General features: G+C 34.9%; 1 protein-coding gene across 9 annotated transcripts; it reads left to right on the plus strand.

The window, feature by feature from the left end:
* Positions 1-12,684: 12,684 nt before the first annotated feature.
* LOC149409828 (uncharacterized) lies at positions 12,685-93,460 on the plus strand. 9 transcript variants are annotated; one of them, XM_089649132.1, is made up of 45 exons: positions 12,685-12,821; positions 14,009-14,212; positions 14,945-15,184; positions 15,787-15,933; positions 16,115-16,258; positions 17,613-17,734; positions 18,153-18,246; positions 18,742-18,916; positions 19,307-19,459; positions 20,348-20,474; positions 20,726-20,746; positions 21,018-21,137; positions 21,609-21,713; positions 22,245-22,405; positions 22,798-22,923; positions 25,726-25,814; positions 34,595-34,799; positions 36,786-36,812; positions 43,264-43,423; positions 45,292-45,457; positions 45,945-46,157; positions 46,784-46,950; positions 47,766-47,950; positions 48,807-48,959; positions 49,061-49,321; positions 50,689-50,882; positions 51,015-52,400; positions 52,480-52,695; positions 52,784-53,050; positions 53,174-53,566; positions 53,735-54,695; positions 55,651-55,854; positions 57,709-57,826; positions 60,130-60,326; positions 60,657-60,793; positions 61,623-63,828; positions 63,914-64,027; positions 65,065-65,166; positions 70,957-77,851; positions 78,638-78,676; positions 84,930-85,054; positions 85,548-85,732; positions 88,870-89,002; positions 90,157-90,217; positions 90,891-93,460. In XM_089649132.1, exons 1-45 carry the CDS (start codon positions 12,723-12,725, stop codon positions 90,952-90,954), a joined length of 17,661 nt encoding a protein of 5,886 aa, XP_089505258.1. In that variant the 5' UTR covers positions 12,685-12,722; the 3' UTR covers positions 90,955-93,460. The 9 variants fall into 9 exon arrangements, with proteins under 9 accessions (XP_089505258.1, XP_089505252.1, XP_089505260.1 ...); XM_089649126.1 differs by having other exon boundaries at positions 12,707-12,821; positions 85,551-85,732; XM_089649134.1 differs by having other exon boundaries at positions 12,707-12,821; positions 77,788-77,851.
* Positions 93,461-108,500: the final 15,040 nt, after the last annotated feature.

Here is a 108,500-nt window from a genome sequence, read left to right on the forward strand (position 1 = left end):
TCCTGCTTCCGCTACCTTTCTTGTTAGGTTGGGTAAGGGTTTCTTTACTGTACTGATTAGTCACTGTTTTGTTTTGTCGTGGAATGAATACACTTGGTGTATTATATCAATAATCTCCTTCTTTCGCAGGTAAAGCAAACATGGTTGCTCTGCTAGCCGAGCATGGTGCCCAGTGTGAAGCGAAGACCAGGGATGGATTGACGCCTCTCCACTGTGCTGCGCGCTCAGGACACGAACACGTTGTTGACATGCTCCTCGAGAGGGGAGCACCCATCAGTGGGAAGAGCAAGGTATGCATCAACCTGCTAGTGGCTGGATTGATAAACGCGACCGGTTCCCACCCGGTTATCGTTGATTCAGTTCCTCCACTAGCGAAGTCCTTCGTCACTTTATTACAATAGACTGAAGCGACATAAAATGGATCTTTTTTGGATTTTCGTATTGTAATTGTCGAAAAATATGCCACTATCATGTACGTTCTCGTAAAATATACATATATAACGTGTCGATTTATCAACGTGTCGATTTTTGAATGCAAAAATCATAAATTTCGCCTTTTTTCACGAAATCAGTCAAAAATCACTGAAAAAAAAGTTCTAATGTTCTACCTTTTCTGAACACGTAAGTCATTTCAAAATATTTTTTTAACGATATTCTAGCAAAATATTGGAAAAACTATTTTAAAAAATGACTTAAATTTTTGTGGCACCTACTGAAATACATATTTATTTATTTATTTATTCCTTTAGATTTACACACACTACAATATCAACAGAAATCTTCTAGTGAGGCGGGTTACTTTCATATTTGTAATATTGATCATGTTATTGCAATAAACGCCCGGGTTGCCGGCAATTAAAAAAAAAATATATATATATATATTTTTTTTTTAATTTTAATTTAAGATATAATTAAAATATTTTTAGTGATTATAGATTATTGTACCTTATCAGGTCGAAATTATTGGTTCCAGGAACCAAAAATATGTGAAAGTAAGTGTGTGATTTGTCTATGTCTATAATATATCTCATTAATGTTTTAATTTGTGATGTTTAATCGTTACAATCTTATGATAGAGTCGAACTTGAGCTGTTGTGTATTTTTCAATTGTGTATGAGCAATCTTTAGAATAATGGAAGATATATATATAGTGTGTGATTAGTCTATGTCTATATATTCTTTGGGTTTTTACAATATGCTCAAGATTTTTTTAAACATTAACGCAAATAGAGATCTAACTTAATTCAAGTTTGCGGAAAAATGTTTCTATGAAGTTAATAAAAGCTATAACGAAACCGAAAAAGTCGTGATATTTCAATAATTAGTTTTTTTTGTAACCTGTTTCTTTTTGACAAATAACTTTCTGTTTCAAATTAAGGTGCCTAGATTTAACAGATTGGTGAATAAATTCTGACAGTGATTCCTTTGCATTTATTTACTAATTAAATGCACATTTCAACTGCTGATGGTAGCAAGGAATCTGGGAAATTCAATGTACCGAATATAGTATGAAATCGACAAAAATTAGGTTACAATGGCCGAGTGATTAGAGGCGTTGTCCCGATAAGACAAAGATCCAGGGTTCGATTCCCAGTTGCGACCTTTACCTTTTTTTTATTTTCTGTGACTTGTTCTGTTTCATGTTTCGTTTAGATTTATTAGTATTAACTCTGTCTTCAATTGCTATAAATATTACATTGATGATTATAAGCTTCAAAAGTTATTAAAAAAATCAATATCAATACATGTCAATTTAGCTAAAAAAATCGGTAATAAATTTGACAAAATTTGTCGCAAAAAGAATCCAAAAATTCTTCCACCTGTAATTACAATTGTTCAAGGTGATTTATGAGGAAAAACTAACTTGTCAGACATTAAGATTAAAGACAGATAAAAACTGTCCGCATATCAAGAAATCTTATAAGTACAACAATCTTATAAGTACAACAAACTGTCCGCATATCAAGAAATCGTGACCTAACGGACGAGTGCTTCCTAAAAAATGCCTTAGCAGGAGCCCAGGACAAAGCAGGCCTAGATTTCGCAGTAAAAAGTTGCAAGCTAAGTCACCTTGCTGGCGCTCGAACTGGATCAACTTGCCACCGGGTCTTCGAGGTTCCTGCCCACATTCGTCACGTGCTGGTGGAGCAGGGGAAAGTCTTTGTGGACTGGAATGTGTGCCGTGTTCGTGACTTCATTGGACTTACAGTGTGCTCCAAGTGCCAAATGATCGGACATTCCTTCAAGTTTTGCAAGGACCAGCAAAGATGTGGACACTGCGCAGGCGAAGGTCACGCCCGGATAAACTGCCCAAAAGCCGCCGCCGAGCCTGTCTGCGCCACCTGTACAAGATTTGGGAAGCCCGCTGCACATCCGACTGGAGACAAGGACTCCTGCCCGGCCTACAAGGCTGCCCTTGCCAAGGACTTTGCAACTATTGATTATGGCGTCTAATTACATTGAAGAAGATGACGAGGTAGATTACGAAAATACTCATAATTTCTGTGATTGGCTAAAGTTTCATAGCAACTACAATATGGAAAATATTAATATTGTTCAGTTGAATGTTAGATCGATTTATAAATACTGGGATACTTTGAATGTCTACTTAAATACTTGTTGGAAGCATATTCATGTGTTAATGTTATGTGAAACGGCTATAACACCGAATCTTGTCTGTCTGTATAATATTCCTGGATTTAATTGTTACAACTATTGCCGAACTAAAAAATCTGGAGGAGGTATATTGCTATATGTTCGAAATGAATTCACATTTCAACAGAAAACAATAGAAACAAATCATTTTGAATGTGTGCTTGGCTCTATGACACTTCCAAACAAGAGTATTTTAAACATCATAGCAATATACCGCCCCCCCAACTCTAGCCAACCACAATTTCTTAATGAAATATCTGCCATTCTGCATACTATAAGCCCCAAAGAAAATGTATTACTTATAGGAGATATTAATCTAGACTTGTTAAATTGTCAAAACCCTATTATTATGGCATATGAAAATATAATGTCGGATAATTATTTAATCAAATGTATTTGTGACGTAACTAGAGAAGCAGTTTTAGCAGGAAAAGTTACTCGTACTTGTTTAGACCACATATTTGTCCGATTTAACAGTGGATGTAAACAAAGCGATTCTCTTTCCTCATGTGTATGTAATAATATTACTATAGCGGATCACTTTTTAACTGCAGTTAATATTAAATATAGTGCAAGGAAAGAAGCCCCAGAACACGGGGAAAGAATTTCGTTTTTATCGCAAAACAAAATCGACAAAAACATTCATAATTTTAAGTGGTACTCCTTGCTTGAGGAACAAGATTGCAATATACTATATAGTAAAATTAAAAACAACTTTAAGAATTTGTATGAACAGAGTAAAATCGTTATGAATTATAAACCCAAAAAAAGACCTCTGTCAATAAAACCTTGGATAACTTCTAATATCTTAGAAAACATTAAAAAAAAAGATTCATTGTACAGAAGGTGGAAGAATTTTCCTAGCAATCAATTCTTTGAATTGGAATATAAAACTTTCAGAAATAAGGTGACAAAAGAAATTATTAAATGTAAGTCTACCTTTTTTAACAATAAATTCAAAAATTATTTTGGAAATACAAAAAAAACTTGGGATGAAATAAATAAATTATTAGGACGCAAGTCCAAAAGCAGTTGTGACGAAATAATCTCGAAATATATGTTAAATACGAATAATGAAGAAACCGTAGCAGATAAGTTTGTTGAATATTTTACAAATAGTGTTAACTCTATGATACATAAATGTGATTATTTAGCATCGACCGTCAGGCCGAATGAAGTGCAACATAGTATGTACCTACCCAGAGCTACCTGCCAAGAAATCAATATTATTGTTAGCAAATTAAACAATTCAAAGTCACCAGGGATTGACAACATTCGAATGTTTGACATTAAGACACATATTAATATTTTAGGGCCTGTTATAACACACTTTATCAATTTAATTTTATCGCAAGCAGTAATACCAGATGAACTAAAAAGTAGCATCATTAGGCCAATTTACAAAGGGGGCAAACATACAGATATTCAAAATTATAGGCCAATAAGCATATTGCCAGCCCTAGAAAAAATACTTGAAAAATACATTTCCATAAAACTTAATAAATATCTAGAATCTTTCTCTTTGTTGGATCCCAACCAATATGGATTTCAAAAGAAAAAAAGTACGGAAATGCTGCTTCAGGAATTTTCAAATCACATAAATTATGAATTAAATCTAAAAAAACAAGTTTTGGTTTTATTCATAGATAACTCTAAGGCATTTGATACCATTGATACAAATAAACTATTAGAAACACTGGAGGCAATAGGAATTAGAGGAAAGCTGCTAGTTTTATTAAAAAATTTACTAACTGATCGACAAATAAGAGTAAAAATTCTTAAAAAATTTAGCAAAAGAAAATATATCTCAACAGGTGTTGCACAGGGGTCAATTCTAGGGCCAACCCTTTATATTATTTATGTCTCAATTATGAGAAAATTGTTTTCATTTGTTAAACATTTTGTATATGCAGACGATACGGCGCTCGTAATATCGCACGAAGATCTGGTTACTGCAATGAACCTTATGCAACATGATTTTATTGCCCTACTGAAATGGTCGCATGATGCAGGCCTCTTTATAAACGCCAAAAAAACTAAAATTATGCACATCAGATCTCCACACGCCAGATGTAATGTAATTCCTTCATTATATACACACACATTTGACTGCATACATAAAAATGTTGCACAGCCCTGTTCATGTGAAACCATTGATTTTGTCAAAAGTTATGTATATTTGGGTGTTACTATTGACTGCTACATGAAATGGGATGTACAAATTGCTAATGTTTGTAAACGTCTACGAGCTATTGTGGGTAGGATTTATAAAATAAAATATTTCGTGCCTATAAGTACTTTAAAGTTAATCTACTTATCTCTGGCTGAATCCACTATACGTTATGGAATTACTTCTTGGGGACATTCTTGTAAAACTAATATAAGCTATATACAAACATTACAAAACTCCATTATAAAATTGTTAATCCATAAATATGACAATCAACACAGAAGTAACATTAAATTAATATACAAGTCTCTGAATATTTTACCTGTCAGAGGATTATTGTTTTATAATATTGTAAGTCAACATGTTATATTGTCTGATTCATTGTATAGGGAAAGAGTTTGCCATAAACATAACACAAGATTCACTCAAAATGAAGGACTGGTAGTTCCGAAATGTACTAATAAATATGGTGAAAGAACTTTAAACTATATAGTACCCAAAATGTTTAACTTATTACCAATGACAATTAAAAATAATAACATGTATACTGCTAATGTTAAATATAATCTAAGGAAATGGTTATTGGATAATAATGATCTATACTGATGCCCCTGAAATGGAATTCATATTCTTAGAAAATGGAAAAACAATTATTTTGTAATACCTGACTACCTACCTCTATTTATGAAACTATTGATGTACTTGTTGATAATACTAATTTGTTCATACATTTATTTTTACTTGCTTATTTTATAAGGCTTTTATGTTTTATGTTGATAATACTAATTTGTTCATACATTTATTTTTACTTGCTTATTATATAAGGCTTTTATGCTGCTATTTAAACTTTTCTGCAATGTAACCAATTTATGTAATTATGTACCGTTCAAATTGTATCTTATGAGTGTATAAATGTTGTCTCTATGTCCCTGCTGACAAACTACAAAAGTAGTTTAGCGGGTTTAAATGTGAATAAATAAAAAAAAAAAATAAAAAAAATTATCTATATAAGTAAAAATGTAAATGTTCGTTTGTTCAAAATCTTAAATCTTCCAAAGTTATTCACCGATTGATTTGAAAATTTGACACAACGTTGCATTCGAATACGCGTGTGTTTTATATACCAATATTGTGACTAGTAAAAACATGTTTTTTACATCTAGTAAGATATAAAATATCTTCTCCCGTATATGAAACCGAATCTGAATAAGAATTACAAAGATCACTACAAAAACTCTTAATAAAAACAACAAATGTCGGCAAACGGATTACCACAGGCTTCAAACTTTGGTCCACTTTTATTTTACTATCCAGAAAATTACACATTCCTTGTATAGTTTATTAATTTTTTAAAACGTCCAATCATATTTCTCTTAATTACTCATATCACCAATTTTTGTGGCCATCTACTACTTATAACAAGGGTGTACCAAAGAGCAGATGGATACCTAAATAATAATTGAAATAATTAAGGAAATGAATATTTACCTGTTATCACGCATTTTACGATGCCGAATCTTTTATGAGGTTGATCACTGCACACGTATCTTGTATCAAATAGGATCTAACTATAGTCATTGAAGTTTGGTTAGTTTTCTTGGTTCTTTAATGCTCTCATGCAACCTGTTTAGAGATAGAATAATTGCTGCACATTAACACGTTTAGTTACTGTTTAATTTTAGACCAATAAATATGCAAACAACTGGCCTAATCAATCAGTTGTCCGACGACATTTGTAGAGTTGTTTTTCGATTGCAAATCCTTCCTCGAGGTTGGTACTTTGAGGGTACAAAGGGTACAAAGAGTACAAAGGGTAAACAGAAACTCATGTTTTGTCTTGTTTCGTAGAACGGTCTAGCGCCTCTCCACATGGCTGCGCAAGGAGACCACTCTGACGCGGCTCGCATCCTCCTCTACCACCGAGCCCCCGTGGATGACTTGACAGTAGACTACCTGACTGCTCTGCACGTGGCAGCTCACTGCGGTCACGTCAAAGTGGCTAAATTACTGCTCGACAGGTAAATTAAAAAATATATATTATTCTACTTCTTTAGCCTTCTGGAGTCTAGATTCGAACATCCTCCTAAAATGTACTCAATTATAAATTTCTTTCATATTTTCGAAATATTCGAGGCCTAGCTTTTTAAGATACCGATATTAATTAATAATTTATTAATAAATCAGTCAAAATTGTGGTAAATAATTGAGGATTATATTGGTAATTCTTAAATTGAAATACGAGATCGATAATGATGACAGAAAATAACTAGGTCTCGATTGCTCAATTGATAGACTATTGTCACAGAGAGACATAGATTCTAAATTCAATTCCCAGTGGCGAGCGTTATGTTTTTTTCTTTCTTTTTTCTTTTTATCGTCTATCCATTTAATATTTAATTGAGATTTGTTAATATTTTCTTCATCAATGAATAAACAGATTAAGGACAAAAAATATGGTTTGAAAGGGAGATATGTAAATACGAATGTTAGAGGGAGATCGCTAATAAAAAACCTATTGTAATTAATAGGCGCAATCGATAATATTTATTAAAATATCATTTATTTAAAATACAGAAAAAATTTTCGACCGGTCGGTGGGTGATTTGACATCGCGTTTGGGTCCCACCCAAGCGTAGTGTGTTCAATTCCTCGGCTGGCTAAGTCCTCCATCACAACACAAGCTATATTTTCCACTTACTGTGGCGGTTGTAGGAGATTTTCAAATATTATCAGGTTATTCGTGACCCGGGAATGATTGTCTTCCTTTTTAAAAAAAACATTAAATATTAAATAGGAATCATAGGTTGGGGAGGATCTTATAAAAACAACCTAAACTTAGTAAAAGTCTCGCAAAAAATTATTATAAAGGTAATACTTAAAAAAAACTCTACTTTCCCAACAAAATTGCTTTTTAAATTTTTTCCAGTACCAAATATTGATGATATATTTAAGCAAACTTCAATTATAAAAATGTGTAAAGAAAAAAATAACACAGAATATCAAGAATTTTACAAACTGATGAGAAATGGAAATCAATTTATTACACCAATCTTTAAAACAACTCAAATGCAAAACCATTATATCTACCAAGCCATAAAAAACTACAATAATCTCCCTTCTGAATTGCGCTGTATTACGAACCAACAAGAACAAATAAATAAAATCAAACTTTTTTTCCAAAAAACCTTATATTAAAAAAAATATATGTATAAATATATATTATATTTATATTTTACACATAACATCATATTATAACATTGAATCTAAGTAAGAATCGTGGCTCCCTTATCAGGCACAAGAGCTCCTCTTTTCTGATAAGGTATACATGACCAATTATATACCTAAATATTATATTTTGCAAAATATGTATGTATTAATGTAACTATGATCTACTTATATTAAAATAATTAAAAAAATAAAAATAAAAAAAAATCTTTCGACAAATGTCGTAGAAACATTTTAATAACACATGTAATTGTTTTTTTTAATAATTTTCGGAGCATACTTTCGCTTCTTTATAAAATTCAAATAAATGAGATATATCTGGACGTATCCAAAAAACTAAAAACTGTTTATAAAACCAGATGAAATAAGCTTTCAAATTTTATTATTAGATATATAATTTTAAAGTTTTGAAATCAAACACAAAAAGTTTTAAAAAATGACTTACATTACGTTCTATCGTCGAAACACTGACCTTAAATTACCGATTATTACTAATCTATATAAATAATAATTTAAATGTTCGTTTGTTCAAAATCTTGAATCTCTGATAGTTCTTCATCGATTGCTCTGAAATTTTGACACAACTTTGCATTCAAATACGCGTATGTTTTATATACCTATATTATATAGATGTCATCTGTGATAGGTAAAACATCGCCATCTGTTTGACGTAGAAGCTATACGCGCTTTTGCTACTCTATCTGCACATACAGACTGAGACAGAGCAACGTATGGCGGAGTGCAGCTGGTTAATTATAATTAGGAAGGCGAATTTTATTAGACAAAAATTTTTTGAGCATTACTGTAACCTCACTTTTTGGTCGTTTCATATGAAAATAATTAATAAAATAATTCTAAAATTGCAAGGTACATTTTCATTATTCTGTGATAAAGCGCTATTTTTAAGTTAAATTGAATTATGAACTTATATATTCTGTGGTTAACTTCCATATTTGAAAATAAATCTTGGTGTTTTCTCTTTCTAATACCGTTTACTTCATATTTCTAACCATTGCGGTGAGGGAGACAACGATTTCTATGAGATCATATTATGATTTGTTCTTAAAACTGAACAAATTAGGAGTTAAATTCACTGAAGCCTATAATTAATACAATTGTTTTTCAGGTCGTAAAAAATGTAAATGATTGCAATTTAAATATTAACCGACCGTAGTGTGTTCACAGCCCCTTTACAACTTTGCGAAATAAATCTAATTAATGTCGGAATTCAACATAGCAGAAAAAGGTCACAGAGAGCAGATAATCCGATTTATTATTCAAAACAATGCGTTTGAACTCGGGGACTTGTGTTTGCTAGATTTGTTTCTGCTGACTCAATAGGGTGAACTTTTACGTAACTTTTGTTTGGTGAACTGGTATTATTATTGGATTTGCGTTGTCACTGCACAGATTGGCAATGCTTTGAGATGAAGAGAAATCTGTCACATCCACAAATACATCGTATGATTTCGAATCAGCCATTTTTGCCAAAGTTTACACGTTTTTTTATCATTTTTATGCATTACATTTCAATGAGTTTTATTTAGTTTCAATCAATACCAGATTACCAGAAGTCGGGATATTTGAGTGCATAATTTCTGTGCCTAACGACCATAATAATGTAACTCAGTGATTTTTTAGGGAAAAAGCACACACAAATGTGGGGAAATTTCTAAATATTCTTTTAAATGTTCAAAAGATTACAATTTTTTTTTAATTTTGGTTTGTTTTTAAAATGCTATTTATCTTTTAACAGGAATGCAGACGCCAATGCAAGAGCACTAAACGGATTCACACCACTTCACATAGCTTGCAAGAAGAACAGAATCAAAGTCGTGGAGTTGCTTCTCAAATATGGTGCCAGTAAGTAACATAATTATGTCCCAGTAACAGCCGATTTCCAAAATAACTTCTATCATTTCTTTCTAATTTATATTATCATCCTGTCTAATTTATATTATCGGGGTAAGGTAACAAAGACACATTTCGAAGGCTTCTATTTTTAGTTTCAATTCTTGCTTTAGAGTCTACGGTTCCATTGTATGCAAAAAGACAGTGAATATGTTTGCAGCAACGAATCGTTCTGACTCTGAAGTTAACTTACAGGGCCTTTGAGGTGATTTTTCAGGAAAACGGCGCTATATAAATTATCCAAATATTATTATTATTATAAAAGAGTTCATTCTTAATAAAATAACAATTCTACAGCGCAGTTATTTTTATAAATAAATTTAGATACATTTTGGGATTTACATCGAATTGAAACGGTATCAACGCATCAAAGTTGACAACATCAGTCATCTGTAAAATCTATCAAGGATCAAGGGAACGCCCTTGAGGGTATTTTGCACAAAACCGGCGCTATACAAATCATCCATTACCTAATTATTTTTATTATGGTCTTTGATTTCAAACTTACGTTTTCAGACCGAGTAAGCTGCAGTTGTCAGCACTGTGCTGTACATTATTAAGATTTTGCTATATGACGTACAACATAAAACGAACCCAAAGCCATGACTTCAACTGTACTATAAGGTTCAAACTAGAGTACAATTTTGCTGCGTGTATGAGAACCACATCAGAAAAAATATATAGAAATACTGGAAAGATACAACAAAAATAATCCTCTTTATATATCTGAGAATGCATGGCGAGAACCCGCAATTTCATCATGAAGATTAAATTTGATCTCTGAGTTGCACTACCAAAGTCTCCAGTTGAGAAGAAGTGCAATTATGCATAACTAACCGACGTGTACCGACTTTTGCTCGACTTTTCTCCACTTTCAATAAATATAATATCCATGTATTATATTGTTAACCTTCGGGGAAGAAATTCTCTAAATGAAAGTGAAAACCCTATCAAACTCCGTTGCATAGTTTAAAAGAACTAAGCGCACAAACGGACAGATGCGGATAGTGACTTTGTTTTATACCATTTAGAGATTTGGTAGATAGTCCATACCTCCTGGAATGCTGTAAGTTGGATGTACCAAACAACTGCTGCCAGGGGCGGCACCACGATCTGTTATGCATAACGTATGGTAGAAAAGAGGTATTGGTTCAGCACAACGTGACTGTACGTGATATAGTAAATGGACGCATTCTATCATAGATTAAGAAAAAAACACAAGTATAACACTGCTGATGTAATCAAGGCTCCCAATTCGTGGGGAATTCCCTAAATTGAGGGGAAGTTCTAATATTTTTCATTAATAATTGGGTATTTTGACGGGAGAACCCTTTTATGGGGAAAATCCGGGTATTCCGGGAATTTCTCGATTATTCAACCAAATTGAAAAATAATATTTACAATGATTGTGAGAATGTACTAAAATTTTGGTTTCTTCGGCAGCAAACTTAATGGGAAAAATCTATTTTAAAGCCTCAATGAAAAGGTGAAAAGAAAAATGTGTAGAAAGTAAAAAAAATAAGTGCTAATTTACGTAGAAATTTGTTTCATTAGGCTGTCCACTCCTCGCCGTCCTGCACAGTATGAGACATGCGACGTTTCAGAAGTCTTTATAATACATTATTATTATGCGATTATCAAAATGATACCTTTGTCTCCCAGGTATATCCGCCACGACAGAGTCAGGTCTGACTCCGCTGCACGTGGCGGCCTTCATGGGCTGTATGAACATCGTCATATACCTGCTGCAGCACGAGGCTAGTCCTGACGTACCCACCGTGCGAGGGGAGACTCCGCTGCATCTTGCTGCAAGGGCTAATCAGGTACGTTCAACCTCCCTCCACACCATGTTAAATACCTATATCTCCCAGGTATATCCGCCACGACAGAGTCAGGTCTGACTCCGCTGCACGTGGCGGCCTTCATGGGCTGTATGAACATCGTCATATACCTGCTGCAGCACGAGGCTAGTCCTGACGTACCCACCGTGCGAGGGGAGACTCCGCTGCATCTTGCTGCAAGGGCTAATCAGGTACGTTCAACCTCCACACCATGTTAAATACCTATGTCTCCCAGGTATATCCGCCACGACAGAGTCAGGTCTGACTCCGCTGCACGTGGCGGCCTTCGTGGGCTGTATGAATATCGTCATATACCTGCTGCAGCACAAGGCTAGTCCTGACGTACCCACCGTGCGAGGGGAGACTCCGCTGCATCTTGCTGCAAGGGCTAATCAGGTACGTTCAACCTCCCTCCACACCATGTTAAATACCTATGTCTCCCAGGTATATCCGCCACGACAGAGTCAGGTCTGACTCCGCTGCACGTGGCGGCCTTCATGGGCTGTATGAATATCGTCATATACCTGCTGCAGCACGATGCTAGTCCTGACGTACCCACCGTGCGAGGGGAGACTCCGCTGCATCTTGCTGCAAGGGCTAATCAGGTACGTTCAACCTCCCTCCACACCATGTTAAATACCTATGTCTCCCAGGTATATCCGCCACGACAGAGTCAGGTCTGACTCCGCTGCACGTGGCGGCCTTCATGGGCTGTATGAATATCGTCATATACCTGCTGCAGCACGAGGCTAGTCCTGACGTACCCACCGTGCGAGAGGAGACTCCGCTGCATCTTGCTGCAAGGGCTAATCAGGTACGTTCAACCTCCACACCATGTTAAATACCTATGTCTCCCAGGTATATCCGCCACGACAGAGTCAGGTCTGACTCCGCTGCACGTGGCGGCCTTCGTGGGCTGTATGAATATCGTCATATACCTGCTGCAGCACAAGGCTAGTCCTGACGTACCCACCGTGCGAGGGGAGACTCCGCTGCATCTTGCTGCAAGGGCTAATCAGGTACGTTCAACCTCCCTCCACACCATGTTAAATATCTGACGTATTCAGACATTTCAGAACATCCCCAAAAACTTCACTGGCTCAATTTTCCTGAAAGGATCCAGCTCAAGCTCTGCAGGATGGTATTAAAGTCACTTAACGGAATGACTCCGGCTAAAATTGTAATTTAATAAAATAAATAAAATAAAAAAAAACAAATAAAATAAAAAATAAATAAAATAAAAATGTGTGTTATCTGAAGTGACCTGCCAGGTAATTGTGTATTTCTATATCTGTTGGTAAATAATAAAATTAGATCAAGCCCAGGAACTCATAACAGGAAAACCTGTACATTCTAGCATCACGTTCATCAATCAAATGAATTGTACATACAGCTTTCTATTAGTGATCAATGAACCTGTGGATGCAATCTGTTAGACATTAATTGATAATAGTTTGACCAATCTAAAGTTAGTAATAACATAGATCATTGTAGAAATGTATTATATGTACAACGCCATTGAGGTGATTTTGCACATAAACGGCTTCTACTGAGAACTCTGTTGTACTGTTTCTTTCTATTGCATGTATTTTCGTAAAAGAGGCAGATGCTTTAAACAGAAATTTAATTGCCGGTAGATAATGACTGAGCATTTCTGAAAGTGTTGCAATTATCAAGAGGCCACCATTCAGTTTGAACTCTTTGAAACTGCATTTAGTTGCAAGATCAGTTCATGCTCTTTTCTTTCATGCCAAAATTCCTTTTAATCTCACACCATTTCTGGGTTGGAGATGCCAGAGTTCCTTTTTCTCTAAGAAAATAAGCCAAATTTTCTTCAACTTAGGGTCTCTGAATTCCTAACGTACTGCAGAATGCCAATTTACAAAGGTTTAATGATCCCTTGTCATGAGAAAACGAGCAAGAAAGAACAGCAAAAATAGTAAAATATCTAAGATCGACTACCGCATCAAATAGTGGCTATAGTTCCAGAGGGAAGGTAACAGGAAATGTTTGGGAAAGTAACTTGAGAAGCTGTATCAAAAGAAACTGGGCCTGTAATGGCCAAAGACCACTGAAGTAATCCAGGACAGAGACGCCTGAAGGTTTCCTGTTAAAACCTTAAGTCCCTGAACCGAATAGGACAAGGCGAAAAAAATTAGATGAGTGTGTTCAAAAATGTAATTTATTTTATCTTTTTCTCCAACAGACCGATATCATTCGCATTTTGCTCCGCAACGGTGCCGCCGTGGACGCGCGTGCCCGCGAGCAGCAGACCGCGTTACACATCGCCTCGCGCTTGGGCAATGTCGATATTGTGCTGCTGCTTGTACAGCACGGCGCCCAGCTGGACGCACTTACGGCCGATAATTACAACGCGCTGCACATCGCGGCCAAGCAACATAACCATGAGGTAGGAATCTTTGTTATCTTTAAAACCATATCCATAACTCTTACTTTGTTCAGTTTTGAACAAGATCCTCCACAAAGCGATTAAGGTTGGAAATAGTGCCACGGGAACGTCGGTCACTTGATGTAGGTGAATGAATGAAGAGCTGTAGCCCCCACGTGCTTTGCTACGTGTTTCGTAAGAGGATCATCGGTCCAGCTCGTCAGCGCTACTTCGTAGGTCGACCAATGATACGCATAGTACTATTTTCAGCCTCAGTATTTCTTTAAACAAATTGGAGAATGGAGATTTCTCGCCTCCTATAGAAAATACCCCTCCTCGTGCTGGTCTCCCGCTATCTCTCTCCATCGTTTTATACCAAAGGTTACGGTTTTAGACATCGCAACATCAAACAACCTTTTTTTCAGTCTCTTCACAGTCCTTCGCCTGCAGGTGGATTATAAACTAACCTCTTTGGTGGTAGTCTATCTTCCATTATTTTTTTGATACCTCAATATTTTTACTGACGGTTATATTGTCCAACACTCTTGACATCATTTTCATGCATAGCTCCATAGATTTCCAAGGACTATTCTACTACCTTTGTTATTGAACTTTAATTTAAAGCTATTCAACTACCTAAATAAGTTCGGATCTCACAGCAATTCTGGAAGTAGTCTTAAAATAAATGTCTTGTCTAGTTTCTGGTTTAACTGGCCATTCCAGCTTTGTAAATCTGTCCTCTCTATTTCCAAGGTGGCGGCAGTACTTCTAGAGCACGGTGCCCCTCCCAATGCAGTGACAAAGAAGGGCTTTACCCCCCTTCACCTGGCGGCCAAGTACGGCAACTTGAAGGTGGCCAACCTACTCCTGTCGCAGAAGGGGGCAGAGGTAGACCCACGGGGAAAGAACGGGGTGACTCCACTGCACGTGGCAGCGCAGTACAAGCATCACGCTGTGGCTACGGCACTACTGGAGAAAGGAGCTGATCCTAAGGTAAGAGAAACATAATTCTTCATGAACAATCTAGTCATAAGATGATAAAATGAATTTTTTTATGGGAGGTACTCAGGGAGTGGAAACACGACCTGCAAAAGCTATCCCAAGCCAATGTGTGAGCTGCCGGGGGCAAGCTGAATTACACTCGGAAAAAGTGTCACGAATGGTGCCTCTGAGATACAGGCTCACATCTCTGATGGGTGGATCTTCCATTTCCATTTACACTCGTGGGACCTAAAATGAACCAATCAGACAAAAGTCTTGGGGCCTTTGGGGAACCTAAGTGTGTGGAGAGCTGAAGCCACTTCTGTGGACTCAGGGAACCCAAACAAGGGTTACAACTTACCGCTTTAGGATCCTACAGGGATCCATAAGCGGGAAAACAGGGACCAGAAAACAAACTCAAAGGAATGAGGTGAAATGGGAGATAGCACAATGGGTCCATGGCCTAAGTGCTCACGAGAATACCCGTTTACCTTCTTCCTATCTATCATTAGGCCTCTGAGGTCTATTTCTATTGGATACTTGGATATATTTCTATATCAAATGTGTCTTGTTAGATATATGCATTTATTTAACTAATCATTTGGTTTTCACAGGCGGCTGCCAAGAACGGGCACACAGCGCTGCACATCGCGGCCAGAAAGAACCAGATGGAAACAGCTGCCGCGCTCATGGAACGTGGAGCCGAAGTGGATGCCGAGTCCCGAGCTGGCTGCACTCCACTGCATCTGGCTGCCCATCAGGTACAGCTACTATTACTAACATCCACACAGCATCCCCAAAGATGATACTAGCCCTTAAGGAAATAATTTCTCTGTGTGGAGTTATTATTGAAAACTAAAACTTAATTAAGTCTTACGTTGGGCGTCAAATGTACTAATTGTTGGATTTAGTGTCGTGTTGTAACAGATGTATTTGATTTAGGGTCACGCTGAGATGTGTTCTCTGCTGATGGAGCAAGGAGCAGAAGCTGGGAAGCGAGCCAGGAGCGGTCTGGCCGCTTTGCATCTTGCTGCTCAAGAAGATCACGTGCCAGTTGCTAGTATGCTTGTTAACAACGGAGCTAAGGTAATAATACTAATTATTTTATTATTACATACTTCATAATTTCATTTTTTTCACTGTCACTTCACATTTCCCTTTCAGCACTTTTGTCACTTTTTTACACCTTTGTCACTTGTTGTCGCTTTTGTCACTTTAAATAATTTTTGTCGCTTTCATCACTTTTATCACTTTGTTACTGTGGGATTAAGTGGCAACAAATAAAAGTAAGGATGGGTTTATTATCTAGAAATAAAAAAAATATTTAAGAATACTAAAAATGTATTACCACAAAAAAGACATAATAAAAAAGAAATTAATTAGCATCCTACGATATAATCTGTCTGGCAAAGGGCTTGCATAGGTAAAATGAAGGTGTGATACCAGTTCGTTCTTGATGCGAAGTAGTAGCTTCCGGTTTTTCACAGCAACTCCCAGTTTATAATTTATCCAAAAAATAATTTTGTAGTCCAATGCAAAACAGCCTCACGCTGCTGGTCTCCAAAAGGGTCCCTCTTAACCAATGAGGATCAGCAGACGCCATCCGATTCCATCAATCCAATGGTCAATGCTCCATATGCAAAGCTGATGCTCACTCAGGAGTGGCGAATGTATTTGTCGAACCTCAGCCAAGAGGAATGCCCGCTGCTGGCTGGTGATCAAAGAATGGCCACTGCTTGCAATGCAAATCACAGATCCTTGCTCCCTCAGGTTTGGCAACTCTCCAAGTCAGAATTCCAGGGCTGTCAATTTGACCAATAGCAAAATGACAATGTGTAGGTACTTCGGTACCACACACCAAGACCATAGATGCGATGTAAGTAAAGTGATGCACACACACCTTGTTAAAAATCTTATATGTAACAACTTTTGATACCTTCGTCACTTGTTGTCGCTTTTGTCAATTTAAATCATTTTTGTCGCTTTCATCACTTTTGTCGAATCACTTTTGTTACATTTTTCATCACTTTTGTACTTTAGTCATTGTTGTCACTTTTGACATATCATCCTCTTGTTTTGAAATACATTAAACTGCATCCGGTGCAATCCATTCATGCCACTGTATGAACCTACATACATGAGGCACAAACGGGAACTATATGGTATATGCGACATGTGAATGTGGACGAGTTCAAACCATTTTATTGAAGAATATCAACGCTCTTAGTTCACTGGATGCACATCAATGTCGTACAACGCAACAACGTTCAGCATCTTTTCAGCACCGTTTACGAGGTTTATTTCATAAAAAAAACGAATACTATTAAATGACTTTTGAATCTCTATGCTACATACCCACTATTAATTCTCCAACTAACTATATGAAGTAAAATTTAAAAAAAAGTGGGTATTCCTTTACCATTTTGCTTTTCTCTTTTAGGTGGATGTCTGCACCAAGGGTGGATACACTCCCCTTCATGTAGCCAGCCATTTTGGTCAAACTAACATGGTCAAGTTTCTCCTAGAGTCTGGCGCCGACGTACAAGCAACGACTTGCCATGGGTAAGCGACATCCCTATATAATATATTATTCTGAAAATGTTTTTTTAAATCACATACATTATCGGTGCTCGAGAGACCTGGCCACATCTAGAAATGGCCATAACTTCTGTCAGTCTCCTGCTACATTATTTTAGTTCCTCATTCCATAAATATTCTGTGTTTGCCTCCACACCATCTGGTAACGTGTATGCTGTGCAATATCCTGCAGGCTTTTGCAGTAAAAATACGGAATACTATTATATTTGGGTTTTAAAAATGGGTGGAAACCGTTATTGTCCTTGTGTTTACGTCTTTCCACAGGTTTATTTGTCCTTGATAAAGCACAGCCCAGCACATTTTTCCGTATCGTGGAATGCTGATTAGATTCTAATGATGGTTATATGTATGCCTTATTCTATTTTCCTTTTTTTATTAACAGATACACAGCACTCCACCATGCAGCTCAACAAGGACACATCAACATCGTCAACCTACTACTAGAACACAAGGCAGACGCCAACGCTCAAACTAATGTAAGATAAATGTCCTACAGTATTACACTAAAAAAATACACAATAGTAGGAATTTATTTAGGAAAAGGCCGTTTGTGGTATGTATTTTTAAAAAAGAGATACTGGATTTATACGGATAATGCTGTCATCAGGGAATCTCATTTCAATCTAGACCCCAACATCCAAGAAGACAGAAGTATGATTGGCACCATCTGCAAGTAATGTATTTATCTACTACGTTATGACGTTAGTTGTAAATTAATAAGGATCCTAGCTAGCAGAGAATGGAACTTGTGAAGCTTGGGTTTTAACAACATGTTTTGAATTACTCGGCCACGCCTAATCGGTCTATTGTATTCGAATTGATAAGTATGTTATCAGATAAATGAGATGTAAAGAATTGTAGTACTTTTTTTTATTTTTTACTCCTGAAACACTCGGTTTCGAAAAAACCATTCTCTATTTACCTCCTCTCGTTTCAGTATGTATTGTTTAATTCTTTCGTTCTTCATATAGAATGGACAAACCCCGCTTGACATTGCCCAGCGACTGGGCTACGTCACCGTGATGGACACCCTGAAGGGAGTTTCCGAGCCTTCCCCAGTCAGCCAACCCAAGGATGACAAATATAGGCCAGTTGCTCCAGAGACGATGTATGAAACATTCATGTCAGACTCTGAGGAAGAAGGAGGTATGAAAAAATGACTATTTCCTTAAAATGCCCTTAAAATTAAAAGTGATGGTAGTAGTAAGGCAACAGCCATCCTGAATCACTTGTAAATTTGAACAATGTTCCAAAAATATTTTTGAATCAATGTGAATTTTGGTATTACACAGGGATGTTATTTAGGTCCTGTTGTATAATAATTTTTTTGAATAGTTGTAGGTGCCTGCTTCAGTACTTACCAGATACCTGGCAACCGCTAACATATAATTTAAAAGATTCGCGACACGTCAACAAACTTTAGATTGCTCTGGCGAAATTGATAATAAAAAATAATATTTACAAATTGGTTCTGGTTCAGATCTGGTAAAAACTGTTTGTCAGTAATCTTATGATTTTTTCATTATTTTCGATAAGGCGAAGACACAATGTTGACGGACCAGCCCTACAGATACTTGACTGTGGATGATATGAAGTCTCTGGGTGACGACTCTCTGCCAATTGACGTGACTCGGGATGAGAGAGCAGAGTCTGTCATCGGACACAAGAACCTTATGGAAGTATCGCAAAGTGAGTTTTTAAAAGCCTTTCCAGAAAAACAGAACTATTGTCAAATTCTAAGAGAGATGTTTCCTTGCTATATTTTGGCTTTTGTTAACTTGTACACCCGTGTTAATTAAATATTTATAGGCAATGAAGTCGCCTTCAATATTTTAAAATTGTAAAAAAAATATGTTATTTATAAAATGACTCAGTTTTGAGCTTTCAAAGCAAACACTGGTAAAATGTATACAACAATTTCCCGTGAAGTCATGAAGAGCATGTCTCGTGACATCAAACTCTTTTCAGTCGGACGCAAAAATCAACAATTTGACGGCTTTTATCTTCGTTAATATTCTTTATTTTCCAAAAATTCTAATGGTTTTGTCCTTAGCATGCTCCAATTATGATACATGTGTAAAAAATAAAATTAGTTAAAAAGGAGACAACCTTGTTATCTTCCTTTTAAACAGACAAGTATTTACGCAATTTCAATCACTATACTTTCATCGACAGCTTTATTCAAACAAATTTGAATGCATATGTGGATAATGTTAACAAATGGAAAAACGCACCACTTTTTTTATTTTTGTAAACTGAAACAATCGGCATTTAAAATTTTAAAATCGGCATTTAATAATGAGAATTTCAAATGTAAAAAAAAACTATATTGCACTGATTTGCCATTAGATGACAATGTGTCTTTTGAGTATATTATAATTGTGTTACTAATTTAAATCTTACTTGTCTGCTTGGGACCATTAACTTTATCTAAAAACATGGCAAATAATAACAGAAAAATACCCAATATGTCAACCTAATGATTTCAAAATATTTTATTTTTGTTTTACTCGGGTTTCCAAAAGGTCCCAATTTAGGTCCTATTCAATTACTTACTATTTTGTATTTTATTCCCAGGTTCGACGACAAGCGTTCCACCATACGTGATCGACGAGCTGAGTACTGCCAAGGCGGTCAATCATATTTATAACGCAGAAGTAATGAAAGAGGGATATTGCTACAATGTCGATACAACTCAACCCAAGTGAGTTTTCCCTAAAAATGCTTCCATTCATAATGTGCAATTTTATCAAACCACTATTGTGATGCCAATATTTGTATATTGCGCTAAAATTACATATATATAATTCAATGTGTAAATAATTCATTAAATGCAGACTTTTGTATATTTTTGTTGTTGTTTTGTTTACAGGTTTAATTCACGGAGATTTAATAATCTGATAATAATGTGTGGTTTTTCGTTTGAATTTTTGCTATCTTTTGGACGCATCCAAGGAGAAAACTTCAATGGAAAAAGTAAGTATCTTCATAATTTATTCTAAAAAATAAACAAAGAAATCCAAATGTTTCACGCATAGGTACCCCAATTTTTACATAAGTAATGTAATACTGCTACGAGGAAATTTATGGAAAATGTGGAAACGAGCATTTTGTGAAATAATTCATTAGGCTGTGTTTTGGACAACTTTGAGAATGCTGTCAATCTGTAAAAATAAAAATGTGTAAATTTAGTTAACAATATTAATTTAATTTTTATCAATTTTTTTTCTTCATTTTACTTTTTCAGTTTCTTGGTGTCCTTCCTTGTGGACGCTAGGGGTGGAGCTATGCGAGGCTGCAGGGGTGGAGGAGTGCGTGTCATAGTACCCCCACTCTCAGCGCAGCAACCAACCAGAATCACTTGCAGGTTTGAACAAAGTTCCAACAATTCTATCAATTCAAAGTTTTTGACACTCTACAGGGCTCCCTTTTGGGTCCTGTTTTATTTCATGTTAATCACTGAGATATGTTGATTACTGTAATAATACCAATAACATACTCAGTCAAGAACCCAAGTATAATAGATGTACGCCATCGTCAACCCAACTGCATTATGAAATGTGCGATAACTTCAGTCAAATTCAAATTAATTGAATTTTATTTCGCGATTGTGCCTAAACACTGAATGATCTAATTCGGATTTATGGCAAAATTTACCTTTTTACAGTACAAAATGTATAAAAACGTCAATGTCATTAGTTAAAATTGTCAAGCAGGGCATTGTATCTGAGATGCACGCCAATGTCGACCCTACAGCTGTATGAAACGTAGGGAAATCGTTAATCGAATATTCGAATAGAGTACTAATTTTAAAAGGTTTTCATGTTTTAATTTTCAGATATGTCAGAACGCAGCGAGTTAGTCACATGCCTCCTCTAATGGAAGGTGAAGCTCTCGCTAGTAGGGTGTTGGAACTGGGACCTGTTTCTGCCAAGTTTATCGGGTAAAAAATCCTATAATTTTTTTAAACTATATATCAGTAAGTTGCACATATGTATATGAAATTTTTTGGTAGTGATGGGTCTGCAATATAAATTTATGGTTCGGAAAAAAAATAGAGTTGAATTGATAGGACCAACCAGCCAATCCTTTTCGATTTGTTTACCTTCTCACAGTCGCAGCAGATTTGATTTTCACGGCCAAAAGTAATATATTACTATCGTGTTTGATTTTAAGGATATTATGCCATGTTGCGCTTCTTCCTTCTTTAGCCAACGTTTCAGACAGCCGTGCAGCATCCGTCAGATCTGCTCTGATAGTCAACGCTTGTTAAAGAGAAGGAAGCGCAACACGGCATAATACCCTAAAAATCAATCGCAATAAGACGATAATACAGTCGAGATCTCCCTCCCATCTTTGAGTCTCTTTTTCGAGGTATATTCCGTCCGTCTCGCATCTCCGCCGACCTTCTTAAGTATATTGGCATGTTTTTGTTTATAATTCAAGCACAATTTTACATATTTTTCCTTTTCAGTCCAATCATCCTAGAAGTCCCTCACTACGCTTCCCTCAGAGGGAAAGAGCGAGAGATAGTGATCCTCCGCTCTGACAACGGCACCACGTGGAGAGAGCACGCTTTAGAAGCTGCAGACTGCGTAGTCCAAGATATACTGAATGATACGCTGGAGATAGACGGTAAGTAACAAATTTTAGGATACACCTGCCTCCACTTAATTAATTGTTTTCTACGCACTCACTTCAGTCTTTGAATGTACCTCAGTCTTGGGATATACTTCAGTGTTTGCACTTACATCAATATTTACACTAACTTTAGTATTTGCACTTACATCAGTTTTTCCACTTACTTTAGTTTTTGCACTCACTTCAGTTTTCTCATTCCTTCCCTTTCAGATCCTTTCATTTGTAAATGTTTAGATTTTACCAAACGCAAGCTTTAAGGATCTCATTTCCACTACGTTGTAGACTGTTAGCCTTGTTGCCTTGATATGAATTCTATGGTTGTTGGCGTAAGTTTATTGTTTGTGTTGAAAATTTATTGAATTCTGTTTTCTCTTTATCCATTTAAGACGCTCCCTCAGAAGAGCCAGGAGTCACACCTACCCGAGTAACCAGAATTCTGACACACGACTTCCCGCAGTACTTTGCTGTCATCTCTCGCATCAGGCAGGAGGTTCATGCCATAGGGCCTGAGGGTGAGTCAAACGACTGTTCCAAATATTATACTTTTAAGTTTTAACTTATTTCATTCACTGTAGCCTAGTAGCGTGGTCGCTAGAACTATTTCAATGAAGTTCTCCATGCTTTCTCGGGTGTTTTGCAGTGTTTCCAGGCTCCACAGCGTGATATCAAATGTATCGGGTATTCTAGTCATTTCCATCAAGATTGACAGAATTGACGGAACATTGGCATTATTGGCACCACTGAGAGATGTGTGTTTCCTCACCGTCTTCACATTTCCTATTTATTTATATAGATTGCGAACATAAATATATTTTGTAACCATATGTACTTATACTTATATATACGCCTAAAAAGGCTTTTACATAAAAGTGACACATGATGCAGTGTACATAAGAGAATATCTGTATTATACAGGAGATACTGACAGTAAATAGATGTAATCCATTGTAGAGTAGGCACAAAATACACAATTGTAAAATTGTGATTACAAGTATAATGAGAAAATATTAAGAAATAATTTTAAGAAAAAATTAAAAATAACGAAACGCACTCTAATTTGTAGGATTAGACAAAGTGTTGGTATAGATTATGCTTAATTCTATAAATGGAGTCAATAAATAAATCAATAGCACCCCCATACTTGTTGCCCAGATCATGCATCCTATTTTTTTTTTTTTTTTTTTTTTTTTATTAATATCAATAGCAAAATTTGTACATTATGTAGGTTTAAAGTATAATATAAGTATATTTTTTGTATTTTTTTCACAGTCCTCCTCACTAGGGTTTCCTGTTCTGAGGCGACCTGTAGTTTTTCTTAAATTTTTGTATTTAGTTTTGAATTGTCTTTACATTGTCTTCATAATGTTTGTAAGTTGATTATTACTTTGATCTCTAAGCCATGTTTTGACTTTTGTTTTAAATATACTCATTTCGTTTATTTTTTTGGTTTCATTTGGTAGAGCATTGAACAATTTTATAGCATGGAATTTATTATTTCTCTGTCCAAAGGATGTGTTCAAACTGGGAGTAATCAGGATATTTTCGCTTTTTGCCATGGTTGTGTATTTATGTTGGGCAGTGGAGTATTCGGATATGTTTTTTTTCAGTTTAAATAAAATATTTTTTGAATATAGTTTCTGTACATTGTAAACATTGAAGTTTTTGAATATTTCTTCTGTCGGAGTTCTAAGCGGAACTTTCAGTATAGTCTTTAATACTCCTTTTTGTGCTATATTGAGCGGCTCTGTGTGAGTGCTCAAGGCAGACCCCCATCCAGTTATTCCGTACTCTATTTGTGATTGACACAAAGCATAGTATACTTTTTTAATATCGTTTATATTGAGGATATTGCGAATGTTTCTAAAGAAGTATATGTACCTGGTTAGTTTTTTTGTAATTACATCTTTATGTGAGTTCCAACGGAGATTATCATCAATTTCAATTCCAAGATATTTGATGCTTTTGGAGTGTGCTATAGTGGGACAGAGGCATGATAAGCCTTGATTTATTGATAAATTCCTTGGCATGAATGTAATTTGAGATTAAGGTCCTCTGACGGCTGCCCTCAGGTCATTGGTCAGTGAGTATGTCTGATAGTTGGTATTAGAATATTTTACTGAATCTGGAGCACGGCAACATTTCTGAACCCAGGGAAAGTTTTACTTACCTGATTCTGGAGATCCTTGAGCAATGTTATTGATCTGATTCCAGCACATTTGACACTTCTCTAATTCTGGTCTGAATATCTGAATCTGCAACACACTCAGGTCCAGGTGTTCCACAGGCATTCAAATGCAACAAAGTCATCAAATTAATATCTGATTTTGTTATTTTGACATTTAAAAGGTCCCCATTGCATTCCATTTCAACTTTATACTAAATTGTGATCAGTGGACAAGCATAACAACAAATTGGGAGGCGGGGTTGGGTGCGACATTTATTCGACAACCAATACCTCTGCCATAGGTCACCCTAAGTGGTTCGCTATGTTTGGTGTTTTAGCAGGGGTGAAGTGTGCTCAGCCTATGTATCGCCTTGCACCGCAGCGGGAGGGATAGATTCACACGTCCGTCACTCCTGGAAACACTGATCCTAGGGATTCCTACCCACCCCTCATACCTTTTCCCTTCCCAGAACTATAGACCCTCAACACAGCATCCCTAAATTTGACTTAGGCCCCGAGGGAAATTATTTTCCTCAAAACCTTCTGTGATTATATACGTGTTCATAAAAAAAACATGGCAGTTATTGAAACAGATCTAAAATCGGCATTTAACGGGGGACCTTTCAAATGTAAAAAAAAATACTGTGCCGATAAATTAACTAAATTGAAAGTAAATCAAATTTATTGGTGTTATTATTAAGTTATGATTTGTTTTTATTATTGTGACAGCTGTTTTGGCATTCAATCTACGAACACACTTTCAGTCGCAGGTCGCGGGTTCAAATCGCGGCGTGCGCAAATCAATTTTATTTGAATGATTTGTGTTATTTCACAATTTATTCATATAAAATAATATATCGTATATTTGCAGCACGTCTCGGAGTGGAAGATACTCTCAGTATCACCCTGGTGTAAGACCGACATTCAGAATTGAAACGACCAGATCCGAATAGCCAGATATTTCCCCACCTTCCTCATCCCCATCTCCTTCCCATCAACACTACCTAAAGCCTCACAAAATATCCCAATTGGGGATGCCATAGTCTCACTGGCTCAAGACGGTTGGGAACAGTTAAAAAAACACTATCTATAAATACACTGTTACTTAACTCTGGTGTAATGTAACTTATGATGTGTTGTATAATTCCAGGCGGCATGGTGTCCAGTTCTGTGGTCCCGCAAGTGCAGGCTGTATTCCCGCAGGGCGCCCTCACCAAGAAGATCAAAGTGGGCTTGCAGGTAAACCTCTTCAGACCGCGCTCCTGCGCCAAACAGGCTCAAGCCCAGCTCAAGAAGATCACCGTCAATAATGTGGCCAAGAAAAAGAGATTCTCTCTCGTATGGTAGAGAGAGAGTGAGAGAGCTAAAGCAACAAACCATGAATCTCTAGTAATGTCTAATAAATCGCAACTAAAATACCGGAAGCACAAAAGGTTGTAAGCCCCAGAAAAAAATGATCACCTTTTTTACTACAATATTGCACTTTATAAAAATCTGTCTAATTTCATTAAACCCTCAGGCCTCTGGCATATTGACCATTATATTTCTTAAAGATGCTGTCAGGGAGAATTTGTATTTAAATTCAGCTTCACAATAAAATCAACATAAATGAAATATTTATGAATGTATCTGAAAATTAGAAACTTTTTTAGAAATGTGATGAAATACACTTTCAAATTTCATTATTACAAGCAATCACATAATTTTTCAAATTAAAAAATTTGAAATTCAACAAAAAAGTTTTAAAAATGATTCACCTAAAGTTTTATTTATCTACACTCTAAACTAAAATTACTGATAACGAAAAAAAACATGTTTTACTATGACCACCTATGTTATTTCTTATAAAAAAATATTAATTAAAAATTCACAAAATTCCATAAATTTTTCTCAAATTGTGGTCGGAATCTTTGGTTTCAAAGAGATATACATTTGAATTATTTTGTGGTTAACTTCTGGATTTGGATATAAAGCATGGTGTTTTCTCTTTCTAACACCGATTAGTTCATATGTCTCACCATTACAGAAAGAGAATTTTTTTACGAGACCACATGAGCTATTCTCAAAAGCGAACAAATTAACTCTATGGGTAACAGCTATTTGTTCGCAATTCCTAAAAAAATTGCATTTATTTTTTACAAAATAATAAGTTATAATGTATTATTCCCAGTGAGTTTACAAAACTCATTTCAGGAAAGACAACATTAGAAAAGACAAGACAACATAGATACATTAAAATAAATAAACGCAGAAGTTATTTTGAAGTTCCAAAGAAAGAATGTGTCAGTCATTAATAAAACTGCTGAGGAAATAGCTTTTAAGAACTTTCGCTAATGTTTTTTTGTTCGTTGCCGGAAGTTTTAGATTACTAGGTAATGCGTTATATTTGGGGTTAATAAAAAGACTTCCTTTTTTTCTGGCATTTTGAATTTCCGGTATTTTCTTTCTCGTTAAGACCATAGTTGCCTATCTTCCGACTATTCATCTTTTGAAGCAAAACAACAATAGTTATTCATGGTTATTGGTTCAGTCCACACGATGCCTACACAAAGCAATGAGCTGCCCCTAAATAAATAACTAAACCATTTAATCACTGAAGACAATATTAACAACTTGTAAGAAAGGTTTTAGGTAGTACGCCTGCTTTTTGAATGTGTAAGAGCGAGATGACAGATCGACGTATAAAAGATGATGGATGCATCTGCTCGCTCTCTTTTCCCAACCGACAGCTAAGAAGATAGTAGTAGACAATCCGTTCTAAAGTGTTAATAAACATTCTATCCGCACACGCGTGTAATTATTGAGATCCACCAGTACCACCAAGTCTGTATATAACACAACTCAAAACGAAAGATGTGAAACAGAAAAGGATTCAGTCGCATCTACGATCCCAGGATTTGCAGCAGAAGTGATCTGATCACCGAGTTAATTCGACCTTATCAACTTACGTCATTTTTAACTGTATCATTCTTGAGAGCTACGAACATTTTCTTAGTGCATATTTTTTGGCTGCTATCTTTATGTATGATTGCAAGATTCTACTCGAACTAAATGCAATCTAAAGTGGCAATTCAATTATGACCATAATAGGGTATTCGGGCCTTCCCATCAATGTTAAAGTATTTATTAACTTGCCTGTCGAAGAATTGCTATTCTAAGATTTGAGACTTTGAACAACGTGTATTTCGAAGAACTGCCATTTAAAAAGTGTGTGGAGTGTGTTAGAAATATAAATCAATTGATTTCAAAGAATTGATTTTCGAAGAATTTTCCTATAATCCTTTATAATTGACACAAAAACATAAAACATTTATCTAGTGAAGAAAACTTGCTTCTGTTCTTTCCATAAAAAATAACTTAGGATTAATAGCTAAAAGTCGATAGAAGAGATTTATATACCCCCATTAAGCTAATAATTAAAATACTGAGCATTCTTTTAGACTACTTATTGGCCTGCATCTGCTCCAGAAAGTGTTTTGCTTGCTTCGTGCGAGCCAGTTTTCAAGTATTCAAATGCGTCTTTTGCTAAAATCTAAAAAATTCTAAGTTAACAAATTAAGGCATTTTTTTTTAAGTCTTATATCCTATTGCTTCCAATAGTTTCTATAACCTAAATGTACAACTTTACAAGTAACTTCTAATATCAAATTAATCAAATAGAGGACTCTCTGTATTTTTTTTTAATACATTACAACAAATCAACAATTTGTTTGTATTGTAAAATAATTATTTCGTTTAAATTTTATTTCCTCTGAAACCTAGAAAGACATTGACTAGATTATAGATGAACACAGTATTATTACTATTATTTTTAATTTAATTTAATTTAACCTTTAGATATCTACAGTTCTTCCAATAAATAATATCAAAATAACTAAGTCAGGTAGTTTCTACTTTGGATATGAAAATTAATGTTAAAAAACACACATAATTATACATTACATTTAGATGGATACAATTGTTTAAAATAACTGTTAAATAAAACTCGAATAAAACATGAGCTACACATTATTTTCGGAATATTGTATCTTTATGAAGTAATGTAGTGGTTGCTCTTACAAAATCAAAAAAATTGTTGAATTAACAAAAATAATGAAATCAAAGTTTTTATTGATAATTCATAATTCTAATACTCAGCACATACATAAATATTAAAATAATAGGCACTCTACCACTCATAAGCTATGGAAACCAGTTTTCGCATTTAATTAAGGATAGTCACAAACCACATAACATTAGGGTACGTATACATTTACGAACCGAAACGAACCGTACCACGAATTACGGGAAAGGAACGAATCAACTGCAAGCGACTTTTCGCCCCATTTGCGATTGCTTCGTTTCTTTCCCATAAGTTGAGGTTCAGTTCGGCCCGCGGATGTATACGGAGCATTAGATTATTAAAAAAATATTTCTTTAATCATAGTAACCGTATTTTCATAGTAAATTTATATCTATGTAATAAATATATAAATATTTTATTTCAACTTTTGTCGCCAAACTGTCAAATCTGAATAATTGCAAGAAATCTAAAAATGGGGCTTTGTTTAGTTGAGTTTTATAATGTTCCGCATGTCTTCTAAAAATGTCTAATTGTTTAGCTGGTGAGAGACTATTTTGGTTTTTACGGTGGCTACCTTTTTTCTTCTTATTTGTAAAAAAATGTGTTCTCAATGGTTCCATGATAACTCCTCAAAATGACAATTCAACACACCTTCAAAAGGTGATATAATGAAACAAAAACAAGATTAAATAGTTACACATGTAACCTATTTAACCTAGTTTTTGTTTCATCACTTTTCATAACCTTATAACACTTTTATAGGTGTGTTGAACTGTCATTTTGATGAGTTTTCCGGTCACCGTTTTCAATAGGTATTTTATAAAAACCTTTTTTTTTACTGAAGGTGATGTTTAAAGAAGTGCAAAATATTTATAATCTGAAATTTATTCAGTTTTTGCAGTAAAGCGACGATTTGTGCTTAAACTTGTCATTTTTATTAAAAATGCCTTAAATGTTGGAAAATTTCTTTTAAACCTTCATAATCTAAAAAAAAAGAAACGTGTTCATAGGTTTAAAGCCGATATTTTTATGGTAGTTTTTAAGGCTTACTTGGGTTTTTAATATATTTGAACAATACAAACACATAATATTAATTAACGTGAGGTCGAAAATCGAAATGTTTACGAAACGATTGAATCACAAAAATCCCGGTACGACAAAGTGTAGAAAAGGTTAGAAAATGAGAAACGATGGAGAGATTTAGAAATATTTTGAAAGATTCTTAAGGATTTTAAGATAAATGCGATTTGGGTTGTTGGTAACATGTAATCAATTCGTGAATCATTTTTTTAACACAGATTTTCGGAGATTGAGTAGAGAACTGATTGTTCAATCGAGTATTCTTGTCTTTCATAATAACATATTCTTGAAACTAATTTTTCCCATATTTTTGAATGATTATATAGTTCTAAAGCATTGGTTTGAAATCTAAATAGTGTTCTGGATAAACACATCCTATATTATTTATATGGTATACCTTTTGACTTTTTCTTAAAGTCTAAATTAATATTAACTTTTTTATTGGAAAAACTTTTCTTTTCCCAGTAATGTTATAATTTCCCTCAGGCCTCTGGCATATTCTGTCAGAAGGTTCGAGTATTTCCGTTTTGCAATCAAATCCAAATAAATGGAATATTTCTGAAAGTAAGATGATGAAATATGATTTTAAATTTATCATATAATTTAAATTTATCATTTAATTTAAATATATCATGTAATTTAATTGAAATTTATCATATAATTTAATGCAAATTTATCTTATAAATTAAATTTATCATATAATTTAAATTTATCATATAATTTAAATTTATCTTTTATTTAAATTTATCGAATAATTTAAATTTGTCAAATAATTTAATATAAATTTATCATATACTTTAAATTTATCATATAATTGAAATTAATCATACAATTTAAATTTATCATATATTTTAATTTATCATATAATTAAAATTTATCATATAATTTTAATTTATCATATTATTTTAATTTATCATATAATTTAAATTTATCATATAATTTAAATTTATCATATAATTTAAATTTATCATATAATTTAAATTTTTCATATAATTTTAATTTATCATATAATTTTAATTTATCATATAATTTTAATTTATCATATAATTTAAATTTACTATAAAATTTGAATTTATCATTTTATTTAAATTTATCGAACAATTTAAATTTGTCATATAATTCAAATTTATCATATAATTTAAATTTATCATAAAATTTAAATTAAAAAAAAACTCACAAAGTTTCATCCATTTCTCCATTTAGATTATATTTCTAACCATGTAAGTAATGGAGACACGATTTCCATTAGACCATATGAGCTGTTCTCAAAAGTGAACAAATTAGCATGAGGGGGAATAGAACATAGTAATCATTGAAAAAGAAAGCTGCCAAAATATGGGAAAAATTAGTTGCAAGATAATATTGTTAATTATATAATATATTATTCATTGTAAAATGCTTTTTATGCATATCTGTTTGCCTTCCAATCTTGTCAATATCATTACGAAATATGAAATATCCCCGTTTCTGCCAAATCGAAATTTAAAGTACAAAATAATTAATTATAATTTATATCATGCTTGTGTATTTAAGAGAAAAAAAAGCTAAAAATTTTAGAAACTTTTTTAAAAAATTCACTTTTGAATTTCTGTAATAATTTGAAAAAAAAATTATTCTTACGAATCGTATTTTTGTATGGTGTTTTATAATACAAAATGAAAGCTCATTTATTTTCTAAAAATAAGGTTGTTTATATTATAAATATTATGAGAAAAAATATTGTACTCACTAAAAATTTGTAGATTGGCCCAATAAATTTAGTTGTAACTCAAAAAATGCTTTCAAAAAGTTATCCTGTACAAAATACTTGCTTGGCAAAATTGCTTTGCAAAAATCTTTTGAATTTTAAAAGGTATTATTGTTATTTTGAAAAAATGGTATTAAAAACCATCCCAAAATGTATGGAAGTTTGGATTTTGTGTCTTAAAAAATTCTCTTATTATTGTGAATAAATAATTCAATAAAATATGTATTGGTAGAGAATAAACTAAAAATGTTTTTCATTTCAAATGAAATGGAGAGATTGAAATGAAGGAACCAAATTTTAAAATATTTTTAAATGGCGCGATGTTTTTGTTTGTTTGAATTTTGAAATTGTGTGGCAATAATTCTATTAATTTTTAAATTGTTATTAAATTTATATTATCCAGCATATATCTATATAGATTCACAAAAAATGTTATAGCAAATTTTCTAAAAGTTTTTTTACATCATTTTAACCATATACCAATAGATTTGAGAATATTGAACCTTTTAGTAATGATAATGTGTCAAAAGCAAAAAATATGAATATGTATTTATTTCGTTACTAAATTTATTGGGTTATCTACATTTTTAAATGCAATTCGAAAACCTCGTTATTATATTTTTAAAAATATATTGTTGCCAGGAAAAAAAATAAAATTATCCATTTTCCCTTTCCGTTTATTTGTGATTGTCTATTGCCATCTTCCCTCATTTTATATTGATTTTTGTTGCCATAATGTCATCGCATTGTTTACGATTGATGTTTATACTTCCACGCATACTTTCTGAACATATGTTTTTTGCTTTTGCATACCTTTTTTATTTATTTTACACATTGCATGGAATGTTCTTGCATACAAGTTGCCACCACATTAAAAAAAACCAACCAGCTTTGGTCGTTAAAAGTCACAGACATAATTTAAAACCAAGAATATATATTTTCAAAATCATTCGTGAAGGAAATAATGTTAGTGGATTTAAATTTATGAAATCATGTTTGAAATATTGATTCCATTGCTTGAATGTTATGAGCATAGAGATTGGACCAAATTTCAAACTAAAAGCTGTGGAAAAAGTAGATGTTTTGTGCCGCCATAAATACCGCTTAGTTTTGGATTTTTTCAATTGGTTTCTTAGTTTCATTTCTCTGCTTCATATTTCTTCTTCCTCTCCCAAATTCCTTTCCCTACATTAAACAATAAAAACAATAAACAACCATACAAATAAGGAAACACCAGTAAAATGTGAGACTGTGTTAAGATAAACACAACCTAATTCATTTTATGTTCAGGTTCTAGCTGTCTGGTAAAATAGATCAGTACGTGTAGTACGTACTTTAAGATAGTTTTAACTTTATACTTTTTTATCACGATTTAGACAAATGTAATGTGTTTATACTTTCTTATAATAACGTCTTTAGCTATCCGAATAGGTTAAAATGTGGTGTTATGTTTCATCAAACTATTTGCAAGTAACTTTATTAAGCGCTTTTAGATTTTTTAAAGAATTTCCCTTTATATAATATTCAGGTCATAACCGCACCATTGGTAATGCTTTTAACCTTTAATTTGATGGACTTGCAAATTTGTTAAAAAATATTTGAAAATGGAAAGAAACCTGTTAATGATGATGCATTTAAGGGGTCCCTCAAGGCTGCTACTTGGGTCCTGCTTTAGTTTTAGTTGTTGAAAATGCTAGAGTAAGTATATATATTTATAAATTTAAGTGCTTATATATTAAGTAATCTATATATTAAGAAAAACTGTCAAAATTTTCGTATTCTACAAGGCGGCCTCTTCAGCATTGTGTTACTTTTTTATATTTTCCACAAGCAAGCACACTTCCAAATTTAAAAAAATTTTAATTTGGAAGTCAAGTATATGGAGTTAATATTCAACATGTAAATATTTCATTTTTCCACAGGGCTGTCACTTAAGTCCTGTTTATTTAAAAATTATTCCATTGCTAGAGATTAAGGCTGCGTAATGTCACCGTGGTTATTCAATCTATACATGGATAATTGTATGCAAGAATTGAAAGATGTGGGATTGGGCGCGAATTTGAGTAATCTGAAAGTATGTTGCCTGTTGTATGCTGATGATGCGGTGCTGATTGCTAATAGTATGGATGATCTGCAGTCTCTCGTGTCTAGGATGAACGAAGTATGCGTGAAGAATGAGTTAATGATGAATGTAAGTAAGTCTAAAGTAATGGTGTTTGAAAGAGAAAGTACGAAAACAGTGTAGCTGTGAATGAGGAATACTTGGAGCAGGTGGATGAATTTGTGTATTTAGGAAGCATGTTTACGAGTGATGGGAAGGCTGACAGAGATATTGAAAGAAGAGTAAATGCAGGTAACTCCATTAATGGAGGACTGAACGCAGTTGGCGCTAACAAAAAATTGTCCAAAGAAGCGAAGTTAGCAGTCCACAATGGAGTGCTGGTACCTACCCTGATGTATGGAAGTGAGGCATGGAACTGGCAAAGAAAGGATGAAAGTAGATTGAATGCTGTTGAAATGAGATCCCTGAGGCGTATGTGTGGTAAAACCATGTATGATCGTGTGAGGAATGTGGATATCCGCAAAGAGTGCAAGGCTGATGTAAGCGTAATGAGTAAGATCAAGAAAGGGACGCTTAGATGGTTTGGGCATGTAGAGCGAATGAGCGAAGAAAGGAGTGTAAGGAGAATATACGATGCAAATGTGAATGGTAGCAGAAGTCGGGGGCGCCCGAGGAAGACATGGCACGACCAAGTGAATCAGATACTTGAGTCGGGCCATGTCAAGAGTCAGAACAATAGAAGAGTATGTATGAGACGATGTATGAATGTGAATGAGGCAAGGAGTGTGTGCCAAGACAGAGTTGTTTGGCGGTCCGTCCTCTCTGCCTACCCCTGCGGGGAAACGGCGTGATGGTTAGTTAGTTAGTTAGTTAGTATGTAATTTTTAAAAAGACGAGAAATTCTTTTCTCTTTTTGTTCAAAGAAAGACAAACATTTCCCGGTAACGAATAACCTAACAATAGCTTTAGCAATTATGAAGGACTAGCTAACGAATTAAACCCAAGAGGCCAGGTTGAGACGCATCTGCCACTAAACGGTATATTAAGTTAAGATATTTGCTGTCCAGGCCCAGACTATCGAAGCAGAGCTGACTGCCAAACTCCTGGGCAGAGGGGTGGCCGTGTCCCCAGTGGTCACAGTGGAGCCCCGAAGGCGCAAGTTCCACAAGGCTATCACCCTGAGTATGCCAGCTCCCCGCCCGCACTCGCAAGGCATGATCAACCAGTACACTTCCTCCGCACCGACCCTCAGACTTCTGTGCTCCATATCAGGTAGGACTTTGTCCACAATTATTGCTCACTTTATAACACTGAAAAGTTGGTTACTATAAATGACTACTTTGTTTCCAACATCAAAATTACAGAATTGTGTGCTCTTGTGTCCGGTATTGCCTGATATTTGACTAACTAAACAAACATTTTGACGTGCTGTCTTTTGACAAAGAAAATGGAGTTGCTAGCTTAAAAACAACAGTTTTTGCCAACCTTGTAAATTCTTGTTTGTCACACTACTTTTACTGGAAGTACACCACTGTCTTGATTGTATACATAAATAACGTGTTGCGCTTGATAAACCAACTGCCAGAAATGCAGCAGAATGAAAAATCGTTCAATATTTTGATTATGAATATTGAAATGTAACTTCAACAATTATCGTGAAAAACTTTAAATAAAATGGACATATTTTTAAAATCAACGCTGAACAAATTGTAATAGCCAACTTTTGTGGCTACACATTTCACAACATTGCACATAATCCTCACAAACTATGAATTAAACCTATTATTTTCACCACAATGTGTAGCTACTTTGCTAGGCTAGATTTCCATGAGCAGGTAATTTACTTCCATTCATAATATATTTGTAATTCCCAGTTACAGTGTAAATTTTTCGAAAAGTTTTAACTATTATCATTCTGTACCTAGGCTTTCTGAAGTATAAACTTACCTAGATGAATAATTAACTTGTTTCTAGTATAAAAAATATTATAAAGAGTGTAATATTTTAGGCATGGTAAAAGTTTTTACAGTAATATAGACCCTTAAATTTCCTTTTTATCTCTTACTTATTATAGAGACTTCACTTTAAACTTGTATCATATATTATATTGCTAAAACCTTTAGAAAATACTATTTAATTTAGTGTACTACATCATTCCTACCAAAATTAGAATATTGAAGTAAAAAAAATTACGTTTACACAAAAAAAAAATATTTTAATGAAATAAAAAATTATAGTTTTTAAAGTTAAAATTACTTTTTTGTGCATACTGTTTTATATTTCATTTGCAATTTTATTTTAATCAAATTGTCATTTTTAATTGTTTTCACTGACTTCATCATCGGTTTTATTTTAACCTTTTTTGTGTGTTGGCTTTTTATATAAAACGAAAATTATTTCACCAATATTCCACAAACATTTTTATTCATGTTTTTTTTTACATTTTACAAATTTATTTTGTTTTCTTTATTGTCTGGGGTTAATTCAAAAGATGTCATCACAGAATTTATAAAATAAGTATATAATTGTTTTAAAATGTTAAACTTACAAGAATTTCATCATTAAATTCATTATTTATTTTCAAAAAAGTTGACAAAAAATTTTTGAAAATGGATTTGAATTTTTCACAAAAATAAATTTAAAAAATCATGGGTCAAGTGCTCGCCGTACCTATTCAACACCGAATCTTGAGCGTTTGATCAAATTTTTTATCGGCTGTCAGCTAGCGGTCATTTTTAAAGGCTGATCACAATATGACCATTCAAATTTCGCTTTGTGGGATTTTTTGTTACTATTTCATTCTATATTACTATGTATGTACCTAAATTGTATATGTATCAAAAATTTTGTTAATAAAAAAATAAAAAAAATTCGTAAATTCAAAATATCGTCGATCAAATCTAATGGGAATTCTAAAGTTAACCTTTTTGCTGTCATAAAAGTAACTAAATTTTTCAATGAATTTTTTGTTTTACAAAAAATGCTTTTGTCAGCTTATTACCAAAAATTCTCACCCAATTTTATCCAGATATACCAAACCATGAACTGTCACTAAAAAAAGCAAAAGTTGGTTTTCTTTTTGCGGTGTTTCGTCTTGAGTTACCCCCGGACAAGTCCATGTTGAGTTTCATTGTATTTGTGTTTCCGTGTGTGATTTTGGTCGTCTTGTGTGTTGTGTTTGCACTCCGTCCCTTGGCCGATCGTCATTGCCGCCATTTTGTTGTTGCGGTGGCGGCCATCTTGTTGTCACGTGAGCAGGCGTTTTTCGCAAAAGATCTCTCGAAGGTAATTCAATAACATTTTCACCTCACAACCATTCTTTTATATATATACTGTCCATCACCCGAAACCGTATCCACCTTAGTTGGTTGCTTTCTTGCTATCACGACTGTTCAATAACTAATTGAACTAGAGGTTATGTATTCTGCTGACAGAGATCAAATCAAGGGTCACTGGACGATAGAAATATCAATAGCAGGAACTTAATGAAAATATGATAACAATTATATTGATCACCTCTTCAAATATATTACAAAAGAATTTCCGTGGATACTTTTGAACTTAAATCTCTCAAGACCAAAATATCCTTGGTCAATCAGAGACAAAGGAAAGCCAGATATCAAATATTAATTGCGGAGCTGAATTGAATGAAAGAAAATGTGTTGTAGCTGAGATGTTGGTCCACATCTTAAGTGAGTTGAATTTTGTTTGGTAATAAACATCTGGAAATTTTACATTGTTTTTAGAGAGCTAGATTTATTTTGGTTTTCTTTAAAATTTCCGCAAGCTGGGGGTCAACAACTATAGTGGGGTATATTCCATTTGACAGTCAGTGGAAATATATAGGTCATTATCTGTAGTAGCAGGATAAATTCAATATGGTAGTTACTGGAAAGATTTAGGTCATCATCTGTAATAGTAGTAGTAGGATAAATTCAATTTGGCAGTTATTGGAAAAATATAAGTTAACATATGTAGTGGGATAGATTCCATTTGACAGTCACTGGAAATATACAGGTCAACAACTGTAGTAGGATTGAATCTACTCGGTATTCACTGGAAATATATAGGTCAACATCTATGGTAGTAGGATTAATTCTATTTGGTAGTTACTGGAAATGTATAGGTCATAATATGAATTAGTAGAATAGATTATATTCGGCAATTACAGGCCATCATTTATAGTGGTTGGTCACAACTAAAAATGGTATATTTTTAGAGCGGGAAAGGATTATTCAGGCCATTACTGGTATTAAAAGTTAAGATACAGATTACAAATCCGTACAGTGAGAAATGTTATTTTGCATTCAATGAAAATATAAATAATGTAGTGTAATCTTTAATGAGATAGATATTGTTTTGTAATAAATTGAAATTTATGGTTTTTACAGTGGTTTTATCCCGATTTTAAAATCAATTACCACAAGATAGGGAGAGAACTCTAGTGAAAAATAATATAATTTGGAAAGATATTTTATGTACAACAGTCGTAGAATTGATTTGGCCTGGTCAGTTATAGATCAACTTTAGTAGTAGTGGAAAGATATAAGTCAAAAATACAATTATAGATGGAAAGATTTTCGCTGGCAAACACTGGAAAAATTCTTTGTCACTGCAACATATGGTAGATATTAGATTTGCGGTTTAGTTAAAAGCTGGTTAGTGCTAAAAAGATTGTTTTGAAATCATATAAAACAAAAACGAAGAAAGCGAATCAACATCTTTTAAAAATAGTCATCATTTGTTTGTGAGGAAAAATACACATTTTTTTTAAAAAGGAAACATAAATTTGTGAACATTGCTCATTCATAAAATAGTAAGTACTTAGGTAAAATGAAAATAATTTAGTGACACTTTAAATAAATAAATAATGAATATCCATCGTTTCCACTTAATGTATGAGTATTTGCAAATCACACCAGTATTACAGTAACACTTATTCACTATAGAATACTGCACTCCAATTGTTACTAGCCAAAAAGATCTGCCTTCAATCCAATATCGTTCAGGATTTCCAAAAATGAAATCCCTACTTGGTAGAATTAGTCGGTTGAAAATTTTTATAAACACCAAAAGAAATGAGTGCACAGAGATATTTAAAAAAGATCAAAAATACATTTTTGAAAATCTTTCAAATAGATTTTATTTTAGTAATTGTTGCTGAATCTTGCTTGCAAACGTATTGCACAGAGGTCCTTATTACACAATATTTAATATTGCATTATTCATAATAATTATTGATATTCAATTCATTTATAAAATAACAATCAAAAAATGGTTTTTCATTTTACATGATTATATTTATTTAAAAGTTATTATTAATTAATACCAAAAACATAAACTTATTTTTAATTATTTTTTTTTCAATGTTCTCAAACATCAAACATTTTGAAAATCCATTTTTTCTTGTTTCAACTTAATTTTGTTTTGAATATCATCATCATTATTATAAATATTTAGCTTGTGTTGAATTGGGTTCAGGATTATAATGCGCAAGTCAGCTTTATTGCAAATAACTTTGTATCACCTTTTTTTCGAAATCACATATTTAATTTGTTTGTTTCAATCACCATAAAATGCAATCACCACAAAAATTATGTTCACATATCCATTGATAATTTGTTTTGCATCTTAATTTATTATTATTATTATAATTGCTTCTTTGTAGTTTTACCATTTCAGCTCTCATTTTTCAAAAAAAAAACATTTTTGAAAAATGAATCAATCAAATATGTTCGAAACCATAATTTTGAAAATGTTTTAGGAAAAAAAATAATTCGAAGAGGAAAGATAAATTAACAAAAACACATATGTGCATGGCATGATGCTTGCGTGTCCAAAAACGGAAATAAAGAATTTTGGTTTGTTCGCTAGCTCATACATGAATTAAATAATATTAATAATATATATTATAATGGTTTTGGTGTCATACAAATCATCCAATTTTAATTTAGATAATACCAGGAGAATTTTATTTTTTTAAGAACTAAGTCTGCTCTTTAATAAAGAATAAATATAGATTTTGCAAATAACTACAACAATTTTTTGTGAAGTACAGTAAAACGCCGATTTTCTACAGTATTTGAGACCTGGATGACTGAAAACACTGTCAACCCAAATTATCTGTAAAATATGATAAAACGGGAGACAAATAAAAATGGCAGCATCTAACTAATCACATTTCTCACGAAGAAATCACGGATTACAAATGTTTTTTTTACGCCTGCGAAATGTGAACATTTTTTATTATACATAGTATATTCCCTTGTTCTGTCTGACTTTCTCAGTTCCATCAAAAAACTTAAATCCAGTCCTCTTCTTCATCGTGATGATCAAGTTGTGTGCCGTATTCGTGTGCTGATAGCCTCCATTCAAAGCTCTGGTAAAACCGTAACCCTCTGGATTCCTGGACATGTTGGGATTGTGGCAAAACAAGCAGCGTCCAACCCTAATGTTACCCTCGAAAACCATATTCCCCTATCTGACATTTTTTCCATCCTCAAAGATAGATCCCGCAATCTTTGGTCAGAGTATTGGCACATTGCTAGTCAATCCAATGGAGCCTGCTATGCCTCAATACAATGCACTTTCCCATAAGAACTGTGAAAAAGTTTCCTCACTTATTCGAATGGAATTAGACATTGTTCCGTTACTTCTCACCTTTTTAAAATAAACGTCCTTGACTACCCAGATTGTACATTCTTTGGTCTAGAAGTGGGAAGATATTTTGTAGTAATAAAAAGACAGATCACCACAGGAGATGTAAGGTAGAAAAAATCCTCAGCTAAATCAAAAATATACATGTTATCATAGTTTTTAAGACATGATTTTTTTTAAATACAATCCAGAATTTCGGCGTTTTACTGTTGACAGCAAAATATAAATCAGAAAAGTGAAATGAATTATTTCTCAATATTGTTTCTTTAAGAAATCGCTGTTTTTATGGTTTTTTTTTAACTTAGCAACATTTTTTTCATCTGTTTTTCACCTCTTCCACTATTTATTATTTTTGTTGCAATATTGCTCCAGATATGAATTTTTGGGAAATATGATTTTTTAATTTTTTTTTTGAAAATAGGTATATTATATTTTTCCAACATCATTTTTGACACATTTTAACAGCTACCTTCGAGAGATCTGTGAAAACGCACTGCACACTAAGAGGAAAACAACCTTTTCTCAAATTATTGAGTCGCTGGTTATTAGGTTTTGCAACAATGGGTTCAACATGCCTTTTTAAATGTTTGCAACAAACAATTTAAAAATTTATCGAAAAAACTAATTATTACAACATTTAAAATTAACAAAGAAAGTTAACACTTTGTGGCTTGACATTATACAAACAAAAAAAAATGTTTGTTTAAAACCACTTTATTTGAATTATACACGTCGACCGGTTTCAGTTGATCTAAACCTTAATCAAAACAATAAAATAAACCGACGGTCTCTAACTGTTGGTTCATTTTCTACAGCATGGCCTGTATTAATAAAGATGGCGGTGGTAAAATTCAAATAAAGTGTTTTTAAACAAAGAACTTTTTTTAAATATGTAAAACATTTTGAGATAAAAAATAAATGAACAAGTGATTTTGTTTCGATACACTTTTTTTAACATTTAAATTTTTTAAATTTGGAACTTTTTTCGACTTTTTCTAATTCGTTTAAAAAAGCATGTTGTACCGATTTTATTTAGATGTGTATATAAAAAAATTGACTATCTGTACATACAAAACAATGTGAATGTTGCCATTCTCACAAATTGGTGATGTTTGATTATCTTACAAATTTAGTTTAATAAACTATTTAAAAAACATTTAAGTAGAATTTTTTTTACTAAAAAAAATGATTTTTGCATAAAGCTTTGTTTTTTTAGTTAAAGGCTATTTTTAATTTGGTTTATTTACAATTATTTTATTGTTAAAGTAAAAATAGAAATTTAGCACAACACATTTAAAAATAATCATAGTTAAAAAATACAAAGACAGCGGGAATGGATTTGACGAATTGTATAAATCTATATAAATGAAAATGTTCGTTTGTTCAAAATCTCAAATCTACTAAACTTCTTCAACGATTGCTTTGAAATATTGACACAGCGTTGCATTCGATTACGCATGTGTTTTAATAAACCTATATTATAAGGATGTCACCTGTGACAGCTAACAGCACCATCTGTTGGGCGGAAAAACAACAGGAGCAATTGTTTCTCTATCTACACCGCAACGCGTAACGGGGTACAGCTAGTTAATATATTAAATTATGGTACTTAACCTTAACACTATGATTTTTGATAACGAGTAGCATTCAAGTATAATATATTTTTTGTAAATTTTCAATTTGATAACGTTTTGACTAGCATGCATTCAGTGGTAATGATGGATAGTCGAAAAACATAGATAGAAACATTAATATTGTAGAAACTAGGCTATTTTTATAAAAACTTTTGTAATTTTTAGGTTAACAACATAATTTTTTAGAATAAGGAATTCCAGACATTTTTTCACATTTCACAGGTATCTAACATGTTTGATCAATAATCAATATATCAGTGCGATATTAACTAAATCCGTCAAGTCGATGAGCGATATTTGCTAGCACGGTCAGCATATTATGATTCCGACGGACAAAAGGGGCAACTTTTAGCGCGGCCCTCAAAGTGTCAATGTACACAATTTTTCTGATAATATCGCTTGTTATGCAAAATTACCAGATTATTAATTGAGCAGAGGTGAATGAAGCTCTTAGAGTTGAAAGAAGTGGTATATGCGATCAATTGAATCTAATCAATTCGGAGAAACAAAAGTTTTTCAAATAACACAAATTATTGCTAAAGACCTCATTAACTTTTATAGTGATTTATTTTTGGGATATTATGCCGTGTTGCGCTACCTCCTTCTTTGGTGAATGTTTCGGACAGCATTACAGTATCCATCATCAGGGCAGATACATGCCTATGATGATGGACACCATAATTCTGTCCAAAATGTGGGCTAAAGAGGGAGGTTGCGCAACACGGCATAATACCCCAAAAATAAATCACAACAATACTTTTGGCCGTGGCTTTTTTAGTGTCAAAAGTACATGCGGACTGCCAATGTATATATATAAGTTAAATATCAATTCCACATTGTCAATTTACATGTGCGAATGTCAATCCACAGACAGATCCGCTGGTGTTGCCTTCATAAAACGGTTTATTATTTATTTTTTGTCAATATCGGTTTGGCTATCGACAGCGCAACCGTGCACGGGATATCGATATAAAATCGTCAGAAGTTTGTTGATATTGACCTCCTGATTTTTGTTTTGCCTTTCAAAATGACCCATTTTTAGCGGGGGGTGTTAGCATGACTTGTACGGAACCTGTTAACAATCTCACGGTCAGCAGTTAACAAGCTCAGGTCAGATGTGGCTGATTACACATCTGCCATGATGATGGACACTGCAATGCTTTCCGAAACATTGGCTAAAGAAGGAGGTAGCGCAACACGGCATAATACCCCAAAAACAAATCTCTATTATACTTTTGGCCGTGAAAATCTCAAATCATACCTAATATTGCGTCAAATTATTTTGTTATGGAATTCCTTATTAATAATTTTTACCAAAAAAAAAAACATTGTGGAATTTTGTCTTGAAAATTTTTTAATTCACATTTTCAAATCAATGAGTATTTTTTTTATTTTTTAACAATAATACAAATTTTGAAATTGTGTTCTTATAAAAACATCGCTAGGTGGCACCAACAGGGCGCATTGGGAGGACGTTACAGACAGTACGCCACTGACTTTTGTGAATGACTGCGTCTCGTTCACTACCACCGTGTCCGCACGCTACTGGCTCATGGATTGCAGAAATGTCAGCGAGGCTACCAAGATGGCTACCGAATTATACAGGTCAGGAAAAAGACAAATATATTGATTTTTATAATTTAAGGGATTGAAAAGATTTTTAAATTTATAAAACACCAAATAGTTTCAAAAATATAAACCTTGAAAATGTTGATAGTCATACTTCAGCATTGCTATTCTAATTTTACCCAAAGTGAGAAATGTGAAGATTCGCAAAGAATGCTAGGCTAAGCGTAACGAGTAAGATTAATAAAGGGACGCTTAGATGGTTTGGGCATGTAGAGCGAATGAACGAAGAAAGTAGTTTAAGAAGAATATATGACATGAATGTGAATAGTACAAGAAGTCGTTGATGCCCAAGGAAGACATGGCACGATCCAGTGATCCAGATACTTGAGTCGGGCCATGTCTAGAGTCGGAATAACAGAAGAGTATGATGTATGAGACGATGTATAACTGTGGATGAGACAAGATTCAGTTCCGGGCTGCAGTCTGTACGACGAAGAGAGTTCTGACATGTTTTTTTTTTATCATTTTAGACCAAAATTTGTTACATTACAAAGTAAAATAAATTTGGAAAAACTTTTTATGATTAAGGCGATGCCATACGTAGTAATGCAAAATCATGTGTTTTTGGTTTGAAAATTTTGTCGCCTAGAAATTTTTCAGGTGCTTTAATTAAATACTGCGAGTAGAATACATCTTGGCCTTTAAAACAATCGAGTATTTTTAGATAAGTCTTTTTATAAGCCCAGAAAAAAATAATGTATAAGGCCTATGAAAACTGCTTTAAAGTTCAAAATCTCCTACTTACGAACCTATTTTCGGTTATAATTTTATTGTATAATGTGGCAAATTAAGTTATTTATAAAATGATCGAAGAAAAATTAAATATTTATGCCTGAACATCCAAAAAATTAAATAAAAGGCACTTTTTGGCCATGTTTTTTTCTTGCATAAATCAAAACAGGCGGATGGTGTTAAGCGGGAATTTAAACCTTATCGCCATCTACGTAAGGGTTATTATTGATAGCGGCTCAATTGAAAATATTACACGACGTAGTGCATCGCCTTAAGGAATTCAATAGAATCTTACTGTAGCTATGATTTGTTGTTTCCGATAATAATGATTTCCAATATCTCCAAGTGGGAGGGAATAATACATATTTTTCAATATACATAGATGAGTTTACTTCAAAAACGAACTATAGAACTGACTGTAGAACTATCAAGAAAAGTACCTACTCTGAGCAGAGGTGGTTCGTGAATTTTGGGTATGCTAGAAAATTAAAAAAATTGCGTTATTGATGTCGTTATAGCCTAAAAGGTCTTTTTTTTCGGCCATACTGAAATTTCTTAAAAATATTCATGCAAAACATCAATTTTCGAAAAAAAAAATATCGATAAGGACTCAATAATCAACAATATAAAATTTTTGAAACTTAGCACTCAAAAGTCACGAGCCGCCACTGGGCATTGCGTTTCGTAATGGTGGTTCTCACAATGTAGATACTGAGTATAATTTCTAATCCGGAACGAGTTGTAAATTAATATTCTTATCCAGAATAAATGTTTCGCCCACATCGAGTCTCAAACAGAGATGTAAACGAGAAGTTGGGAATATTATGCGTTATTCACATAAAATAAACAACAACAAAATAATCCGAAAAAATAATAAATTATGCATTTGCCCGACGACACACACTCTTACGAAAGTCAAACTATTCAGAATTTCCATGTTTGCGAAGCAGAAGCAGAGGTCAATTCCAACACTATTTCAAACCCTATAACTATAAGGACCTTACATTCCCCATTTCAACATTGCAGCATTCATAGATTCGGTGATTTCATCGTCCAACACTGACTCCATGCTGTCAAAACCATTGTATAACTGAATCCCGCTTTATTTTCAGGGAGGCGATCCATGTACCGTTCATGGCTCGCTTTGTCGTCTATGCCAAGCGAACGGAGCACCTTCAAGCCCAACTCAGGGTGTTCTGCATAACGGACGACAGGGAGGAAAAGACCCTTGAACGGATGGAGCGATTCTCACAAGTGGCCAAGAGTAAGGACGTGGAGGTTAGTAGATTAAATTTTTTAAATAAAATCACTCAATGAATTTCAAATGATCCCTATTATTGTTCGCATATGAACGTAAAAATGTTGACCATAGCAGAAAAACTCTACCCCAAATCTGATTGCAGCTAACATAATAATGTTCTCATTTTCGAACGAAACTTTCCTGCGATGAGTTACAATCGAGAGTCCAAAAATAGCTCGTTTTCATCTGATAACAACTCGGAATGAAAATTCCGCCCTTGTATTTAAAAACCCCCATGCTTAAGACTTTCAGCTTTTTTAAAACCAGTCCTGGTATAAAATTCACAATCCAAACCATTGTCTTCTATCAAAATTGTGTACAAAACTTTCCTCTAGTGAAGTAAATTTTATGAACGGAATATGTTTTTAGGGACATTGAAATGAATTCACTCTAACTGGAGGTCGAGGGTTCAAATCTTAATCAAAACTTATACACTGTCTCTATGTTACTGTTGTTTATGTCCAGGTTCACGAAGGGAAGCCGGTGTACCTCGAGTTCGGCGGCAACTTCACCCCGGTGGCCAAGTCTGGTGAACAGCCACGTCTAGAGTTCCGCGCCTTCCGGGAGAGTCGCCTGCAGCTGAGTGCTATGGTCCGGGCGGAGCACGCTGACGCTGTAGCGCGCTGCCAGTTCATGCGAGAACCCAAGCGCCCCAAGGGAGAACCCGCACAACCCCCCGTTAGTATATTTTTTACGGACACAAATATCCAACCATGTACTACAGTGTACTCATAAAAGTACAATACCCTAGACAACCAAGCAACTACTCAATATGGACAGAAACTCTCCGAGGGAACTGGTAGGACTACTAACAGCACACTACCATCTCAGGAGATACATGCAATTGTTAGGAGTGAAAAACGATAATAGATGCAGGAAATGTGAAGAGTACGGAGGGATTCCAATTCACCTATGGTGCCAATGTCCTGTCCTGATGGGAACAAGGTTCGGATACCTGGGAAGACACATTTTGGAACCAGGAAACACAGAAAGAAGTCGAGGAGAAGACGTAAGACAATCAAGTATCTACCCATATACTTGAGTCAGGATACATCAAGAGTGTGATAAACAGAGAAGCACCTACATCAGAGCAATAATTTTGCTCCTGGCGAAGAATGTACAAATGACTCCTTAAGTTAATTGTAAAAATATCTTCCAAAAATGGAACAACATAGACCGTTTATTTTATACTCCAACCCCTTGAACATTTAAAATAAATCACATTCAACCTTTTTTAAATAACAGAATTCATGTTTTCATTTCAGTATTATTTATTTATCGTTTTGTATTAATGTAATTTTCAGATTTGCGTCCTCAACATTGTCCTGCCTGAAGAAGTTATTCCTATGGAGCTGTTCCTGTCAGCCTTCGTAAACTCCCATGCTGATCTGGACGAAGAGCTGAAGGAGAGCATCCACTCCCTGCCTGATGATGCGGAAATCAAATGGCCTGATAGACTCACTGATTCCAGGTATAGTGACACAATCATATTTACATATTCTGTCAATGTTCCTTTTCAATGAAATTTGTTCAATTTTTTAGGTATTTGCTCTTTAAAAAGCTGTATAGAACTGTAACAAAGCTTCCTTTAGTTACTTTTCCAAAGTGCTCATAAACGGTTCAAACCACTAACAAACCAGGCAACTAGGTACTCAGAATGTATATAAACTCACAGAGGAAGCTAGTAGGGCTACTAACATTCCACTGTAACCTCTGAAAAAACATTGCTGGTATTGGACAACAGTGTAGGAAATGTACATAAAGTGAAGGATCCTTAATTTACCCACAACCTGTAGTGTCAATGTCCCTCCCTGATGGGAAGATAGTTCAGGTACCTTATAACAAGTTATGGAACCAGGAAACAGTCCTTTATAAAAATAAAAATAAATTGTATGGTTAGTAGGACTACTAATAAAACATCGTGACTTCAGAAAAGCCATTGTTTAGATTGAATATTACCAAGAACTGTAGGAAATGTGAAGAGGGTGAATAAACTTACACTAATACCTACAGCGCCAGAATCCTGCCTTAACAACACGGCATATCACCCCATAAACAAATAACAAAAATACTTTTGGCCGTGAAAATCTTAAATCATATTTGCATAATTTCTTCACAATATTCAATCGTAAGTAATAGTAATCGGACTGTGAGTGCTGGCTCCATAGCATGCTGAGGAATAAATTGTGAAACTGAGAGAACTGTTAATAGCCTGTTGGCTATGGTGTCAGCATTTCTGACGTCTACAGAAATAACAACAGGTTGATTTTTTCCCTTTGATTTCAGCTACTCATCTCCCAGGAACACAGCTATGTGCAACCTGCTGGGTATGGACTGGGTCCCCCTGGCATACGAGTTGGGCGTGTCCTCAGCCACCGTGGCCAGTGTCCGGGAGAGGGGGGCCAACGGGGCGCAGCAGGCAGCTCTGATGCTGAGGATCTGGAGAGAGCAGGGGGGTCACAAGGCGCATGGTAACCATGCAACACAAATTCTTATTTTTCTTCATGCACAATTCGGCGTGTATATTTGGACGCAGGCCTCCATCAATATTTTTTTCAGTTTTGCCAATTCTTGGCGGCTCTTACTCATTCATTGGATGCAGTTCTCTTCAAATCGTCTTAACCGAAAAGTCTTGGCCACTCGAAACGCCTCTACTGTGGCCGGTCCTCCGTCGTTCTCGTTAACTATTTTCTTATCACTGGTGTTTTTTTTAAATTTATTATCGCCCTTGTTCATATGAATAGTAAAAATTTTTTACATATTTTTACAAATATATTTTTACATATAATTTTACATAAACTTTTACATGAGTAGTAAAAATTATTTAGAATTTATTGTACTTACTGCCTCAGGAACAATCTTTTGTATTTGTTTAGTGATAAATTGAAAGTTATTTCCCTCCATAAGTATTTTGGGCAATAAGAAATACATATTATGGTAGTTAGTCCCAGAATTTCTGGTCTGGAATAAATGTCAACTTCCAGTATTACGTTGTGAAATCTGAAAGCTTATCAATGCGAGCAATTCTGGAATATCAAATGCTACCAATGCTGTAATTATTGTTGGTGCTATAGTCCCTTGAGAGTTCAGGCTTCCTCTTAAAAACGTCTATTTTCCTGTTGATTTCCTGATATCAGCCTTCAGATTCCTGTGAACTTTGTTGTTTTCCGTTGTAATATTATATCTGTGAATCATATAGGGGTGTCGAAACATTAAATAAAATAAAAAAATTATCTCACCCAGCTCAACAATTTCGAATTTGGATTTGTCACCTCATTTGGCAGTTTTGGAAACTTTTCTGACCAATTGTTTAATTTGATATTTCAGATAATTCCTTGGAACTTGCCCTTTGCCGCATTGGACGTGAAGATGTCCTGCTTCCGCAGAGCACGATTGACGTGGAGAGGAGAATCCAGAGAAACATTTACCAGGAAAGACAATCTTCCGAAGAAATTGTTGGATATAAGAGTCCCGACTCTGGTATTTATTTTTTTCTAGTTGGATTGAAACATGTTTGAATTTTTTTGGATATATTATTTTATTTTTGGTCGGTTATGTTAAAGTTAAAACTATATTTACAGAAATGATCGAAAAGGAGAGATTAGAAAGGACTCTGGAACAAGAAGACCTAAACAAGGCATTAGATGAAGACACCCTGGAAAGACTGCAAAGAGAATTGGTGGACAAGAAAGAACCTGGGATGGAGGACTCGTATGGAGGAGATGAGGCCAAATACTCACCAGAGGAAAAGTCATATAAAGAAGACAAGGAAGAAGAGTTTGAAGAAGCTAGTGAAAAGGAGCTTTCTCTTTCACCCTCAGAAGAAAGTGAGGAGGAAGAAGGTATGGGTGCAATTTTATTAAAAATTTAGTAAATCAGTTCCCTCTATAAAATAGCGATGCACTTCCAAGTAATGCGAAATCATATGATTTTGGTTTGATTATTTGATCACACATTTTATAGGCGCTTTAATTAAATACTGTAAGCAGGACACATCTTGGCCTTTGAAACAATCGAGTATTTTTTTGTTAAGTCTTCTAATAAGCACAGAAAAAAATAAAGCATGAAGCCTATAAAAATTGTTCAATATCTCCTGCTAACGAACCCTTTTTCGGATATGGTACTATTGTATAATGTGGCCAATTAAGTTCCTTAGACTATGATTGAAAACATTTTAATATCTGTGCACAACCTCACAAAATAATGTAAAACACGCTTTCTAGCAAATTTTTTTGCATAAATCAAAACAGGCAGCTGATGTTCAGCGGAAATTTCAACATTATCGCCACCTAAAAATTCTGTCGAAGACTTACAATACAATATCTTATTAAATACTCTAAAAATACATACATTAGAAGATAGACGTAAAATAAACGATTTAACATTCTTATTCAAAATACTAAACTCTAAATTCGACTTTTGTGAACTCCTGCAACTTATAAACATACATACACCCACAGTAACAACACGACAAAATACAATATTCTACAGCAGCACACATAATCGTAACTACATTGCCCACTCTCCGATACAACGACTTCACACCATGTGAAATCATTACTTGGGTGATGTTGACATATTCAATACCAACTTGGCAAGTTTAGTGGATCATTTAAAACATTTATTTCAACAATACTCCTAAACACATCATTTAAACCTACAAATAGCTATAATTTACTGTTTTTGTTTCTTGTGTTTGTATGACTTGTTGCATAGCTTTTATCAAATGTAATTTTATTCTTAATTTTTATGTTTCAAAGTATCTGTCAAATTAAAATTATACTACCAACCATGTAAAAGCCCTCTGGGCGTTAAAAAAATAAAATAAATAAAATCTACATAAAGACTTTGTGATTTTATCCGGTTCCACGTGGCAGTGCATCTCCTTAAATCTAAGCCCCTGGACACATGAGATAGGGAAACCAATTTCGTATGTCAATATCTTCGTCGCATACAAAATTTGCAAACAGTCGAAAGAACATCCAGGGGATGATTTAATAAAGATGAAATAGAAAAGATGCCAAAGTTGTAATTCTACTGTGTTGCCAGAGCTGCAGCCTGTATGGTTTAAATTCTCATGACGATTGCCAACATCAGATTGGACTAGCCAACAGAAGAAGAAAAAAAATAATGCTCTCAATTAAAAATAGGTATTTAATATTGCATTTGCTTCACTGTAATTCCGAAGACAATATTTTTTCTTTTGCAGGTATCAAGAAAAGCGTGGCCGAGCGCAAACTACAAATCACTAGAAAGCTCAGTTCTGCCAAAGTTCCTGCCTCCAAGCAAAAGAAGGAGCTGAAAGAGGAAATTATTGAAATTAAGAAACAAATCAACCCCGAAGTCAAAAAGTTTCACATTCAACAGACATCTATAACTCAACAGTCTTCCCTAACTCAACAGGTATGAATAAAATACACTTTCAAAAAAGTTGCATTAGTAATTCTTTAGAATTTGCTTGGATGATTTGATTTCAAATCATCTTCCTTTCAAAGTCCGATTTTACGATTGCCATTATATATTTTTTATTTATAGACTTCACAAGAATCAACAACAACCTCAGGCAAAATGTCCAAAAGGTCTTCTGAAGAGGATGAATTATCTAGACCAATTCTTTCTCCTGCTGTAGAGCATGTTGAACCCCCAAAAGAAAAAGTATTACCCAAGGCTGGCCCGAGACACATGCAAAAGCATGTGAGGAATGAGTCAATGGTCAGATTTTCTTCCGGCGATTTCTCAGACATCAAAGTCACGCAGAAAAAGCCAGATGATAAAATAACCGAGACCAAAATTGTAGAAGAAATTACCGTAACTCCTACGTCAAAATCTGAAATTAAAACAGAGACAACCACCACTACTGATGGTAAAACAAGAACCATTACCATTGAAGAAGAAGTTGTAACTGTGAGAGATATTGCAGAACTACCACTTAAAGAGAAAATCAGCTCGTTTGAAAGTAAAATGCTCACTGAAAGAACCAAAGCAGAAACTGATAAGTTTGATGCTAAGACGAAATTAGCAGATGAACGAAAAATTAAGTCACCCGAAGAACTTAAGTCGAAGACAATAGAGGAACCAAAACTCAAGACAGCAGAAGAGCTGAAGAAATCTACGGAAGAATCAAATTTCAAGTTAACTGAAGAAGCGCTTAAAAAGCATACTGAACGACAAACAGTGAGCACCGAATATACAGAAGAATTCATTAAATCTCAAATTAGAAGCCAAGAAGAAAAGGTTTCAACCAAGTATGAAACTAACCAAATTGATGAAAATGAAAAAGTTTTCAGAGATCCTGGAAGTCCAGACTTAGTTTCAGATTTTGCGGCAGAACTTATGAAAGCTGAAGAGACTTTCAGAGCTTCTGCAGATCACACAAGTGAGAAATACAATGATAACTATTTCAAAGCTAGCCAACTACCTAAAACCTTCCCAAGGGCAATGCGAACCGATTCAACGATTGTCCAGTTCTCTTCTGAAGAGGACAACGAATACATGAAAAAGTCAACTGATTCAGAAACTGAGACTGAAAGTCAAATTGTCACAGTCAAGCAGCAAATTGGACTGTTGGAAGAACAAATGTCAGGTGTACGGGGACCAGTTAAATTAGAACCAGTTGCTTCACCACGAGGAAACATCCCAAGAGAAAGTATAAGATCTCCAAAACTGACGATTAATATAGAACAAGAGCTCACTGAAGAAACTACCGAAGATATCATCAGCAGAGAAGTGAAAGTGCTGGAACAAGAAACAGTTAAAACATTAAAAGAATCTGAAGAAATAGGCAAATTGAGAGTCGACTCTCTTGAAGACTCTTTGCAAATTTCTTCTGATGAAGAAGCCCAAATTCAGCCAACAGATGATGAAAGTGATTCTAATATCAAAGGACAGCTTTCGGAAGAAGTAGCAGAAACACCCAAAGCAGTAAGTAAAATAAGCACTATCCAAACCAGTATTGTGATTGCTAACAACATTCTATTTGTTATTTTATTCTCTTTTTTAGATTGATATTGAAACAAGAGAGGTATCGGTCGAAGCTAAGATTGAGCAATTCCAGACCATGCAAGCAAGATCCGATTCTCTTGGATCGGATTTATCCAGACCTTCCATTCCCAAGGGATCTCCTACACATTCCGGAGCAGGGGGAACTGACTCCTCTCAACTGCATGAGCCAAGCACTGATAGAGACATAAGCACTGTTTCCCAGACTGATTCCAAGGTAGGGTAATATTTGCTGAAAAACTTAAGATTAAATATTTCCTGGTAACTTGGAAATTACTTCATGTTTTCAACTCCTTCCTTTCCAGACCCACTCCAAAGATTCAAAGCCAACCAGGAGTGACTCTCTCGACGAGGCTTCCCAATTCTCAGACATGGAGGAGACGCAGATTGGAGTAGCCCAATATGTATCTGCCACTGCAGCGGCTTTGGGTGCAGCCGCCTCTGCACTTCCTATTGGATCTCCCAAAAGAGACATCATTGCAAATGCTAAAGCAGAAACAATGAAATTCCTTGATCAAGAGTATATGTTCAGCTCAAGCGAGAAAGGTGATCCATACGTGAAAAAGGATAAGGTATGTGTAATCAGATTTATATCCACATCAAAATCAGATAATTCTTTATTTTGTAAAGCAAACACAGCCATGAAAAGATCTTCATGACTGTGTTTGTGTTTTATTTTTTATATTATTCATTAGGAGGTAGACTCCATTGCTTCAAAGGTTGTTAGTGCAGTGGCAGCCGCTATTGCAACGACAGTACCTGGTGTACCAAAAGTATCTGATGACTTCAAAGTAACCGAAGCCGTCAAAGTAACCGAGGCCGCCAAAGTAGCTGATGCTGTCGAAGTAACTGATGTGATGAAGGAAATTGATTTAAAATCACCTGCTGAAGCAACGGAAGCATTTGATACAACACAGTTAGCTGGAGCAGCAATTACAACTGGTGCAGCATCACTTGTAGGGGCGGTGACAGATTCACCAAAGAGGGATGTGATAGCAAACTCAAAGGCAGAAACTCTTGCGTTCTTAGAGCAAGAGTACTCATTTAGTTCTAGTGAATTAGCCAACAAGACGATTAAGAAAGAAAGGGTAAGCAAATATTGTAATGATAATTATATATTTAGCGTCTTCATCCACTGAAATGTCCTTCAAAAGGCGTCAACGATCAACTGCCATTTTGTGCTGAATGTGAAAATGTCTGGAATATTTTACACACATTAAAAAGATTACTATTTTGTGTTTACTTTTCTGTTTTAGACCCCAGACGAGCCAGGAATAAGTGCAAAGGCCAGGCAATTTATTGAAACCGTCACAGAAGCTGAAAAAAGTGTTCAGGACTGCTTCTTCTCCAAGAGAATATATTCCGACTCATTAGAAGAATCCGAACAATACATCACGGATAACGACTCAAGGCGGGCATCAGAAGCCGATTCCATTACTTCGGATAAGTCAGATCACATTGGAATCAAAGATCGAATGTCCAAAATATCCTCAGAGCCCGAAGAAGGTGAAAGCAGCCTCATTGATGACGAAAAGCTGGACTACGACAAAGATGATATCAAATTTGAGTTTGTCAAAGTCAAGAAAGACAGCAAAGAAGATTTCAGTGAAGCCGCAAAGAAGGCTGTGGCAGAAGTAGAAAAGAGTGACGTAGCACAAGACAATGTCTTCAAAAAGATGACGCCTAAAAGACACGCAAGAAACGAGTCAGTTTCCATAACAAAGTTTTCTTCTTTGGAATTAAACGAAACGATGACAATAATTCCTCCAGAAATTCCAAAACGAGCCACAGAATTCCAGATGTTTGTCACTGAAGCAACTGACGACTATAACGATGAACGCGGTTCTTCATTCGATAAAGAGGAACTCTCTGACAAGATATCTTCAGAAAGCAGCAGGGAGATTGAAATGTCGATAGAGAAAAAATGGTCAGATGGTGCAGTGTCTGACAAAATCTCTTCAGAAGACGCAGTAACAGATAAAATCTCAAGTGATAGTCCAGCCAGAGTTGAGTTCTCTGATCCTAAGGTGATAATAGACACATTGCGAGGTATTGACCATGATGACGATGATGACAGAAGTATCGAAGAGCAAGTCATGGACACGATGAAGGGAGATATATCCGCTTTGGAGAAGTTAGAATCTAGGTTGGCAGAGATGAGAGAGGATGTGGTACATGACGTGAATGCGGCGGCAACCAAATTGGACGACGCTTTGAGTAAGTTGTTGAATAAACTTTTATTTTATCAAAATCCAATAAATTTATTCAAAATCCGCTATGCCGCTTCATACAATTACCCCACGAAGGAGACTGGCGGACGTTGTATCTAAACACACTTAGCGACCGTTTAGCTGCAATATGAGGAGTGGAAGACACTCTCAGTATCGCGCTGGTGTAAGACCACCATTCAGAATTGAAAAGTTGCTTGAAATGGTTTGGCCGTGTTTGTAACGAGATCTGAATAGCCAAGTACTTCCCAACTTTCCTCTTCCCCACCTCCTACCCCTCCCCACTACCTTCATTCTCACAACATACCCCAATCGGAGATGGCATAGTCTCACTGGCTCCAGACGGTTGTGAGCAGTTGGGACTATTGTGTTTCACAATAAGTATAGCAGACAGCAGATAGCCACAAAAAACTCAAACTTAGATAAAAGCAAAGATGGCATAATCAAATCTAAGCAACATGTAGAGTGTTATTTACTTCAAAAAATTATAAATAATTTATACAGATTACAATTCTTTATTCCAATCTTTCAACTCTAATGTGGATTTTAGTGTAGATTTTTAGAGATACGAATTGATGTTTTTTAGGTCTTGGTGTTTATTGTAAAATACATATTCACCTCATCAGGTGAAATACGGTTCCATGCTAATTCGCAGAGGCAATTCAACACACATTTAAAAGTTACATAAAGTCATCAAAAATTAAAAAAAAAGCCTGTAAACTTAATCTAATAAAACTAGTTTTTCATGTTTCCATGACTTTGTATCATTTTTTAAGAGTATGTTGAAGCGTGTTGAATGTCCAGTGTCCTGAGTTGGCCGGTTACTGTGAAATATGCATTCTGCAGAAAACAGTGTTTCCAAATTCATTTTCGTATGGCTGTTTATCAATTGAAAAACAAACAAATTTGCCTGAGAATTTATATTCAAATTATTTATTTTTCAGAGGAAGGTCTAAAGCGGTCATCCCTTGGAAGCAGCAGTGCCGGAGACGCATCAGTGGAACTCCAGGCTGGAATTTTAGGAGGAAAGCGAGCATCAGACGCTCCAAGTCTAACTGATTCCAGAGACTATACATTCGAGGAGTCCGAAGACAGTATTCCGCACCACGTACAACATGATGCAGAGACTAAAGCGAAAGCCATCATAGGTGAGACTGAATAATACATCAATTACTACGTCCATACCATACACTGAGCCCAAACCACGCCCAAACAACAAATAAATTATTCAATTTATTTATTTATTAACACCCTTTTTAGGGGCTTTTACATAGACATAATGCAAAATTATTCATAACTGAACTGCCTCAGTAAAAACCTTTTGTATTTGTTTATCAATAAATTTGAAGATTTCCACTGACTCGATATAATTACTGCCCTCTATTAGTATTCTGGGCAATTAGGAATACATAGTATTTATATGGTAGTTAGTCCCAGAATTTCTGCACTGAAATAAATCCCGACTTCTAGTATTACTGGCATCCGAAAGCTTATCAATGCAAGCTATTCTGGATTATCAAACGCATCATTTTGAATTTTATATAAAAAATACCAAGTCGGTGAAAATCCATCTGTCGCATATTCATATCATTTAAAAGAGTGTCGTAGTTCAACAAAATTACTGGAATACCCATCTTAAAACATAAAAACGTAAGAATTCATTTTGTATTCTTTAATGGCTTGTACACGAATGTATAATGTAGGAAACGGTATAAGAGTCCTAACCCCAAGTGAGACTACAGCATCTCCAATTGGGGTATGTTGTTAGGCTGAAGGTAGTAGGGACGGGAAGGAGATGGGGAAGAGGAAGGTGGGGAAGTACCTCGTTATTTAGATCTGGTCTGAATGGTGGTCTTACACCAGGGGTATCTTCCACTTTTAGTCAAGTTTTCATGACTAATCACCCACTCAAAGTTTGGCGGTATGAGTGTGGAACATCGTATACATGTCTTGCTTACCCTACGGACATTATTTATTTTTTTATTTATTTAATATTTGAAAAAAATATTTTTTTACATAGATAAGTATACAGGATATAAACAAGATAAAACAATAGAAATTAAAGTAGCCTTTCCTCACCATAAAGAGACAATGCTCTTGTGTTTGGTGGGGGAATTCTAGTTCAATTATATATAATTATGTTAGTATTAAGGTAAATAAATTATTAAGAAACAATATGAGATTTAAACAATATTACTTCTAGATGTAAGTAGTAAACGTATTTTGGACTTATAATAGTTTAAGGTAATTTTTTAATTTAAGGTGAAATTCCTGAATATTTTCGATATTTTTTAAATTTAATGGAAGGTTATTAAAATAAATTATGCCTAGATAAAGATAGGTATTTTGAATGAGCTTAGTGTTAAATTTCGGGATTTCAATAGTTTTCTGGTATCTTGCTGATGTATTGATTAGCAAGTTAGGAGTATTTGACTGTATTTCTTTGTAAATTTGAAGTATTGAATATTTTTGATACATTTTGTCTACTGTAGGTACTTTGAAAATTGAAAAAAATAATTTCGGTAGAAAATTTTGACGGTTTTTTCAAAATTACTTTGATTACCAATCTTTGAACTACTTTAAGTGGGTTCAAAATTTTATTATATGTTCCTCCCCAACCAATAATACCATATTGTAATATGGATTGAACAATCGCACAGTACCTTCTTTTTAGGTTTTCTAGTCTAAGAATATTTCTAAGTCTTATAAATATATAAATACATTTCCTAATCCTTATCGACGAGTTCACAAATATGTGTTTTCCATTTAAAATATTGATCTATATATACACCAAGATATTTGATTTTGGATGTTGGACTAAGGATAGGACAAGTTTGATTGCAGCTAGTTCTGCCACATTTTCGTTGGTGTATTATAATGTTCAACTCTGGTTCTGATTTAAATTTATTGATTGAAAATGGGATAAATTTTGTTTTTTCTGTGTTTAAGGAGAGAAGATTTTTATCGAACCAATTTCACGTTTTTAACTTTTTATCTTTTAGAACCACATTATGACAAGGCTATCCGAACTATGAGGGGAGACTCTTTAGATGACGTGGAACCATTTTGCATGGATCAAGAAATTGGTTCTCCGAGATTACCTGGAATACTCGAAAAACAGTAAGTAATATTGCCAGACATTAAATACCAATGAAGTAATTTTTAGCAAATGTATTATGCCAAGTTTGCAAAAACGTTTTGAGCCATCGCTTGCCATAATGTGCCAAATTTATAGAACCTAGAAATATGGGATAAGCGGCAAAATCTGGGTGGACTCATTGGCTTTAAACAGCAGTAAACATGTTATATTTTTCCATATTAATATTTTGAGAAATGGTGTTTATTAAATTATATAGTTAATGTATATATATATATATGTATATGACACCAATCGCTCGAGTGGCTAAACGTTTTTATATGTCTTAAATTAAAAATAATAATCACTTAGGCCTTGTTTAAGGCCCCAATTTGTTCAAAAGTCAGAACGGATTTAACGGGAACCTTACAACTGTCAAAAAAAACAAATGACGCTGAATGGCCATTTGATGACAATCGCACATTTGAATTTCTGCGAAACAACCCGTCCTTAGTTTTAACCACTTTTATAACAAAGAATGGTTCCATGATAACTCAACACAGTGACAATTCAACACACTTTTAAAAAGTGATATAAAGTCATTAGAAACGATGAAAAAAAAATTTAAACCTAACCTAACCTAACCTAATCTACTTAACCCAGTTAATAAAGTTTTTGTTTCATCACTTTCCATGACTTTATATAACTTTTTAAAGATGTGATGAATTATCATTTTAATGATTTATCCGGTCACCCAAAGAATATATCAAATACAATTCAGCCAAATTTTACGCAAATAATAATAACTAAATAACTAAAATAAAAAAATGTATTAGTAATCAGGATAGGGACTTAAAAATGAAAAAATCTGGAGTCTATAATCGGAAACTGTAAACTAATGTAAAATACAAGGTTTTTATGCATAGCACAAAGGAAAACAAATTATTATAAGCAATAATTATCAGCCCGAAATACCCAAACAAATTGAAAAAAACTCATGAGAAAAAATAAATAAATGAAGATATAATATGTCTCAACGCCACGGTGGGAGATTCATCAATAATTGTTGAATGAAACTTAACTTATTGCCTAAAATAATTTGAAACTTGATTGTGATTTTTTTTATTTAAACAAAACTGAGAGGAACTTTGTTAGGATAAAAGAGCATTTTAGGATTAGGATACGAGATACGACTAACTACAATAGCAGTTGAGTGAAATCGTGACTACCTTCAGGTGCACTGCAATGTGCAGCGAATAAAGCTAGGTTATAGAAGTCTTGAACGCATTTCAATATTGTCCTTGAAAATTCCTAAGTAAAATGTTGACATTGCAGATGCCTGTTAGTTGCTTCAAATATAATTTTAAATATTATATTAGGCTTTGAGGTATTTACAAAATATTAGCCGTCTTCTAAGGGTTAAAAAGTCAGTTTGCTAATGATTTATTGAAGACAAACCACACTTTTGGTTTTGATTGTGGTATGTATAGAGATTTTACCCTGTAATATTATTGGTAGCTGTTGCGATAAACTGGTAATTTAAAAAAAAATTAAAAAGGTGTAAAGAAAAATTTAAATAATAATAATAATCTGAAAACGTTTTTGAACGAAAGTCTACTAAAACATGGAACCCCTCTCCCCCCAACCCTCTAAACACAAATTCCTTCTTCCAACTACACCTTTAAAGCAATTGTATCACATCGTATACATTTGGAATCGGGCCGCTGACGATAACACTCCATATGTAGATTTATTTATTTATTAACGGACATTGACCAAATTACATAATAACAACACGAATAAAGTAAAATGAAAAATACAGGAGTAGACCAAGGTACATGGAAGCAAAGACATATGGTAGATATAATATAAGAAAATAAAGTGACAAGTCGAATCAAGTCAAGACTACGCCGTGGGTCAGGACCACAGGACACTTATAATATTTCATCACTTGTTTAGCGACTGACAAAAATCATTCAGATTTATCCCAAAAAAGTTAAGGTTTTGACTTGAGTTAACCAGTCTACACATTCTGGAAAATGGTGAATAATATCCATAATTTGTCATATATAGATGTCGATAAGGTTTAAATTCCCGCACAAGTCCTCATAGGTTACAAAACATGTTGTTTCTGTAAATAATAAAAGTGGTTAAAACTAAGTGATTATCATTTATAATCAAATATGCTGCTACAAAATAGGTTCGCTGTGTTTGAAGAAGACGTTTTAGTTCTATTAGCCTAGTGCTCGCAGTTTCAAACGGCTATTTCAAATCACATTTCATATTATGATATACAGATTGTAAAATTACTGTGAAAGATTTTTGAAATGAAATACACTTTTTGCAGACAAAAGGGAATCTCGTCCACAGTGACCCAAGTTGCCACAACTACCGTGGAAGTCGTTTCAACTGTTCCCTCTACGGAAGACCATAAGGCTGCCAAACCAATTGCGATTCCTGTTACAAAAGTACAATCCCAGGAATACTCCGTTCACTCTTCACCTGATGAAGTAGAGGAAAAGTTGTGTACTGAATCAGAATCAGGTAAAAAAATCTTTCTTGCACCAGTGACAAGAATTTTTTCCCGTCGACAAACCGTTCGTTCATGCGCTGCTAGCATTGGAATTTCGCCCTAGCTGGAATTTTTTGATACGCCGTTTAAACCTGTATGTCATGAAAAAGTGCACAATTTTTTTTAACAGAATCGTTTGCACTTGAAACACTTTAGAGTTCAATTTTGATTCCATTATTGATTTCCCTCAAAAAGGGTCTGGTGTACCACATGTTAACGAATAGTTTTTCTGATTTCTCTGTATCAGTTTTTTCATTTGAGAGTCGTTAATGTCTTCAATGTTTACTTGTGTTTATTTTCAGAGCTAGATCAGGCCAAGGTTCTGGAAATCATTGAACCATCATCCGATGTTGAAGGTGTATTTGCTCCGAGCTTTGACACATCCAAATTAAAGCAAGATTCTCTCGATGACGCTGATGACTTTTTCCAGGAGAGAGATGTAAGTATAAGTATATAAGATCCAGTACTTCTCCTTATAACAGCTACCGGTATCAGGAGATCTAGCCAAGTCAATACAATATTGACTTAATTCATCTATGGTCAGTTACTGATATTGAATGTTCCGACAGCCAATAGACAAATATTTGCGTGGTCTCCTGAGTATCAGATAAGGTTAGGTTAGGTAACTGTCAACATACACACATATTTTTTTTTTTGTATTAGGCAATTCACCCTAAAGAGAGTTTTAATAATGTCGTTCATTATGCAAAATTACTGGCTTATTAACGAACGGAGTTGAACTAACGAAGCTTGTAGAGTTGAAATTTGTAAGTTGTATACGCGGTGAGTTGATTCCTTTCTCGCCAATGACGCTACATTGGTTTGAGCTTGGAGATACGAAAGTTGTTCACATGAAATGTTGTAAATAAAGATCGCATTAACTAATTAATTCGTTTTAAGGTTATATTGTTTAGGCTATTTGACGTTTGAATTTTCGGAATGTCAATTGACAGACAAAAACCTCCAGTTTTGCCAGAGTATATTGATTTCTTATTTTATTTTATTTTCTGAACATAATTGTATTTCATAATATTTTCCCACAATGATTTATTTTATTTTTATTATTTATTTATTGCGTTATCATTGTCAGGCTATCGACAACGCGACCAAACTTGGAAATTCAGTATAAAATTCAACCCCCAAGAGGTGCAAACAAGCATCTATCGGTTATCTGCTTTCTCTGGAATATTTCTCCAATCCAATTATTATTTCACCTTCAAAAGTATGTTTTGTGTTTTGCTTTCAATCAATTTTTTTATCCATTTCAGTTAACCTTTGATGATGTCAGTGCTGATCAAGCAGGCCAAACGAAAACTGGCTTCACTAGTTCATCATTCACATCGTCAGTTCAGAAAACTTCAACTGGAACCACCCATCAAACCATCCATACGTTCCACGAGTCAAGTGAAACTAAAACCACACATTCTTCAGAAGTGTTGGCACAAAAGATAAATTTGATGGAAACTAAATTGGAAAGTGCCCAAGAAATGTTTGATGCTGTCAAAAGAAGGCTTTCTCAGGATAAGTCTGAATACAGCACGTCTGAGGGTATTTGCGATATTGGATCAGCAGTTGTTGCACCAATTGGAATGGAAATAAAATCAGCGGTCAAAACAGAAGAACTTTACGAAAAACCCAGAATTGTCTCAGCCGTCACAAAAGAAACAAAGCACGACTTCCATACTTCAGAGCTCATTTCTGATTTTTCATCCTCTTTAGCCGCGTCGGCTGGAATTAACTTCAAGCCTGAAGAAAAACTTAAAGATCAAGACCATCCTGATTTGATCAAGACTGACTCGAAGGACATCTCTCTGACACACGAGCATCCAGTTTCAGAACTTTTAAGTGATTCTACCGCTACTATAGCCGCATCAGCTGGAATAGCGTTCAAACCTGAAGGAAAACACGTTGAAAAACATGAACGGGACGTTATTCTGAAACATGAACACTCAATTTCAGAATTGTTAGCTGACTCCACCGCTACATTAGCCGCATCAGCTGGAATCGACTTTAAACCGGGAGAACATGATGAAGTAAAAGATCATCCAGACTTGGTCAAAACTGATTCCAAAGGTTTAATTCTGAAACATGAGCATCCAATTTCAGAATTGTTGGCTGATTCCACTGCGACTTTGGCGGCATCAGCTGGAATAGCTTTCAAACCTGAAGATATACACGGTGTGGTTCAAGACCAGTCTGATTTGATTAGGACTGGTTCTGACGAATCACTTCTCATACACGAACACCCGATTTCAGAGTTGTTAGCCGATTCAACCGCAACTTTGGCTGCCTCAGCTGGAATTGATTTTAAACCAGAAACAAAGATAGAAGAAGAAGACGATGAAGAATTCTCTCTAGAAGTAACGAAACATAAGCATGTTGTCACAGAACTCTTTTCAGATGCAGCCATGACCCTAGCTGCATCAATTGGAATTGCCTACAAACCGGACGATGATATGCTTAGTCGAGCTGAAGAAGCAATAGCTAAAATGCATTCATCTTTGGAATCTGTTGATAAAATAGAGCTTTCAGAGTCACACGAACATCATGTTCATGAACTGGCTACAGATGTCACTTCTGCGTTAGAAAAATCGGTTGATATAGATTTAAGATCAGAGGCAAAGACAATAGCGTCACCTTCTGAACATCACGTTTCTGAAATAGTTTCAGAGGCGAGCTCAACTTTAGCTGCATCAATCGGTGTTGCGTTGAAGCCGGAAGACAAAGACCATGTCTCTTTGAAATCTTCCGATTCAAAGGAATCTTTAAATCGCCGGGGTTCAGTAGTTTCTGAACTGGCAGCAGATGCTACTTCAACCATGCTGGAATCTATCGGGGTCGAAATGAAATTCGATGATGATGGCGAAGACGAAGAATTAGACCTACATGGATCACTCGCTGAGTCCATAACTGAAACCGGAGCCTTTGTCGCTGCGTCGATCGGTATAATGCTCCCTCTTGAAAAACTATCAAAGTCAGTTTCCAAAGAGTCACTTTCTAAGGTCGAAGAGTCAGAAACAATCTTGAAAAAAGACGAAAAAACTGTTGAAGAAATACTAATTGATGAAGAGTACTTAGCAAGAGATGACAATAAGACTTTAGAAGAAGTGAGTGCTACTGAATTGGTAGAAAGGGTAGTTAAAGCAGCTGAAGAAAAAGTCTCTGAAATAATGGAGATAATCAGAGAACAAGAACAAAATGCACAAGAAGAGAAGATTTTTGCTGAAACAGAGTCAAAATCTGCTGAAAAGAGCCCGGACAAGGTAGAAAAATCAGGATCTAAAGAGGACGATGGAGGATATGATGATGAAAGAAGTCCAGACTTTTCTCCGGAAATCAGCGAAGACCGAGATAAGATTTTATCAGAAATGAAAGACCTCAACCGGGCAGACAGGAGGTGCTCAGACTTCTTGGAAGGAATCTCTCAACCAGGAGGATCACAGATCCGAATCGATACCAGCCACGTCACACACGGTAAGTCTTCAAACTGACTTATCGTCTAATTCTGTAATATTGCGTCTAAAACCGATCGTCTCATGAAAATCTGGTTGCTTTCTAGAACTTTCTCTGAAGTTCTCAAAGACACCGCCTCCTTCACCAGTGGATCTGATACAGAGGGAGAGAGCAGCCGCCTCCTCTGCACACATAGAAGTTCCAGGACAACAAGCTAAAGGTACGATTATCAATAAACCTCCATTATTCCCATGATTATTATTATTATTCAAAAAAATTATCGGTAATATCAGTAACGATACTGTTAGAATTCAACATATATTTATCACACACCTTCAAATACTTTTAAACAACAAAAGGCGATTTCACTATCACCCGTTAACAGTGGTTAAAATTATTATAAAGTTATTTAAATCATATAAAACCATTAGATCAAAACTCACGTACGTAATTTTATGCATTGCACAAATGCACAATACCTTTTTACTCAGTTTCGAACTTAAAAGATTAATTATATTAGTGCTTTTATCAGGTCGTAACTCAACACAATTCATTTATCAAATGAAAGTTTTCAAAAACCCTTTTAGAAAAGAATCAATTATGTATTTCTTAACAATTCTTTTTAGATAATTGTGTCTATGATACAAATCTTTATGGAAAACAAAAGTATGTTTAAAAATTGGTTCGGACCAACGCACAACATTTTAAGTATGATACTATTCGCAATAAAAGGTTAGGTCTCCCTTTTTTAGGATTTTAACCTGTGATTTAGAGGATTATTGCCTCCCGTATTATACATAACTGTTCATTGTCCAATATTGTGAAAAATGACGATGCGTGTCAAGTCCTAGTGGTAAAAATTGGCTGACTTAAAATTCATCAGGTCTGTAAAATCTGTCAGGTATTTCTTTTAAAACTTAAATATTTGCAAGTACAGACTTCCCAATTTTCATTAGTTCTCCAGGTTTAAAAGAGAATTTATTTAGTAATCGTTCGTTAAAAACTAAGTACGTGTTCTATCCAGTGCAGCCATCACAAATTTGTTGGGTTTACCCATTTATTTGGTTCAATATTCTGTTAAGTCCCCTATCATCATATAAGCAAATATTGTCAGCTCATTCGTTACCCGTGAAAGTTTGTTTCTCATTTAAAAAAGCGAGGATTATTCCTTCCATAGAGTTTGGTACTTTCCTTCTGTGTCCTGAATTTGGTTGTTGAGTATCGCCTGTGTTTGCTAGAATATTCACGTATTTGTAGGTCCTGAATCCACCACCTTAGAACACGTGGCCAGTGCTAGTAAACTCTCTCCCAAGGATGTGCGCCTTTCAAGAGACCTTGACATGGAACTCTTACAAAATGGTACGCTCTGACACTAATAATTTTGAAATTTTCGAAAAATTTTCTGTTCTCACCTGGTTTATTCAATCTGATATCTTTTTTGGTTATCATAACCGTTTTATGTTATTGTTTTCTTTTATCGGTAATCCTCTTTACATGTATTGTATTTCGTTCTCGTCAAGACCTCAAATTGTTGAGTCGTCCAATTAAAATTTATTTGTTTTCATTAAACCCTTTGCATCTTTCGTTTGAAATAATTAGTTTTGGGTTTCTTTGGTTTTGATTTTTTAAATATCTTCGTGTATTTTGTTTTAAAGTTTGATTATTCTGTTCGTCACAATTTTCGTTGTAAGATTTGGTTGTTCCTCTGCTTTTATATTTGTTTAGTTATTTTAATTTGCTGAAACCATTTTACTGTGCTGTTCAATGATAACCACAACATTGGCTTTCGTAGAATTGAAAGCTTACTAAATTCACTATTTCGTCAAAACTAGCGAAACTATAACAAAATTTTTTTACACTTCCACAATTATTGCTTCCTTAAAGTATGTATTTTTACAAATAATTTGGTTTTTTGGTCGTGTTGAATATATCTATCTTATCAACGTTTTTTCAGCTATTACCAGCCTGAACTTATTTACAATGGGATACAATTCACGCTTTTTATGAAACCAATCATTTAGAAAATATAAATAAAATTATAGCCTTTTATTAATGACAGTGTCTTCTGGTAAAAACACAATGCTTATTTATATTTCCCCCATCCAGTTACAAATTTCCTTTGTTATATATATTTATTCTTTTTTTGAATGGTTAACATAATATATTTTATTAATAAGTAGTAAATATAATATTCTCCTACCTGCGAATAAAAAATAATGCTATGAAGGATATGTATACGATCTTGTACATAACAGTTATTATTGTCATTATATTCAGGATTTTCCAATAAGAGGTGTTATTTTGATATTCAATCGTAAAATACCAATGGTCTCGTTGATTGTGTGGCACGTAGCCGTCTTGTTGAAAGTAAACGTTGTCCAGATCAATACCATCCAATTCCGGCCATTAAAAAATCATTAATCATCTCTCGATAGCGCAATCCATTCACCGTAACTTTTGCTCCAGCCTCATTTTCGAAAAAGTAAGTGATGACTGATGATGCAATGACTCCGCCGGACCATAAACCGCACCAAACAGTCACACGTTGGGGATAGAGAGGCTTTTCAACAATAACTCTTGGGTTTTTCGAGCCCCAAATGCGACAATTTTGCTTGTCGACGAAGCCACTGAGGTGGAAATGGGCCTCATCACTCAAGATGATTTGCATTTGATTCACTCAAGTGAATTTTAATAATTTCAATGCGTTGTTGAAGCGTGTATCGTTCCATTTTTATTAATGGCGTAGTTTTTACTTGTCAAATGTCAAAAAATGACAGCTTTAAAAGTAACATCTACCGAAATAGCGGGCTATTCAAAATAACACCTCTTATTGGAAAACCCTGTATATGTATTATATTATATACTTTATTATACATAGTATATTGATCGATGCATAAGATCATAGCTTTTTTTATCAAATTATGGAAGAAATATTTTTTTGTAATTAATAAATGAATCTATAATTTTCAATCAACTTCGAACGTTCTGGGAAATTCTTGAAACTTTGTGGTGATGAAATTGTCAAAACCAATTTTGAAGAGCAGAATCTTCAGAAATTGTTTAATAAATTGTGTTTGTTGGGTAATTTTTAGCCAGATGGCAGTCGTTACTGTGAATTTATGCATTAATTGATTATTTTATACATATTTCTAAACTAATGCAACAAATTTCAAACTGCAAGTATCTAAAATTGTATTATTATCGACAAGTATTCGTAAGCAACAACAGCTTAGTATCATAAATAAATGTTTATTTTTTGCCAGCAATCATGCAAAATTAACACATCTTTGCAACAATTGTTACTTATTTTTTATTTAGCATCATCTTTTAGGTTCATTAAAAGACTTCGTCCGTTGCATAAATCTTTATACATAAAAATAGTAAATGTTCGTTTGTTCAAAATGTCAAATCTCCGAAAATTCTTCATCGTTATTTTGAAATTTTGACACAAAGTTGCATTTGTTGGACGTAAAAGCAACACGCGCTATTGTTTCTCTATCTGCACAGATTGACTGAGCCACAGCAACGCGTGGCGGGGTATAGCTAGATAATATTAAATATAGTTTTATATTCGATGATTTGGGTGACAGAAACTGTTTCACACAACTAATGCTGGCTGTCTCTGATTTACAAAAAGGCACTTTGTTAAATTTTTGAAAATATTGAAGAGAGGAATAATCTAACAGGAAGCTGAAATATATTCGATATTCTTATATTGCAAGGTTATTACTATTTTTCTTTGTTAGAGAAAGGGAACGCTACTTTTTTTACTAGCTTAGGACAAATGAAATTTAATTTTAAATTCTTGTTTAATTTTGTAGCTATATCAATTTTTTTCTTATTTTAACCATAAGGGTAAACATAACGTATGTTACGATCTACGCTTTCATCGATGGTTTTAATTTAATTAATTTATTAAAATACACGTTTCGCAAGTTAGGCTATAAAATATTTTAATGAATTATTTGTTTGCGCACGTAATACGAATATGAATAAATAGTTTGTCAGTATAAAAACTCAATTCTTTCAAGAAAGGCATACAAATGCAATAATCCATTGACTCACACGTACACATAATAACATAACTTACAAAAAGTGTATTTTGATAAAATAATTCAATTAACACCATCTATAAATGCGTAGATTATGAAAAATGTTACATTTACCCTTAATTTAATCCTTCCTTGTATTGTATTTCCTAACTTATAATAATATCTATTGATATATTGCATATTTCAATAGTATTTGAGTAAAATCTTAAATGAAAGCTGTACCTTTATTTTGACATCACTTAAAATTGACATTTTAGACACCGATCAGTTTTTCTTGTAACCGCTTGGGTACTAGAGAAACTTTGTCAGCTACAAAATTTGAAAGAATAGTGGCGTTAATTAAGGTATTGTATTTTATTTAATTTTGTAAACTGACACCATAAAAGTGTTTTGCTTTCTTCGTAACTATATAAGACCTTTTAATATGTAGATTATATGAATAACTTTCTTTTTTGTTTCGCGAAAACCGCGGAGAAAAAAGATTATATGGTAAGTGGAGCAACCAAACAGGTTGCAAGAGTGAAATCTTAAGTACTTTAATAATAATTTTTAATTTTTTCAACATCATCTCGCTTTTTTTGTAAAACAACCATGTTATGATATGTGCCTGAAACATAGATAATCCAACTGCATCCGCCTTTTGCTAGATTATTTCATTTATATTTTTAAAAATAAGTGTTTTTTTATTATTTTTAAAAATATTTTTTAAAAACTTTTCAGATGAATGTGTTTTTTTTTTAATAATTATCAATCTGAGTTTTCTTTATTATTTCAAAAAAACATAATTTTAAAAGAAAATATTTTTTATATTTTGAAAAAGCCCCTATCCCAAATTACAAACGTTATTGTGTTTATGATCGTTTTCGATTATAGAAATTACAGTATTTAACAAAAAAAAGACAATAAAAAAATTTCTAGTGTTTGTTGGTGCTATTTTGCTAACATGAAATGATAAGATTTTTCACCTCCACGCCTAGCTTCAAAAATACAAACTTCTAGTGAACCCGAGTGATTTGCACCAATGTGATATTTAATGACTAATAATGGCATAATTTAATGACTGCAGCTTACTGATCTTTGTGCTAACTGAAAGATATTTTTAAACAAAAAAAAACGTTTTGCTTATAGGGGCTTTTGTGCTAACTGACAAAATTTTGTATAAATTTTTTGAATGTGGCTTTCAAAACAATGTGAATAATTGCTTTTGCCACTAAATTGAGCTACATAAAATGAAACACCGAATTTCAGACATTGCACAGAATTGACAATACGGCACCAAATTCAAATGTTTTGTTGTGTCATCTGACTTTGAATAGTTTTTTCAGCTGAATGTCACAAGTGAGCTTAAAAATGAATTGTGATTCATGCACTTTTACAGAATGATATTATTTCATGTTATTCGAGGATTTGTTGTGTATTTTCTGTATTGTTTTAAGTTTCATTGTTCCCTTTCTTTATCCCTTAAATCCTCTAGATGTAAATAAGTGTTTTAATTTTACTAGAAGGTATTTTCATTACGCTTCCATTTTGGATTTTGGATAGCTATTTGTACCTACATGTGTACAGTCACCATTTTCTATAAACCATCTGTCATTTAGGTTTCTGGTGGCCATCTTCGAAGATGTTGCAATAATAAAATTACTATTTTTCTTATTGGCTGTCTGCAAAAATTCAACGAATCGATAGGAAAATTTTAAGTGCAATTACAGTAGAGCCTTGATAATCCAAAATTACGAAAAACAACACATGGACTCGCGAAGCGTTCGGATTATAGTATGTTAGATATAAAAATTAAATTAAACAGATGTTATCTTAGAAGAATTATATTTAATGAATTCTTAAATCTCAAAACGCCACATTTACTTAGGCCATAAACTGATCTATTTTGTTCTGGCGGGTTGTGTTTAGTGACCAAGATAAAGCTTTATCCCTCAATTTATGCAGCAAAGTTTTATGTTTTCGTTTTGACTAGTGAACCATGTTTATAAGGTAACGTGGATACGTAACATACCATTAGCAGCCTCGGTATAGTGAGAAAGGGGTTGTTTGGCAGTTTGGATAACATCGACGTTCGGATTAGCCTGGTTACCGATCATCGAAGCTCTACTGTATTTAAAAAAATAAATATTATTGAAGGATTCAATGAAAAAGTACGGAACAAGGATAGAATAGTTTGTAAAAAGAAGAAGTATCTTTCAAATCAATCAAAGTCTAATCAACGAACAAAATTAATAGACAATGAAACAATAACAATTTTGATAAAAGTAGGATAAACACGAGGAGAGAATGTTATGGGGAATCCGAAATGAAGAAATATTGAAAAATAAACAAGTTGAACCTATTAAGACGATAAATAAAAATCAAAACCAAATCAAGTAATATACCCATTTCGGCTATTGTTAATGTTTCTATATCAATTTTTTATTGTTAATATATTCCTTAATGGACATCATTATTAAAGTACTTCAAGATCATTGGATCCGTTATTTTCGAAAAATGGCTTCCTATTTATTGCTCATGATCATATTGTTTTCTTATTTTTTTTATTCATCTCATGGACTTTTGCATTTGGTGTGTTTCTATATATTGATCATTTCTCTACTCTTTATCATTCATCTATATTATTCATAACTCCAAATAAATCGTATAGTAAATAGCTTTAGGAATCAGAGCTTTCAATTTTTCAAGATCTTAAAACAACTAGATTGTCCCTTTTTGGTAAGATATAATATTTTTCTCTTTATAAAATCTAATCATTTCTATAGTGGTTTATTTTTGGGGTATTATACCATGTGGCGCTACCTCCTTATTTAGCCAACATTTCGGACAGATTACATCAGGGCAGATGTGTAAACCTAAATTGTGGTTTACCCACCTACCCTGATGATGGATACTGTAATACTGTCCGAAACGTTGATAAGAAAGAGGTTGGGCAACATGGCATAATAGACCAAAATCAAATCATATCTAATCTTTTCTAAGTATCCCTCTGTCCTGAAAATGAATTATTCTGTATTTAAGCCGATCTTATGAAAGAGTTTCAAAGCCGCAAATCGTTATTGAATTATCCTTAAAAAATCTATTTTTCTCTTTTCAGATTATGTAACGGAAGTAGCTAAGACCCTAAGCACATCGACCAGTCCAAAGTCCCCAACCCGACACCATGTAGACAATATTGCATTTGTCAATGTTGAAGAACTTACCATCCATCCAGAAATCAAAGATATAAAACCAGAACCCCAAGATACCAAAGCAGAATCCAAAAGCACCCAACCAGACGAAATAGAATCAACTGTAACCACACAAGAAAAGACAGAAACCAAAGAGGAATTCAAAAAATCCAAACCAGAAAAAATAGAATCCATTGAATCGAAACATGAAAAGCCAGAAGCTACGCCGGAATCCAAAGAAACTAAACCAGATCAAATGGAATTCGTTAAAACCACACTAGAAAAGACAGAAACCAAAGCAGAATCCAAAGACTCCAAACCAGAAAAAATAGAATCCATTGAATCAAAACATGAAAAGCCAGAATCTACGCCGGAATCCAAAGATACCAAACCAGGTAAAATAGAATCCATTGAAACCAAAACAGACATTGAAACAGTTACCAAAGAGAAATTACCCGAACCTCAGCCAAAACTGAGTGATATTGAGAAAGATCTAGAGGAATCCAGAAAAGTTTTTAAAGAAGAAACAAGGAAGAAATTTGAAGAAATGAAGAAAGATTTCCAAGACAGTGCCATCGCAAAGTTCGAACAAATGAAAAAAGATTTTGTTGTCAAAGGAGCAGAAAAGAAACTTCCTGATAATATTCCTAAAGACACAGAAATAATTACTTCTGTAGTAACCAAAACCGAATCAGTTACTCATCAAATATCAGGAAAAGAAATGTTCTCAGAAAAGAAACTGACCTCCTCATCTGGCGACGATTCGAGCATTGAGACCAAAGTTGAAAGTAAAAGGCAAATATCAGGAGAAGAATATAAACTAACAGAAAAGGAGTCAACAGAAGAAAGCGGTGACATGAAAAAGAGTGAACGTTCTTCATTGGAAAAAGAGCAAAAGGCATTAGCAGAGAGACATGAGACAGAACAATCTAAAGCAAAAAAGACAGATCAAGGCAAAATGGTTTTGTCCACTCATAAGGAATTCTCTGAACAAGGCTTGTACTCTGGAAGACAAAGCAAATCAGAAGAAAAAATGTCAGCTATCCGAGACGAAATGGAAAAGAAAACAGAGATATCTTACTCTGAAAGGGACTTATCCCACGAACAGTGGGGAAAGGAATACTTTGCAGAACTTGAACCAACTGAAGAGGTGGAGGGAGAATACTCTCAAGGAAAAGAAGTATATATGGAGTCGTCTACCAAAGTTAAAGAAATTGATGAAAAATCAACATCTGAAGAAAAAATCCAAGCTGGGAAAGTAGTCAGCGCATCTTCAGGATACAGCAAGGAAGAATCTACAGTTGAAAGTAAAGAACACGACGACATGAGTTCAGATATTTCGCACGATACCAGCTTTAAAAGTGAAGTCATAGGAAAACGTGACTCCTTTGATGATAAATCTGAGATGTCACCCAAGAGCAGGTCCAGATCATTCAGAAAGGAAGAGGTGTTTGATGTGGATTTCGTAAAAGAAATCAAAGTTTCCAGTTCACAAAGAGACAAAAGCTTGAGTCGAGGATGCAGTCAAGATACTCAATCTGAATCTGATTTGACAGGTGAATCAGATCTCTTGCCTCATGCTCAGCAAGAACTTTTGCCATTAGACGTCAGTGTAGACGATGTTGCAAAAGTTATGTCGATTACAGAAGCAGAAATAGAAAAAAAACTTTCACCCATTCACAAACCAGAGGAACACATACAAGACCATGTCTGGGAAGTTTCGGTTCAACAACAAGCATCTCTAGACGAAGTTACAACAGATTTCCAACCTCAAACCAAAGTGACAAGAGAAGAACCTCATTCCTGGGATGTTGAATTTACTCCCCAATCTTCAATGTCTGGAAGTGATTTTGGCATCAAAACTACTAGCTCAGATATAGATGTCAAGATCAAAATCAATGGTCTAAGCTTGACCAGTTCAGAAGAAACACACGATACAGAGGCACATAGTGAAGGCTTTGACTCTTTCAAAGACTCCATGATGAAGTCAGGTGAAAGCATAGAAACCGAGTATATGATCAAATCCATTGATTCTCAAGACACAGACACATTACAAAAATCCATGGACTCGGTTGCGGAAACCTTGCAACAGTCTGAGAAAGAAGACTTCTCAATGGAAGCCGAGTCATTCGTAGCAGACCTTCAGCATAGGAGGGACGATCACATATTTTTCAAAGAAAGAAGTATGGACGACATCTGCAGCAGTGGGTATGATACAGATCTCTCGTCTGCCGAGTTTCTCACCTCGAAACTTGAACTTGAGCGAGCAGACCACGAACCTATTAGGCCAGAACCATTGGCCGAACTTTCTGACTTGGAAAAGACTATTGACGAAGTGAAACAATCTCTGGAAGCTGCACACGGGGAAATTATTAGTGAAAAAAATGACAGCAGCATTAAATACAAACAATCTCCTTCAGAGTTTGAATTCAAACTGATGAGTCCTGATAGACCTGAAGTTATCCACGAAGAACCCAGTCAGCATACCGAATCAGTCACTCAGTCAGAGAAGATCCATTTTGACACTAGGTCTTCAATCATAAGCCCAACTCAAAAAACTTCTGCTTCTTCCGATATTACGGAAGTCAAGCAAGAAGTTAAAAAAGAATATGCAGAAGTCGAAGAACAAAGCATTCGAAGCAAATCATTTGAAATAACCATGACCGATAAAGACATTCAAATAAGTGTAAAAGATGGCGATTCTTCGTCGAAACAAGATGATACTTGTGTTACATCTGACGAAGAAAAAGATACCATACAAGAAAAACAGGGCACTCTTCACGAATTCAGTGAAATGTCTACTGGTCTTGAGAGTGGTCCAATTTCGTTACTTGACACAGAACCTGACCTTATTTCTGATAGGGAAGAATCCCCCAAAAGCAGTCCTGAAGTAAAACTTCGACCCATCCAAAAACATGTCAAATCTGCTCATATGACTGTCGGCGATCGAAGATCTGGATCGGATCTCGAAGGGTGGTCGAGCTCGGGAGAGAGCCACTACCAAAGTTTTGAACATACGGACAGTCCTCATAGTCGACCTCTGTCATCTGATATCGAAAATTTATTGACTGGTCACAGCACAGCTGATTTCCATAGCGCTTTAGGAACCCAAGAGATTTCTTCTCGGTCACAGAGAACTTCAAAGGAGTACTATACAGCAGTTGGCTCTTTGAGTTCCAGAGAAAGTATGAAGAGTCTTGATTCTGATAGCTCTGGCCATCTTGCCAGCATTGACATATCCGACGCCTCGGAAACCTTAGTCCCATCGGCTACTGAATTGAAAGAAGAAATGATGGAGAGCGGAAATTTGGCAGAACATTTCGACATAGACCCATCAAAGCTTAAAGGAACCATAATAAAAGAAGTAGAAGAAGAATTATTCGATGAATTCAAAAGCAAAGAAGATTTAGAAGTTGAACAGCAAATGACTCGCCAGCTTGCTGGATCTAGTGATCAGTCCGACGAAGGTTCTTTAGATGACGAACTCAACAACCAGGATGACGATGGTGAAGTCATATCGAAGATGAAACGTTCTCATGAAATGAGCTTCCAGCCTAAAGAACTACTTCCTGAAAAAGTCCCTTTCGACAGCTTATCTGAAAGCGTCGACTTTGAAACTGGAATGCCTGAATCAGAATCACAAGTGTTTAGTATGAGCAAAATTGAAACTGGACCCAGTATGGTTAGACATACGAAAACATCCGAAATGAAAACTAGCAAGAGTGTTGATTCTCCATCTAAATCGTATGAGATATCATCAAAAACTGTTGAATATCACACTTCTTCGGTTGTCTACAAAACTCCAGAAAAGAAACCAACACCTGCAGAGGTAGAAATATTCTCAGAACGAACAGTAGTTTCAGGAAAACCTTCGGAAGAGACAGTCGTTCAACGAACATTTACCTCAGAGAGACCTTCGGAGGTGGAGACTACAGTTCAAAGAAAAATATTTTCTTCTATTCCTTCAGATGTGGCAACAGTTGTAGAAAGAAAAATTATTTCTTCAATGCCTTCAGAAGTGGAAACTGTGGTAGAAAGAAAAATTATTTCTTCAATGCCCTCAGAAGTGGAAACCGTGGTAGACGGAAAAATTATTTCTTCAATTCCTTCGGAAGTGGAAACCGTGATAGAAAGAAAAAATATTTCCTCAATGCCTTCAGAGGTGGAAACCGTGGTCGAAAAAAAAATAATATCCTCAATGCCTTCAGAAGTGGAAACCGTGGTAGGAAGACAAATTATTTCCTCAATGCCATCAGAAGTGGAAACTGTTGGAGAAAGAAAAATTATGTCCTCAATGCCTTCAGAAGTGGAAACCGTTGTAGAAAGAAAAATTATTTCTTCAATACTTCCAGAGGTAGAAACTGTTATTGAACGAAAGGTTAGCACTTCCACAAGACCTTTGGAGTTCGACACAGTTGTTCATCGGAAGGTATTTTCTTCTATTCCCTCAGAAGTAGAGACTATCGTAGAAAAGAAAATGATTACTGGCAAGACAGAAGTAGTTCCTCATCCCATCCACCTGGCGGAACCTGCAAAAGAAGTAGACTTTGACAACCTTTTAAAAGATATTATCCCAAAAGGAAGCTCAGAGTACGAAGAAATCGTGACATCCCATCAAATATCCAAATCTCAGTCAGGAATTTCAAACGTCTCCAGCAGTTCTTCCTTTGACAGAAAAACTCAAGAGAACTATCAGATAGACAGCAAACAAAGCTCATCTTCAAGTTTGAAAATTCAAGAAGATTTTTTGTCCACAACTCCACATACGCCACAATCTAACCCAAGTCAAAGTTCAGAATCAACGGACAATGGAAGAGAATATGTTTTAGATGACATGTACGAAATATCGGAAGATCCTGAACAGTTCCATAGTGAAAGGATGACAGATTCCAAGTCAGAATTATCTGTAACGGCCGAAGAACGAACACTTTACGAAGCTCACAAAGAGCCTGACTCTCCTATAAGCGATGAATTCGAAATGATCGACAAACCAAATGAGATGGATGATTTCGTTGTTATTGAAGAAGTTGCGAAGGAGGCATCCGAGTTTGATTCTGAAGGAAAGGGCATGTCAATGAGCAAAACGGCATTCGTAAAAAGACACGACGAAGAAATTGAAGAATATTTATCACAAACAGCTAAAAAGACAAGTGAAACGGAATATAGTACCTCCGGTTCCCTTTCAGAAGAAGAAGTTTTGCAATACGAACAAGAGCAAAAGAGGATACGAGCAACAGAAATGGCTGAAATCGAAGCAGGAAAAAAATGGATCCAGATGCAGTTCGAAGGCGATCTTGCAGCAGCGAGGTACGATTATGATAGAGGACCACTCGAAGACATAAAAGAAGAAGAAATGACAGATTTTGATGCAAGCAGAATGGGAAGCCTGACGTCTCAAAAAGAATCAGTTGGAAGCTATGGAAGTTTAAAGAATTCATATGGTAGTCTTTCAGAGTCTGAATTAAACTTCAGGAGGCGCTATATGCAACGGGAAGGAGATGACGTTTCGGTCAGTTCGTTGCAAGAATTTGAGAACCTTGAACAAGCAATGATAGAAAACTACCAATTATCATCATCTTCCCAGGATTCATTGAATGGATCCTTGCCTCGAAGGTATACGTTAAGTAAGAACGGACAAGGTGATGATATTTCAATGTCAAGCCTGAAGGAATTTGAAGGTTTGGAATCTGCATGCCTCGAAGCACTTAAGACTGAAATCGACGCTAAACAAAAGGAAGCGTTACTTCTTTCGCAAGATGGACGTCAAAGCAGTGCCGGTTTCTTAGATATGGAAAAACGATCCTACAGTCACGGTAGTTCTGAAAGTAGTCCACCGCAAAAGGGTGGAAGCCCCGGTCAGAAAAGTTCTTCGAGTCCGTCGCTTAAGAGCGGTAGTCCATCTCTAAAGAGCGGGAGCCCTGGTCAAAAGAGTGGAAGTCCTGGACAGAAGTTCGGAAGCCCTTCACAGAAAACACAAGAACTGATGGCAATCAGAAAACTTATCGAACAGCAAATGGCAGAGGGAGATGTGAAAATCAGCACATCAGTCTCAACAGATGGTGGTGCAACAGTTACTTACGTGACAGCGCAGAAAAAAGTGTTTGACAACAAAGGAGCATTTTATGTCGCGGACCCATCATGCCCCGAGCAAGGAGAGACGATTTGTGTCAAGAAATCAGTCTATGAATGCAAGACCGGAGATGATCAAGGTGTCTGTTTGCCGGAACAGAAAGATCTCTGCGAACTCGGTTCATCATTCACGGAAGCCGATGCAAACATGATCGGCGTTATAACTACAACGAAAATAATATCTCAACGCTTTGTCGACGGAGCTATTATGTCTGATAAGGTGTCTGAAATCATTTCAGTCTCTCCTGGAAAGGGAATGGACATCCCTGGAGCAATGAGACAAGACCAACGAAGTGACGAATATGGTTCTGGAAACTTCCAATCTGTAGAAGTCGGTTCTGGGAAGTCAGTTACAGACTACGGATCAGAATTCTCATCATCAATAACTTCTCAACAGTCTGATACTGAGAGTCTTGTGACCATGATGGAACAGCAATTTGATTCTGAGTATGGCAGCGGGCCTGGTTCCATGGATTCAAAAATGATGGCAGATGCATCAAAGCAATTGGATCTGGATTTGGGACTGAAGTGTGGAGAGATGAGCGAATCAGGAGTCAGGGAGAGTTCTCCAATGTCTAACAAGTCGGGTTCTGGTATTTTTTCAGCGGCAACTTCTAAACACTTTACAGATCCAGCTAGCGGCTCTTGGAGTGGGCTGGACGAAGACATGAGTTCTTCGGGAAGCTTTAGCAGGTAACTACATCAAATATACTTTTCTAATCTTTCATTACTTAAAATGTCACTAAACTGTTCTTGCCTACCTTTCTCTTTCCCATCTCCTTACCCTCCCCAATAAGGAATTCCAAACTCCTTCTAACTTAAAAACCCGTATTTTTTTATAACAAATGCCGATTTCATATAAAAAATAATTTTCAATGTTTGCATTTTTCAAAGCCCGCCAAAATGATTTAAATCTGAGGGATAAGCGTGACGTCATATGTACCTCGATTTTGCCGGTTAACAGTAAGGTCAATCCCCCTTGGGTCGGTATGAAATCAACAAATTCCAATTAAAAAGTTAGCAAGATTTATAAAAAAAAAACATGAATTCTATTGAAATAATTTGTAAGACACAGTGGTAACCCCTATTCAGTGCAACTTGCCACAAAATTGTCCGCATTCTTAATGCACGCGGCCAACCGACCTATGAGGTAATGGTGTAAGTTCTGTCAGAACCCGCGGACCAATCACAAGGCGTTTAAGTCTCGTAGAGTTTTAACAGTCGACGATTTGTTAATTGTACGTATTACGAGTTTTTTAAGCCATGACATTGTTCCTTATTCTTTCAACGTCACAACAATAATTTATAACAATTGTGGATGGCACACTGCATAGACTCACAGACTTTGGGCGGTTGTTACAGTCAGTCGTACTTGTCACATTATTTATAGTTGAAGGAGAATCTTTTGTATTATGTACTGATTTTCAAAGTATTATGATATATATTATCTATTAAAACTGAATGGAAATATTTTAACAGGCAGACGAGCATAACTCCGACCCAATCGAGGTTCGACAGGTAAAATGCACTGGAAAATAAATGTATAGATCGTCTTTGTGTATGATTTCTTTTCTAGCGTAGATAGTTTATTGTTTGACTGTGTTTGGTGGTATCGTCACGTGTGCTAGTCTTAATTTGTAGACGTTATCTTGGTGAGACCACACCAGCTGAAAAAACTACCGAAAACATTACGGTTTACTTTACACGTGAAATCATGAATTAAGTTAATAGCATATTATATAGTGTAATATAAATATGAATCAAAAACCAATTTGAATTTGAGAAGAATAATAGTCAATATTTCATTAAAATCATTACCTAGATCTCGATATCAATTAGTCAAGAATATATTGATGTAATTCTACTCAAATTTTTTCAGACACTTGGAAATTAAGTGCCGATATCACTTTTATGTATTTAAATAATATAAATTCACGTAACTTAACAAATTATGTAACAAAAAAAAAGTTAATTCCACAAAGATAAAAAATGGTTCACAAAAACAATATAAATAAAAAATCAAACCGTTAAAAAAAAGTTATTTTTATTATTATACACTAATGGATTATTTAAATTTATTTCGGTTTTAACTGAGGATTGAACCTTCCTCCCCAGGGACTGGCACTTAACTGTTGCTACTTTGAAACTTACATTTATTTCGTACATTAACTACTGTCATCCAATTCCGGAGAAATTCGTATATGCCCACATGTGTATGCATAATTGCAACCAAAAGATGATAGAATGCATTGTCATCGACAAAAAGTCTATCTGCAGAGTTTAAGCTCGATTGGATGTCAGGAAATGGGTTATTTCCACTTCCAAGATTCCACTTCATTCATACATTTGATAAAACAAGTGAAATTCAAATACAGGGTTTTCCAATAAGAGGTGTTATTTTGATATTCAATCGTAAAAGATCAATGGTTTCGTTGCTTTTGTGGCACGTAGCGCCGTTTTGTTGAAATTAAACGTTGTCCAGCTCAATATCATCCAATTCCGCCCATAAAAAATTCATTAATCACATCTCGATAGCACAATCCATTCACCGTAACTGTTGCTCCAGCCTTATTTTCAAAAAAGTAAGGTTCAACGACTCCGCCGGACTATAAACCGCACCAATTAGTCACCCGTTGAGGATAGAGAGGCTTTTCAATAATAATTCTTGCGTTTTCCAAGCTCCAGATGCGACAATTTTGCTTGTTGACGAAGCCACCGAGGTGGAAATGGGCCTCATCACTCAAGATGATTTGCATTTGATTCACTCAAGTGAATTTTAATAATTGCAATGCGTTGTTGAAGCGTCTATTGTTCCATTTTTATTAATGGCGTAGTTTCTACTTGTCAAATGTCAAAAAATGACAGCTTTAAAAGTAACTTCTACCGAAATAGCGGGCTATTCAAAATAACACCTCTTATTGGAAAACCCTGTACATGTATTATATTATATACTTTATTGTACATAGTATATTGATCGATGCATAAGATCGTAGCTTTTTTTATAAAATTATGGAAGTTATATTTTATAAATTAATAAATAAATCTATATTTTCGATCAACTTCCAACGTTCTGAGAAATTCAGAGTTTTGTGGTGATGTAGTTGTCAAAACCAATTTTGACGAGCAGAAAAAATGACAGCTTCAAAAGTAACATCTACCGAAATAGCGGGCTATTTAAAATAACACCTCTTATTGGAAAACCCTGTAGAAGTGTTTAATAAAATATTACTACATACAAATAGTTAGCACATACGGTTTTCGAAGTTTTCTTAGTTCACATTATTGTCAAATAGATACATTAATGTCGCTTAAATACTTGTCACCAAGACTGTGTAAATGTTAACAAATTATTATGAGCCCTAATTACTCGCCTGAAATATCCATACAAATTGAAAATATCTATGGATATTTCAGGCGAGTAATTAAAGCTTATAATAATTTGTTATTCCTTTGTGCTATGCATAAACACCTTGTCTTATAAACATTAGATTATAATGTGTAAATGTTATATGTGGGAATGCGAACCATGATTGGGATGAGATATTTTATATAAATATGTATGTCTGTCTGTCTAGTTGTTCTCGTATATTGATTAAATCAAGGAGTGCACAACCAAAAGATCATATTTAGAGTTTAAGAGGAAGCTACAAGTCAAAAATGTGTATATTCTTTGTATACCTTATATCGCAGGTAATAGACATTAAAAACGCTTGACAAACAGAGTCTAGAAACGTTCGATTTCAAGCAAAAAACTGGCTATTATTTATTTTATAAGACAGCAAAAAAGATAATCAATTGAAACTGTCACAGATAATCTAAGCTATAATATTGATTTTTTTTAAGTTGTTTTTTTTTTCGTTCATTCATTTCTATTGATAAAATATTTTTTTAGTAGTGTGCATTTATATTTTTTATTGAGTAATTTATTTTTTTATTTGTATTCTACTCAAGCGAAACGATAGGAAAACCTTCAATTTATCTAAAGCATATAATTAGGTTTTCATAATGTACACCAATTTATTATAAAGATTAATAAAAATAGTGATTTGGCATTAAACTTCGCCTTAACAATTTGTCGAGGGGTAAGGCACTCGATTAGCAATCGGAAGGTTGCAGGTTTAAATCCCGGCATGCACAAGTAAATTTTATTTTTAATTATTTATTAATTTAAAATAAAATATAGTATACTTGTGGCACGTTCCAGTGTGGAAAATACTCTCAGTAGCGTCCTGGTGTAAGATCACATTCGGAATTGAAACGTTGCTTGAAATGGTTTTTGCCGTGTTTGGTGACCAGATCTGAATTGAGAGGTACTCCCCCACCTTCCTCTTCCCCGTCTCCTTCCCCTCCCGACTACATTCAGCCGCACAATATACCCCAATTTGGGATGCCGTAGTCTCACTGGCTCCAGACGGTTGGGAGCAGTTGGAACTCTTGTGTGGTATTCACATAAAAAATATTAGGCCCAGTCGTTTATTTTTCATCTGTTTTCTTAATAACTGTTATATCTGTCTTATTTAGCAGATTTAAGGGTTGGGAACTCTTTGTTAAAAAGTAAGGTTAAGAAAGTAATTATAAGGTTCTACTTATAATTGTGTTTATTACGTTACAAATAATAGGTCTGGATTACATAATAATAATAACAGATCTACACTGTTCATTACCCGAGGGTTGGTAATTCTCTGGTTTGAGAAGCTTGTTCCCTGTCACTATAACCTCACAGGTAATTGCTACATTCTAGCGACATCTGACGGACTCTGGAGTAAGCTTTATGACTAGCGCCATCTATTGCTTAAATACTCAACTTATTATCATACATCACAATAACTATTATTATTTATTTATTCCGCATATTGGTAAGGTTAGTTAAATCCCACACGTACCATAGGGAGTTTAAATACATATATAATATTTAAATAAGTACATAGTAACATAAATAGAATATAAAAAGAAAAAATTTAAAATTAGTGATCGAAAATTGAAAGACAGATTAGTATAAGAAATCTTAAATCTCTGAAAGTTCTTCACGGATTGCTTTGAAATTTTGACACAACGTTGCATTCGTATACGCGTGTATTTTTATATACCTATATTATATATATGAAACCTGCGACAGGTGAAAACATGTTGTTTTTTTTTTTTTAAACAGCGCCATCTGTTGGATGTGAAAGCAACACGCGCTATTGTTTCTCATGCATGTAAATAAGGTAACATCATCGATTTAACTTTTCCTTGCCGCTATTGATACGTCGGTTTGAAGATTATTGAGGACAATGTTTTCTTCCAATTTGCTTTAATACTCAAACCAGGATTCCATGGTGAGGACATTTGTAGAGTTATTGATCCTTTCCCTCATTCCTGCATCCCTTGTTCTCATTAAGGCCGCAAAACCGGGAACTAGTCCTTCTGCGAACAAACAGCATCGGTATGCATAGTTATATTGCACCCAAAGATTTTCCATGGTTCTCTTTGTGTAGTTGACCCAGAATTAAAGGTAGAGCAATTAAAACATTCATAGTTAACAATGATGATATGGAACAAATTTTTAGGTTAGGGTGTTTCAAGCCCCGTCTAAATCGATTGACAATCAGCGCCATTTTGACAATTGAATGGTACCAACGTGTTGGGTTAATAATCAATAGTCATATTTATAGTGGGATATAATCTGAGATTTTCACAACCAAAAGATTTATAGTTATTTTTGGGATAATATGCCGTTTTGCGCTACCTCTTTCTTAAGCCGACGTTTCGGACAGCATGTCCACCATAAGGGCGAATGTGTAATCGCATGGAAAAAAATGCATGGACAACAGAAACATAACTTATTGGAATTAGATAGGTGGGGAACGTAAAACTCTGATCTGCACAGCAAAATATATTTACATAGGTAATGTGATACATTGAAAATAAGTAGATTGTATGTGGAACTTTAGCGGGCAGAGCGTTATGTTATATTGAATATTAATAAATAATAAAAAATAAAAAAAAATGATTTTTTTAAATAACATAATGAGTAAAACCTCAAATTGTAATATTTAATAATTGAAAACAATATTAGCGACTCTCAAAAGAAAATTTGAAACAGAAAAATTATAAAAAGATTGGGTCGTAACTAGGAATTGAATCCAGGACTTTAGCCTCTGCTTTAACCACTGAGCTAGCTAATTTGAACCTATCCCCTTCGGTCATATTTAACTGTATCATACTTCGACTAAGAACTATCAACATTATCTTTATTTATGATTGCAAGATTTTAACCAAACTAAATGCAATCTAGATAGTGTCTTCGATAAATATATCGATTTTTTTTTTTTAATGTGCGACATCTTTTGACTTTTTTACAAGTTTACAATATATATATTTTTTTAATAATTTTATGAGTAAAATTTCAAATTGTAACTAGAAGTGACCGAATATTTTTCTGTTTCAATTTTTCATTTGAGAATCGTTAATATTGTCTTCAATGATTAAAAAAATATTTAATTGTGAAATAGAAGCTTTATATTATCAAGTTTAACAATTTTCAATACAATATTATGTTAGTAGTCGTTGGTTGTTAGGTAGGGAATAAGGGACTTTAGTTTGCACAGCACAATATATTTTTGATTAGTTTTAAGAAAACATGCACAATAACACAAAATGAAATCGACTCCAAAAAAAACCAATAAATGTTGCGTCATTAATCAACATAGGATAATTATTTATGATTACATTGATATTGACACACATCCCCCTTGACGTGATTTTTCACAAAAGGGCGCTAAATTATCAATTTTGTTTATTATAATTTTTTAAAGAAAGACATGCATCCCTTGGTTACATATAACCTCACAATAATTTGAAAATCACCTACTACCATCATGCAAAGCGGAAAATATTGCTTGTGTGGTGATGGAGGACTTGGCCATTTCGAGGAATTGGATCTCGCAAGGCTGGGGTGGGACCCAGCCGCGATGCCAACTCAGCCACTGTCCTTGTTATTATTTTTATTTCAAATTATATTTTTTGAAGCAGCTAGTTATATGTTTCTGAGCTATGATTCAAATTCGAAATAAATGGTGACATTCATTGAAAATTAATATTGTCTGCAACCAGGGTTGTCAATTTGTGGAGAATTCCCCAAAATGAAGGGAATTTTTAAGATTTTTGAAGAATTGGGTATTTTGCGTGCAGAACCTTTCTGTAAGGAAATGCGGGATTGTAGGCATTTTTCGATTTCCAACTATATTAAAAATAATATTTACTAGAAATTTTCAAAAAACAAAATCTAATTTTAAATCCTGAATGAAAGAGAAAACCCGAAAATGAAAAGATAATAAAAAAATCTAATTTACATGGAATTTGATTCATTTTAGAGGTAAACGAACTTGTGGGGTATATGATTGTCAATTGTGGGTATCTTAGAACATATGGATTGGCAACCCTGATTGTTAGTGTAAAATACTATTTAACCCCTATTCAGGGGGTTGATAAATATGACAGCAATCATAGAAATATTTAACGTTGTACAATATGATAACTATTAACGAAATAAGATACAAACAAAAATAACATTTTTTATAGTAGGGAAAAATAGATAATAAATATAACAATAGTTTGTTGTGTAGATTGATGAACAATTTTGAATAAGATACAGTTTTTATCAAACGAAAGATGACCCAAAATGACACGTCACGAATCTCAAATTGTTTTACTCATTATAAATTGACCTAAGAAGACAGAAATAAAACCAAATGGATAGAATGCTTTCTAAATGTGATTTGACTTCCAGGGCGAGGGAGGAAGACTTGATGCTGGGGAGCACCGATAGTCTAGAGCAGACCAGCTCCAACGCCACCAGGGCCACCTACAACTACGAGATCGACACACCGATGACCGGCAGTCTCTGCAGTGCAGGTATCAAGCAGTATAAATCAATTTATTGTAACACACCAACAAGATTCCAATTAAGATATATCAAGTTCCTAAATGCCAACTTATCGCAGGAAGCACAAAATAATTTCCCTCCGGGCCTATGTCATGTTTAGGGATGCTGTGTGAAGGGTCTTTTTAGCGAGAGGAAAAAGAGAACATGGGTCTTGAAGGGACCCGTCTTGTAGGAGAGAGGAAACACAGAAGCCGGCAAATTGTTCCACAGCCAAGCTGTTGAAACTCAAACTCAAGAACAAGTTGTAGAAATGACCCATTCTCATGTGACAAAGGTCAACTGTGTTCAAGTGATGAGCATGTTTTTTGACTTAGCACTGAAGGCATCAATCAAATTTGGCAAAATGGCGCATGCATCGGTTATTTCGTTGCTTAAACATCTTCTCAAGCTTCTCAATTCAACTTTGTGACTCCTCTCACATATCTGTTGATATTTGATGTTATGTTGTTTTCTTCCCTCAAGCAGGGTCCAACACCATGGTGTCCTCGCTGGAGACGCTCGAGCCGCTGACCGCGCTGGACAAGGGCGAGAAGACTCTGCAGCTGTCTTCGGAGGACTGCTTCACCATGGACCACTCGGGCAGTGATCACACCAAGAGCGAGGAACACGAGTATGGGCAGGAACCCATCTCTGAGGCTTATGGGCAGGTGAGGCTAATCTTATTTTTAATAAATCAACTATAATAGTCCTTGTACTTTGCGGGCCTTTTGTTTTTTATTGACAATTTTTTTGATACATACAGGTGCATATACATATAATTATACAAAACATAAGTCAGTAACAAAAAAATCCCACAAAGGCGAAGCCTGTGCTTGGGCATTATAAGTTATGTATTCAAATCAGTGGTGGTTACATTATCTATGGTTTAAATGAAAAAAGAAATATGAATAAAGAAAAAAATATATAGTACATATAGTTAGATTAATATGATTTTACTGGAGTTTTTGTGTATTTAATAAAAAAACAGTTTATAAGAAACAGTATAAAACTTTTTTTTTATTAAATGTAGATGGTAATGGCATATTTTAGGTATCATATTCGTAGAACGAAATTTAGATAAAAATCCCTCACTTCCAGATACTTTTTAACACAGCTTTTGACATTTATTTGAACTCGGCAAGGAATTAAACAATTTTGGGCCAATATCATTAACATGTCTTTGGGCTAGCCTAGTTTTCCAGTGAAGCACTGTGTACACGCATATGTTGTGTCTCTGGCTAGAACGGTTTGGATTTTTACAGAAATTATAAGGACGAGTGTATATAAATTTAAGACATTGGACACAGTAGATCCGCCTTAGTTCCATAATGTCAGTATGCTGAAACAATCGATCGGTGAGATATGTCTTGGTCTTCTGGTACATTATCTTAGGACGGGTTGTTTCGGAGAATCTGAACAATTCATCAAATTTCAACGTTCATTTTCAAGTTCTGTGAAAGATTTTTTCAAGTTCTGTTTCTATTTCAGTTTTGTCAAGCAACTAGCCTACAATGATATAAAAACAGAACTTGAATAAGTCTTTCACAGAACCCGAAAATGAACGTTGAAATTTGATGAATTGTTCAAATTCTCCGAAACAACCCGTCCGATAGACTTCTGAATAATTTCTAGAACTTTCAAATGTTTATTGTATGTTCCTCCCCAGGCGATTATTCCGTAGGAAATATATGAAAGTACCAATGTATCATAAACAAGCCTCATGGTTCTTATGTTAACGATATTGCTCATGCGTTTGAAAGTCTATTTGAGTTGACAGTCAATAGGTATTTGATACAATTTCCTAATTTTACATCTTCGCAGTTTGAGCATGTCGCAGGGTTATAATTAACATTATGGAACTTCAGGTTAGGATTATTTTTAGGGGATACCTTTTAGGAATTATAGAAGGGAATAAAAACGGTTTTATCATAATTTAGAATATAATTATATAACATAACTAAGAAGATTTCTGTCTAGCCAATCTTTGACTATTGCAATGCATTGTTTTAAAGATATACAACTCTGTAGTACATTATTTTGATGTATTTCATAAAGTTTAGCCAGCGTTAGCAATGTAAGCGCCCAAAAATATTTTTTTACGACTTGATTACAAAACATCGACCTTTCTCTACTTTCTGTAAATATAATATGCATGTATTATATGTATATAAACCTTCCGGAAGAAATTCTCTAAATAATAGTAAAAACCCTATCAAAATTCGTTGCATAGTTTAGAAGAACAAAGCGACAGACAACAACAGTCAGACGCGGATAGCGGCATTGTTTTATACTATTTAGGAGATCTCAATTCTTTGGTTTATTAAATTGGGAAAGGTGATTTTCTCAAATCAATCCATATAAATTAGAGGCAATGTTCGTATAAGTCTGCCCTATAGACTCTAAACTACTGGACCGATTTGGCTGAACATTTCAAAGTTTGTTCTTATTGGTGCCAGGAGTGTTTAGAGAATTATTTGAATGGTAGAATAAGTTGGGGACGCACGAGGAAGACTTAACGCATTATCTCTGCACTGGAATGAGATACGGAGTCGAATTTAAGTCGTTATAATGTATTTTTTTCAAGAGTAACATGAAGTTTTGAGGTTTGAGGCAAGGCTATTGAAATCTTCTAAAACACTTAGGGGGTATTTCACAATGTCGGGCTAAATATCTGACTAGCTATCCGTTGGCTGGCTTTAAAGATCAGAATAACTTCGTTATTCAACGGCGACCGTTTCACCATTGTTTCGAGCTTCCGGATAGATAACACTCGAAATAGTCTGGCAACATCGCAAAATGTTTGCAGTTACTCCATCTACTGCCACGGCTGTCATGCGTCACAGTCCGCACACCGCGAAGTGTGCATTTTTTTGGTTATGTTATGTTGATTATCAGGTCATTTTAGATAGATTCGTGTCGAATTAATTACATTGTTTCTTATTTTGAACACAATCAAATAATTCAGGATGGATCATACAAGCATTCAAATTCATTCAACAAAATTCGACTCGCTTCTCAGCTGTTAAACTCGGAATGTTTTGACGCCATCTTTGATTCGAGGAATAGCGCCTAACGTGAAGTTCGAGCACTGATTAGTCAAATCGAACTTTAACCTGAGCGTTAGCGTTATTCAGATATAGTGAAAACGAAAAAATGACTAATCCGCGGATTAGTGCTCAGTCAGAACATAATCAGAGATAGTGAAATACCCCCTAAGGGTGGCGCCGAAGAAGCTAGCTTAACAGTTCTTGAAATCCAATCGACATTAGTTTTTGATTACTGTTGTGTTCGCACAAACAGTTCTCCAACTCGTCGTGGAAGGAGATTATAAATAATTTATTTTTTTGATAAATCATGGATTTATTAATACTTCGCGTATTACAATGGTGACTCGATAGTCGACCTAACTAGAAGCTGGCTAATTAAGATCTGAAACAGTAAGTTTATCTGGGAGTATTCCCACTGGCCCTGGCGACTACTGGCCACTGGCTGCCATCTTGCGGACTTCCAAGCAAGCTCTTTGCACTGTCCTCTATGGGTGCATCTGTGAAGCTTTTACTTCCCAACAATTACACTAAAGTTTTAACACATTAACAGGAATAATACAGTATAACTTATGCATACATAAACACACATTTTACCAAAATCTACAAATCACACTGCCCTGATAATGGACTCCGTGAAGCTGTTGGCTAAAGAAAAACAAGGCACAGTAACGCAAACATTAATCACGATATGTTAAAATAACATTTTTTCATGATTTGGTTTTCAATATCTTTCTGAAAACGATTATGATTTATTGCAGGAAATCCCCAAGCCTCTAGTGAGCAAGAGGACCATCAGGTTCGGGAGCGAAGGATCCTCGGACGACACAGCTTCCACAGCGGCTGGACCTGCCACCTTCTTTATTGGAGATACTCCCATTGTACTTGTCCGAGGTGAGGAATATTATTTTTCTTTTTCTTTTTTCGTATCGAGGGGGTTCAGAGCCAGGGCGGTCGGGGGGCATCTAGGGCTCTTGAGGTCTAGCACGATTGATCGATAAAACCCTATTCAAGCTTTGAGAAACAGGATTCAGAAAGCCGTTCAGAATATCACGAATTATAGCTAAGGACCTCATTGATAAATTAGTTCCCTTTTTAGTGTCAAAGAGAACATGCGGACTACCAATGTGTACTAAAATGGGTGTATTTCAATTCAACACTATAAAATTATTTTTATGTACGTAACCATTTGACTTTGGATGTTTAGGAATGTAGATCCTTAGACAATACCCGCCAGTATTGCCATCTTACAGCGATTTTTTATGTATTTCGTTGTTAATCGATATCGATGCTTGGCTATTGACACGTCCAACGAGCTCAAGTGCGTTTGGGAAATCGATATAAAATCATTGTCAATTAAGCCTTTCTATCCGATATCATTTTGTCAATTAAGCCTTTCTATCCGATATCATTTTGTCAATTAAGCCTTTCTATCCCATTGATATCATTTAGTTATCGATTTGTACCAAATTTAAAACATTTGAAACATTTATTAAACTATGAAAGGTGTTGTTTGTTTTCGATTGTCCATACATTTAAATAAAACAAACACATCACATTATATAAAATTACAAACAAGTTTTTGCCTATCGAATTTCATAGAACTCCTCTTTTTAGCTTATTTTTGTAACGAGACAACACCGCGTGAGCTCAAATACTTTCTACCTCTCACCTAAAACGGCATCTCATTCTACAAACCGTGATCAGCTCTCCCGCTAATTATTAAAGGATGTACCGTGGGCGGCCTATAAAAGCGGGTGCACGGCCTTGAACCGGAATAGATCCAGCTCGATACCTGATACTAATAGTGAAATGTATCGTCCCATTCAACAAGGCTGAAGAGTACCCACAGGAGTCTTTATCTTTCGGACCTAGTCCGGAGATACAGCGCCGTGACGCCTTTTCGAAATTAGTTATAACTATTACAAATGTTTAGTTACTTTTCTTAGTTAATAAAAAGTATTTTTCCTGAACTCACTCAATAAATTAAGTTTAATAAATAAATCCTGTTATATTTTGTTATTTATTCATATTTTTACGGTTCACAGGTGACAAGGGATTTGAATCTCCTACTGCGCCCGAAATACCACCCATTCCTGCCAAAAGAAAGTAAGAATATTTTACATACATAGTTCTTATTTATTAGTTCATAGTTATTTTACATACATACATACATAGTCCTATTTGGGTCGGGGACCTATCGTATCGACAAGGTGCCGTATGCTACTTCAGTGGCCTCCTTCTACAGCAAGCCACGGTGAATGAATTTTAAGGTCTAAGTTATAAATCGCAACAAATTCTAAAATGTCTGGAGAGATGAATTTTAGAATTTCCAAAGAATTTCGTTGCTTTTTTATTAGTCTCACACAGGGGGCCCCCGAGGGAAATTAATTTCACCTTTGGGGATGCTGTGTGGTGAGTCTTTTAAGCAAATGAGAGAGAAGAGGTTCTGGGAAGGAAAGAAGAATGAAGGGTGGGTAGGAATCTGGAGGTCAGTGTTTCCATAAGTGATGTATGAATCCATCTCTCTCACTGAAGTGCAAGAGATGGCGAGAGAGAGTCTGGCTAGAGAGGACAATGGACCCGGCCCGCCACACCCGAAGACCTGGACGAACCTCACCCCCATTTACCCGGACACCTCTGCTAACTAACCAAACGTAGCAAACCACTAGGGTGTGACCGATGGCAGAGGTGTTCGTTATCTAACGAGTGGTTCCCGGGGTACCTAACACCGCCTCCAAAACTTTACTCCGGTTTTAAAAAATGCATATATTTATTTCAGATCACTAACTGGTACTGCCAAGCCGTTTGTTCCAGAAACCCAAAAAAAAGAAGAAGACGACTAAATTAATTCTGTACCATCTTGGAAGCACAAAGATTATGTTTAAGAGTTGAATATCATCAAAGAATATTTTGAAATAAAATAACTGGGTGAATGTTTATAAAATAACTATATCTTTGATTTCATCAAGTCAAAGTCAATCAGTGTTTACAGAATCCATAAAGCCAGGGAATCTGTAGCATCACCTTTTTGGGCTATGTTTTGATTTTGAAACTCGAGAAAAGATGAATATTGATGGCTCATTCTTGAAGGAACGGGTTGGAAAAATAACTCGTTCACATCAACTGTAAACGCCATCATAATCATGACACATTAAATGGAGACAATATTGTTAAATTCTACAATAACACTTGTATTCAGGCTTCAAATTAAAATGTTATAGTCTATTCAAAGATATAGTTTTTTTCAATATTAAATTATGATATTTATACAAATAAAATGCTGAAGATAATTTGAGTTGGGGCTGATTTTGAATCGGTGTTTATACAAAAGATAATCTTGCTTAAAGTAGAGAAGTCACTGATCATAAAATAAAGCAATTAGAAAAAGATAAATGATTATCGCTGAAGCACTAAATATTGGCTATATTGCTAGCTATTTGACTCTCAATTAAAATATACTTTTAAATGTCTATAATCACAAAGTATTTGTTATAATATTATTAATATAACATAATTTATTTATGTAATGTATTTAAAAACCTCTCCCTGACCACATCTCTTGACTTTTTAGTATAAAATCTATAAAATATAGTGAAATACTTTGTGTAAAATTTATGTATCATTTGGTACTTTTCAAATGTAAAACCGAATGCACGCTGAGGTTTTCGCTAGGCCTGTGTTTTTTGTTTTCGCTAGTGTCTTTGATATACCGGATTGAGATGACTATGTAAAGGATTAATGTTTTAGTAACTGTACACCTGCATAAAATTTAACTAAGAATTTTCTAATTTTATTTATCAATGCTTAGAAAATACTAAGATAATAATCATAGTGTTTATCTATTTAAAATATGGATTTCACTATGATATTTAGAATTATCCATGTAAATACTACATTATACTTATTTTTTAACCCGTTGGGAATAGTGGTAAGTGTTCGTGCCACCTAAAATTAATGACAAGTGGTAAGTATATTAACCAGTGTACTTGGATGGGTTAAATAGTTGGTTTTTCTTTCAAGTGGTTTAATATGTAACCACCTGTATGAGATGAAGCTATTGAAGAAAGAAAGGCAAGAATGGAAGTGGAAATGGAGCATCAAAATGAATATTGGAAAAGGATGAAGTTTTTACTGATTTCTAAAATAAATTCAGATAAACGTATGTGCGTCAGAAGAGAAACGTATAGCGCTCTAACGATTCTGCCTAACCTCGTGAGACGGTACAATGGGAGCAAAAAAGAGATTTGACTTTTTAGATCGAGTTTTAAGAGTGAGTTCAAAATAACTCAGAAATATATTCGGATGGGAAAAGAATTAAACTAATATGTTTTAGAAAGGATCTGTGTCTCAAATATTAATTTGGGATTTTTTTTAAACCAATAATCCTACTTCATTTGGACATATTATTTAACTTACACTTTCTCATGCATTTTTGAGTAAAATATTTAGAACATTTTCATTTCTCAAAACTCGTAGAACATTATAGTACATTTTGTATGTAAAGTGAAAGAAAAAATAAAGTGGTTACGAGTAGAAAGTGTTTTACAAAAATACATAGCACAAGCTATTTTGTACACATTTTAATATAAATTATATTGAAATGAAAATTAACGATGCATTTTAATTAATTCGAGGTTTTGAGAGTGGCTGCTAATGTTTATATTTAAGATTTTTAAATACATTTGCCAACAACAATTATTGTAAAAAAAACAGACATATTTTGACTTGGGTACAATAACGTATGATCTCGCTAATTGGTAGTTTGTTAGACAAGCTCATTAAATGCAAAAATGCATAATCATTAGTTACTGATTTTAGAAATGTATGTTTTTTCAATGTGAAGATATTACATACTTATTTGCGGGACTGGATGCAGGATATGTTGGGACAGCCCACTTTTACCACGTGGTAACTGGTGTAAGTGGACAGTAAGTTATATTGTGGAGAAATAGGCTAGCTTACAGTTCTTACCGGTGACAACATACGATTTTCTTTAATATTACCACCAGATATCAAAATTACATAACTTATTTAAACCCCAAATAACTCAGGAATATCTGACCAAGGTCAGATATTTTTGTCACATCTGTTAGATACTTTCAGTTAGTTAGATAGTGATATGAAATGTTGTTTTTCATTATATCCAAGTTTGTACTTTTGTAGAGAACACCTACAAAATTACACTTTTGTGATTATGTAAAAACTTTTTTTTCAATATGTATAAGAAAATGCTATTGTCTTACCTAAAAGCGTGATACGTGAAAATCGTTTTATAAATATTGTTTTTAGTAAAATTGTGCATGAAATGAATTTTGGTGTTATATGAATCTATCATGTTTCTGAATTAGCCACTCAGCCACTCAATTTGTTGCCAGTTTCTATTATTATTATTATTAGATTGAGAAATATTCGCTTTAAAGACATTGTTTAAGTTTATAACATGACGGGCTTTTTATAAACTTGTAAAATTGAATATGAAAAGTTATGAATTTCATATTGTGCTAGCTTTGGTAAATATCAGAAATAAAATAATATATTATATTTATCATTAAATTCTAGATATTTGTATGAAAAATAATGTAACCTTTTATATAATGCGCTAGGCTTATGTGTAATTTTTTTTAAATGTATTTAGTTTATATTCTTTTATTATAATCTAATTTCATGGTATTATTATTAATAACTTTACCTGTGATTTATTTTAATCTTTTAACCCTTCATTTTCAACTGGGACATATTTATACCGCTCATAAATACGGTCCGGTGGTACAAATAAGAACCACCATCAACGAAAGGGTTAATTTTTGGATTATAATTTTTTTATTAAAAAAAGTTTATTAAATATGAATATTAATTTTATTAATGACGTTTAAAATGTGTAAGATTGTTTTTGTGTGCTAAGCTTGAGAAATTTAAATATTGTGCGATGCGACTATTATAAAAAAAATCCTTAGTTAGGCTTTAAAATAATTTTAACTTACAATATTTACTTTAAGGATGATAATAATATAATTGTAGCTAATTCATTATTACAATTTAATAATTTAAAACTATGCAATGCACACTTTACAATACACCCAATGGTTAGAAGTGGATAATGTCGCGTTCCTCAAACATTTAGCTTGAATACCAAACAATTTCAATGTAATTTTGTTGATTTCATGTCATATTGTATGTCATCATTTTCACAACTACTAACATGAATAAATTTCTGCTATATATGTAAAAAAATGTTTTTTTACTCCTATTCCTCCCACAAATATTAGATTATTATTATTTACACGCGTTTCTCCGCCTTTTTAACACGAGCATTTGCTCTAAAAAAAGGTGTATCACGATGTACTGTAATGTATTAAAAAGAAAACAAACTTGATGTAGTGTAATAACATGTTATTGTAAATTTAATATTAAATAAAGAAATTATAGATTATCTCTTAAGGCGAAGCTTAATGCCAAATCACTATTTTGATTAATCTTTATAACGAATTGGTGTACATTATGAATACTAAAAAATATGCTTTAGATAAATTTAAGATTTTCCTATCGTTTCGCTTGAGTAGAATACAAATAAAAAATAAATTAATAAATAAAAAATATAAATGCAAACAACTAAAAAAAATTTTTTTTCAATAGAAATGTATGAATGCATAAATGAATCAACTTTAAAAAAATACAGTATTAAAGCTAAGATTTTCTGTGACAGTTTTACTTGATTAACTTTTTTTCTTTATTATAAAATTATTTACAGAATAAATAAAAACCAGTTTTTTGCTTGAAATCTAACTTTTCTAGACTCCGTTTGTCAAGCGATTTTAATGCCTATTACTTACATTCGTGACAATAAAGGAATACCAAAAATATAGAGATTTTTGGATTTGTCTTAACTCCCATCTTTGTATTGTAAGTTCCTCTCGTCAATTAGTTTTTTAACTCATCGTGATTGCTCTAGCAAGAAATAAAAACAAAAATTAAATGCTTTAAATTGGAATGAATTAATTTCATATTTTTCAGTTATAGCAAATAAACCAATCGAGATAAAAATTGAATCTGATAAATTGTAAGTAGATATTAGAAACTAAAAATAAATATTTGGTCGCATAAAACTGGATAGAAATACTCAAATACGCCGCCTGAGAAAACGTGGCCCATCTGTCAGCAAAAACGTATTCCCTGTGAAAGAATGGGAACAAGTTAAAAGCTATGCTTTATTGAAGTGTAAGAAGTAGGTTTTTATGAAGAGAATACCCTCATTCTAAATAAATAATAATAATCAGTTCAGCTAAATAATTCAACAGAAAAATAATAGGTAAATATTCGGGATCGCTGACCACGCTCAATACGATTTTTTTTAAAACTATAACCTTTTGATTCACCTTAGTTACTATAAAAGGCACCAATCTGCATTTGGGAATTTTTAATTACGTAAAATGAAAATTGTATGAGACGACAACCATTTTGCCGTACGCTGCTCATCTGTATCACAAAGTGACATAAGTATTCACTGGACCTTATTTGGCCACATTTCTACCAATTTGCAAATGCCCGCGAGCTCACGCTGGCCAAAATGTGGGCAATTTGAAGAGATATTTTAAAACATTTATTATTGAATTATTTCATAAGCTCCAGCGCGTTGGAATTGTCGATTGATCATAAAGCTAAGTTAGTAGTTTTAAACTCTAACAAAAGATGTCACGCATCTATTCCGACTTATTTGTTATTTAAATTCCATGAAACGAAATTATTGAATATTATATCTTACAAATTGTTAGGAAGCTTTGTAGATGCACGCACAGATGGCAGTGCATAGAGCTTTCGGGGAAGTCCGCAAGATGGAGCCAGTGGCCAGTTATCGCCATGGACAGTGCGAAGGCTCTCAGACAATCTCACTGGCCCAGATTCCAATTAGCCAGCTACTAGTTAGGTTAGGTTAACTAACGAGTCACCATTATAATACGTGGAGTATTGATAAATCCTTGATTAATATAAAAGAACCATCTTATAAACTCCTTCCAAGACGAGTTGGAGTCCTGTTTGTGCGAACACAACACAAATCATTGATAATGTGTTTACATATTAAAATATTCATGTTAGAATTTAAATTTACAGCAGTGTTTATCATGTAGATCATAGACAAAATATAGAAGTCATAATATTTAATTTTCCTCCAAGTAAGTACTACAAACGTTTTTTTTGCAACAATAACATTTGGCTGTCAACATCAGTTGTTTTGTTTTGCTCTATCTAAAAATAATTTTATACCATTCTTTTTTGCTTTCTGGCAAAAAAAAAGTGTAGTGTGTTGTGCCTTGAGGTTTCTTCTCCCTTCTGATCTTCCAGGAGTCACTTTTCGCTGCTGATTTTCAGATATTTATAAACTTTTTTACTTCTGTCATTTTCCATACTATTTTTGTAGTTGTTTACGGTTGTGAATAATGGAGGAAGATTTCCCTCCTGGACCCCCTACAAAGCCGCCAGATCCCTCTCCGGACCCCCCAGATGGGGAAAATGTAGAAATTTCTGACAACGATTCTGTCATTTTGACTTCTACCAAAAAAAGGAAATTTACTCCTTCTTCCCCAATAAAACTTGACTCGCCTTCGACTTCACAGTCCCACCAACACTTTCTCAACTTCCTCCAACAAACTTTTGTTCTCCTCATTCCCGTGGCCCATTCATAGTATACGCCCAAAAAACTGAGCAAGGAAAAACCATCCACCCTCTTGAATTTGGCAAATTCCTATCAAATAGCAAGAATCTTTCAATCAAACCTGGAGGTGTAAAAGCCGAGGGTCGCTTCCGAATCTCCGTCGAATTCCTCTCAGGGTCAGCTGCCAACAGTTTCATCAAAAATATCTTCATTTCATCTAATTCAAAGTTCAAGGCATATATCCCTACTTACAATGTCACTCGCATGGGCCTGATCAGAGGTATCTCGACCGATCTGTCCATCGCAAAAATTCTGTCTTCACTTTCAACCCCCCAACACATTGGCAATCCCATAAAAGCCAGGAGGCTAAATTACAAGGACTCCTCTGAGGGTATAATTTCTTGGAAGCCCTCCCAATCTGTCGTTATCACCTTTGAAGGTCAATCTCTTCCCTCCCATATATATTTATTCTTCAACTCATTACCAGTTGAAATGTATACTTATCCCACCAGTCAATGTTTCAATTGCTGCCGTTTTGGTCATACCAAAGCTGCATGCAGATCTCAACTCAGATGTTTTAAATGTGGAGAAAACCACGCAGCTGACCAATGTCCTTCATCCTCCTCACCTAAATGTTTTAACTGCTCAGGCTCACATACAGCTATCAACACTTCTTTCCCAGAACAATCTCGCCAAAAAAATATTAAAATTTCTATGGAACTCTCTCAGAACTTGTCTTTTCTGCAGGCTTCTAAACGATTCCCGCCTGTCAAAAAATCATTTGCTGAGGCTTTATCCAGCAACTCCTCATCCAACCCTCTTCCCTCTTTTACAACAACTTATTCTCGTTCAACTAAATTCACATAAAAAAACGCTATCTCTAAACCGGCTCCTGGATAAGATCAGCAACAACACAACTCACTGCTCTTAAATCCCAATGGTTCATCTCTTTCAAATGCCACAAATGGGTGTGCAAATAATTATAATCCCTCCTCAATTAACTCTCTTAAACTTTCTGAAAAACTCTCCCAAGACAATTCTTCATTTATCCAAACTCTTATTATGCTTCTAATTGACCTTATTTCTTCTCAAACTAATCTACCGTCCAACGCTGCTACTATTATTTCCACATTAAAATCATTTATTCAAAATGGCTCTTCAGGATGTCAGAATACTTCAGTTGAATAGCCGAAGCGCTATTTCTAACAAATCTGATCTCCTTAACCTATTAAATTCCAACTTTATTTCTTTGGCTGCTATCTCGGAGACTTGGTTTACTCCATCCACCCACTTTAATGTGGGGGGGTATTCCTGTCTCCGCGACGACCGCCCGGAAGGTTCGGGCGGCGGTGCTGCCCTTTTTATTAAAAAATCCATATCATTTTCCCCAATAAATAATATCAAACCCCCCAATGCTTACTTCCAAATGGTTGCAGCTAAAATAAAGGACACTTCCTTTATTTCAGTCCATTTTCCCCCAACAGCCCATTTCAATAAACAAATTTGGCTGCAAATTGTAAGTCAACTAAGCCCTCCTTTCTTTATATTAGGCGATTTTAATACCCATTCCCCAGTCTGGGGTTCTGCTTTCTCCGACCGAGATGGTCGAAGTGTGATGGATTTCCTAGATCAATCCAACCTTTTCCTTTTGAATGACGGATCTCCTACTAGGATCTCACGCCCCAGCACAAAACCCAGTGCAGTGGATCTCTCGATATGCTCAACTAGTCTGGCTTCTCTCTCCTCGTGGGTGGTGTCCCCCGACCCTTGCTCCAGTGATCATTTCCCGATCACCATTACTTATCAAACTTCTTTCCAATCGGAAAAGTCTCATATTTCGACAAAGATTAAAAAAAAATACACCAAATGGGATGAATTTAACTCTCATATGGACAAGTTCCTACTAAATTTACCCGCCACCGATATATTTTCCGTCAAAGATGACTATAATAACTTCAAATCAAAGCTCATAACTGCAATAAATAAATCTAATCCTCCCCCTAAAACTAAATCTCTCAAAAAACTCCCTCCAACTCCCTGGTGGGATGAGGAATGTTCCAAAGTAGTAAGAATTCGGAAAGCTAAATCTCTTTCCTATCGTTACAATATGACTATGGAGAACTACCTATCTTAAATACAAAAACGCTGAATCCTATGTCAAAAGGGTATTGAGGTCAAAAAAAAGATCCGGGTGTTACAATTTCTGCAGTTCGGTATCTCCGAACACTCCGATTTCGGAAGTTTGGTCTATGATCCGAAGATTTCGATCCTCCTTCAGTTCACCATCTCCTCGAGCGTCTCATTCTAAATGGATAGATGAATTCTTGGACAAAATTGCCCCCCCTTCTGTACCTAACTTAGATGAAATAACGCCCATCTATAATACTCCTATGTCTAATCATTGGCTAGACTCTTCGTTCACCTTAATTGAGCTAAAAAATTGTTTATCAACAGTCAAGGACTCATATCCAGGCAAAGATGGTATACCTTAAAACATAATCAAAAATAGTATATAGATAATGTTCTAAACCACTTCTTAAGCATCTTAAATAAAATCTTCCAGACTGGTATAATGCCTGATGACTGAAGTTCTCAAATAATCATTCCTATTTTAAAAACAAACAAATCACCAAATTCTTGATCCAACTACAGGCCAATCGCTCTTTCATCCACCCTCAGTAAACTTTGTGAAAAATTAATTAAATCCGATTAGAATTTTTCGTCGAGAGTAAACAGCTTCTCTCTCCATCTCAATTTGGATTTAGGAAAAAAAATCCACTCAGGATAACCTTGCCATCATCAGCACTGATATTAATTTATCCATTTCTAAACAGGAAGTTTGTCTTGCCGTCTTTATAGATATAGAAGGCGCCTTTGACAATGTTTCCATCCCAATCCTGAAAAAAAAACTTCTAGACCTTGGCCTTCCCTCCACGTTTGTCCAATCTATTATTAATCTATTTCTAGATAGAAAAATTTTCATTGAACTTCCAGATATTTCTCCTCAAAGTAGGTCTATTTGGAAGGGTTTACCACAAGGCAATGTATTGTTCCCCTTACTGTATAATATATACACATACGATATGCCTGTCACTATTCCTCCACAAGTAAAATTTATTGAGTTCGCAGATGACATAGCTTTCTTCTTATCATCCAAAATCATCCCTCTCGCCGTCAAATATCTTAACGAAGCCACGAATGCCCTTTGCACATGGCTCACATTAAATGGTCTTGAACTTTCAATCCAAAAGACTCAGTGTGTCACCTTCTCAAACCGCCATAAAAACTCCCCCGTTCAAATTTAATTTAAAAATTCTCCAATCTCCAACGCTTCTGAAGTAAAATTTTTGCGAGTAACATTTGATAGGAAACTTAAATGTTCTTCCCATATTAATAATTTAGTTACTAAATGCGAAAAAAAATTAAATATCATCAGATCATTATCTGGCGTTTGGTGGGGAGCTCACCCTACTTGCATTAAGTTGCTTTACAACTCACTTATTCGAAGCCATCTCGATTATGCCTGCCCACTTTTTAGTACTTCATCAAAAAATGTACTTGATAAATTAGACAAAATTCAATCTAAATCTTTGCGAATTGTAACTGGAGCGATGCAATCGTCCCAAGTAGAATGTTCTGATCCTCCTCTTTATTTAAGGCGTCTACTATTTGCTGACAAATTTGTTCTTAAATGTTTAAATTCTAAATGTCATCAGGTTATCCCCAGCGTCTCGTTGTTCATTGACTCAACCCATTCATCTACAATCAGAGCTTCAACTAAACCTCTTCCTGACATCTGTAAAAATTTTAAGTCTCTCTTAGAGCTTTACATCATCCAAAATGATCTACTTCCCTTATACAAGTTAAAATATAGTCACGTCACCCTATCCCCAACAATATTTGAAGGGATCGGAATCCTTAAAAGTCATTCCAATCTTCGGGCCGGGAGATAATAATATTTTCAATGACATTATTTCATCTAAATGGCCCAACTTTTCTCTGTTTATTTACTGATGGATCCAAATCTCCCGACTCTCTTAACTGTGGTATAGGTATTAACGTTTACCACAATAATTTTTATGACAGAATATTTTATTCAATTTCAAATCAATTTTCAATATTTTCAGCTGAGTGCATTGCAATAATAGAATCTCTCAAATATATAATCAAAAATAATTTTGAACATTCCCTCGTTCTCTCTGACTCTCTCAGTTCCCTGCAAAAACTTAAATCCAGTCCACTTCTTCATCCTGATGATCACTTTGTATGCCTTATTCGAGAGATGATAGCCTCCATTCAAAGCTCTGGTAAAACTGTAACTTTGATTTGGATTCCTGGACATGTTGGTATCATGGGTAATGATATTTCGGATGCCTTGGGAAAACAAGGAGCGTCCAACCCTGTTGTTACCCTCGTAAACCACATTCCCCTATCTGACATTTTTTCTATCATCAAAGCTAGATCCCGCAATGTTTGGGCAGAGTATTGGCACATTGCTAGCCAATCCAAGGGGGCCTGCTATGCCTCAATACAAAGGACTATTCCATCAAAACCGTGGTTTCAGCAATTCCCCCATTTATCCAAAAAAGAAATTTCTTCACTCATTCGAATGAGGATCGGACATTGTTCCGTTCCTTCCCACCTTTTTAAAATTCACGTCCTTGACTCCCCAGATTGCACATTCTGTGGCCTAGAAGTAGGAACTTTAGATCACATATTTTTGGTTGTCCCTCTCTAAACAAATATTCTCTCTTCTATCAAGCCTTATCTAAAATTGCCTCCCCTCCATTCAACATCTCATCTCTTCTAAGTCTGAACTCGACTCCAATTTTCATTATAATTTTGAAATTTGCCTATTTAAATAAAATTAATATTTAAATTCACCTTTCATTTCTCAATAATTTTAAATGATGGCCAAGAACACCCTTGAAGGGTGAAAGCCAGAAATAATGTTAAAAAAAAAGTACTACAAACGGCAATTTTAAAGTTTAACAAATTAAGCAGAAATCATTCTTTATCAATATTACTTTATTTTTTGATATTTGTTTCATGAATCATAAAAGTATGCGATAAACGATGGAATTTAGGTGCATTCAATGGCTCTCTAATACTATAAGCATTTTATATGTCTCCATATTAAAATTCGGAGATATATTTTTTTGAAAGAATGCGGGAAATTCGCAAACCAAACACTTTCCGAGCGCTCAAGGCTGAAATTGATTATATAGCAGAACTGAAATTGATTATATAGCAGAACTGAAATTGACTATAGATTAGAAACTGGAATATACAAACAAAAAAAAATTCTCCAGGAATAGTCTTTTAGTTATGTTCGGTATTCTTTTTATTAATAAATAACTACGAAATTTGGCTGAAGCGGTTTTTAATAATACCTACATCCGAAAACAAGAAATAAACGTAGAAAATACAACAAAATGATTTACGAAAGGAAAGTTCGAGAATTTTCCAAAGCGCATCACGTAGGCAAAATAATTCGATGTCGATGTCGCGGTTGCTGGTACTGTACTGACCATTTCGTTCACGTTGTCGCTTATCTAGGTGGAAAATAAAACATTCTCGAACATTCCAGTTGCTACAGAAACAAATATATAAAAGAAAATCCAAGAAGCTTGTTTGGCAACTTCTAGAATAACGTTCGAGTCAAGTAGTGGCGTACCACTACAGTGTTTCAACAACGTATTGAATACTCACATTTCAAATTACGATCGAAACGCTTTCTTTTCCGCGGTTTTAGCTTGTGACGTCACTGCGCCCTTATTTTCTTCTTTCAACCGCGTACAGAGGCGGTTCCTTGGTACGTGCATTTGTGCATTGCACTGCTTGTCTTCAATCTCCACATAACAAATTACAACGACATCTGTGCCCCAGTGATCGATGTAAGAAATTCATAATTCCCGTCAGGTCATTATTTGAGCTATCTTCTAGAAAAAAAACCCCCGCGCAAAAGCAAGCGGTCGTGCATACCCCGATATGCACAGAACCAACTTTTACTATACTACTAAAACAGCATCGGGCGGTATCGAGACAGCCCGAAGTAGCCGAAACGGTGACATGAGCGAGACAGATTACACTCTTAACGTCAAATTACGTGTTAGAGCAGTGCAGATACATAACCCATCCGTGCATTATCGAAGTGCTTTGACGGCGAGTGAATTTTGCATCACTTTGATCATGCGTAATCCAATGCGTTTGGAATGGATTCGCTTAGAAGTACTAATGTTCAATGTTAACGCAACAACATTAACACATTGGAACTCGTTCACGGTGAAATCAAACGGTTTCGCTATATTTTCAACGATGAATTGAGTGTCCTTTATTTTCAAGATAATTTTGAATTATTTAATCAGTTATTTTACAAATATAACTTAGAAGATAGAATGAATTGCAGTAGATGTTCCCATTCATTAATTTGCTCTACCTAAATTACAGACTAGGTACATTTTAAAAGTGAAATGCACTGCTGGTAATTACAGTCACGGGCCGCGTCTGACCGCGTACACTACGTAAGTGGGTAAACTTTTACTGACAACTACCGTTTTTAACGCACTTTAAAAAAAAAAAAACCTTTGATTCAACTTAATGACTTAATCGATTATTTGCATTTACAATTATGTAAAATAATGCTATTTAATTTTAAATATAGTAACTAAATATTAATATACGCGTAAAACCTTACATTTGACAAAACATTGTTGAAGCCAATCTAAAAATCACTTACCCAAGGGCTATAAACGCAGGGTCCCCCTAGTTCGAAATTAGGTACGAAAATGATAAATTAAAAATTTATTGTATGGCAGCGTGAACGTCGGGATCACCAGTATGGCAGTGTAAAGTCGGGATCACCAGTATGGCAGGATAAATGTAATTTACGATGGCTGCCGGTATCGTAAATCTGTGTTCAAGGAATTCTGATGATTGAAAGATAAAGGTCTGCGATCTTTGTTGAATTTATTTGCGAGAATGAATTTACAAGTTGAGTGAACGCAGAGACGGTGGTAGTAGAGAGTGGTGGTTTGGTCGAAAGTTGAAACTAGAATGGCTGAGAGTTGCGTTCCCGTCCGCGCTTGGCTCTCCCGGGGCTTCAGACGGCGGAGTAATTATTTAGTGTTATCATATGTGGGATGAGTTAAAGTAGTCCCCATATACCTCCCCACCAGCGTCTCTACGCGATACAATAGTAACATATAGTACATAATAACAACAATGAATATTTTACAATGTCAATCATAATTTATAAAAACACAAGTCCATTTATAATCTAAGGTACATAATGTTGTGATAATATTGCGCTCGGTTAGCGACAGGAAAGTAATAACAATAGTGGCTCCATGTCGCCGTTGCATAGTAGCTGTGGCCGTACGAATTTTTATTCGCCGTAGTAAATAGGTACATAAATGATATACAGGTAAACATAATTGTTGATAAACGGCGAGCGCTAGTCGCAATGTACTTAGCGTAGTAGTGAGCTACCTGTGTATACTATGATTGTTTACGATGATTTAAAATAGCTTGTTATGACAGTTCTATTGTTGTTTTTATTAATGCACTTTTGACGTAGTACCTACATAGTATTGTGAATATTTACATAATAAAGATTTTATTGTAGGATGCTTATATATGCGTATTATTGATAGTAAATTTTATTGTTTTTTTGTTTGTTTTAGTAACAGTAATTTATTAGATTGTCTGACATTTGCGATATGATAGTTACAATTAATTTATGAAATTTATGGATACGTCAATCTAAGGTTTCTGGTTAGTTTTTTTTGCTAATTACTGTGCCTTATGATATTGCCAAATTATTACTGCGCTTGATATCTGTCCGGGAAGTGAACATGTCTTCCGGATCGAGTTGTCATTTTTGTTATTAGAGGCTGTGTGACGGTTCCTCTTGATGGGATTTCTTCTGTGCTTTGAAAGAATGCAGGTTTCAGTCGATCTATTGATGAATAAACGTGTGATGAATGCGGTAAATCCTTGTGGATGAAAAATTTTCCAGCGCTGTGGTTACTAGCGGGAGTGGGTTTCATCTCATTAAACCTTTTTTGTAGGCGTCCGACGTAGGTGTCGGGTTCTTCGCGGTGGGTTTCTTCGCGGTGGGTTGTGGTGAAGAATTCAGATGGTAGTCTAAATGTTCTTCCGTACGTCGCTGTGGGTGCAGTTGTGTGTCGTGGTATTTTTGCTTTCTGGCGAGCGACGCACTGTTTGACGAAGGTTTTGGTTTCCTTTGCCATTTTGGGCCAGACGAATCTCTGACGTATGCTGTTGGAGGTGCCGGAGGCGCTTGGGCGGCATACGTTGTGTACGTTGGCTATTGCTTGTTCTCTCATGTCTCGAGGAAAAAAGGGGCTGTTTATCTCTTCTATTCGAGACAGCGTATCTGCTACGGTGTTGTGATGACCGGAGATGTGTTTGACGTCGGTGGATCTGCTACGGTGTTGAGATGACCGGAGATATGCTTGACGTTGTTTCTTGCTGAACGCAAACGTAATCGGTTTGCGATCGGTGTAGATCGGTTTTCCATACCAGTGTGGCAGTGTTGAAATGCCAGATGAGGGTCCTTGCAGCGAAACTCCTCTAATCTGCAATCCTGTTGACTGGTCCGTTAGGGTTGCTTTCTTCAAGTTGACGCTTAAGTTGAAGAAGTGTAAGAAATCTGCTCCTAAAATGGCTTTCGAGACGTCTGCGATGATGAACTTCCACTTCATATCGCGGCGGAGGCCAAATTGGAGATTTATGGTTTTTGTACCGTATGTTTTTATATGTTTCCCACTAGCACTGTATAATGTGGTGGGGCATGTATCTGTGGTGACCGTATTGGTCGTGTTCCCGCATGATCTTGGGAGAACAGATACGTCAGCACCAGTGTCAATTAAAAATTTCTGTCGCGTCACGAGTTCGTGAATGAAGAGACGACAAGTTTTTTGAGGAAAATCGCACGTCTCTACTGCGGGTTTTCCACTGTCGTTTCTTGACTTACTATTAATAAAGGTACATGGTTTGGTGCAATTATATGATTTGTTACCGAATTTTGCATGGTAACTGCAGTAGCCGTGTACAGTGTTATTAGTGTGTAACGGTCTACCACGTGACCTGGAACGAGGTCGGTGCGCGGAATTTGGGTATGATGTCGATGGATGACGCCATTCACGGCGGGTGCTGGGATTTCGGTTTTCGAAATAAATGTTTGCCTGTCCATGATCATCTCCCCGAGTTGTTTTAAGTCGACTGACTTCTAGAGTGAGTGCCGAAATTTGTTCTTGTAAATTTTGTAATATAGCACTGATGTTTGGATTCGAGTTCGGGATGCCATTATGATGATTATTGTCCATAGTTTCACATTCAGATTTTTGATAAACTTCCGAGATTTTATCTGCTGCAGATGCTAGTTGTAACAGATTGTCGTCGGGTAGTGCGGTAAGAATGGCCTGAATGTGTTGCGGGAGTCTTTGCAGCCAAAGTACTCGTACGATTGGGCTCTCCGATAGCCCGGGACCAGCGAGTTCATGGATGAGTCGAAGCAGTCCAGAAGGCTTCCTGTCCTCGAGCTGAAGTCCGGTTAGAAGACGAGTGAGTCGCTTTTCCTCCGAATCTTGTAATCTCTCGATGAGTGCTGATTTGAGATGAGTGTACTTGTCTGCTGCAGGAGGATTGATGACGATGTCGCTTACGGTCCTGAGGGTCTCCATATCCAAAGCGGCAACAATAATGTTGTACTTGGTGAGGTCATCCTTTAGTCTTGAATTGGAAAATTGGCTTTCAGCTTGTGCGAACCAAAGTGCAATGTTGTCGCGCCAGCACGCGGGTAGTTTAACCGAGACAGAGTTTATTGTTGTGTCCATTGTGGAATTATTACCGTGGATTTCGTTCGATGTCTGGTTATTCTCGAATGACATATTATTTTGATAATACGGCAAGCAATAGGCAGTATAAAAATAGGCAGATTTATGTGTAAAAATAGCAAGGAAACAAAAGCAATGACGACAGTAAATATAGATTTTGAAAAAAAAAATTAAAATTCAAAAATGTTAGATTGATGGTATCCGGAAATTTCAAAAATCCCTTAATCTAGAGTGCATACAATGTAAATAATGTGAATGTACTGTGACGAGTTCAACTTGTCTGGTCACTTAATTTAATAAACATGTAACAATATTGTACACTTGCAAAATTTTTTTTTTTTTTTAAAGTTATTTTATAATGTTCGTATTCGGAAATTTAACTGTAAAATCACTGTATGTAGGATTAATTATGGTTCGTTACTTGGTGTTGATTACTGGGCATTGATTTGTCATGGATGTTACGAGGTCCGGAACTGAAGTTCTGCCTGCGTAGTAAATCCGGTAGATCCTTGATCTGCGATGAAATTGATGTTGGTCTGCAGAGATTGTTGCGTTCTGCGGTGAATTTGATGCTTGGTCTGCAGCTGCTGGTGCGGTGTTTCACTGAAATTGAGATTTTTTGGCACTATACTATTCGAATATACGAGTTTTTTGGTTCAGATTAGTGGGTATATTTGATATACTTAATTATTAGAATTGGTGGGACAATAATGTTTTTTTTTTGAAATGTGCTTTATAATTCGGCAATCAGACTCTAATAAATATACTGGACTTGAAAATGTTGAAAATGAGATTGTAAGTAATGAGATTGGAAGTTACAGTGGGTTGCCATATTAATAGGGACACCTATGAAAAATGTGTTTTTCACACTTTGTGTTCATAAAACACAGATGTTTATGATTTTAGGTGCGGTTATTATTATTTATTAACAAGGATATTGAATTTTGAAAATTTAAAAACCGTTTTTGTCCTTAATTTGCAAATATAAATATTTTTATTATTATTTTTAAACATTATCGAACAAAAAGCTAATATTTCGTAATTTCGCCTATAGCCGCAATAACAGCTTGTACACGCCATGGCATACCATGGTATACTCTCAATGCACAATTTTGCAGTGATCTTTAAGTCAGGAGAATGATGCCACACCCGGATGAGGGTTTCGATGAGCTGCTGCTTCGTTGTGATCACCTCCTTGGCAATCTTCTTCTTGGTGAGCTCCTACAGGTTTTCAATAAGGTTCATGTTAGGGGAATTCCCCGGCCAAGGTAAAACCTGCACATTTTTTTCAGCCAGGAATGCATTGACAGTCCTGGCTTTATGAAAGGGGGCGGAGTTATGCATAAAGACGTATTCCTGGTCACCAAGGAACCATTCTCCGACTTGAGGCAGTAATCGATTTTCTAGTATTTGTCTGTACTGATCCTTCCTCATGGTCCCTTGCACGATGTGGAGGCGCCCCATCCCTTTGGAAGAGATGACTGACCACACCATGATACTGGTAGGGTGTTTGATCGTCTCTACAAGGCAGTCCGGATGAAATTTCTCTCCTGGGCGTCGTCGGACGAACGATGATTTTTTCAACAAAATTTGGAATATGGTCTTGTCAGAGAAGCACACCTAAAAAAAGGGCCATAACCAAACAAATGGAATTTTTTTAAAGCTTGAAAAGCACAAAAATGTTAATTGCCATATTTCAGGTCTCTATAGTCATGTTTTGGTGTGCGTTGGCCCATTCCAGTAGTTTTTTCCTCATATCTACTGCGAGGCGAGGTTTTTTAGTTGGCCGATGACCAATGAGGTTCTCCTCAGCCAATCTCCTCTGGACTTTCCTTTGGGAGACTTCGATATCTTCTTCGTTGATCATCAAGGTCAGACG

The sequence above is a fragment of the Hesperophylax consimilis genome, chromosome 29 (genome assembly GCF_061612785.1).
Source record: "Hesperophylax consimilis isolate HC1 chromosome 29, BYU_Hcon_1.0, whole genome shotgun sequence".
Taxonomy (NCBI): domain Eukaryota; kingdom Metazoa; phylum Arthropoda; class Insecta; order Trichoptera; family Limnephilidae; genus Hesperophylax; species Hesperophylax consimilis.

What these genes read in the sequence shown, in the direction of transcription:
- LOC149409828 (XM_089649132.1), top strand. Translation starts at nt 12,723, where the DNA reads ATGAATATCGTCATATACCTGCTGCAGCACAAGGCTAGTCCTGACGTA. An exon ending in ACTTTTTCCAGGAGAGAGAT is followed by an intron (nt 60,794 to 61,622) that starts GTAAGTATAAGT and finishes TATCCATTTCAG; the next exon opens with TTAACCTTTGATGATGTCAG. An exon ending in ACCCAATCGAGGTTCGACAG is followed by an intron (nt 78,677 to 84,929) that starts GTAAAATGCACT and finishes TTTGACTTCCAG; the next exon opens with GGCGAGGGAGGAAGACTTGA.